This window comes from Cricetulus griseus, chromosome 3 (assembly GCF_003668045.3).
Source record: "Cricetulus griseus strain 17A/GY chromosome 3, alternate assembly CriGri-PICRH-1.0, whole genome shotgun sequence".
In the NCBI taxonomy this organism is placed as follows: domain Eukaryota; kingdom Metazoa; phylum Chordata; class Mammalia; order Rodentia; family Cricetidae; genus Cricetulus; species Cricetulus griseus.
The window spans coordinates 247123502-247267680 of record NC_048596.1 but is presented as its reverse complement, the minus strand read 5'-3'; the positions used below and the strand labels follow the sequence as shown (position 1 = coordinate 247267680).

Genomic DNA, 144179 nt, shown 5'->3' with positions numbered 1-144179 from the left:
AATTCTCACCAACCTTTAAATTAACATTCCTTGTTCCTACTCGGAATACTTGCTTTATTTTTTTAAAAGACATGGGAAGTAAGATATTAAATAAGAATATTTTATCTAAGAATCACATTTATTCACAATTTGCTACTTTTCATTTAACTCCTCCATCTTTGTGAATCATTGGCCTATGATAATATGAACCCCCTAAACATTGCACGCTATTACCAATGCTGTCGTTTAGCCTCCATAACTTGAGAATAAGACCCTATTGCTGAAGACACCACATACTATGTCATCAAACATGGAAAAAACAAACTGATGCTCAACTAGAAGTTTTACCCCTACTCACTAGTGATCATATTGTTGGAAGGTACAATGCAAACTACTAAAGAAGAAAAGTAATGATCAATATAATTCATATATGATCCCTGAACAGTATGATAGCAGCTTTCATGTAAGATATGCCCACCAAGTGCAATGATAGTGGCACAAACTTATGTTGTAACCAACTACTTTTATATTAGATTTAAGGTGTAGTGAGCAATATGCATTCATACCTGACATGCTAATTAAGCCGAGAAGTTGAGATTAGATAGATCATGTGACCCTAGGATCAAACCTTCTACAATTACTCTGACAAATGAACATAGCAGTAAAATGATTCCTGAAGACATATTGCTATACCCATAAATCAATACATTGCTAAACACTCATCAGAGAAACTTTTTTCTTGAAGTAGATAGGAATTAACAGGAAAACTATTACTGAACAATATGCAGACAAGAGAAATTTTGAAATACTCAGCATAAATAAGATGTCTGTATCATACTCCTCCTGTAAGAGCTCAGGGATGTATGTGGAATAGAATCCAGGAAAAATTAAGAGCCAGAGGTGGTAAACAAGTCTGAGGAAATAGCATTTTCTGACACAACAGGCATTATTCCATTATGAACACACAGAGGCTTTGGCAGTATGCATAAGATCTGTACAAGTTCAAACCTCCCAAAATCCCATCTTAGATAAGGGGTGGTAGGCACTTCCAAATTTAGCTCCAAAGCTATTTGCCACTGATACACACTAAGAGAAGTAAAATCAGTTATCTTCAATGGAAAGTATCTGAGTATATCAACCACAATCAAATGTAGGTTCATGCTCTTGAATACTTGCCAACACTGAGTCCAGGGGTTGTTACTAATTAGTTAGCTGTGTTTTATTTGAGGGAACTTTGTTCTCTCTCTCTCTCTCTCTCTCTCTCTCTCTCTCTCTCTCTCTCTCTCTCTCTCTCTCTCTCTCACACACACACACACACACACACACACACACAAAAAAAAAAAAAAAAAACTACACACATCTGTGTGTGTGTGTGTGTGTGTGTGTGTGTGTGTGTGCTTAAATTTGGCTTTGTGTTAGTTTTCATTTTTTAAGACAGAATGAACATGGGGCCAGGTAGGCAGGAATGGCAGGATGTAGGAGAAACTAAGCAGGATAAGGAACATAACTAAAATAAGTTTTATGAAAATTTTCAAAAAAGAAAACAGGATAAATAATTAAGCATATTTCAAATGACCAGGTGTAATGTTTGCATTGTTACTTTTTGATTTTTCCACCTATTTTAGAATGTATATTTTTTTCATGCATTGACACATTAAACTAATCAGAAAACTCTGAAAGCAATTCCTTCCCTTTGGCAATGGGTGACATAAAAGTTTGGAAGAAATGAAGACAAAAGTGGAGGAATGCAATCTGAAGCTATGTCCTAGCCTCTAAGGTGAATCAAATACCTTTCTAAGTACATATGATTTAAAGATATATGACTGTCATTTATTTATCATTTCCTCTACTAAGGGACAAATCCTAAATAGTATATTTCTTGATTTATGTAATTTCTCTATATTCTCATAGGCATCTTTATCAATGTGCATATTCATGTTTGATTATGTCTTGTAGGTTCATTCTTCTGAACCTTCCCCCTCCTTAAACTACAGTGCCACTATCCAGCATTGTAGCTGCTAGACACAGGTGTTAAGAAGAAGTATTAAGATAAAATATAATATAAAACTCAATCCCTTAGTTATAATGGCTGCTTTTCACTTGTTCAATAACCATGATAGCTGCAAGATTTGGAACAGTATAAGTACTAGAAAAATTCCTATCACCACAGAAAATTTAGTCTGACAAGAGTTACCAGGAAAGTTCTGACATGCCAGTTTCACTAAATGTAGATAGCTAGTTCTTTTTTTTTTTTTAAAAAAAAAAAATTGTTTGTTTGTTTGTTTTTCAGAGACAGGATTCTTCTGTGTATCCTGGCTGTCCTAGAACTCACTTTGTAAACCAGATTGATCTCAAACTCACAGAGATCTGCTTGCCTCTGCCTCCTGACTGCTGATCAAAGATGTGTGCTACCACTGCCTGGTGACGGCTAGTTTTTAACTGACCCACTCAACAGATCTTACATCATTCTTACATGTCTAAACTTATTAAATCAAGAGTTTCATGAAATAAACCTCATGTTGAAAAAAAATAAAGGAATTTCCATCCTTTCTAAGTCAGGGTTTATTTAAATTAAAAGTTATTTGCTTCTTGTCTTTTATTACACTTCAATTTTATGCCTAAAGTTGAAATTAACTGGCAGGTAGCACTAAACATACAGCTTTACTATACAGCACAGTGAAAATTGATCACATGTATAATAAAGAATTTAGCATACATGTACTTCTCAAGAAGACAGATGAAGACCTTGCTCCACAACAATGCCTCACACAACTGGCTTCTTTCTCCTAAGGGGTGACTATGGAACATCATGTGTTTGCCTCTACTTTTATTGAACAAACAATATTTTCTTATATATTTTCTTCCATATTCTCCTCCATAAGACACTGCACACCTATAATCCCAGCACTTGGGAGGCAGAGGCAAGCTGATATCTTGTCAGTTCAAGGACAGTCTACAGAGGGAGATCCAGGATAGCCAGGGCCACACAAAGAAACTCTGTCTCAGGAAAAAAAAATGGACTGATGAAACGCATACTTTAATTGTAACTAGCAGCTGCAATTCAGAAATCAAGGCCTTGCTGTTTGATTTTTAATCTGCAATGCAGTCTCAAGCCTGCTTTCTATAAGTTTGCATCTGCAAAGCTGATGGTTCCAAAAAACTAGATAATTGACCAAAGTAGAAGAAAGTTTTAAAACTATGAGCCAATACTTCAACAGGCTAACTAGCACTTAGTTATGCCACCCATTCAAATATTCACCAGTGATAAATATGGAATAGAAACAAAAAGACATGTATTCAAGAACAACTGGAAAATATATGCTCAAATCATAGCTCACAGTCCACATATTTTTATAGGTATAAGTATAAAATGATGATTCCTGTGAATTAAAATAAATAATACTATGAGGATTCTGAGATGCTAACCAGATACAAACACATTATTGGATATGTGTCCAGTTACCTGTGCTTTACTGAGATAACTTTCTTGACAAATGAAGCAGGTCAATGGGGTGGGAGGGCACAGGAGGAAGAGGAAGAGGAAGAGGAGGAGAATAAGAAGGAAAGGGGGAAGACGAAGAAAGAAGTGAATGGGTGTGTTATATATAGCGGTTCTAGACTCAGTGGTTTCTAGCTAATGTTCCTCACTGTTGGGCCCCAGCTTTCCCACTGCAGGCCCCATACCTTTATACTTCATTCTTTATTGGAGGAGAAACAGAAGAATAGAAACCAAAACTGCCCAGGGATAGTTGACAGCTACTCTGAGAAAAACAAATGTGAAGACTGAATTTCACCATCCAGGGTGTAACTTTATGCAACTGTACATTTCTAGCCAATAAATATGAACTATAGAGCATTACAAGGAGCCTGTAGTCTTTGAATAAAGCCTAAATGTTGGGAGAGAAAACTTCAGCTAGTGTCACATTCTGCAAATGCCTTGTGTAATTACTGAGATTCTAGAATGTTACTTACATGGTATTACTATTTAAAATGTTAAGGCTGTTCTTGAATGGGATGCCTAGATAAAAGATAATAGAACCTCAATGATTATTATGAAAATTATAAACACAATATTCTGATGTTTATTTTGTAAGAAATTAATGTCCAGTCAATGTGTGATATACATCTCATTTTTTCAATAAAATGTTGTGCTTTGTATTCATATAATGAGTTTTCTTTAAACCTATTATGCAATTTTTTGTGAATACTTATGCAATGCCCTGCAGGCAACATATTCAATAATTACATGCCACTCCACACTTCAACTCTTGCTCTTTCTTTCTTTCTTTCTTTCTTTCTTTCTTTCTTTCTTCCTTCCTTCCTTCCTTCCTTCCTTCCTTCCATTCTTTCTTCATTTATTTTTTTGTGTGTGAAAACTAAAAACCAACAATTACAATCCTGAGCAACTCTTCTTTATTTCTATTAAATAAAACTGACTTAAGTTAGCTCATTGTATTATATAAAATAAAAGATAAAAGCCATTTTGTCTTTGTAAAAATTTCTTTCAAATAATTTTTGATATTGTTATTGTTTTAAAGTAGAAAAGAATTTTAACAAAAAAGACAAAAACAATGTTCTTTGGATTTAAGAGTGTAGTTTTCCAGTTCAAATTAAACTAAACAAAATGTAAATAATGAATATTTAATGTACACATAGCAATATATGTTTTGTATTAAAATTACACTAAAAATGAAGATATATGACTTCCTTTTAAATTTTATACAACACAGCATTTGTGACTTATGTGTGTCATAATTATAAATTATTGTGGAATATGAATATATGCATGCATATGAGTAATGTTATACATATAGGACATATATGTATACATACCTATTAAATGGTACACAGTATACTTATAATTTCAACACGATGTTGCAATTGATAGAAGTTTTTTCAAAAGCTTTCAAATGAAGTATTTTTGAGAATCTGTGCTTTAAAACTGTTATGTTTGCCAGGTGTTCATCTACATAATTTGGGATGAAGCAAATGTGTTGATCTGACATGTTTATTTCATCCCAGCAGGTCTAATAAGAGAGCTGTGAAAGTTTGCAAGTCTTTGGTTTCCTCAATTTACTTTCTGTTTTTCATAGCTTGACACTGTCCTTCATTTGAAGGAGAGTTCCAGTGAAATTATCTTTCTTTTAAAATATCCTGGCATCTTAGAAAAAAAAATATTGCTATTTTTTTTAAACATCAACAACTACATAAAAATACCGTTGAGTGACTGAAATGACTTAAGCCATAATTACCCTTGACTTTCATGTTCTGGTAAAGTCACAAATTTAAATGCCTTGGAGATTTGCTCAGCTCCTAGTTTGTATTTCTCTCATTTTAAGTATCAAATGACGGCAAAGACAGTCAAGGGCAAATACAGATGTAAACTTGAAAAAAAATACAGTGGGTTTAAACAGTCCATATAACTAATGACTAAAACTGAAAGACCCACCTGCTGCATGTTTTCTCTGTGTGATATCAATAAGCATGTCCTAAATTCGAGTAGCAATAGATTGTCATTTAACATTAATTAAGCACTGAGTTGATTTTCTGAAAGGGGCATGGATTTGGTAATGCATAAATGGACGGTGTGCTTTCTGCCTGAGTGGATTGGAACTCAGCCACTATTCATCTTATTGCTACACTTATCATTATGCTTTTCCTAATTCTGGTCTAAGAGGATCTTGGTGAAACATTACAATTATAAATTCATTTTAGAGGGCTTTTAAAGTAGCCCTTAAACTCATGCCCAAACACTTCCTTCCCTGCCTCTTGTAATTCCGATCCGTCACCTGGATTAATCTTTGAGTTCTTAACACCTATGACACTGGAGCTCTGACAGTGAGGCTGGTGAAAGTTGGAAATAGAACTGGTGAAGTGGGGCTGTGAACCCAAAGTTCTGCGAATATTCCTGCTGGAAGCCAGAAATAATAAAGGGGAATTCTGGTTCCAGTTCCTGAGTACCTCTTTGCCTTCCTGGAAGTTCTGCATGAGGACAGCACTGGGACTGACAGAAGGCATTTCAACAGCTTGTTCTTGGACTAACGTGGCTGAACAGCTCCCCCATGCCTCGCCTTAGTTTCTACCGTAAGTGCACTGAGAAGTCTCCAGATTCACACCTCAGTGGTACTCCGTCCCTGGAAACCCAATCCTGCACCACAAGAGCTCTGTCTTCTTTCCCCATCTCTCTTTCTTAATTTCCCACCTACAAAACAAGCTTCTCTCTGAAACTCATCCTCTGTGATCTGTATATTTTCTTCTTCCAATTTCAGATGCAAGAAAGCCACTGGCTCTGGTAGCTACTGAAGTTTTCAGGACCCTAACCCTTTTCTAAGCTAAGTTCACCAAGACACAAGAAAAGTTCTGCTGCTCTTAAAGATACCCACAGGTTTCCATTTTCAAAGCAATCTCCCCCGGTTTCTTTGGTCTAGCATCATATGAAAATATCAATCTGTTTAAGTCAGTTTTTATCTTAACACTTTGTTAATATCTTGAGCTTTGTCTTTGAAAGCTGAATTACAATTTGAAACAAAATGTCTATTTTCTAACCATGTTTCTCACCAGGCAAAAATTTTAAGAAAAATAACATTTTTCTTAAATGGAAATATAAATTTCAAAAATGATAACAGAATACTTAAGACACATTAATTCAAATGTCAAAGTGAATCACTTTTGTTTTTTGAGACAAGTTTTCATTATGTAGTGCTGGTTGATCTCTAACTTGTTTTCTAGGTCAAAATTGCCTCAAACTCTTTAAAAAAGACAAGCACTCTACCTTGTGGGTACTGGGACTAAAGGTGAGACCCTACCAGTCTGGTGCTGTATAATAATAACTCTTTCTGCCAGGAGCCAGAGTTCTGCCGCCAAGTTAGGGCCCCCAAATAACACACAGAGTCTTATTATTTACAACGCTGCTGGCCAATGACTATGATTTCTAGTTTGCTAGCTCTGTCTTAAGTATCAACCATAACCATTAATCTATATATTTTATAAAGACTTATGGAGGACACCCGTGGCATGCATGTGTCTTCTTTTGCTGGGATCACATGGTGACTCCTGTCTTTACTACACTTCTGAGAATCCTCCTCGACTCCTAGCCCCACCTATCTTGCTTTCCTATTGGCCAACAGTGCTTTGTTTATCAACCAATAAGACAAACATATACACAGAAGGACTTCCCCCATCAGTGCTCAATCTCTTTATTTTATTCAATTTTTTTCAATTGAGCATATAAAGTAATCTTCATGTAAATGTGAGATTATACTTTTATAGTTGTTCTAGCCCTCCTGGCATGCCCTGTCTAAGCTGTTCCCACTGTCCCTACTACATGCTTCCCTTCTTGACCCCAGTTAGTACCCACTTCTTCTTTTACTTCTCCTAAATTTCATTATTCTCTGTTTCTTCCCTTTGTAAGATGCCTACCACTCTCTGTCATGATTCTTTCTAGTTTCATTGCACACACACACACACACACACACACACACACACACACACACACTGAGTTGGTCCTAAATTGGCTCCTAGGACCTCTGAAAGAGCAGTTGGTGCTCTTAACCATGGTGCTATCTCTCTAGCCCTAAAGTATAATCTTACTCATGAATGCAATAATGATTTTGTAAAAATGAGTACAATAGTGATTACTGGAGGCTATTGGGAATAAGAAGAGGAAATTTCAAATGGCTAGAAGACATTATATTGAATGTTCACATCCTAAAAAGTGATAAATGACTTTGGGGATAAATATGCTTAATAGATTTAAACATGATTCAGTTTATTTATGTATGGGGATATAGCACAGTACCCTGATAACTTGTTACTTAGTAAATATATTTTATCATCCTGAGATTCTTAATAAAATTGTCTCTATAATCTGAGTTATTCTATGACTTAAGAATACCTTCAGTTTATTTTATTTTGGCTCCATAATCCTTGGAATAATTGTCAAACACAATAATGCTTCTCTAATTATTGCAGCTAAGGTTTATTCAGCCCTTTTTTTAAGCTTTTGGTAGTTTCTACATAGCTTGAAATTCTATGCATTAACAGATTACTCTGTAGCACAGTGACTTCTGTGACGCAAAAGAAGTTAGAATAGCTGCCATGAAAACCAAAGGAAGACAATGATACATGCTCTGGAAGGATGAATTGAAAATTGAATAAAGATGAGAGAAAATAAAATCTCTGAGACCCAGAACAAATGGAAATTGATTTAACTTACTGAAAACAGTGCACCTTTACATGTGGGAACTCAAAGAATGAAACTCTTGCTGACTACCAGGAAAGGATGAATTAGAATTATAAGAATTATGTGAGGATTTGGATTCCAAATTATTATAGTACTGTTCTGGTAAATGTCCCATTTTACATAAAACAGTATATATAATATTTCAGAAAATCATGGTCCTTTCCGAAAGTAAAATTTTATTAAAATGTTTCTCTTTCATCTCTTAAAAAGATTATATTCTATCTTACAGATATACAACCACAAATTTTGATAATGATATTTGAAACACATAACCATTTTTTTTTATTTTCGTAAGTATTGTTGGTGAACCCTAAATATACTTCATTCTAGAACATGGGATTAGAGTCTTTTGGAAGCTAAGAAATGGAGCTGATCACATATTATAGGACATCTCTTCCTATTATGAAACCAATCCCAACCAAAACTTTGGTTGATAGCAGGATTGTGTCAAAGCAATCTGATTATTTAAAAAATGTAAATCAATATACAGTTTCTGTGCTGTAAAACCACCACTGGTAAATTGAAATAGATTAACACCTAAAATTCTTGATAATATAAACTTTTTATCTCATTGTAAAACACTTTCTCAAAGAAACTGCACAGGATTAAACAAAGCACAGAATACATTTAAAAGTCAGCTTCATGTCAGTGGCATAACTTCAGACAGAGTAGGACAACCATTTGGAATATGGGTTTGCTTGCATTTGAAAGTCATTTCCATGCTTGTGGGTGTGTGATGTTCCATAGGGAAGAGTTCCACATCAACCATCTTAGGATAGAATGAGGGAGTCTTAGATTTTTAAATGATGGGATCACTTCTGCCCATAGATTCTGAAGACAAGTGTCAGCACTCTGTGGTTTGTTTTTCTTATTTCCCATACATCTTTAACATTGATTTGTGAGAGTTTAGTGCAAACTGCTCCAGTACACTAGGGACCTATTTACAACCACATTGGGGCAAAGAAGTTTCTGGTAAAACAATTGGCAAGATCACAGAGAGCCTGCTGGAAAAGTCCAAAACGAAGTGGCTTGCCAGATTAGGGCATAATTTGACAATTCACTACTAGTGTAGACATTGAGAGTTTATAATAACTCTCCCCTCAAGATGACATGATAAAAGTTAGCATTTTAAATATGTGTAACTTGGAAACTTGTATAATGCATTTTTAGGGCTTATGAGAGTTTACTAATGACCATGGCTAACAGCAGATAACCAAAATGACATGTTCATATTTGAAGATTAGTGTGTCCCCTTTGAACATAGAGAACTGAAAGCAATCTATCATCTTCAAGATATTAAAACATTTGATGTTACTATAATGGGATGACCAAGTCTGAGTTACGTATTATAAAGAAAAGAGGATGACAGAGTTCATAGTTCTGAAGGGCCAAGGGCCCATATCTGGAGGTTATCTTTTTGTTGATTGAATGCAAAGTGATACACAGCATCAGATATTAAGAAACAGTAGTCTCTCTCTGTGTGTGTCTCTCTGTCTCTCTCTCTCTCTTTCTCTGTCTGCCCCCCTCTCTCTGCCTCCCCCTCTCTCCACACATGCACTTCTGTGTGTGTGTGTGTGTGTGTGTGTGTGTGTGTGTGTGTGTGTGTGTGTGTGTATTCTGATTTCTCTCTTTATAAGATACCACTATTCAATCATGGTTGTTGACTTTATTATTTCTAATAACATTCAAAAGTTTCTACCAGCAACTGTCCTAATTAATCAAGTTTCCATTCTTCTAATATCTCCTATGAGGGATTACATATCAACACAAGAACCTTTGGGGAACACATTAAACTCACATAGGAATGATAACATTCGGTAAAATGTAAATCAAAGCATACTCAGACAAAACTGCCTTGGGCCATGTGAGACAGCGCAGTAATATTAATAAAACTACTACATGTACTACATGTGAACAGAAGAGAAGGGTTAACCAAAACAAGGTTGTAAGGCAGTGGACACTGGGATTAAAATCCCAACTATTGGAAGTGCTCATCAAAAGATTGGCTCAGACACAGAAAATTTCAATTAAGATGAATCATGTTCTGATATCATTTACAATATTATTCTTGTTGAAAAAAGTACATCTGGACATCTCACACTGATCCAATTATTATTATTATTATTATTATTATTATTATTATTATTATTATTATTATTTTGGTTTTTCAAGACAGGGTTTCTCTGTGTAGCTTTGGAGCCTATCCTGGCACTCACTCTGGAGACCAGGCTGGCCTTGAACTCACAGAGATCCGCCTGCCTCTGCCTCCTGAGTGCTGGGATTAAAGGTGTGCGCCACCAACACCTGGCTCTGATACAATTATTACATACTCCACTCATTTTGTTCCTTTGGGCTCAAATATATATTCACCAGTCAATGATTTGATTATGTGTTAGTGTCTCATATTCAGTCACTTTATCTGTAATGAAGTGGTTCAGCAGGTTACAGGATTAATATTACAACTGACCATTAGCATGAATTTGGAGCCTCATGACAGTTACTTCTCTGGACAACTTTGTAGGAGTAAGGGCTTCAGTGAAGAAGACATTAACAATGTATAGAGTAGCTGCAATCATGAAGTTAAAGAATAGATGAGAACCAACATAATGTTCAAGTTAGAGAAGAAGAACAGGCAGTTCTAATAAGGGGAGTTACTGACTGATAGAAACACTGGTATGCTAGGAACAGTCATTGTCCCTTCCACATGGCATTTCTAAAGGGTGGCTGCTACTGTTTTAGTTGATGATTTTGGCCATGATGAGAAAATAATTGGTCAAGATGGTGGTTTGAATATGACCCCATTCTTGCATTTGAACACTTTTTTTCCCAGTTGGTGGCTGTTTGGGAAAGGTTAGGAGTCTGGACTTGTTGGAGGAAGTGTGTCACTGATGAGAGGCTTAAAGCTTCAAAAGCCTTCCATCATTCCCAGTCTCCCCACCCACTCCCTTTCTCTCTGCTTTCTGTGAGTGGATCTGGATGTGAGTCCTCAATTGCTGCTCTAGAACCAAGCCTGCCTGCCTGTTCCTGGACATGATGGTGATGAACTCCCACCCCTCCAGAACTGTAAGCCCCAAACAACTAGTTCTTTCTATAATTTACCTAATTCATTGTGTTTCAACACAACAATGGAAAAGTAACTAAGACAGCTACCATATTAACATAAATTTTGTCTTTCTCAAGTTATTATGTTTTATATTTGACAGCTGTTAGATTAGTGTAAATCTATTCATATGATAAATCAGAGTAAGGGCTTCAAAACATGACAGCCCCCTTATATAATAGGACTTGAATTACAAAACAGTGGAGTACTACTGAAGATAAATGCCTTAAACATTTGGTTTGTAAAATCCTTCAAAATGGTTCATATCAATTTTGTGGAAGGAAAAATCCAATAGAAATATGTTCCTAAGTATTTTTATATGCTGACACAGAATGCTACAGATTACTTATACTACTTATTGCTGCACACAACTTCAAAAATTAAGTCATAGAGTCACATTAGTCCCAAGAGAAAGAAAGAATGCAATCTTGGTCAACTAGTAATACAGTATGTCAAAATATAAAATCATAGAATTGATCATTTTCTGAGACAGTACAACTGATAAACTTTGAATGTACACGTAAATTCAATAAGGAAATAGATGGCTAAACACAATAGATAGACACTTAGATGAAACAAAAAAAAATAGTCTACCCCAGAAGAGGAATAGTAATTTATATTTACACTGTATTCTTTTCCTTTAGATATGCTTATGAAGAAGTTTTCATAACATAACTCTCTTAAAGTCAAGAGCAATAATTTATCCTGGTACTTTCAGCACAGTGGGAGATGAGGCAGGAGTACTGTCCTAGGTCTGAGTATAGCCTTAGATTTACAGTGAGTTCCATGACAGTTTGAAGTGCATAAAAAGACCCTGTCTCAAAAATAATTAAAACAAAATTATATTACAGAAATGTAATATAATATTTGGAAGACACTAGTAAGATGAATAAATATAGACATGTATGCACATAAAACTATGAATATATATATATATATATATATATATATATTGATATATATATATATATATTGATCAACCCTCTATATATTTACTAAAGTATGGAAAATGGTGAAATAATTTTGTTTAGTTATATTTCCTTCAAACTTAGTAAAGCAGTTTTACAAAATGATCTCATCCTTGCTCTGCAATCTGAGTCATTAGTTCCCATCTGCAGTGGATGAGTCTTAAAATTTAATTTTAGTCTGGCTAACTTCTGAATTTCAAAATCTCTTATTCAGCTGCCTAACACCTCCAATTGGAAGTCTAATTTGACATAACAAGCTTGACTTCTAAAATGGATATCCAGACTTTGCTCTCTCCAACTCAAGCAGCTTCTCCCAGGATCTCCTATGTCTAAATGAATGCTACTACCATTCCCTTCATAGTTCGGGCTTCCATGACTATCCTGCCATTCTTGTCTGTTTCCTTTTTGCCACAATTTACATATCATATCCTGGCTAATCCCTTGTTATGTATTCAAAATTTACTGGTAATGCAACCATATTCCTCCATCTCCAGAATCTGGCTTACTCCTGTATGGAAATGAACACTTTTGAGGAGTATTAAGTCACCTTTCCACTTGTTTTCTCAAGTGTCACCCTTCAGGGTTGCCCTAATCCTGTGATTAGGAAATCCATGTTAGTTACTATACTCATTTCTCCAACCAACCAACCAAACAAACAAACAAACCAAGAAGCAAAGGAGGGGAAGAAAACAGCTGGTTTCCCAGAAGTGGTAGTGATAAGGGCCATACTGAATTGCCAGTTTTCAAGGATGTGATGACATGGGTTGAACACCTGCTGGCATGTGTAGAAGGGTGTGCATTCAATGTTCTTACAAGTTTTTTGACTTGGAAAACAAGATTTCTACTCTTTGGAGTAGAAATTACTTACTCACAAATAATAAAACTATCGATCATAAAGTTTTTAATCAATTGTTTAAGTGATTTTAAGCTAACACAAATTAAGTTTTCCTTACATACCATTAGTTATTACATGCCAGTATTCCTAGAAAGCAAGTAAGGCCAACATGAAGAGATTAACTGTTGGTTGTTAGATACATTATCAACCTTCTAACTTCATGTGTATTGCTGTTGACACCTTTCCCTGATTATTTACATGTATCTTCACTCTCTCCCATTATCCTCTTTTTTATACAGTGGTATCTAGAAGTAAACCCCATGAGGTCACATGTGAATACAGGCTACCATACAGCCTAGGACATCTATAATAGTAAATATTAATTTCTACTTTTACAGTAATCTCTCTCTGTCTCTCTGTCTCTCTGTCTCTCTGTCTCTCTGTCTCTCTGTCTCTCTGTCTCTCTGTCTCTCTGTCTCTCTGTCTCTCTCTCTCTCTCGTGTGTGTGTGTGTGTGTGTGTGTGTGTGTGTGTGTGTTCGCGCGCGCGCGTGTGTACATATGTTTTTTATATACATCATAGTGAGGATACATGCATACGTGTATGAGTGTGCTTGTGCATATGGAAGCAAAAGGTTGACATCAGATATCTTCTTAATTGTTCTTCAACTGATTTTTTTTAAAAGGTTTCTTATTAAACATGGACCTCTTCAATTTGAACTTGAATGTCTGTCTAATGAATTTTTGGGGTCCACCTATATCTACCTCTCCTCCTACTACACATTATGTGTTCACAGATGCATACTGCCAAACCTGACTGTCACTTGGGTGCTGGGGAATCCAAATTCAGGGCCTATGCTTGCATACCAGTCACATTACTGACTGAGTTAATTCTCCAGCCACTTCATTTTTCTTTGTCTGTCTCTTACAGGTCTATTTTTTGTTGTCGTTTAATTAAATTTATTTATTCTTACCACACCTTTTAAGAATTTTCACTCTTATGCAGCTATGGAATTACAACTAAAGCTAATGTGAAGATTTATTTTCTACAGCAATTTTGAACTCTGGAAGCATTTACAAGGGTCTTTCTCTACCCCCTCCCTCTATGTAAGTCAGTTCAATGGCATTAAATACAGGTGACTTTAGAAATGGATAGTAGGATATAATTATTCATAAGTATCAGATATCGGACATAAATATGATGCATAGATTTATCGAGCTGATCATGCTGTATTGATATACCCACATATTCATATTCATTTTTGATGAAGTTCAGACAGTTAATGTCATCTAGAAGTCCATGAGAAAGGAAATAATCATCTCCAACATGTACCTAAGAAAAAATTCATCCAAGACAAGCAAGTGAAATTAGAAATGTTGAGACAAAAGCAAAATCAAGGTGTGTGCCTTTATGCTTAAAAATTAAAACACCAATAACTATGATAAGGTGGAAGATGTACTCTCATAGGGTCCCCTTTCTTTAGACAAAGAACTACAGGCAACTAACGGGTGCTGAGAACAGAGGAATTAGTTTTCTCTAGGGAAGAGCTCCTTAACTGGTTTTGTGGTCAGCCCTGAAATTGTAGATGATCCACATAAGCTCATGTATTTGGACACTTGGCCTGTAGCTAATGCTCTGCAGGATATGAAAGAGCTTTTAGGATGTACAGCCTTCCTGGAGGATGTGCTTCATTAGGGATGAATTTTGAGGGTTCATAACCTGCCCCCATTTCCTGCCTGTTCTTTCTCTGTGTTTCACATGTGCAGAGCAAATCCAATCTGACAGTTTTCAGTTCTTGCCAGCAGACCATACCTTCTTCACTGTGATGGACTTTAGCCCCCTGGAACCTTAAGCTAAAACAAACTTTTCTCTTTATAGTATTTCTTCCTTTCTGTTTTTTTCTTCTTTTTTTTCTTTTTGTCACGATGGTTTTCACAGCAACAGGGAAGTAATTAATACAAGTAGCATTTGGGATGTAAAAGAAAGGAAGGATAAAGATTTGGAGTTCTTCCTCTCTACTACATAGGGAGTTCAAAGACAACCACTGATATAAGCAAAAGAAACAAAAGAAAGAATGCTAAACTTTCTATAGTGAAGAAATAGCAGCACATGGTTTATCCACACATGTAGCGCCTCTGGATTATGTCTTAGAGAGGAAGCTAAATGAAGAGTATGTATGTGAGAGATACTCCTGTAGGGAGACACCCTAGCCCCGCCCAATAGTCCTGGGACAGGTACTAGGTGGACCCGGGACTCGCCCATAAGGGCGTGGTGAAGGAAAGCCGGGGTGACGTAAGGTAGCTTCTTAAGGGGCTGCACATGGGGACCCTGGCCTTTTTTGTTCTGGCCGCACTTGCTGGGTTCTATAACCTAGCTCTGGCCTGTGTTTTGGCTTGGTGTCTTCTTGAATAAAGAGACTTGAATCAATACATACTCCCTTGTCCTTTTCTGTAGTAAACGCCCCCATCTTTGCCCTATAAAGCCGGCAGCCTCTGAGGGGAGAGGAGAGCTGATGCACTATTTTGCAAGACCTGTCTGAATACATTTAACTTGTGCCCGAGAAATGATGCTTCTGCCAAAAAGACATTTCAAGCTGATTTAAATTTGTGTGCATGTGACTGTAATATCAACACTGTGTTATAAAGTGCATTGTATCCGGAAGCTAGAAAAAATAAAAGCTTTTCCCTTGCTGGTATAAGGAAGGTTTGGGGTGACAACAGTTTCTGGTAACCTAAAGAGGTGAAATGTGACCTTGCATGTCCACACTGCCATGGGGATTGGGGTGTTTTTTATTTGACCTCACCATTTTTGATTTGTTGTATTGTCATTTAGTCTGTGAAAATGTCCAACATAATCTCTCAAGCCTTTTCCCATGTACTGTAGTGGTATTGATCCTCCTATTCTCTTGTGGATCTTTGAAAATCATCCCTGAATGAAAAAGTACACTTTTATAGATGATCCAAAGCAATTCAATATGCTCTTAATTATAAATATCTCTTTCTAAATTTATTACTGATGTAAACATCATTCGTTGATACATACACATATATTTCCTCTCTTAGCCTTAGCTGCATGTTTATATCCAGATTTTATAGTCACATATGCCACAGATTTCTCTCCCAGATGTCTCCCTGTGATATCTGTTTTGTATGCACCCTCTAAACAACCCCAGGGCATTAAGAGACACCTGCCTATGAATGAATTGCATCATTCCTCCTGAAAGCCCAGGAAGAGCCATCTTTCCCTAAGCTGCCTTAAGTTAAAGGTAGAAGGGTGCCCTTCAGTTTCTACTGATTTAAATCGATTCAGAACACACGTCCCCATTCCCTGTGCTCTTTGTCTGTCTCCTGGCCCCATGCTCTGAACTTCTTATCTTGTGCCCTGTTGTGAATTTTCTCCTGTTCTTGTGCTCTGTGCCCTGCCCTGTATCCTGTTTCCAGTCCCTGTGTTTTGTACCCTGTCACAATGCTCTATCCCCTTGTACCATATTTACCTTCTCCTCTGTCCCTGTGCTCTAACCCTTGTAACTGTTCTGTCCCCTGCTTCTCTGTCTCCCCAGCTGTCCCCATGCCCTGTCTTCTGTCATGCCTTCTGTTCTCTGTCTCCTGTTCCCTGCAAGAAATAGCAAATCTGACACACAATCACATTGTGTCAAGGGACAAAATTGCTTCTGTATTTTTAGAGATATTTGGGTCAAGTCTCCAAGTGCCATACTATGATGCAGAAATCTTATTTCAAGAGTTTTATTCAATTTTATTAATAATGAATAGTCTTCACTCTATATTTCATGCTATTATTATTTTTAAAACTTCTCACATTCACAGAAAAGAGTGGTTGGAAAATAAGCATGAGTGTAACCACAGGAAAATACCACTAAGGTGAAATATCTCAAATCTTACTTCTGGATTCCGATTATTTTAATTTCTCACCTTCTCAAGTGATGTTCCCTTGTTAGTCAGTTACTGGGAAACAAAAGTAATTGGAATTTGGCATTTGAGGTGCAGAGTGGTAACATCAGGCCTCTTCAAAGATGCCCCTTTCTGGAACCATCATTTAAAGTTACCCCATTGCATTATCTCACTCAAGTTTGCATATGTAATTGAACACAATGTACAAGCCATCCTTCCATAGAGCTGGCCCCAAATGCTGTAGAAATACTACACAGTGTAAGCACATAGAGGAAAAACCCATCTCATTCCAATCAGATGCACATTTTCTGGTTTTGCATATCAATGAAAATGACTTTAAACTTTAAAAGGAGAATGTGTAAAGAACAAAATAAAACATAGTTTTAGAAGAGATAGATGCCCCATCCCCTTACCCTTCATCCCTCCCACCTGCAACAGGCACAGCAGAGCTGCCCAATGGTCAGAGATGGGGGTACTCAGCTCTGATGTTATGAACAAGGGAGAACTGTCCTCATTACTTGTCTGACATGTGGCATCATGGGCAGAGGAGAGATGCCCACCCCCTATCTCCAGTACATCAACACCTGAGATGGGTGGAGGATCTGGCCCTGAGGTCATAAGACCTGGAGTTCTGTCTGTACCTGTCACCAGCTGCAGGAGAGTGATCCCTGTACCTCCCCTGGGCAATACAATAGAGCTGGTCTTAATGCTGTATATATAGGAGAGCTAACCCTAAAAGAATGAAAGCAAGACAACTGGCCCCCTACCCCTTGCTCATTGCTGCAAGAGGTGAATTAGCAAAGGCAATGCTGGAGAGCTCACACTGGTGGTGAAGATGGGAGAACTGGCAGGTGGAGTAACCTTGTAGTTGCCCAGGCCCAGAACAAGGATTAGGACTTGGACCATACCAAAATCCACCCCATCTACAATCTGCTGGAGCACATGAAGGGACCTGACCTGCAGATTCAAAATTGCACCATCTCCAAATACAGGACAACAACAGGATATCCAAGAAGAGTCATAGTGAGGACCCAGCATCTATAACATCTTAGAAACCAAAGACCTTGAATCAGACCAATGACTTTGCAATGAACATTTCCAAGTAAAGATATGTGGACAAAGGAGTATTGCATGACTCACAATGTAATACTGCAGCTTCCATAATGGGATTTTTAAATTTCCATCCTTTTTCCCCTTTTTCTCTCTTAAATTTTGTTTTATTTGGGGGGATGTATTCAGGGGTGGAGGACAGATGCAAAGGGAAGGGAAAATGAATGGGATCAAGATACATGATTAAAAAAGACACACTGAATAAATAAAAAGAAAGTAAAAAGAGGAAGATCAAATTATGTTTATTTTAGGCATCCTTGTCAAGTATCAGGTGGCTATAGATAATGCACACACATGGTTTGATCTTTTCTTAGTTCCACTGAGCTACATGTCTGTTTTTGTGCCAATGCCATGGTGTTTTTATTGTTATAACTGTAATGTACCTAAAAGGCTAGTGTAGTAACCCCAACAGAATTGTTCTTTTGCTCAGATTTTTTTGTTGTTGTTGTTTTTGACTATTCGGGTTTTTGTTTGTTTGTTTGTTTCCATATGAATTATAGAACTGTTTTTATTTTTTAATTTCAGTTCAGTGAAGTATGTCATGGGGATTTTCATTTTGATTGCAATGATTCTATAAATTGCTTTGTGAAAAATGGTAACTTTCACAATATTACTGTTCCTAATTGACAAGCATTGTAAGTATTTCCAAGTTCAAATATCTTCATCAGTCTCTTTCTTCAGATTTACAGCTTTTATTTTAGAGGTCTTTCATCTCTTTTGTTACATTTATTCCTAGATATTATAATTTTGGGGTGGCTTATGAATAGGAGTGTTCCCATGATCTAATTTGGTGTGCTTGTTGTTGATGTATAGAAATGATATTGATTTTTCTTAAGTTAATTTTATATCCTGAGCCTGAAAGTGTTAATAATTTTTAGGAGCTTTCTGTTGGAATTCGGGGGAATCTCTTATGTATTAACAGCAAATAGGAATAAATTGACTTTTTTCTTTTCCTGTTAGTATCTCTTTAATTTCCTACTCTTGTCTTATTGCTCTAGCTGGTGTTCAAGCAGTGTTGAAAAGGCATGGGATAGTGGACAATTTTATCTCATTCTGATTTCAGTGGGATTATTGAAAGTTTTTCTCTATCTAAAATGATACTGGCTACATATTGATTATATGATACCTTTATTATGTTGACATCTGTTCTTTTTTGTCCTACAATCTATAGTACTTTTATTATGAAGAAATGTTGGGTATTCTCAAAAGCTTTTTCTGCATCTATTGAAATGATCATATAATATTTATCTCAAAGCCCATTTATGTGACTCATTACATGCTTTGGCTTACACATGTCAAACCACCCCTGCATATCAGTGATAGAGTGAATTTGTCACAGTCAATGGTCTGTTAGATAGACACCTGCATTGGCTTTAATTTAATTTAATTTTATCAGAAACCCTTAGAAGCTCTTCTTTCTTCTTCTTTTTAAGAAGAGATAGAAAGGGAGTGGATCTGGATGGGGGGTAAGTGGGGAAAACTAGGAGGAGTAGGGGGACAGAAGCTCTGATCAGGATATATTATGTGAGAAAAAATCTATTTTCAATAAAAGGAGGAAAAGAAAATGATTAGAAATTAAGAAAACAATAGAAAGAATGGATGAATCTAAGAGCTGTTTCTTTGAAAAGAAAAGCAAGGTGAACAACTTACATCTAGCCTAATTAACCTAGAGAAATAAGAGAGCACCCAGAGCAGAGTCAGGGATTAATGAGGAAACATTACAACAGAAATTAAAAACTCAGAATGTTATAAAAGAATACTTTATAAACATATACTCCATTAAGCTAGAAAGCCTAGATGAATTTCTAGATCCATTCAAACCAACAAAATTAAACCAAGAAGAGATCAATAACTTAAACAATTCCCACATAACCTTTCATTTAGATGTATTCAGAAACAATTCTATCAGATTTTCAAATAAATACAAGTAAATTTTCTGAAATTATTTATAAGAAGTAGAAACAGATGGAGCAATTCTTAATTGCTTCTACAAAGCTACTATTACTGTAATAAACTAAGGTGGATCGATGCATACACCATCAGCACACATTCAGAAATCCAGAATAAAGTACTTGCAAAGCCAATGCAGATGTCTATCTAAAAGACCATTGTTATTATTTAGAGCTATAAGATTTTATTTTAGAACTTCTCTTACTGTATACCAGAGGTTTTATTGAGTTATGTTTTATGTTTTACAATGATGTAAAATTTTGTGCCTTGATTTCTTCTTTATATTCAACAATGTGTTATTTAATCTCCATGATTCAAATAATTACTAAGAATATTTTGCTGTTCATTTTATAGATTATTGTATTTTAGTCAGAATGTATACATGGAATCTTTCAATTTTTTTCTGTAGTGACTGATGTTTGTGTCCTGGTAAGGGATCTCTTTTTACAGATAGCCCCATACCACTACAGATATAATTCTTCTAAGTAGAAAGCACATTCTTTAGTGTTAGATAGAATGTTTTGTAGATATTTGTTTGGTCTTTTTATATGTCTTTAATTTGTGTATTTATTTGATGAAATTTTTTCTTTATATGGCCTGTCTATTGGAGAATGTGGGGTACAGAAATTGCTCACTATTACATAGTTGGGGAAGAGCTGTATCTTGAAGAAAGTATTAGATATTTTAAAAATAAAATTATATATACCAGAGGAGTTTTCATCTGTTCTTAGGGTTGAATCTTCTTTATAAATTGTTCCCCTGATGAGAATGAAGTTTTCTTCTTTATCTGTATACTTGATTTTCAATTTAAAGTATACTTTTTTAGACAGTAGGGTATAGATGCCTGTTTGATTTCTGGTCTGATTTGCTGGGAATACATTTTCCCATCCTTCCACTCTAAGGTGATGGTGCCTGTTCTTAAAGGTAAGATGGGTTTCTTTTAAGGAAAGAAATCTCTCTGTGTACTTGATCAAACTAGACTAGGCCATTTGTGAGCTGTCAACTGAAATGGACATGTTGTCACTTTTTAATCAATGGACAGAAATAAGTCATCTAAATAAATGATAATCAGGAATGGACATCCACAGAACAGAGGTTATTGGTTAAGGGACTGAGGCAGACATAATGAAAACAAATAAATAACTAAACTAAACTAAATGCATTACAGGGTACAATGATAAATCTTTCTGGACTGTGGAATTATTTGAAAGACAGTCAGCATCATCTGAGTGATCCTTGGACCACTTTATCTTTACCTATACAGAGTCTGACAACTTCAATTTTACTTACAGGCAAGAGAAAAGGATGACAAAGTAACATCAGACAAACGAGGGCAATCCAATCAGGGCTGAGATCCCAGGCATGAGTTACTGATATAGTGAAATCCTTTCAGGTAGCTCTTTCACCTGGTAGGATTTGGGAATAAGAAATATTGTGAGATTTTTGAATCTCTTGGTTCTTCAACTTTTAAGACAACACAGTCAAGCCAAGTTACTGCAAAATCTGGTAAAACTTATTCATTGTATCCTTATGAGATGTTTCCTCACAATAAATGCTGAAAACAATCTATACACTGTTTTAAAAATAAGGGAAGAAGAGACTTTTGAGAAGATGAAAGTATTTATTGAAAAGTATAAGGATCCTATAAAAGAATGAAATTATCATCTGGGTGGTGGTGGTGCACACCTTTAATCGCAGCGCTTGGGAGACAGAAGCAGGTAGATCTCTGTGAGTTTGAGACCAGCCTGTTCTACAAGAGCTAGTTCCAGGACAGCCTCCAAAGCCACAGAGAAACCCTGTCTCTTGAAAAACCAAAAAAAGAAAGAAAAAATTTATCAACTCGTAACACAAATAAATTCAAAATATAATGTACAAACACCATACTAAAGCTGCAAAAATAGATTTAAAATGGCAGACTTCCTGCATTCCCAAGAATCAACATCTCTCTTACAATTATGATGGCTGCAAGTAATTTTAAACCTTGATGTCCTAAAGCAGCTATTTCTGCTTGTGGGTTCTTGGCTTCAAATATTTGGAAAAGATGTAAAGAAAACAGTTTCCTCTGCACTGTAACATAACCAGAGTCTTCATGGAGGTGCCAAGCCTGGAGCTAGGATGAGCTAAATGTGCACGCACTAAATTTGGTGGTTGATGGTGGCTACAGGAGGTACTGCCAGTTTCTCTCCCCATCGACCTCTAGATGACCATATCTAGGCTTCCCTTCCACATGGTGGCTGTATACCAAAGATGGGTATCTGGAGAGAAAGTGCCTAGAGGAAGCCATCTTATCTCTTCTAATGGAGTTAGAGAAGTAAGGTGTGATTTGTGCCACATTTCTTTGGAAAAGTCAGAGGCCTTCCCAGCTACAACCAAAAACAAACAAACAAAAAGAATGATGAAGATGGCTTCTGCTCTCAGTAGGGATTTGTGGAATGCTAGACGAGCATGAGAGACCAAAAAAAAAAAGTGCTTAGACATTTTGGAGAAAGAGTAAGTATTCTTAATGAGGAAACTAATAATCAGAGCCAGTGAGAAAAATTACATTCCAGGTCAATAGCTGCAATCCTTGAGACAGAAGGCCAAAGAATTTATCACTCCTCTAGCATCTTTCTCTCAGTTACACAACAATGAGGAAGTGTTGCAATGTGAGCCCCTGACAAGTAGGAGTACCCTCTGAGGAAAAGTGGCCTATTTGGTGAAATCAAATCTTAGGGGCAAAATGGACCAACTTCCTTAAGTTGCCATCTCACAAGACTGGCCTGAGGGAATTAATTACCCTAGGAATATTATTTATAGAGTGTGTGGCCATGAAGACTTTTTCAATTATAATTTAGTTATAATTGGTCGATATTGTGTCTAAGGGCTTAGGAAATGCCAGCTTCAGTATGGATTTTTACATGTGAATATGAGAATACTTAGTAACATAGCAGCACCTAAATCATATAATAAAAGAAATATGAAGAAATATGAATTATGATTGGACAGACTGAACATTTCTGCTGTTACTCTAACATCTACTACATAAAGTTTGCTAAGTTAAATCTGACCAATAACAACCTGTTCAGCGATTTATGTGCATGGTTTTTTTTTGCAATATATAAATATAAATGTCCTATCAGTCCAACTCAAATTACTGCAAGTGAATACACCACAATGGTAGTATCTTAATTTGGAATGCCATAACTTCAGAAGGGCCAGTGATAGGAAATAATATGAACACAGAATTGCTATGAAAGGAGTGTTCATTTCTCTTTTTTTGTAATTATTTTTATTAGTTCAAATTAGGAACAAGCTTGTTTCACTCTCCTTCCCCTCCCCCCCCCCGACCTACCCCCACCCCATCTACCTTCCACTTCCCAGGCTGGATAGGGTCCTCAATTGGGGTTCCTCAAAGTCCACCACATCATCCTGGGCCCGGCCTAGGCCCTTACCCATGTGTCCAGGCCAAGAGTGCATCCCTTCATGTGGGATGGGCTCTCAAAGTCACTTCTTACACTAGGGAAAAATACTAATCCACTACCAGGAGACCCCTAGAGTGCTGGGGCCTCCTCATTGACATCCATGTTCAGGGGTCTGGATTAGTCCCATGCTGGCCTCCCAGACAGCAGTCTTGGGTCCATGTGCTCCCCTTTGTTTAGGCCAGCTGTTTCTGTGGGTTTCACCAGCGTGGTACCGACTCCTTTGATCTTCATTCCTCCCTCTCTGCAACTAAGTTCCAGAGTTCAGTTCAGTGTATATCTGTGGATGTCTGCCTCTGCTTCCATCAGCCACTGGATGAAGGCTCTAGGATGGCATAAAAAGTAGTCATCAATCTCATTATAGGGAAGGTTATCCTCTCCACCATTGCCTAGATTGTCAGTTCGTGTCAACCTTGTAGGTCTCTGGAAGTCTTCCCTAGTGTCAGATCTCTCCTTGGACCTGTAATGGCTCCCTCTAATATGGTATCTCTCATCCTGCTCTCCTCTATTCTTCCCCCAACTCAATATTTCTGCTCCTCCATTTCCTCCTCTCCTCTTCTCCTCTCATTCTGGCAGCTCCCTCTCCCCTACCCTCATGCTCCCAATTAGCTCAGGAGTTCCTGCCCCATTTCAACAAGCCATCTTAGCCTACTTATCACAATGTCTTCAGTTTGCTTATGTGTGCATGTGTTCTCAGGCAGCAAGGAAGACCCAATGGGATTAAAAAAAACTTGTAGAGAGAAAACAACAGTGCATGGGTTTAGGATGTTGCCATAGCCTCTCTATTACAATAGTTACCTAAGAAGACATCTCAGAGGGGACCACAGCCACAGGTCTATGTATAGACAATGACAAGAGGGAAGTTTCACCCTCTAAGTGACATCCCTTTTTGGGCAGGAATGGTCAAAGGTCATTTATGCTCCTTTATCCCTAGTTAGCAGAGCGTAAGAGCAAGAGCAAGTTCCCACAGTGCAATGGGATGTGCAACTTTTACAAGACTGGAGTAACTCTCCATTTCATCACTTTGCTATTTAGATGAAATTTAAATAATATAAAATACACAACTCTTAATTGTTCAGCTCAACAGTACTGACTATGCAAGGATCATAAGATCTTCAAATATGATAGGGCTTTAATACTCACTACCTAGTATTTTCTGACTTAATTTTTAATTGGAGATTTAATTTGTATCCATTTTTTAAATATAATATACATGCAATGACAAATATATGTGTTGTTGTTCATGGTTTCTTTCACTTAATACAATGCTAACTCGATCACTTTTCTGTGGGAATACTGAAATATTTGATTATTTGGTGCTTCAGTGTTGAACTGTGGTTCCCATCTCATGGCTATTACAAGTAAAAAGGCTTTAAAAATTCTCTTGCTAATTCATGAGTGTGTATGTCTATATTTATGTGTGTGTGTGTGTTTGTCAATGTATATATATATATATATATACATTTTCATTTGTACATATTTGTGTTTATGTATGTATATATATATATGTATTTGTGCATATGTTTGTGCAAATCTATATTTGTTTACATGTGTATGTTTTGTGTACATGTATATATATATATGTATATATATATATGTATGTATGTGCATGTGTGTCTATATATGCATGTGTGTGCTTATATATTTGGTAACACATAGGTAGAGATGTAATTCCTCAGGCATAAACCATGTATTTAATTCCAATACAATACTGATGAGCAGTGTTACAAAAGACAATGATCTGTGGTCTCATTGCTTGATTTACCCCTTAGCCATTATTGGACATTATTGGATGTTATTGGATTTTGCTCTTGGTTTGTTTTCCTACAAAAAATTGAGTGTTAATGAATTCTAAGTTAGGTTTGTACTTCTCTAAAGAATAATCAAAGTGAGCACTATTTTGGGGTTTTTCATATATTTTAGGAGCATTATTCAAGTTTCTATATATTTTAACTAGACTTTGTCTTCTGTCATTGTTGTGGTAGGTTTCTACAAACCATGTATTTTCATATGATATTCTATACCTTTTCCACAATGTACTTGAGGCTTCATATGACAAACCTCAGTTGTGTTCAGATGTATTTCAAGTATTCATTAGCATTTTGATTCTGGGTCCTGTGATGGATAGTACTTCCCTAGAAGGAAACAGTCTACCTTATCCTGAGAAATTTCACCTGGCATGAGAACTCCATCTATACTAACACATATTTCTTTCCTTTAGGATAATCATTTCATATAAGACTTAGGTTTCTTTTTCTTTACTTATAGTAACAAGTGCTTCCATAAATAATAGAGGAATAAAAACTGTAGATCTAACCCTCATAGGGAATAGAAAATTAAAGCAATAGTTGGGTGGTGTAGTAAGATTCAAGCACACTCAGAAACCTCAGGCAGGTTAGAAAGTTCTATATCAACCTCATGGTACAGCTTAATTCCACTTTCTCCAGTAGCTTAGGTCCACCTATATATCTAGTCTACCTTAACTCAGGAGAGAAGATTTTCTTTTTGAAGTAACCCCCCATAAGACATTAGGATAACACTTTTGGTTGTTTTGGATCACACCTATGAATGCTTCCTTTTAGAATTTCTTAATATTCTCCAAAGTGATATGTAGGCCCATACATTTTTAAATAACTTTTTCTTTGTCAGTAAAGATGTTCTTTTATCATTGTTATTATTATTATTGTTGTTGTTTAAATTAGAAACAAGCTTGTTTTACATGTCAATCCCAGTTCCCTCTCCCTCTCCTCCTCCCCTGTCCCCCACCAACTCCTTATCCCATCCCTTTCTGCTCCCCAGGGAGGGTGGGGCTTTCCATGGGGGATCTTCAAAGTCTGTCATATCATTTGGAGCAGAGCCTAGGCTCTCCCTCGTGTGTCTAGGCTGAGAAAGTATCCCTCTATGTGGAATGGACTCCCAGAGTCCATTTGTATACTAGGGATAAATACCAGAGGTCCCATAGATTTCCCAGACCTCCTAACTGACACCCATGTTCAGGGGGTCTGGATCAGTCCTGTGCTTGTTTCCCAACTATCAGTCTGGGGTTCAGGACCTCAGTCCTGATATTTTTTTAGTGAAAGATATTTCTTTATTTATTTAATTTCAATAATTATTACCAGCCTTTGCATTTTCTATCCCCATGGCTCAACTTTACTAAGTCACAAGTATTCAGAAATGTGTTCATTTCTTCCTTCTTCCAGGTTTTTAAGTTTATTGGCATATATACTGGCATATATCTTTGTTGCACAAGCTCCCAAATAATAACACAGTAGTTACTACTAAATATGAAAACTTGGCTTTAGCTTAGTCTTATTCCAGCTTGCTCTCTAAACATCAATTAACCCATTTATATTAATATACATTCTGCCATATGGCTCCTTACCTCTCCTCCATACTGCACACTTTACCTCCTCTGCATCTGGCTAACAAATTCCCCAGCCCTCAGATTCCTCCCAGAGTTCACCCAGTGTGATCAAATTTCTCCCAACATTTCCCTCCTTTTATACATAAAAAGGAAAGGTCTTGACCCTAACAAAGTAAAACTATATATAATTTAAAAAATCAGGTAAAAATTTTATTCATAATGTAAAGTCCATTTGTAATTGGCAACTTATTTTGTTATCTATCCTATCTTGGTGAATCAACAGCTTTAAACTTAAGCCACTTTTAAATCATAACATGTATTACTTAAAAATATTCTTTTACAACTTAAACCATTTTGGGGGGATTTGAAAACTTTTATTTTTCTTTTTTTCCAACTTTTTTATTTGAATTAGAAACAGGATTGTTTTACATGACAATCCCATTTCCCTTCTGCCACCCATCCTCCCCTACCCGCTGCCCCCCCCTCAATTAAAACCTTATCTGTCACATATCTTTTCTGCTCCCCCTGGATGGTGAGGCCTTCCATAGGGTGTCATCAGAGTCTTTTGTATCCTTTGGAATAGGGCCTAGGCCCACCCCCATGTATCTTGGCTCAGGGGGTATTCCTCTATATGGAATGGGCTCCCAAAGTCCACACCTATGCTAGGGATAAACAGTGGTCTTTTCTACAGGAGGTCCCATAGATTTCTGAGGTTTCCTCACAGAAACCCATGGGACTGATCCATGTCTGGTATTCCAGATATCAGACTAGGGATCAAGAGTTCCCGGATGTTCAGGTCAGCTGTTTCTGTGTGTTTCACCATCGTGGTATGGACCTCTATGCTCTTAGGTAAACAACTTAACCTTTTATGTCTCTCAACATTATCAACTTTACATCTCTTTTGTAAGTTTCTCTTCTGAATTTGTTAACAAAGAAAATGGTTTAACTATCTAGTCTTCAAACCCCATCAGAGATCTGAGTAAAGCTTTACCAGAGTAAAGCTGAATTGCAGAGCACGCAACTTCCAAAACTATAGAAATGACAGACAGGGGGCTCCCTGGACAGCCACCCAAGGTTCCTCTGCAATGTTGGGGCATCTTTGGATTACAGACTCAGAATATCTATCTGAATGGGGGTAAGTGAGCATTGGAATAGGAGGGTTCAAGTGAGCAGAAGACAGAGGGATGATGGATTTCTTCGTTTGGCTTTACACAACTATGATAAAGGCCATCTAACTTGAAAATCTTTAAGGGAAGTTCACCCTATCCTACTGAAATGATACTGGCTATCACAGAACTCCATATTGCTCAAGCTAGAGAACTTCGTAACACACAAACGGTTGGACTGAAGTTTTAGCTAAACTTATACAATGGATAAAAGAAAGCATCTTCAGCAAATGGTGTTGAATAAAGGATTCTTATACTGTGGTGTATGATCCCATATAGGTTAAGTATAATTGCATGTGTGTTTTGGTAGCAGTATGCGTTTCTGAAAGCACAATAACTGGACACAGGTTTTTCTGGCAGTGTTTATCATATTGTGTTATGCAGTTTTCCTTTGGTGATGAACACCCAACAAACACACTTCACTATAGACTCTATCATGTCACACACATTACCAATGAGTAAGTCCCGAGCCACCTCTGCTCTGATTTTATATTATTGCTTATTATTAATTGCAGAATTTATATTCTGTGTAGACATTTTTATGTTCTTACAGAAGCATGATGGTTGAAACATGAAAATAAACATTGTAAATATTGTCTTACCATTGTTCCTCACCATGTGAGTAGCTAATTAGCATATCACTGGATTATATTATGTTAGACAGATATGTTCATCCATCTCATTAGTATGCAAATTTGTTTTCAGTTTTAATAAATAGTCACATTATATGTGTACTTTTGGCATCAGCTATGCCCTACTCTAAGTTCCTCCATATAGTATAAAACAGTAAATTTTGGGGCTTGTGAAACACCCAAGGAGACTCTTTTAAAAGCAGATTTGACTCCATTTTGAAAGAGAAGGATAAATGTAGCCCTTCTATGGACTCAGAAACCTCACCATCTGTCAGTCTTCACACATCCAGCACATACACATTGTTCTGGGATATTTAGACACTGTGTGAAGATATATTGCTGTGATTGGTTAAATAAAATGATGATTGGTCAATATCTAGGCAGGAGGTATAGGTGGGACTTCCAGGCAGAGAGAAAGGAAGGAAGTGATGAATCTAGGTGCGTGAGAGATGGCAGGAGACACAGAAGAAGCAGGATGGGTTATACACAACAGAACATAGATTAATAGAAATGGGTTAATTTAAACAACACAAGCTAGTTAAAAACAAGTCTACACTAAGGCCATGCTTTCAAAATTACTAAGAAGTCTCTTTGTCACTGTTTGTGAGCTAATAGCCCAAACAAAAATCCAACTCCAACACAAATGGCTTAGTCCTGCCAATAGAAAGGGATCTATCCTTTCAGCTTATTGGGGGAAAATTGAAACTATTGGGGCATGTGAATACAAACTGATCTAAGAAAGTGGGTAACTCTTTTGCCTGGACCCATAAAGTGATGGCATGGCCCAACACCAGCCTATCATCTGATAGGCCTTGTTCAAGAGTAAAGAACCCCCTGCCCACAACTGAGTTCAGTCCCTGCTCTTGACAAAGCCTACTGGACTGCTATCCATCCACCTGTTCATTCTATCTAGACTTGATCTGACCTAATTTTTTTTTTTCTACTTGGGACCTAGTTCCTGTTCCTTATTAGTTTGGCCTTTTGACCCCACAGCTGATTTCTGCTGCTTTCCCTCAAACCTGACTCCCACCTGCTGATCCCTCCAAACACTGGCCTGGTTCATTATATTATCTCTACAAACTCTCTTATCCCCTTCTGAAGCATCTTGAACTATGTGCAAGGGTCTGGCCTGTATCAGTCCCACATACAGAGGCCATCTATTCTGGACTGATGTCTTTGGGGCTGCAATCAGAACCAGCCGAACAGCCGCAGGTCCAACCCTGAGTGGAGGAGTGTGGATCAGGAAATGCCAGCTGCATTAAGGAAGAGACAGAAACATCGTGTCATCTCAGGAGGGCTCTCAGTCCATGCTGGAGTCTGGAGTTTATTCAAGCATCCTCTTAAAAGCTTTCCAACAGTGGGGGTGATAACAGAAAACATTTATTATCATGTATAAAACTGATCTCAAATATGTCCTTTAATCCCAGAGACACCACTAAACCTGCAAGTCCTCACTGGTCCCTCACCAGTCCCTAGGCATGTTCTACCCACCCCCATGATGGGTGTGAGTCCAGCCAGGGACCTAGATCTATTGTTACACAAATTAGGAGACATTCTCCACTGTGGCCAGATCATCCAGAGGTAACCAGCTGACATCTGAAAGACAAAGGGAGATTCAAGCTCCTGGAATTGAACTGAGGTTTGCACCAAAAATACCATAATTTATATTCGGGCTCAGACAACCATGCTGTATCCTCTTGTATTCATTCTCTAAATGGTACAAACATATAGAGATATATGTAGGTGATACCTCCTGTGCATTGTGTGATGTGAGTTAATATTAGTAATTCAGAGGAACGCACATCTTAAAAATGAATAACTAGAATGATCTTCCTTCTAACTTGAGAAATGACAAGAGACTGATTAATTGAATGTCCCCACAAGATAAAAACCAAGTTCCTTCTTATTTAATCCTCCTAATTTTGAACAATTCTTTATCACATGCTCCAGAGCTGAGACAGAAAAAGTTAGTGATCCCTGTAAGTCACTATCACTTTCAAACCTCTTCTCTAACCTTTTCAGAATGGCAGCTTACATGTCTTGATGGAGCCTTCTTTTGTTTGAACATTCTCAACTTTCACTCACTGTCCTTTCCCTACCCATTTAGCCCTTGGCTTCTTTGAAACTTATTGCTCTTAAATTTTATAGGGGTAATGGCAGAATCAGGAAGAAATAGATGCACAAGTGGAGAAGCTCAATGACCACACTCTTCCAGCAAATATCTTGTGAATCCTTCTTTCCCTCTGCAAAGATGAAACATTGCAGTGGGTTAACTGCAGCTGCATGTCTCTAGGTGTTCAGGGACAGCACAGTAAATACACTGGGCATGTATGATTTGGTTGGCTTCTGTCAATGTTTTCAACCATAGTAGTTCAGGTTTTAAGTCACGGTCATCAACACTTAATTAATACTAAGGAGAATCAAGGTAACACAAGGGGTGTTGTTCCCTTGAACAGGATGACAAATGAACAACATCACGTTTTAACTTGGTTAGGAAGTTGTCATTATAAGGCTGAAAACTCTTTTGTATAATTAGTAATTGTAACCTCTCAACCACTTTTTACAAAGTACATGTTTTGAACAACCTAGAGCCACATCTGGTGAATTTGTTTCTGATTGCTAAAGTATGTTGTGCTCCACATTCTTATTTTTTTGAAGGAGCTGATTAAATGCATAACACCGCATTTTCTCTGATAAATTCTTCCCTCAATACATTTTCATATATACATACATATATATATGATTACATATACATGTGTATATATTATGTATATAATCCAATTGTGTGTTTTATAAATATTTATGCCACACTCACTTAACCTCAATCCATCAAATAAATTCAGTTTTATTTGTATAACATTTGTGGGGAAGAAGGAACTTAGCATATAACTTTTCTGGATAAAATATTAGTGGAAATAAATCTGTATTTACTTACTACATCCCAGTCATCTTTATTCGACCGCTGAAAACAAAAATGATCAGCATAAACCTCCCTTTGCCATTACTTACTATGGCTAGAAAAATGAATGCTGAAGTAAATCATAATGAAGGTGATTTTCACAGAACTACAGGGCAGAACAAAGAAAAAAATAATAGTTTTTATTTTTTGAGGAATAGTTGCAAAATTAGTTTGACTTCAAGATGCTGAACAAGCACACTTACTGTCCATGTATATTTATCACAGCCATCCCTTCACCAATACCCTGCAGTTGGAATAAATTTGGGCTTATGCTTTGCTCTTCTTGGGCTGAGCTGGGTGCATACACACACATACAAAAGGACAAGAAATTAGCTAAAACATATCAAATACTGTTGTAATGGTTTTATATGTTTTAATATTATTTAATTTGAAAAATGATTGTATTCCGCAAGCACAGATATTTCCCATTTTTAAAACATGAGGAAAGAGGAGCAAGTAGTTTAATTAGATGAGATCATTTAGTTATAACCAGGATTGAAAACTAGCTACACTTATCAACTTCAGTTCCTTCCCAGGGGACAGTACTCCTACAAAGATATTTGCCAACAGCGGCAGTGAAAAAACAACCCTATATCATATGGAAATCAAAGAAACTGTATTTTCATTCTACCACCAAGCCCGAAAAGATTCCACAGAATTCTTGTAAAAGCCCACACATTTCCTTCATTTGTTTACTCGCTACTGAAATAAAAAGTCAAATTCACATTTGACACATCTAAACGAGGATAACAATTTCTGTATCATATTTGAGTCATTAATGCTGTTTTTGAATACTGCCAGTTTACCCTGTAGAGAGATTCTGATGAAGGACTTTTCTTTTCTTTTCTGACCCCAAATGAGGCTGTGTATCCACTTACAGGAATACATAACCAACTAGAGCTGTATCTCACTTTTCTTATAGGTCCAGGCCTCAATCTATTATCACAAATAACAGACAGTATCAATGAATAACTAAAGCAGACCATTGCCTCATTCACACAAGCATATTTACCAGCATAAATACTATGCTTTTAGATATGCATCAATAAAGTTTCCATGTGAAATAACTAAGATCAAAGAACACATTTAGGGTACAAATGACAAAGGAAGTTTTTGTTTGATTTAAAACAGCAATTTACAGGTGTTTTAAAAGGATTCACAGAATTCAAGAGCGATGCTTTCCACAACATGACAATTGTCAAGTGTACATTAGCAACCATCCCTATTGATTCTTTGTTGCATTTTTCTTTTGACCCTTGTTCTCTGTCCATGCATCCTTTTTACAGTCATCTACTTCATATGCATGAAGTTACCCAACCAACTTTTTTCATGAGCCAACAACACTAGCTCTACAAAATATATGGCTTAATTTCTCCATGTTCATAGTCTAAATTCTTGGTGCAAAGGTTTGTTGAATGAAGGTTGAGTCATAAAACGATTAGTAGACTTGCCAACTTGACACAATGTAGAATTACCTGGAAAGAGAGTCTTGATGAAGGGTTGTCTAAATTGGGTGTATCTGTAGTTATGTCTATATGGAACAGTCTTAATTAAATTCATTGACATGTAGAGACCGGGACTAATATGAGCATCATCATTCCCTAGGCAAGGGGCCCTGAACTGTGTAAGAATAGAGAATTAGAGATGAGCACAAACAAGTAGCCTACTAAGCAACACAAGCATTCATTTCTCTCTGTTCTTGACTATGGATTTGATGTGACTAGTTGTTTGAAATTCCTTCCATGACTTCCCTGAAATGAAGGACTGTAATGTGGAATTGTGACCTGAAATAAACCCTTTTCTCCCCTAAGTTTCTTTGCATTGTCTACAAAGCAGAAAGCATGAAAACACATACTGTGAAAGGATAGGGCAGACAACTGTTTCAGAATAAACTGTGGGTTAGGGTGAGACTGAAGTCATGAAAGGGTAGAGAATGACTGGCATCATTCATGCATACACTCACCTAGCAAAATGACCATTTTAGGACCTTTGCCATTTTACAATGACACCAGGTTATGTGCTCACTTGCAATTTCCTCTTTCTAAAAATGCATAAAATATATGAATGTAACATGAGTTCAAATAGGTCTTAATAATAAAAACCCAGAGTCAGATATTAGGGGTGACACATAAAGATCAGAGAAGTAGAACAGCTAGCCACTAGAGCTCTTACCTCTACAAAACCCTCAGACTAAAAAGAGACAATGAGTTCCTGTCTCATCCCACCTATATTTCCCTTTCTGTCCACCCATCTCATTTCCTGTCTGTACAGACCTACGCACCTCTTTTGATAGCTAGTGACTAGCTCTCCCTTCTGATCTTCAGGCAAACTTTATTTGTTAAAATATAAACAAGATATAACCACATTTCCCATTTTTTATCAAAATATAAAAGAAGGTTATAACTAATAAAAGAAAAAACTATATACAATAAGTACAATAACTATATACAATATATACAGGTAATAAATACATTGATAATTGTCTAGTCCATTAACAATTGACAATTTCAAAGAAACTACACCATATCTATCCTATATTGGTGAGTCCAAAAGGTTGTACCTAATCATTTTAGTGAGTAGTTCTGCCCTCTTATCTTCAGGAAAGATTATTTGTTAGAGTATAAACAAGATATCATTACATTGTGCCTGTAATTGTAGAACTCAAGAGGCTGCAGCCAATTTCCCATAGGTTTGAGGGAAGTCTAGGCTGAGCAGGAAGAGGTGGTTCAGCCTGGACCAGAAAACAAGATCCTGCCACAAAACAGAAAAGAAAGAAAGCATCTAGCTTAATTGTTCACACCTGTCACTCCAGAACTTGGAAAGCAGATACAAAGGATCTGATTTTCAAGGTCATTATGAGTTAATGGGAGCTAAAGATTAGCTAGTCAATTCCTAGTTCCTGGGAAGGGAAGGGTGAATTTTCTTTAAAAGTGTAGCTCATGATAAGTCAACCAGTGGAAAGCCACACATTCAAGAATATATTTGGATTGCACAAACTGGCCTTCATGGAAGCATTGAGGACAGAAAGTTGGTTTGGAAGGACAGGGAGTCATGAGTCTGGGAAGAACTGGAAATAGAGGATGAATATGACTGATCAATTTTACAATTTCTCAAAGGACTAATTAAACACACAAAGGCTGACCTGGGCTATTCTGCTATGAGTCAGGAAAAAGACAGACAGGAAAGGAAAGGAGAGAAAGAGAAAGACCACCAACTTACTAGAAAATATAAACTATATATTTATTTGAAGATCATATGTTGCAAATAGGTGAATGAGAAGTGTTTGCTTCTATGGTTATCAAATTATCTATATGGAAGAGAAATGTACCCAAAATATCAAAATATTCCCATCATTTGAGCTCCACTTCAACTGTCATTATTCAAGAAAAGCCAATTCAGCATAATTACCTTGGAAAACATCATGTACATGTGTAAACAAAATGCAAATTCCTTTATCTACATCTTAAATTTATTTATGAGACAGGATTTCATGTAGCCCAGGCTGGACTCAAATTGTCTCTGTAGACTAGCTTGACCTTGAACCCATGATTCTTCTGCCTCAATCTCCTGAGTGATGGGGTTATTAGCATGTGTCATCTCACTAATTTATATGGCACTGAGGCTGTAATTTTTACATGCTAGGAAAAAAGCCTGCTACCTGAGCACCAACTCCTGCCTTTAGCTTTAGTTATATAGTACTAGAGATATAGGATCACAGATATGCAGATGTTTCTGCTGTACCAATTGAGCAGTGATTGATTATAAACAATAGAAAATGAAGAGATTGGCTTCCCTGCTTCTGAGTTTAAGGAAACTAGTCTTACTGCACACCCTCATCCTCCCCAAATTCATCCCCTCCTTTTTGCAGCCTCCTGAGTATTAAATTTTACCATCATGCTAAATTTCTTTACAATTTTTAATGGAAAAGTCAGAAGAATATAGTTCATAGATGGAACCTTAGGAATTTTAGGAAAAGAAAGTTCTTGAATCCCTAACACAACAACAATCTGTGTTGTTCAAATCACATTCACATGTTACAATACAGATGATCCAAAAATAATAGAAGCACTGTTCCATGTATTTGAATTATCTGAAATCTCAGCTTGATAGACCAGCCAGACAATATGTTCTCAAAAAAAAAGTGCTTCTAATTGCAATTGTGTGTCATCATCGGGTATGCAGTTTGACATTTGAGTACAGTAAGATTTTCAAGTATTTAAAAGTTTTCTTCATACTTGAGAGTGGAGAGAGTGGATCAGCACTACACTTTTCTTATTTTTGAGTTTTTAAGGACAGGCAGATCTTCACTTTGCAGAGTAATGTGATGCTGTAAAATTGCTTGTGTAATTAAAGCCATAAGATATGGTGATAATCTATGCTAACATGTGCATCTGATCTGTGACCTTTAAAACTGTCATCAACACATTTAAGAATCTCTTCCCATCACATGTAAATATACAGGGTAGTGAGAAGAAAAGCAAACTATCATATATTTGGTACACTGATGCTTCAGACATGAGAAAACTTGCTCCAAGTCCTCATGAAATATTTCTGTGCAGTCTTTGGAACAATGTTGGCTTTCTCCCACTAGAAACATTAGTAAGGACTGAACCTCTTAACATACTGCTCTGTGCCTGTCTAAATGTGAATCTGCCTTTGCTTTTCTGACGGTGTGTAATATATCTGAGGTTCATTTCCTGTCAATTTTTATATTCATGTCATTTGCTCTGAGATATTGTCCTCTTATTTTTTTAAAAAAAAATCAGAACTATCCTCCTTCTTTTATATGAGTGAGCATCCTTTCATGAAAATTCTATAGCCCCATGTCTATAGTCATGACACTTTCGATGGAGTCTAGATTTTAGGTAGCAGGGATGGCATCCCAGGATTTTCCTTTTGTGTTTGAACTGACTTGTATGCCTGATGTTATTGAGGATCTCTGGACTACCTCTGCTTTTCTGTGCCTTTGTCTTTGATGGCCAGCCTCCAAGTATTTGGTTTTCAGTGCAATGTCAATGAACTGAGATACTAGAAGGAAACCCAACCACATGCTTCACTGCCCTGGTGAATTACATCACAGTTCTGTTGGGCCAAATTAACACAGACTTTGAAAGGTAGGATTGTTCACTGGTGATAACACTCGTCTGTTTTTACATAGGTGTATGTGGGCTGATATGTCACTTATAACATATGAGCCTTACACAGTTACCTAGTCAACACACCAAGATGACTGCAATTTCAACAGGCCATCTGGGGCACTGTTGCTGTTTAATTAAAGCAGATTATCTGGAAAACTGTGTGAATAGTAACTAGTAGAGAAAGGACTGTTTTGGAGGGTGTGAGTAAGGAGAACAGGTGAATTGTTATAATGAAAATTATCAATTCTAAATGTAGAAGGAGAGAGAAATAGACAAGGACAGAGAGGAAGGAAAGAAATAAACGAGTGGAAAGAAGGGAGGGAGAGAAAAGGAATAAAGGAAGATAGTATTTTTCACGTCATCAAAAACTGTGTTTTAAGAAAAACGTATGAAAAGAAGTGAAAATATTTTTGAGCAAATCTTACATAAGTAATTGCATGCACTATGGAATTTTGTACTAGAAAATAAGGTGATGATGAGAAAGAAATATTCTACTTATCTTGAATATAATTGACAAAGAAAGACCCTTAAAAGAAATCAATCCAGCAGGCTAGACAGAAAGGACCAGGGAAAAGTCAGCCAACAGATGCACACTGAACATAAAGTCAGTTTTATAAAGGAGAATCAAGCTAGAATTTCTTCCCACAAAGCCCCTGAATTCTGATAAATGTGAATTCCGCATGTGTATATTTGGAAAACCAACCCTGTTTTCGGTGTTAGCTGCCTCTTTTGCACCAATAATTTCTTCAACAATATTCTGTTTCTACAATGTGACTGTCAGTGTAGTATAGCCATGCTTCTCTCTGACAAATCAAGTGTTAAATAATTCATTGCTGCTCCAAGGGGGAAAATATCCAGTGCACACAGCCATGGGAAATTTCCCATCAGCATAGCAGAGCAGCTAAATGTGGAAATGCAGAAGCCAAAGCCCTATGTAGGCAGATATCTTTCATTTGTCAGGACCTGATACACATGTTAAAAAGTGCTCTCTTCACTGGTCAGCACACTATTATTGTTTGTAATACTTTGCTGTTGTTATCCTTTAACTGAGATTGATGAGTGTTTAGCATTGCATGAAATATGTTTAAAAAACTGATAGCAAATATATGACTCTAAATCTGTATTTTTGAGGCTGGGGATGAATCTCAGTGTGACGGTTGCTGTTAATTGTCAACTTGACAAACTAGTATCACCTGTTGGATGGGTCTCTGAGAATGCCTGTTGAGGGATTCTCTTGATTGTGTTAATTGACCCAGTTAATACTTACCTCAATTGTAGATGGGGTTGTTTACTCACTGGGATCTAGGAAAGTATAAGATGAAGAAAGTGAGCACACTACACAACTTCATGGCTCTTTACCTCAGACTGTGTGCATAATATGATCCATGGCTTCAAGCACCACATTGCCTTCCACCTTAATATCCTATCATATGAAATGTAATCTACAATATACCCTTTCTCCCTTAAATTGCTTTTCCTTTTGTAAGGAGGGTATTTTATCATGGCAACAGGAAAATAAACTGAGACACTTAGTTGGTAGCATGCTTAATCATCATACACAAAGCATTGGGTCAATGATACTACATTATGTCACAAGGACATGTCTGTAAACTTTGTGATAGGGACGTAGAAACAGAAGGCTCAGTAAGTCAAGAAGATCACTTGATGTGTAATGAGATTGAGGCCAGCTTGACCTACAGGAGACACTGTCTCAAATATTTATTTAAAAATATATTTCCAGAGCCAACAAAAAGTTCATCAGGTAACGGTTTCTTTACTAATGCCCTGAATATGATCCCTGAGGCCCAAATGGCATAAGGAGAGAGCTTACTCCTGCAATTTGTCCTCTGAATTTTACACAGACATGATGACAAAAGAATTCATCTTTCACACAAATGATCAATAAGTAAGTTCAAAATTTTAAATGTGTTCCCCTTTTGATATGGGAACTTATTGTGTAATCTCAAAATAGATGGGAGAAGCCACAATGGTAGATAGGCATCATACTTGAACAAGTGATAACAGTAATGTATAGTATTGAGATACAATATTTGAATGTTATTTACAGAAATGAAATATATAGATGTGGAGCTATACAGTAATAAATTCAGTTATCATGTGGTCATGTGATGTGGTTAAAATGAAAATGGCCCTCATAGGCTCATAGAGTTTCATTTTTTGAAAAGATTAGGAAGTGTAGCCCTGTTAGATTGTGCCACAGGGGATGGGCTTTGAGATTTCAAATGCTCAAGCCATGCTCTCTCTCTCTCTCTCTCTCTCTCTCTCTCTCTCTCTCTCTTTCTCTCTCTCTCTCTCTCTGTCTGTCTGTCTGTCTCCTTTCTGCTTCCTAATGCAGATGTAGAACTCTCAGCTACCTCTCCAGCACTTGCCTGTGTGCTATCATGATTCCTGCCATAGTAATATGGATTAAACCTCCGAGATTATAAGCAAGACCAAATTATTACCAGATTCAGAAAAGAATTTAACTAAAGAGATATAATGTATATAAAGCTAAGAGACATAAGAAGATAATTTTAGGTTTAATGCAAGTTAGGATAGAAACTAAAGTAGGTACAACCATTTGGACTCACCAAGACAGGACTGATATGGACTATTTGGTCTGAATTTGTCAATTGCTATGGACTAGACATTGTTGATGTATGTATTGCCTGTGTATATTGTATATTGTATATAGTTATTGTACTTATTGTATATAGTTTTTTGCATGTTAGTTACAACCTTCTTTTGTATTTTTAGACAGAAAAGGGGAAATGCAGTGATATCTTGTTTACACTCTAACAAATAAAGCTTGCCTGAAGATCAGAGGGCAGAGTTAGCCAGTAGTTAACCATGGAGGTCTGGAAATCTGTACAGACAGACAGGAAGTGATATGACTGGGCAGAGAGAGGAATATAAGGCTCTAGAGGACAGGAACTCACTCTCTTTTTTGACTGGTAATTTGATGAGGTAAGGTATGGGTGTGGCTTGCTCCTTTGTCTATGATCTTTCAGCCCATACACACACTCAAACACACAAAGCTTCCTTTTGTAAGAATAGGTGATTGTCCTAGTTTCTATTCACAGAAATAGAACACTAAAATGTAATATGATACAGTTGTTTGTTTTAATTGTCTTTTTGAAAAATAAAATATTAAAGTCCAATTTTGTTATAAGCTATTACTAAGTTTGCTGGATAAATGCATACATCTTCCTTTCCCACTCAGGAGCTACAAGCAAGTTGAAGGAATAATGCATACATTCATAAGATATTTATGTTGCATAACTCTAGGGATTTTGAAGAGCTTACAAAATTCATACCATTAATTCTTTCTCTCTCTTGGTGAGAAAGGAAGCAAGCAAATACCATTAGAAAGTGCTATAAGTAATTTGAACAAATTGAGTTTCTTTGTCCAAAACTAATGTTTGAAGTGACATGGTTTCTACATTCAACATTCCTGTCTGTATTCCCACACACTAGAAACAACAAAGCAAAACAAAACAAAACAAAATTAAGGCTCTCTTAATTTTGCCTCTGATATTTATACATTTCTTAATCAGTCATTCTTCTCATGTGAATTTATCACAGTATTGTGGGATATTTTGATCGCACTCCAACACTCCCAAGACTAACAACAAAGTTTACCATGAATCTCAGGTTGGAGTGTGCTACCAGCTGACAAAAATAAGCCATAGTGGTTTTGGAGGACTCAGGACAGATAAATAAACACAGAAAGCTATAGAGAGGACCTTATAATGATGCTTAGTCTTTTGGATAAAGAGAAAAAAGAGAGAGACAGGAGGTCACTGGTAGCAGCTCTGTTGCTTCTCTGCTCAAGATTTTACTCTGATATCTGACTCCCTCTTCATCTGGCATCCAATGTGGAGCATGAGATCCCAAGGCAGCGGCTCCACACTTGCTTTGCAGCCTCAGAATCACCACCACAGTTGGCTTTCCCTTCCCACCCCAGGCCCTCCATGACAGTTTTCCTTTTACAGCCTCTCCACAACAAACTACAACTGCCACCTGTCCCTGTCCCTAAATGCCACCCACCATCAGCCAGCTCTGACATCAAGTGACCCTGTAACTTAACTTCCCATCACTTGGGCTCCTTCCACACATCCCCTTGTGTCTGCTTCTCAAGCAGCACATTCCCTCTCCCCATGAGTTGCAGTCTTCCCCTGGAGCTCCTCATCAGGCTTCTGTGATGCCAGGTCATCAACCTCAATACCCACTCAGGCTTTTACTACTGCTGTCACCACCATACAAACTCAGCCCCCAGCTACATCTGAGCAGCTGCAGCTACCCTCATCCAGGCTATGCACCTACAAGCAGTTTTTGCCCAGTGGTGTAGAGCAGTGATTGTCAGCCTCACACTTTGCTATCTCTGTCAGCAGATTTGGTGAGACACCTGGGAAATCTTAAAGTGGGCAATTAGTTTCTTTTTTTTAAGTTGTTCCCCACATTAAGAATGGAGATCAATATTATGATGCAGTGAGTTAGTTCTCTGTATGATTCCACAATAGATGGTTTGAAAACAAATTGAATGAAGAGATAATCAACTTTGCTTCAATTAACTAGTATATATTATAATCATTATCAGTTTGGGAATTCGTGTTTCATCCTTTAAAAAGTAGCTTGATATTGGTGCCAAATGCAAAGAATATGACTGGTACAACACCAACTTTAAAAGACCTACTAAAGAACCAAAAAAATATTCACACCCAGAAAAGGATTCTAGAGTAGAACCTAATTCACCATTGCATTGTGAAACTGAAGAAGAGCATCCCAAGATTATTAGAAAATCAAACTTAATTTATCTAGTTACCATTCAAGAACAACCACCAGATAATAGGCACTCCAAGGCTACACAGAAAATAACTGGGATCCTGTAGAAATGTTAGGTTTAGAGATATTTAATGAAGCAGTAGTTTTATGCTTTACCTTTTGTGAAGCAGATATTAAATTCATGGGTGATTCGGAACAGAATTACTCCACAAGACTAGAAAGATTATGCTGCAGCAATATTGGAAGCTGATCCTCAGTCATGAAAAACATGGTAGAGAGAGGAAGCTAGGATCATTGAACAATGAATTAGGGCTGGTATATGGAAATTGCTCAAGAACATCGCCAGAATGAAGACCAGTATGCTGATTTCCAAAGACAGTTTAGGATTGATGATCACACCTTGGCCCAATGCCATATAGCAGCTCTGAATGCTTGGGACAGGATTGAAGAATCAGGAAAGAGGTTAATTAATGAAATTATACAATGACAAAAAGAAGCTTTCACAGATTTTTTTCTTTACAGAGACTGATTTCAGCTGTAAAGAATGATATCAGATCAAAAAGTTAGACAAATAGTAGTTGAGTCTCTGGATTTTGGAAGTGCTAATTCAGAATGCAAGAGGGTTATTGGGCTTTTAAAGGCAAGAGAAGCACCAATAGGTAAATGTATTAGAAATACAGTTGATACTAGATCTCACATTTGTGATGATACTTGGATAGAAGTCATTTTAAAAAATTTTAAGGAAAATCAAAATGTTGAGTGTTTTAATTTGTGGTAAACCATGTCAGTTGAAAAGTGACTGCAGGCAAAGCATTTCACAAATGATGTTTTTCTACAGATAATCTAAACATATGACCCCAGGCTTCTGAAATATGCAGAAGGTATGACAAAGGACTACATTGGACTAAAGAATGCATGGGACAGGCAAGAAATCCTTTGGCATTGGGAATGACTTAGGGGGCCTCTTACAGTCCCCCATGTAAAATTTGATTTAATAATTCCCTATAAGAATTGGAGAAACCCTCAACAGAGCAATAAATGTCTGTTGTTTAAAGCTATACTTCTCTGGATGACATAACAGCTTCATAAGACAAAACACATTTTTCATGAGCTATCATAAAAAATGGTTTCGGGAAACTGCTCTAAATGACCAGACACCAAAGCAAAGAATGCAAATAAATCACAATGAAGAATGGATAAAGAAAAAGTGGTACATTTACACAATGGAGTACTACTCAGTGGAAAAAAAAATAATGGAATCTTGAAATTCACAGGCAAATGGGTGGAACTAAAAGAAACCATCCTGAGTAAGGCAACCCAGTCACAAAAAGCCAAACATGGTATGTACTCACTCATATATGGATTTTGCACATATAACAAAGAATTACCAGCCTACAATCCACACTGCCAGAGAAGCTAGTAGACAGGGAGGACCCTAAGAGAGACATACACAGTCCACCAGAGAAGGGGAAAAGGACAAGATCTCTTGAGGTAATTGGGAGCATGGGGTAAGGGGAGAAGGAGTTAGGAAAAAGAGAAGGGGAGAAAAGGAGAGGAGAGGAGGACATGAAGGAGCAGGAAGATTGAGTCTGGGGAAAAATAGAGGAAAGCAAGAAATGAGATAACATTATAAAGGGAGTCATTATGGGTTTAAAGAGAAATCTGGCACTAGCAAAATGGCCAGAGATCTACAAGACAACCCCAACTAACAACCTAACCAATAGTGGAGAAGCTACCTTAAATGCCCTTCCCCAATAATGAGATTGATGACTACATTATGTGCCATCCTGGAGCCTTCATTCAGTAGCTGATGGAAGCAGAAGAAGACACTCACAGCTTAACACTGAGCCGAATTCCTGGAATCCAGTTGCAGAGAGGAAGCAGCATGGGCATTACAATTAAAGGTAACTAAGCCACATAAAAGAATATAGATTAAAAGATATGAGTTAACACCAACAGAGAAGCAAAGAAACAATGAGGACTCTAAGAGAGACATATATGGTCCCCCAGAGAAGGGGAAAGGGACAAGACCTCCTGAGCAAATTGAGAGCATGGGAAGAGGGAAGATGGAATTTGGAGAATGAGAAGGGGAGAAGAGGAGAGGAGAGGAAGAAATGAGGGAACAGGAAGATTAAGTTGGGGGAAGAATAGAGGAAAGCAAGAAAAAAGATACCATGATAGAGGGAGCCATTATAGGTTTAAAAAGAAATCTGGCACTAGTGAAATGTCCAGAGATCTACAAGGATGACCCCAACTAACAATCAAAGCAATAGTGGAGAAGCTACCTTAAATGCCCTTCCCCAATAATGAGATCAATGACTACCTTATATGTCATCCTAGAGCCTTCATCCAGTAGTTGATGGAAGCAGAAGCAGACACCCACAGCTAAACACTGAGCTGAATTCCTGGAATCCAGTTGCAGAGAGGGAGGAGTGATGAACAAAGGGGTCAAGACCAGGCTGGAGAAACCCAAAGAAACAGCTGACCTGAACAAGGAGGAGATTATGGACCCAGACTGATAGCTGGGAAACCAGCATAGGAACAACCCAGACCCCCTGAATGTGAGTGTCAGTTAGGAGGCCTGAGCAATCTATGGGGCCTCTGGTTGTTGTGCAAATGGACTTTGGGAGCCCATTCCACACAGAGGGATATTCTCTCAGCCTAGACACACAAGGAGGGCCTACGTCCTACTCCAAATGATGACAGACTTTGAAGATGCCCCATGGAAGGCCTCACCCTCCCTAGGGAGCAGAAAGGGGATGGGATAGGAAGTTGGTGGGAGCAGAGGAGGAAGGAAGGGAGAGGTGTTAGGATAAATCTTTCTGCCACCCACTTGAGATCTGCCCGTCACATGGATGGCCAAAATAATACACAGAGACTTATATTAGGTACAAATGCTGCTTGGCCAATGACTAGGATTTCCCATCTGTTAGCTCAGTCTTAATTATCATAAATCTATATATTTTATAAGACTTATCGGATGCCTTCAACTGGCGTCCTCATCCCCGGGATCACATGTTGGCTCAGAGCAGAGAGCAGGAGGAAGAGCAAAGGGGAAAAGGACCATTTCCTGCTTGTCCCTGATTAAATATGAGTCTCCCTGCTATGTCACTTCCTGCCTGGATCACCACTTCTTTACTACATTTCCCAGAATTCTCCTTCACTCCTAGTCCTGTCTAACTTGGTGCCTCATTGGCCAAATAGTACTTTATTCAACAACCAATAAGATGATCATACACAGAAGTACATTCCCCATCAGAGAGGGAACTGGGATTGACATGTAAAACAAGCTTGTTTCTAATTTAAATAAATAAAAGGAAAAAAGGAAACTCACTGTTTTGTAGAAACAGGTACAGATGTAACAACAATTGCGTCAAAATCTTGGCATCCAGATTGGCCTCTTCAGGAGGTAAATATTCAGATTGTAGGGATTAGAACTTATCTCAGGTTAAGCAAAGTAAGATGTGGGTTAAATGTATAGGGCAGAAGTCCAGATAGGGAACTTATACCATATATGCCTAACTTAGCAATGAATTTAGGGGATATGATTTGTTACAGCAATGGGAAATGCAAATTAATATTCTTCAAATGTCAGAAATATAACATAAACTAAAGTATGTTTCTAAGAATATTAAAAGGTATTATAAAGAACAGTCAACAGCTGTTCAGGTTGTACTTAAGCAGAGCACAGTTGCTGATCTTTCAAATGTAACAACAGCCCTGTCTTTAAAATGGCTAAATGACAAACCTGTTTGAGTGGAAAAATGCTCTTTGACATCAGAAAACTTACAGGCACTACAAACACTGGTACAGGAGCAGCTAAATGCTAAACATATTGAAGATTAACTAGTCCTTGGAATTCTCCTATATTTGTCATTAAAAAGAAATCTGGAAAATGGAGAATATTAACAAATGTAAGAGCCATAATTAAGGTGCTTAAGCCAATGGGGTCTTTATAGCCTGAAATTGTCTTGTTTTCTTTATTACCTAAAGGATGGTCTATTACAGTGATTGATTTAAAAGACTGCTTTTTTAATACCTTTACAAGTACAGGTAGAAAAAAATTTACCTTCACAGTGCCTACTTGTAATAATTTCCAGCCTGTTTAAAGGTGTCAGTGGAATGTTCTTACACAAGGGATATTAAATGGCCTCACCATGTGTCAATATTTTGTAAATAGACATTGAAAATAATTCATAAATTTTCCTCAATCTATAATTTACTATTATATGGATGATATCTAACTAGCTAATTACGACACAGATACCTTTGAAAAAATGTTTGAAGAAGTAAAGAAAATTTTATCTTGTTGGGAATTACAAATTGCTCCAGAAAAACATTCAAAGAGGAGATTCTATTAATTAACTAGGAAATAAGATATGTTCACAGAAAATTCAACCATGGAAAGTAGAGATCAGGAAAGTTCAATTATGAACTACTAATAATTTTCAAATTTTGCTGGGAGATATTGATCAAATATGGACCACAATTGGATTGATGACTCAAGAATGAATTTATTTATTTCACCTTAAAAGGTGATAATGACTTAAACAGTCGAAGAAAATTATCAGATGTGGCTGAGAGAAAAATTAGCTTTCGTAGAAAAGAAATTATGGGATGCAAATGAGGATGGCTTGGAATCAGAGATTGATTTCATCCTGGTCATACTACTTTCTATGCATTCTCATACAGGAATTCTTATGCAGAGAGAAGATAATATCTTAGAATGGATATTCTTACCTCACACACTATAAAATTAAATATCTATTTAGAAAAGTTTTCTCAATAGATTCTGAAAGGAGAATTGAGACATTATCAATTAACAGGAATAGACCCAACAGGAATTGTGGTAGGCACTCTTACTAATACTGAAATTGCCTCATTATGGGCAGAAAATGAGCATTGGCAATGAGCTTGAAATAATCTTTGGTGAGCTACTAGGAACAAATATCCCCAAAGGGAAAAAATTAGCTTATAAAAATAACTAATTGGATTCCCCCACATATGATAGAAGGAATACCAATTTCTGGAGCCCCAGAAATCAGGAAAGGGAGATTATAAATCAGGAAATTTCAGCAAAGTGGCTCAAAACCCTTATGGTTCTGTTCAAAAGTCAGGATTGTATGCTATTTTCACGATAGTATTAGATTTTCCTGAGCCTGTGAATGTCATCATTGACTATGGATATGCAGAAAGAATTGTTTTACATATTGAAATTCCTGCACTTATGCTAAATGATTCGGAATTAAGATAGTTTTTTATTCATTTACAAGAAATAAGCAGAAATATAAATCATCCCTTGAATATAACTCATATCAGATCCCATACAGGTCTATGAGGCCATCTAGCACAAGGTAATGATGAAATTGATCAGCTTTTGGTAAGAAACACACTACATGCCTCAGAATTTCATAAGAAAACCATGCTAATATCAAAAGTTTGAAGAAAGATTTTTCTATCACATGGCAACAAGGCAAGGAAATTTCCTTCTTGTTCTTTGTATAACCAAACTCCATTGCCTGCATGAAGTAATCCAAAAGGTACTCAAAGAAATGAAATTTTGGCAAATAGGTGTGTTTCATTTTGATGAACTTGGAAAATCAAAATATGTACACCATACCATAGATACATATTTGGGATATCAATAGGCAACTACTTTGTATTCCACAAAGGATGATCCTGTAATTACACATGTATTAGAAGTTATGGGCATTATGGGAATAGCTGTACAAATTAAGACTGACAATGCTCCAATATAAGTCTCTAGTAAAAATGAAACATTTTTTGCATATTACAGCATAAACCATATTACAGGTATACCACACTATCCTTCCTACAGGGTAAGCAGTTATCTTTAAAAGCACTTTAAAAGATATGCTTAATAAATATAAAAGGGTAAAAAAGACCCCCAGCGATATATTACACAATGCTTTATTTACTTATTTTTAAATGCTAATGAGAAAGGAACAACAGCTGCAGAGTAGCATTGGATAGTAGAAAAACCTGCTGAGTTTAATCAGCTTGTGTACAATAACGATGTGTTGACTTCAGATGGGAAACCATAGCTATGTGTTACATTGTGGAAAAGGTTTTTCTTTTGTTTTCACTAAACAAGAAAAGCTATGGATACCATCAAAATTAAAGATTGGATTAGAACAAAAGAGACTTCTTGATTAGGAGAGGTGACAGTACATCAAACAGTGTGGCCATTCAATCTAAACTAACTTATAAGATTAACAAGTGCCTTTATTTTGATCAGATATAACATGCCAAAAATGGAAAGTTCTCAAAGTTAGGGTTGGGACAGTGTTCTATTTTGTCTTTTCAGGAGAATAAAGGCATCCAACTAAAGAATCTGAAGACCACTGAACAAATGAGACATCTGAAGAAGGGGGACAAATCATCTAGAGAAAATATCCCAAGGAAAATGATGTAGCACACTTCCAATAAGATAAAATTTCATAAATCTTCCCAAATGTTTTTCTATTATTCTCTACAGACATATAAGGCAAATGTTCTTTTTGTAGTCTCAGTTCACTTTAAACTTAAATCTGCCTTTGGAGTTGGTGCATAGCTCTCTCCTTCTCTAAACCCAAACATGCTTGTTAAAGGAAATTGCAAAATCTCTGTCTCATGTCAAAAGAGCTACCTGGTATGGGAGAGAAAAAAAAAAACAAAATTCAGGGTCTAATCTATTGCCACTATTCTCATAATCCTATGGTTTTATTTTGACCCTTTAGAACTTTTCATAAGGCATAAATATCTCAAAATGTATAAGATTAATATATGTATATTTTTCTGTTCATATGGAGATGTAATTCTAGAAATAGGCATAATCTAGTTACCCGTATGTGATTTTAGGCTTGAGCCTGAAGCATGTAACTAGGAATTGAGTTTGTGTGTCCCAGATGTATTTAATAGATTGTAGTCCTTTAACCTCTCCAAGATCTGCTGCATATGCCATCTAAAATGTTTAAGTGTTCTGAATGGCCATTCCTAACAGCAACATTTGATGTCTCCAAAAGTAGGATGGGGCTCTCAGAAGGATGATTTCACCTGGATTGTGTTAACACCATTAAGCTGACAAACACCACTCAACCATCAGCATTGGAATATAAGCTGCTCAGGACAATTTCAGGGTGGTTAGCTGAAACAATCTACCCTCACAGACTGCTCCAGCCAGGACTTCAGATAAGTCCTGCACTTTCCTATCACACCAAGACTAGACAAGAGGTATCTCTCCCAGGACTTAAACATTATCTCATTTTCTTAGGATCCCCTAAGGATTCTGTTGCCCCCAGGCAGCAGGAAGTAATTTTAAGAACATGATGCCCATGTTCCCAAGAGGTGGGCTGGGTAGTTTTGTGCCTATGTATGGATTATGGATTTTTTTATATTATTATTAACAGGGTTTGGTTGCAAGTTTTTATTGGTCACAGTCAGGGAGAAAACCAAGCAAAGGGTATTACATTCAAGGATCTCATTCTGAAAAGAAATGGGGATATAGAAATGATAGCATAAAATGGTAGAATATTGAATCTACTTTTAAACTAAAGAAGCAACTACTAATTTTCAATATTTTTTACTGGTATGGATTTTTGTATATTGACAAAAATTTAAGATTATATATGTGTGTGTGTGTGTGTGTGTGTGTGTGTGTGTGTGTATGTGTGTGTGTGTGTGTGTGTGTGTGTGTGTTTCTACTCTTGTTTAAGGTATGTTACCTATGTAGCTCATTTAACAATGTAATGCAAATTTCTAGCCCTTGAAAATTATTATTACAAACTATTTAGGATAATTAAGAAATACAGATTAGTAGGTAGTCATCTAGCAATCAAATATATGGCCATGTTAGGTATGTTTTCAAGGTCAGAGATATATATTTAGATAGACAAATAATCTTCAAACACTTCAAGACCTACAGAATATGACATTTAAGATCTTTTAATTACATAAGACTTTTCATGCTGGTGAGGTATGTCTGCTCTTGGCAGCACCAAGTTACTTTAAGAAAGAATGAAGGATATTGAATAACATCCATATGGCGTTTGCTTTCATTTTGGCAAATTCAGCCATTGGTCAAGAAACTGCACTTTTCTCAACTATTGACAATAAAGCTGTCCAAATTGAACAAGCAGGACACAAAAGAAGGTGACTGCTGAGCTTTTCCAAGACAAGGTAGGAAGAGTTCTTCAAAATTCCTACTTCACAACAAAGAATGTCAAATATTGTAGGGTTGTAAGCCAAAGATGGATGCCCCAATATTGCAGAGAAACCTTGGATGACTGTGCAGGCACCCAGACATCTCTGTCATTTCTATAGGTTTTGAAGTTGTTTGCTCTATACTTCCTATTTATGCAAGTAATGTTATATTTTTATTGGATCTTTGATAGTGTTAAAGACTGGATGGTTGTAGTTACAGATTTCCTTGCTACCAAATTCAGAAAAGAAATCACAAAAGAAGTATAAAGTGTACAAAATTAAGACACAAAAAGGTTATGTTGTTTATCTAAGAAATGTTTTGAGGTCTAAAATGATAGTTATGGGTTGTTAATACAAGTTAGGATAGGAAATTAATTAAGTACAAAACTTGGTACTCACCAAGATAGGATAGATAATGGAGTATTTTCTCTGAATTTGCCAAATGCAAATAGATTGTATATTGTGAATGCAATTCTTGCCTGATTAATTTCTCTTATTGTATATAGTTTTACTGTGTTAGAGTTAAAGCCTTCCTTTTTTATTTGGATAAAAAGAGAAAATGTTATGGGAAAATTTGATTGGAACCAGACACTCTAAAAACTGACAATAAAGTTTATCTTGAATCATAGGGCAGAGACAGCTACTAGCTGATCAAATTTAATCATAGAAATTTTAGAGGACATGGGACATATAGAGAGACACAGGAAGTAGTAGGGAGGGCCTTAAAAAACCTGGATCTTTTGGATAAAAGAGTGAGAGCATAGGTTACTGGTTGCTTATCTGATCAATCAGGTTTTTACCCCAATATCTAACTCTAGAGTTTTTATTGATAAAATAATAATTAGAAAAACACTTCTCTACAGATTAAAGTTCTTGTGAAGAATCCCATCACAGTCTATGTTGCTCTTACCATGAGAAATGGATATTGGGGCAGGATAAAGAAAAGCCTTCAGTTTTAACATGGTTTATATTTGAAATCATCTATGTTATGGCATGGGTCTTTAAAGAAAGGTATCAGTTAGCTGAACAACTAGATTCCCTTGATAATGGTGTTTTAACTGAGTTTTGAATCTACCATATAATACACAAAACTACTCATAATATTTGATGAATGTCTTTATTATGTGTATTTTAACTTGTTGAATAGTCATTCTCTCTGAGTTACAGGTAAGAGACTAGAAGCTCATGCAACTCTCCACACTCAGGGCACTCAGAAAGTTATAAGTGACTCCAGGCTCTCATGGTTACAGAAATAATGAACAGTTGCTGAGAGAGGAGTCCTTTCTGTGGCTGTCTCAGCAAGTTGCATGTAGAGTTCCAGGCATGAAATTTCATACATAGTAATGCATTTCTGGGGTGGGCTTTGTAGTAATGCAACTGCCTTAGGAGTATCCCATGTTCCTGTAAGTAACCCTAATCATCTTGTACTTCACTAATAATGACTTGGGTAGAATCTGCTTTGGTGTGGGTCTGCTGCCTTATCTAGAATAAATAGACCTTTGTTCATTTTTATCCAGTACAACTCATACAACACAGATTATAGAGCTCAAACTCATGTTTCTCTGATTTATATATGTGTTGAACACTTATCCTTGAATACTGCTAAGAATCATGCATGTTAAGTGATTCTCACCTGTACATTTTTGTTATTAACAAGTAATTTGTACAGTTCATGAGAAAAAAAGATTTTAAACTTTATGTGCTAGGGTTAACTAAAATTTGAAAACTCTCAGACATTTTCTTCTTGATCGTCATAGAATTAAAAAAAATGGCTTAGTTCAGTGTTAGCTTTGTTGTGTGTGTAGCACATAGCATATATTTATATACCTCTACTGTATTTTTATTTGCCCTGATTTCATCTTCAAGTTAAGTTATGGCAGGCTTAGGGACAGGCTTTGCTTCATCACAGTGGCTACTATGATGGTGGTGGCAAGGAACTGGAGGAGCAGTAGATGACTATGTGGCACCAGCCATCCACATGGTGACAAGGGCATAATCTATTCCTTTCCATTCCTATCATGGTCAATAAACTTACTTTCACTGAATACCCTGACCAGAAAACATTTTCAGGCTGAAAGTTTGCTTTGATTTTTCTGAAATCTTGAAGTTGAAGCTTTAATAGGTTAAGAGAATAATAGTATTGTTATATCGAAAAATAATAATGCATTTGATACTGAGGTCTCCCTCAGTACTTAAGTGGTAAATGGAGCATCAACTTACTACATTTAGGCTTTCCCTATAATTTATCTAAGTGTGCTTGCATTATTCTTGAAGCCTTAGGGGATTATTTGCAGAAATATTGTTTTGCAATGTGCAGGTAATGCCAGGGTATTAAGAACCCTTCTCTCAGAGCTTTGCATGTGTTTAAGTTCAGATAACAGGGATGTGAATGATCACAGCACAGTCAGCTCTCAGCATGCTGGTATGCAGGGCAATGAATCAAACAAGGGATAGGCAAAGGGAAAGGGGTGTTTTCACCAGCAAAGTCACTTTTCAAATACTGAGGTTTTCCAAATTAGATGTTGATGCACAACTTCTTTTTGCCCTGTCTTTGATGTTCTTCTGAACTTCAATAAGCAGTATGGTCATTGTTGGTTCTTTTGTACTCCCTTTATCAGGTAATGTTCTATTATTTGTTTACAGCTTGTTTTTTTTTCTAGGAAAACAATAAATTACCTTGTATCTGAACACATAATTTTACATAATCCAATTTATAATTTTCATGGACTTTTCTTCTAGGTGAATCTTGACCTGGGGTCATAGTTCACTGGAGGGGTAATTACATTGCATTTTTGAGACCCTGAATTCCATCCCCATATATAGGTGGATGACTGGATACCCTTGCGTAATCAGACAGCACTAGTTGAACCTCCTGAGATATTTAAAAAGAAAAAGGAAAAGAGAGCAAGCAAGTGGAAAGGTATTATTTAGTGAAGGAATGACATGGGGGAATAGGGAATAGGAGGTAGATTTGCATTTGACATATATATATATATATATATATATATGTGTGTGTGTGTGTGTGTGTGTGTGTGTGTGTGTGTGTGTGTGTGTGTGTCATATATCATGTACATCCATGTAAAATAAGAAATAAAAATATTTCAGCTAAAACTACATACAAACTTATTTCCTAATTTCTATTTTCTTCCACCCCGTGTTACTTATAAACATGAACTAATGAATAAGGGGGAAAATGTAAGTAGCAGTTTAGGTAAGACATGACAAATGCTCAATTCAAAGGAGCAAAATGTAAATGCAGAGAAGAGGGAAATGAGAGCCAAGTAGAATAGCTTCAGGGAGATGAATAACTGATTAGATGTAAAGGTGAACTTTTCTCACTGTAAACACATTACAGCAAAAGTAATGAATTCAATGTTAAGAATACTAAGTATGGAGAAAAATTAGATTAATAATTTAGATGCTAGCAAGAGCATTAAGGATGGTATGGCCATAGACTAGATTTATAATTTAGAAACCACCCATGTCATTAGACTAGATGGAAGAGTTACTAGCAGGTACCTGACAACCAAATTATTGGAGTACCTATGATATCCCAAGAGATTATTTGAGAAATAGTCACAGAGAAAGAAGGATAAAAACATATTTTAAGGAATAATGATGAGAGAAAAAGGATCAGAAACACAGAAGAGGAACAGAGAAAGCAGAAAACCACAACCAAAGCCTAGGAAAACACTAGAAGACCAAAATCTCACAACAACCAAATAAAGGTAGCTGTTGAATCAATCATAGTGGTCTCTAGCAATGAAGACTTGTGGGACTCTCAGCTCAGCAGTACTGGTGGAAGCTAGAAGTAATGGAAGATGACGTAAGATAGTGAGATCCAAAATTTTCAGAGAACAAGAGAATGCTTAGGAGAATCTTATCTATAAATGAGGAGAGATTGACTAATACAAAGAAAAATAAAAAACACGAAGCACAGCATATGATATAGAATATCACAACATAGCACTATGTAATAGAATACATAAACACAGAAAGTATAAGAGATGGCATGGATGGCATGAAGGAGCTGGAATACTTGATGATAAACTGAGCCTGGGTTACTACTGAGGAGCAGTAAATAAAGGTGGTGTGACATACAGGATAAAAATGGGTGGGTCTTCAGCAAGACCTAGATGGACTGTGGAGGGACCTTGTGAGTTTCAATCCAAAAGAGTGTCCTACTCATGACTCAGATGCTAATGTTTTCATCTAGAAAGAGTAGATAGCAGAAGTGAGAACTGTTGAACACAACATATAAATTAAAAGAGCTACTAAGAGAAGAGGCGTGAAAGCAATTAAAACAAACAAACAAACAAACAACAACAAACTCCAGCAAGACAGCCCTGGGAGCCTGGCTAGAATTCAGTTTCACTATATGCACACATAAGGGTAAGTGTAAGTCTATCTCTTCATCCATTTATCAACTTGTGGAAATATCTTACAATCCTTTCTCTCAGTTCTCTACACAGTGCATTATTATTTCCTTCAGCCTTGACATTGTGCTATAAGAAACACTTTTTAGAGATAGGGTTTCCCAGCTGATGACTGGTGACCCTCGTCTTGAAATCAAATTTGGCAGTTTACAGTTAGATTACAGTTAGACAGTATAATTACAAAGAGTTGAAAAGAAAATAATTTTATTCATGAATTTATCAAACATGAATTATGAATGAATATTAGTATGAATGATCATTTTTCTATGTGTCTTTAAATTTTGTGTGTGCCTAGAAAATATAGCCCTAGCTTTGCTGTTAAACAAAAGTGAACCAGAAACTAGGCAACAAATTCTATGAATAGCTCTTTCTAACACAGTGTGACCTGTTGTTATAGGAACCAAGGGATGGTTTGGTGAATCACAGGAGGGACCACCTTCCCAGGAATAGTCAATGAATTTCTAACTGGATAATGATTTTGAGTATGAGAGAAACTCCATGAGAAAGTAAGTAAAGAAATAGTGATTCACATTCTATTTATATGAAGATTATTACATACCAACACATGTTTATTTTTAAATGTTCAGGCTCTAAAGTCACATCTAAACATTGGGAGTGAGGTACCACAATGAGAGAGAACATGTGGTATTTGTCTTTCTGGATTGGGGTAACTAATTACACAATATTTTCTAATACAATCCATTTACCTGCAAGTTCCATGATTTCATTTTATTTACATCTGAATAGTGTTGGGGTATGTGTATGTACCACAACTGCACTGTACTTACCTTACTTGAAGAAAATTTGGGTTGCTTCCATTTCTCGATTTTGTGAATAGGCTGGTAATGGGCACAGACTGGGCAATAATCTATGCAGAAAGATCTTAAGTTCTTGGGGAATATGCCAAAGAATGTTATAACTGGGTCATGTGGCAGATTAATTTTCAGGTTTTTGAGAATTCTCCACATTGACTCTAGAGTGGCTGCGCCAGTTTGCAATGGCACTAACAAAAAACGGTGAATGAGAGTTCCCCTTTCCCCAAACCCTCAGCAGCATTTGTTGTCCATTGTTTAATTGGTCTTTGCCATTATGACTAGGAAAAGATAGAATCTCAAAGTTGTTGTGATTTACATATGCTTAATTACTAAGGATGATGAACCTTTTTGGAGATTTTTCTTATTCGCTTTTATTTCTTTTTGAGAACTCTCTGTTCAGTGTTATGGCCCACATTTGAATTGGATTTCTTTTTCTTCACTTGGGTGTTTTTTGAGTTCTTTATAAATTGTGAATATGAATCCTTGTCATCTGTAGATCAGGCAATGTTTGTTTCCCACTCTGTGGGATTCATCTTTATCTTGTTGAGTATTCCCAAAGCTGTACAGAAGCTTCAGCTTTATGTGCATATACTCTGAAGTAACCACCAAAACCAGGAAAGTAAAAAGCCACTATGGGACAGAAGAACTGCTGGACAGCAAAATAGCAAGATTCAAGTGATAGGAAGAGAGAAATGGGAATAATGGGGAGGCTTTAACTGGGTCGAAGGAGTTTAAACAATGGCAGGGAGGGGATGGAAAATAACACTAAAGATGTTTGAAAAAGCCATAAGACTCATACTATTTTTATTTGTCGAAGAGTACAAACAATATAAATTCACTTGTATACATAGATTGTATATATTATGAATGTTATATGTAAGAATTATACATATTTTTAATGAAGTTATCTCACTTGGGCTGGCAGTGCTCCACTCCAAGAGTGATAAACTAACATAACCCCCAGTACCAGGCATTCAAAGCTTCTTTTGAGTTGTTGATCAGTAACATCTAAGAGACTCTTAGAACAGACAATATAGGATGTTGCTATTGCAGGTTTTTGGTAAGTCCCTATTGCTGATGACGCCTGTTCTTAGGATGTAGAATTTAATTACATCTGACCCATGAGCCTTCTTCCTGAGGACTAGATTTCAAAGGAGTTGAATGTGACCTTAAAACAATCAAGGAAGGTGTAATGATTTGAAAGAAAATGCCCCATAAAGGGAATGGCACTATTACAGAGCATGATCTTGTTCGAGTAGATGTGGTTTTGTTGGAGGAAGTGTGTCACTCTGGAGGCAGGTTTTGAGGACTCATATATGATAAAGATACCACCCAGTGTTGCAAAACACTGCCTGTTGTCTGTGAGTCAAGAAGTAAGAACTCTCAGCTACTTCTCCAGTGCCATGTCCTCCTGCATGCTGCCTTGCTTTCTGCCATGACGACAATGAGCTAAACTTTGAAGTATAAGTGAGCCACCCCAATTAAATGTTTTTATCTTGATAGATGCCATTGTGAGATTAGGGAGAAACCCGGTGCTAGAGAAATTCTCAGGAATCCACAAGGATGACTGCAGCTAAGACTCTTAGTAATAATGTAGAGGGTGTCTGAACAGGCCTTCCCCTTTAATCAGATTAGCGACTACCCTAATTGTCATCATAGAACCTACATCCAGTAACTGATGAAAGTAGATGCAGGGACCCACAGTCAAGCTCTGAGTAAAGCTCATGGTCCTGCCTCAACTTGGCATGCCAGACTTTGTTTATTCTCCAAGGAAGGCCTTAACCCCTATGAGGAGTGAATGGGGGTGGTAAGGGTGGGAGGTGGGCAGCAGGAGAAAAGGAGGAAGGAGGAACTTGGGTTGTAAAATAAATTTTTTTAATTAAAAAAAAGAGTTGGTTTGGTCATGGTGTCTCATCACAGTAATAGAAACCCTAACTAACTAAGATATAAGGAAAATAACATTTTCTATACATAGATGCTGATAAACCACACAAATGACCAGCATAGCAAGATGCCCCTAAAGGTACAACACTGGTACTCATATATTGGCAGTAACCATAGCTGTGTAATCAGATGTATGGTTCACTCTACAGGAGGGAAAGCACCTTACTGGATACTAACCTTATGGATCCTAAAGGAGAACTCTCTACTACCTCCAACTTTCTAAACCCACATAAATCATAACTTCATTATAAAACCTTATCCTTGTATCCAGATACAAGTGAATCTCTTGGCCTAGATTAAAATTTTATTTGGAATGATAGAGACTATTACAAAAAATTATAAATAGTCAAAACGCAGAGAACAATTGATTGTGGGGTGCACAGATCAAATGGGTGTGTCAACAACATAACTCTTGCACATATGGCTCAGGGAACATTGCAGAAGAAAACAGAAAGTTTATAAAAGCCAGGGGTCCAGGAAGTCTGCTGTGAGATTGCATCTCCTGGAAACAACAGGGAAGCTATACCTATGATAGCTTCCAATATTGCTCACCAATATTGCTTCCTAAACAAGACCTGAAGAATAACATCACCAATAGACATATTAAAATGGAAGGAGGAAATTTCATGGGGTCCCAAAGTTACCCAAAGAATGACAGACAACTAAGAAATGCTGAGATTGGGAGAACTAGTCATTTCCCAGAGAGAGTTACATATACAATCAGAATAAATACATAGTAAGCTCTGAAATCGTGTACACACAAGCAACACTAAATTGACTCGGATGACTATATTGAAGTATTTATGCACTTATACACATATATAAAAATAACAAAGAGAAAGATGCCATTCATTTAAGAGCAAAAAACGAAGGAGGTATATGCAAGCAGTAAGAGTGGGGAAACAAAAGGAGGAAATTTTGCAATTGCATTTTAATATAAAATATATTTTAAAATTAAAATGAAGTCTTGAACAATGAAATTGGTAATTTTTGCAACAAGCTTCCATAAAAACAGAATGTTGTTTGGTGGCAAATGCTGACGGCATCAAAATGCCTCAGGCAGAGAGGTGTTAATGCTCTGCATGAAATGGAGAAGACCAAATAAAACCATCTGTCAAAAACACAGCTTTGTCACAATGACAATTTGTGATTGAATTTACTCAGCAGACTATCCAAGGCTTCATGTTCATCAAGGTATTTCATTTAAAGTATCATTAAAGTGAAATTAAGTTGCTATTAACCTTGTCTATTCAAATGATGCCACTGAACGAGTAAACACACTAGTCTGGCATGCGGGGAGATGACATGATGAATTGATATGTGTCGCATGGGGGTGGACGGAGCTCTTTAAGGAGTGATTACCTGTGGCATGAGTGTATCAATTGTGTTTGTGCATGTCAAATGGAGCTGGCAAGGATGGACTTGAAAAAAAATCAATCATGGAACTTGCCAGGATATCAGTCCCTCACTTTCACAGACACTAAATCATAATCTTAATGTATCTAAGGAAAATTTAGAGTTTGGGATGCACTAATCTCTGTCAGATACTATGTACTATTTGGCTTGGCAAATCATTTCCTGTCTTCTCCAAAGGTAAACATATATCGAGATTGTGATTTGTAAAGGACAACCAGTGAAATAGTCAAAGACGTACACTCTTCCAACAATCTCCATATGTGCATGATAAAGTCACTTCTTGTTTGCTTTTGTATCATTGGAAAGCCGTATTTGAAATGTGTACTGGCTAGTTTTACATCACATTGGCACAAAATAGAATCATCAGAGAGAAGGGAACCTTAATTGAGAAAATGCATCCATAACATCCAGTTGTAGGGCATTTTTTCACCTAGTGATTGATGTGGGAGGGTCTAATCCATTGTGGCTGGTGCCATCCATTGGTTGGTGGTCCTAATTTCTTTAAGAAAGCAGGCTTAGCAATCCATGGGAAGCAAGCCACTAAGCTGCACTCCTCCATGGCCTCTGCATCCTTCCTTCAGGTTCTTGCCCTGAGTTTTTGTCATGACTTCCTTCAATGATGGACATTGGTGTGGAAGCATAAACCAAATGACCCCTTTATTCCCCAAGTTGCTTTGTTCATGGTGTTTCATCACAGCAATAATAACCCTAACTAAGACAAGGTGGATGGATATTCTCATTCTTGCTTGCCTTTTATTCTCTTTCTAGAATAAAAGAAGTTATTCATTTATCTTTTTCTCCATTTGAGGCCTATCATTAAGTAGAAGTGTTGAGTAGAAAAACAGGGAAAAGATTGTTATTTTTGTAGAACTTTCTCCAGCAATTAGAACTGGATACACAGATAAACATACACATATACACAGACAATTGTGTTTACCAAACACTTTCCTATATAGTAAAGTCCAGGATCTGATAACCCTCAGGGCCTATGTGATAATATTATTGAGACATGGTGGAACTTTTAAGAGGTAGGACTTCATGAGAGGTCTTTAGGTCAATAGTTACAATGCCTTCAGGGAAATTGTGGGACTTCAGGCTCCTTCTCTTCTTCTATTTAACCTCCTGGCCATTCATTGAAAAGTTTGCTCTATTATGTATACATATACAATACATGCTTACATATCATGGTGTACTATCTTACCATAAACCCAAAAGTGACAGGGTCATTCATTGTGAACTGGAACCTCCATTACTATGAACCCAAACAAACCCTTTTCTCTATGGCGATCTTGGATATTGTAATGATGGAATGCTGACTGCTGCGGAAGAAATGGTCTCTTGTTGATGGGAGAAGTGCTTCTCTGTGTTTGTCTTACTGGATGATAAATAAAATACTGTTTGGCCATCCACGCAGCGGGCAGAACTCGGGTGGCTGGCGGAGACCGCCCACGTGGCGGTAGGGCTCTGCGGCTTTTGGCGGAAAGATTTATTGTAACATTCTGTACTTCCTTTAAAGGGAAAGAGAGAGTGATAACATCTAGATCAGCTTCACAGAGCCTTGACCAGCAATCCACTTCTAAGCAGGCCTCGTGCTATTTCTTCCACATAGTAAAACAAAGTTAGTTCAGGGACACATGGATTTATAGTAGCAACAGTGCATCATCCGCTTCATTGCTTTCATCTCATCCATCTCCAGGAAAAATAAACGTTCTCCTTTTATTAATTTAACCACAGCAGTAGTTTGAGTAAATATTTACAGAGGATCCAAAGCACTTTATCAAACCAACCAACTGCTCATCATGCCTTTTTATCCACACTGTGTGATACTATTTCCTAAATTAAAAAGAGTATCTACAAAGTGGAAGCTTTTCTGTGCTTATGTGGGAAGTGATTCTCCTATGAGGAGGCTGTCCTGGGAAGATGAGGCTGCATGGGTATTCTGCCTTACATGTGGCATGAAGTCAGGACTCTGATGAGAGTAGTGGATCCAAGTGCTCACCTCCATTCATGCAGAGTGTCCATCGTGCAAATGCCTAGGTGGGTCGAGTTAGCATGGGATGGTGAGGGATGATCTTGGAACATTTAGGAAGGGATTTTGTTAGGTCCTATGGGTCTGGCACTGAAGGAGTACTGACTCCAGACTCCCCTCCTGTTAGCCTTTGCATCTGTCATGAGGCAAACAACCTTTGTCTCCTTTGTGGTCCTACAATGACATTTCAAGGGAACTGGGACAAATGATGGTGGGATAGAAGCCTTCCAAAACTGTAAATCAGAATGAAGTTTTCCTCTTTTACAGCTAATATTCTCATTGATCTTATTACAATCACAGAAAGATAATGCAACCTTAATGACTGCTAATTTCAAAATGTGATTTTACACTTGGTATTTTTTTTCCAATATTCACTTTTAAATGGGAGGTATGACTGGCCAGACAGTGGACAGTTTGTCAGTGTAGACACATGACTTAGGTAAGGATATCCTAAAATAAATTGCATTCTATGTATTTTCTTTTTACTCCCTCATAGAGTAGTTATTTTAAATACAACTAAAATGACATTGAGGTTCTTCCTTAAGAAGAGAGAATCCAGAAAAATAGTACTTTATTGAACATCTAAGGACAGGAAAATGATAAGTATTTCTGGAGAACAGTTTCCTGTAATGTTCTCTTTAATACCACCACAAGAAGATAGAAGAACTGGATAAAATCAACTTGTTGAACTAGCTGAAGGTGTGTGGAGGCTGAATTTATTATTGAATGTTACAAAGAAGACAACTGAGCTTTTAGATGCTCAGCATCTCTCTCTTTTCTGTCATCTTAATAAATTTCATTGATCTCTAAAGATGATAGATGGAAGATGATAGCTGCTATCTTAGTGAAAAATTATTACTCTGCATTAACGTATATTCTCATAATTCTAAGGAGTGCTTAAGAGTGGGTCAAACTTTTCTACTTCAATTTTTATAAAGTGACAAAATTCATTTTTGAGAAGACAATTATGCAAATAATTTGTATGGCTTCATTTTTCCTTTGGTCAATATGTGTTCATGGTTAAGATGGGATTTGTTTTGTTCTTACCATGTACTAGAACAGTGGTAAGCAGACAATACAGTGTGAGTGTCTATCTCACTACACATTTTCAAGGTGTTTTGCAAGAGGTATAAAACTTTCTATATTGCTAAGGCTGAACTTGAACTTCTGATCTTCCCAACATCCACTGAGAGTGTACACCATCACACACAGAAACTGCAAAACAATTTGAAAGTGAAATTATTACTGAGCCATGATAGTCTTTAAGGCTTCCAGTCAGTATTATCAATCTTGTCTTGTTGGGTTAGTTCTAAAATAACAATGAAAACTGAATAAATCAAAAATAAAATGCAAATCAAGAATCTACATTGATACTGATATTCCAGAAAGTTGTACGGATAGGTATTTGCTAAGTATTCCTGGTTTCACTTTCCTTTACACTTGGGTAAGAATAACACCAGCAATATATTCTCATTAAATAATGATATATTACACAAGTAAAATGTTCATTATAGAACATTTAAGAAATGCATCGAAGCATTAAAAAAAAAAATCCCCTGTAATTCGTTGTCCACCTGACAGCTTGTGTTAACTTCCTGCATTCTTATGTGTTTCTAGTATTTTCCTCTGAATTGCTTTGACACAATCCAAAAAAAAAAAAAACTGTGGCATTCTCAGTTCCACATTATTTAAAGCAATTCAGTTAATTTTATTAAAATTATTATGATAGCATTTCTTATGCCATTGAAAAATCATATAATTCAGTATTGACTCTCAAAGAAAGAAAAAGGTTATTTGGGACAATGCTTCAGTAAGTAATGAGTTTTGAGTTGAGTATGTGTGGGTATGTGTGTGTGTGTGTGTATGTAGTATGTTACTTTCATTGTGTAGATACTGTATTCATCATAGGTTGAAGGCGAAAGTTATTTTAAGATTGGGGTCTGTAATATGCTGTCATCAGGATAAACAAATACTCTATAGTAATACATCTATGTTTATATAATATCTCATCTACATTCTATCTACAGTTTATTTCCCATCTGCAACATCCTTTTTACATGTGAATACCTGTTTTCTCATTTGAACAGCTCTGCCTTTCTCATGTCAAATTTTAAACTACATAAACTCACTATTTTTCCTTATAAGCACAAGCACTAAGCATTTCTCCTAAAATCTTATATGGGCAATTAATATTAATTCATGTCAATTTTTGTAATGGTACCCATTTTAGAGATTATCAAATAACTGTCCTGTTGAAATTCTGAACTCAATTAAGTCAGTGAAGTTTTGATCAATCTAAGGATCTGTTGCTTCTGTCTTTCCCAGTTCTCACCTAGTCCATTTCTTTCCTTGGTCTCCCCATCTTCCTTCTTCCTACCCACCTAGCACCTTATTCCTGCATGGCCTTCTTCTTACCTACAGTTTTCTGTTAATTTCTTTTCTCTTCCCAATTTTACATTTATATCAAATTTCTTTGAATTCATTGAGATGTGCAGGACACTCCTTGCCCAATCATGGTGCGATTATCTTCAACAGCAACCAAAAGGCATTTGGCTATTTCAGTAGCTTCCAGAGATCATTTTGGTCTAGAAATGAACAACACACCCATGTCTCTGTGACAAACAGAATATAAAGAGAACAAGAATAGAGCTGAAAACCTTCAGCAAGTTTGCAGAGCCAGGAAGGTGCTCATATCTGAGAATAGAGATTCCTGTCAGTTTGCATGGCAATGCAAAACAAAACAAAACAAAAAACAAAAACAAAAAAACCTTAAATGGCTTGGGAACCATCAGTCTCTTGTTTGTAAAGTATTCATGAAGGAGAATTGGGATGAACTGCTTCCATAATATGATTTCAGCTGCCTGCAGCTCTCCACACTCAGCTTGGCCTCTCTTGCTACCTTTGACATGGACATATTCTGGACATTGTAGCTATAGGAAGCATGTTTGAACCTGGGATTAAAGTTGGAAATAACAGTCACCATATTGGGTGTTGGTGGCACACCAGGCGTTGGTGGCACACACCTTCAATCCCAGCACTTGGGAGGCAGAGGCAGGCGGATCTCTGTGAGTATGAGGCCAGCCTGGTCTCCAGAGTGCCAGGATAGGCTCCAAAGCTACACAGAGAAACCTTGACTTGAAAACAAACAAACAAACAAAAAAAAAAAAAAAAAGTCACCATAATGCCTTTGCCTGTAAATGGATGGGCTGGTCGTTGAGTCCTCCTTATAACTAATCAGAATGGCCACCAAAGGTCCATTTTCAAAATAAGATCTTCAAGGATGTGAGTCATGAGGAAACAACTACAGAAGTCCGAAAGAATTGGGATCACTGCACTAGAGATTGTTCTTGAATAATGGAAGGACATCAGAAAGAGTTGCTAAAAAAGGGCCCAAAGCACTTTGCATTTGACATTGGCACATCTAATACCTTCATCCAGAAATAACAAAGTCCTTTTGCCTTTTCCCCATGGGATGAGCTGAGATAGCTGCCTGGTTTATTCCAAGCACTCTTTCCAAGCTACTCTCCTACTGCCAGCTGGCTTTTATCTTCTGTGCCCCGCCTCCAATGTAGGCAGACACATTTTTTATTTCTTTGTGCTAAATGTCAATTTTCTTTATCTCTCATGATTTTAGTGACTTTTCTTCGTGATTAACTGTTTACAAAAGGTGATGAAGTTCTAGTTGGTTGTCTATTAATTTCCCCCTCCTTCACAGCTTTTTTCTTTTTGGACAACTCCCAGTTATTTGGAATAAAAGGCACACTGGATATTTAAGACTATAATATCAATAGGAAAATACGCTCTACTTGATTCTTCTATATAGCCAAAGAAGGAGTGGAGAAAGCACAGCCATACAGCAGGTCTGATAAGTGGGTGCGCTGCCTTTCAGCTAAAGGGGCTTCTTTCTCCAGCTAATTTCTACTTAGAAACAAAAGGGTTTTCAGAGAGTAAGGAAGAGAGGGGAGTGAATGATGCTGCAATTTGCATTTTTGCTCACATAATATTCATGTTCAACTGACTAGAGAAAGGTTCTCTATTTTTCTGACTACAAATGGAAGCACCTGTTTAAAAATACTTGAATCGATTTTTATTCACAATTACTATTTTTCTCAAACTTGCCTGCAATAGTCAAAGGGATAAATGTGAAAACTTACTTAGTTTTTCTTTTTTTTGAATCCGTACTAAATAACTTGAGAGTGCAGCATATTAAGAAAGAACATTATTTCAAGTACCCTAAGGAGTAAATTCTAATGCAAGCTCTGTCATTAACTGTGTATTATTAAGCAAATCGTTTAAACTCCTTTGTCTCCATTTTTTTTGCCTTTAAAATTTCGGTTTTGTATTGGAACACTTGAAATTTCCCTTTCAAATTTAGTCTCTTACTTTCTTGCCTTTCTATCCCTCTTTTTGTTATCCTTCCTTTATTTTCTTTCTTTTAAAATCTCCATCCTCCTTCTCTTTTCCTTCTTTCTCCTCCGTCTCTTCTCATCCCCCTTGGTCTTCCCTGAGCCACACCATGTCGGGGAAGCTGGGGTAAGAATATTCTTGCTTTGTTGCCCCAGATGGAAGAGGCTTGCAGAAGCCTTACCCATCCAGCTACCATGTAGGCATCACTGCTGCTTTTAATGAATGTAAATATTTGGAATAGAGGATTCCTGATTTCTCTAGCAATTCTAAATATGTTACTGACATTGCCTTACCCAACACTAAGATTGAACAACTCCCTTTTCCAATCTATGGCCCATCCTATCATGGACAGAAGACTCTTTCACAGGAATATCGAGCGCTCCTTGCTGTATTCTTCTAGCAGACAACTAGAGAGTTCTGATCATGAGAAACCTTTGGAAAAGGACTTTCATTTAAAAAGACAAGGAGGCTGGAGAGAGGGCAGAGTATTTAAGAGCACTCACTGCTTTTGAAGAGTTCCTGGGTTCAGTTCCCAACACTCACATGCTAAATAACAGTCTCCAATACCAGAGGTTATAATGCTGTCTTCATGGGTACCAGGCATGTATGTGGTGCACATACATACATGCAAACACAACCTTCATACATGTAAAAAAAAAAAAACCCAAGTAAAATCAGAAGAAACAGAAATAAAACTAGAGTCTTCCACTCTCTCTTTCTCTCTCTTCCCCCTCTCCTCTCTTCCCTTCTAATTGAACTCCAAATTTCATCCATGGCAGGCAAGTATCCAGTCACTGAGCTGTATCTCAGCACACCTTAGGCTTCTTGAAGACATGGAAACAGTTCTATTGTTTGCATCTCTTCCTGAAAAATAATTCAGTATTAGACACCAAGAAAGCATCACAGAAGTCAGTAGATGTGATAGATGCCTGGACATTAGAAACAATGTATCTTAGACTGATAGATTTATTGCTGTGAAATATTCCATTTGTCCTCTTCTCTGAGGAGAGTAGCTATGGTTTTTTTTAAGCATCTGCTTATTACTTTTATTTGACTTTTGCCCCTTTCTTCCTTTTCCTCCTTGAATAGCTTTCATTTCCCCTAGTTCTTTTTCTGTCTTTACAAAAGGAATCAGGCAAACTTACATGTACTGGACATGTTACCTATTCCTCTGCTAGGGATAACTACTGTATCTGAGTCTCAGCTCCCTTCTGCCCCGCCCCTACTCCTGCTTTCTCCTCCTTACTCAGCTCTGCCACCAGTAACTTCTAGAAGCCATGCTCCAGGACTCCAGCTGAGGTGCCTTCCTATGGGTCAGCACAGCACTGTCTTTACATTTTGCCAGTAGCACTTATCACACCTAACAGGATAACGTCCTTGTCTCTAGTATCCCCTTACTGTGAGTGCTGACAAAACAGAGAATTTTGCTGACAAGTCTTGATAGTGTATGCTCCTTCCTACCTGGTTTCTCCTCTATAAAGGACATGGTATACCATGTGTCTGCACAATGACCATGTTTGCTACTCTCCAATCTTCTGATGGCACAAACTCTCCAGGCATTCATTTGAAGCCTATGTTCTTGCTCAATCTTTTTGTCATCTGGCTCCTAGGCCTCAAGGACAGGAGAGATGCTGCTGATCTACCTGCTCTCACTGCCTCAATCACAGATGCTTTCTTGGCATCCAGTTGTCCATAACAATTAAATGCACCCTCTTGCTCATTTCCTGAGGCAGCGCTAACCTCTCTTCCACTGCATTAAAGTAATGTTCACTTTCTGTGCAAATGTACAAGACTTGTCTCCCCTACAAAGCAGCCATGTGATTCTTCACAAGGGTATATTTACATCTTTTCAACTCGGCCTGACAACCTTTCTACAGTCTCACTATGTCAGAAAATATAAATCATTACAGGTGGGGAAAACATCTCTGACTATCCAGATCATTGGTACACCAGAAGACTGTATGGAAGACTGACTGGAACTCATGGCCCTGATCATTAGTTAAAAAAGGAGCGATCTCAGGGATTTCAGGTGTACACTGTGTAGATAGATAATGGGATAAAATGTGATTGTTTTCATCTTTTACTTTTGAGTTTTCAATTTAAATTGGCTCATTTTTTTCAACTTAGTGACGGATCAGATGCATTCTCACATCTAATTTTGCTACACTAAAGCCTGAAGCTGGGAAAAAAAATTAGGATTGCTACTGGATGATTTCTGCTAACTCAAGCCTTGAGGGATTGCATAATGAATTCAATTCCAAGTACTGCCACAGTGTCTAATAAAATATACCTGTAATAGACATGAAAAATGTTTATGATAAGATATAAGCTCCACGGACCCCTTGACACTGCAAATAAAGAAAAGGTACATATTTGTGAGGATTGTAATGACTAGGTATAGAGACAATATATTTTTGTGTATATGCTAATTACCATAGTATCAATAGCCAATAATTGATTTCAAGGTGTTTTGCAGATGTTAAATATATGCAAACATGCAATCATTTAAAGGATTTAAAAACTCAATGGCTAAAGGTATAGAGGAAATCACATGTTCCAATTGTGATTGCTTTAGTAAATGAATAAGAGAAATATATTTTCTATGAAGCACTAAAGAGAAGGTGGTTTTGTTGTGTCAAATTAGATGATTCCTGAGAATATAACAATCTAATGAGAAAACTGCTTTTAATCCAAATTATGGGGGATTTGCTGGTTATGAAAGCACTGTGTCTTTTTTTTTTCTTTGGTTTTTCGAGACAGGGTTTCTCTGTGTAGCTTTGGAGCCTATCCTGGCACTTGATCTGGAGACCAGGCTGGCCTCGAACTCACAGAGATCCGCCTGCCTCTGCCTCCCCAGTGCTGGGATTAAGGCATGTGCCACCAACGCCCAGCTAGCACTGTGTCTTTTAAAAAGACAAGTCTTATTGCTTGTATGTAATGGCAAAAGTAACATAGTGTTAAAATTTATGAAATTTCCATGATGTAGAATTAAAATAAAGTTTACTCAATGACTACACAAAATTATTAATAAGTGCTTTTACTCTTGTATTTGATCTATTAAAGTCATTTTAGGCTTATCTAGCTCTAAGAATTCAAAAAGAAAAGAAACATTTGTTTATTAAGCATTGTGTGTATTTGTGTGTGTGAGTGTAGTATGTACATGTGAATGCATGTGTATGATATGTATGTGGGGTGTGTGAAGGGCTGTGTGCACGTGGAGGCCAGAGGTCCACAATGCATATCGTCCTTAATTGTTCTATATTTTACTTTTTTGGTTTTTCAACTCAGGGTTTCTCTGTAGCTTTGTAGACAAGGCTGGCCTCGAACTCACAGAGCTCTGCCTGTCTCTGCCTTCAGAGTGCTGGGATTAAAGGGGTGCGCCACCACCTCCTGGCTATAATTTGTTTTTGTTTTGTTTTTCCAGACAGGGTTTTTCTGTATTTCTCTGGAGCCTGTTCTGGAACTCTCTTTGTAGACCAGTCTAACTTTGAACTCACAGAGATCCACCTGCCTCTGCCTTGCAAGTATGGGATTAAAGGTGTGCTCTACCAACATCCAGTTTAGATAAAATCATTAAATTTGAAGACTATCAGTGCAGCTAACCCGGCTGACCAATGTGTGTCAGGACCCACCTGTCTGTCTCCCAAGGAATGAAGATGTAGACAAGTACTTCTGTAAGTGTCTTTCAGTTGGTGTTAGAGATCCAAACTCGGGTTTTCAAGATTATGCTACAAGAGTGTAAGTGACTGGGCTACTTTCCCAAACCGATAGAGTACTTTTTATAACCAATATTGTCACATAGAAAGTGATTTGTATGTGTATCCATCCATCTATCCACATTTCTAACCTCTGTTCCTTCAAGTTTGTGAGACAGGTTTGAAGCTCCCAGCAAAACAAGGGAGACTCTGCAGTGAGAAACCATCAAACCATCAAGGTCACCAAACCAAATTAAGAACTTGAACAAGCTGATTCCCAGACAATCTTGGGATCTTGGATGCTGATGGTTTAATTTGCAGTGAAGAACACAATACACCACAGTGGTCTTCTGAACCAGTGTCTTCTGCAACCAACTGCAGGTTTTTATTGGTAAGAATTAACAGTTCTGTTTGTACCTAGATCTACAACCTACCTAACATATAACAGGCCTTCCATAAATAAGTGCTGAACTTCAAGCAAAAATGCTGATTTACCTACACTGTAAACCCAACGGTTCCTCTTTATTCTAAAACACTAAACTGGAGCTGAGAGCTTTTATAAATAGACATAAAACCATGTGGAAAAATTTTTCCTATCCCTATATTGTTAAGTTAAACATTATCTGATATTAACTCAGCTCAAGGGGAACTTTTAGTTCAATATTTTTCTCTCTTAACAAGTGCAGTTTCCATTTTTCTTTTTTCTACACCCAAATACTTATTTCTCCAATAGTCAGGAAAATTTTGTTAATTTTTTCTCTATTTTTAAAACAAATGACAGATCCTAGTGAATCTTGTTGCTCTGTCCTATGTTCATAGTGTGCTACTATGCCTGAAATTCTGCATAAGTAAGTACATTATGATAGCAAAGGGTCATTTTTATCTTCCTAATCATATCTGTTAGGAAACATTTCAATTCAGAGTGAATGTTGCTGGAGTGTGCACAGAACAGAGTTGAGAGAGGTGGAAAGAGAGAGACAGAGACACAGAGAGAGAAAGAGAGATAAAGAGACACACACAAAGAGAGAGAGATACAGATAATAGGAAGAGAAACATATAGAGAGACACACAAACACACAGAGATTGAGAAAGAGATAGGAAGAGAGAGAGAGAGAGAGAGAGAGAGAGAGAGAGAGAGAGAGAGATTAAAGTGGCAGGTTCTGTATGCCTTAAGCCTCGTCAGACATATTGGAGAAAAGAATCCATTGTACTAGATTTTTTGTCCTGATATCTACAATATTTGTCTTCCCTATAGCTAGCTATCCCTGCAGGCCACTAAAATAAAGCTTCAGTTCAAGTAAAAATGATGGTAAGCCTGCCTAAGACATTTGAATCCTGACTTCCTTTGTGCTCCCCAAGTCCCCTTCTCCTCAGCCTTGTTAAACATCTTGGCAGTGGGAACAGCAGGAGCATACCACAGAGAAGACAATGGCTTCTCTCCTCTGCTTCACAAACCACCTCAATCATTTAGCAAGGTGAAAGTATCAGCCTTATAGCTTTCATGCTTGGTAATAAAAATTATAATAAAAAATAATCAGCTGGGGCTGATGTCTAAAAATGGCTTTATATCCACAATGAATGAATGGTCAGTTGTCAAACCGTGGCTTCTGGCCAATCTGGCCTCACCTCTGCTTTTGTGTGGCCTTTAAACTAGGAATGATTTTTTGTTGTTCATTTTTGTTGACTGCTTTTTAAAGGAATTAGGAAAATACAGATACAATGTGTAGCCCTGCACCTTTTACATGAACACATTTAATCTATCTTTAGTTCCAGACCTCTTTAATAGGAATTAGCATAGTTTTCTATAAAAGGTTAGACATACATTTCAAAATTTTAGTTTTTATATTAGGATATTGACCAATATAAACTTGCATATGTTGCTTTGTTTCTCTTTTAAGCCTTCAAAATGGGAAAAATGCAAAATTTAAATGATGCTGTGAACAAACAGGGCAGGCATCTATGGGACCAGTCAGCCTTAGTTTGCACACCATGAACCATCATGAGATGGTTTATCCACAAGAGAGAGTGGAAACTGAATAGAAAAATGCCTGATCATCCAAAAACCATAACTGCCTTAGTTGCATGGATTGTGACATAAACACTGGTTGAACCTGAGGACACAGTGAGGGCCTACCTCACAGTCACTAGAGAATCCTGATCAATGCAGACAGAATAGCTAAGGTGAAGCTTCCTGAAAGGTGACATATAAAGAAAAGTCTGAAGAAGCAAGAGAACCATGCAGATGTTTGCAAGATGTGCCTCCAAGACAGCAGCCTGTGAGTAACAGCACATCGCTAGTGTTTGAGGAACCACAGGTGTGTCTAGATGGAAAGAGAACATCAGGTTCTGAGCTTTGAGTGGCAACTAGATTGTATAGGATCTCACAGTCAATTGCGCTGGTTTTACCTAGACAGAACTGGGATTAGACAGGCTAGTGGTGACTTAAGTGGTGATGTGATGGAGCCCCATTGTCAAATATCACTTAGATTTACTGGAACATGAGAAAACAAAAGTATGGTGCCAGTCAGGAGATTATCACTATCACTCAAGAGAAAGATAATGGACATATGAAAGTCAAAGCCACTTGGAATATAGAATCAAGATGTTAATATCTGACGTCTCTATCCTACATTTCTGAATAGGGATAATCTTGTTGTAGAGAAGTACATTGTATTTGATGCATGAGTTTTCTGTCCTAAGTTATTTACTCATACAGAAAATGTTGATTTTTTTAAAAAATAATTTAATATCCTATATATCACATGGCATATATATGAAAGATTAATAAAATGAAAAGATAAATGTGTGGGTTCACAAGCATTATAGTAACCTCATAGTAAAGTTCCCATACTTGTGAAATGTACTGATTACCCAAATCCACACTTTAATACAGACCTCAGATAGCACAGTGTGTGTAGAATTCAGAACAACATACAGAGGTCAGTTTTCTCCTTCTACCATATGGCATCCAGGGATAGAACTAGAGTCCTCAGGCTTGGCAGGGACCACCTTTACCCACAAAGCATCCTATCAGTTCAAAGCACAGTATTGTGGGATTTTTAGTGTGATTTTTTTTTATCTTATGCCCCTGTGTGTATGTTTGTGCACCAAGGGTGTGGCAAGTGCCCATGAAGACAGAAGAGACATCAGATTCCCTGGAACTGAGTCACAGATGCTGGGACTCAAACCCTGTTCCTCTGCAACAGAAGCAAGTTCTCTTAACTACTGACCTGTCTCTGTAGTCTTCAAAGCACAGCATTTTGATGAGAGAAAAATTCAAGATCTTTAGATAATAATAAAAAACATTTATCTACAACAAACTCCTTTCTCCTTTGCTTCTTACAGTATTTACTCCTCTTCTACAATGATCCTGAGGCCTCAAGTGCAGCAGTTGTACTGTAACATATCAGTTGGCTCTAGGTTCCTCAACTTAGATGTGTGTGTGTGTGTGTGTGTGTGTGTGTGTGTGTGTGTGTGTGTGTGTGTGTGTAATAAAAAGAGAGGCCTGAATTTAAACGGAGGTATATGGGGGCATTAGGAGGGAGGAAAGGCATGGAGGAATGACATAAATATCCCATAATCTCAAAACATAAAATTTATTCTAAAAATGTCAGAAGTCTTTACAAGATTAGCACTTTAATATCAAGTGGTGTTAAAGAACATTGCTGTGTACTGACCTAGCTCCTGGGAACTCACCAACTCACCAACTCTGAAAAGCTAGAGAGGCTACACAGGACTTAGCTAGGCCTCTGCATGTGTGTGACAGTTGTAAAGCTTGGTCTGTATGTGGGGCTACTAATAATGGGATCAGGATCTGTCTCTAGCACTTGAGCTGACTTTTGGGAACCCATGCTGGGTTGCCTCATCCAACCTTGATGCAGCGGGGAGGATCTTGGCCCTTTGTCAACTTGATGCTTTGTTGACTCCCATGGAAGGTCTACCCCTTTCTGAATGGAGACAAAGAGGAGTGGATGTGGGGAGGGTGGTAGAAGAGAAATAGGAGGAGGGAACAGGAGCATAGGAGGGAGGGGAAACTCTGGTCAGTATGTAAAATAAATGAAAAAAAATAGTAAAAGAACTTTGCTGTGTAATTGAAATGTGTATCATGTGTCTTAGTTATGTGTAAGAATAATACAGTTAAATATAATTATCCTGCTTAACGTATATGATTCAAGGGAAATAACTATTAGCTTAGCATCTGTCTGTCTCCTTCTCCACTTCATCCTAATACATACTTGGGAAGGTATGCAAGCTTCTATGTTGAAAAAGAGACTGAATTATCTTATTATCCAAGACAAAATTACCAAGAAATATTGTCAAAGAGAACTGCCTATCACATAACATGAGAAGCCTTAGTTAGTTAGAGTGGGATAATGTATTTATTTTTTGTTAGGGATGATATAAAATTTGGATTTAACAAATGAATTATAGGCCATACCTTTGCCCAGGGAAGTGTATTTTTTCAAGATATATTAAAATATACAGTTGCATTTTCCATTGTTTCCACATGTTTCTTCAGCTTTCTGATAATTGGCCAGGCTTTCCAGCATTGTGCTATTTAATTCATCTGCACCTGTGGTGTTGAAGTCATACTGGGAAGAAAGCACGGACTTTTTAGAGATTAAGGAGTAAGAGGGATCTTTAGCAGGTTAAGGCAATTACTTAGTTTTCCTACTTGTGACAGATTTTCTTTGTCTCAAAACAACCCTCCATACAAAAGGGAAGCACATGTTTGTTTATTTTCCAGCTTAAGAAAGTGACTCATTTTTCCCACCCACCCTCCCAACGATCAGACAGGCACACACACCACCAATCCCCACCACACTTCCTTTAGAGACCCAGGCACCACACCAATTATAGTTTTTCAATTATCTATAGTATATAACATCAGGATATTTTTACTATAAATCGCTTTAAAGCATTGATTATTTATTGGTGATAGTTTTTCATTTAGGGAACCAAGACACAACACACACAAAAGAGAATTTCATACTAATTGACATTTACTCAACCATATGCATTGTTGCTCTATTCATAACAGACAGAAATTTGAAATAAGCTAGATGTCCTTCAACAGAAGAATGGACAAAGAAAATATGGTACACTCATAAAATGGAGTATTGCTCAGCCTTTAAAAATGAAATCATTAAATTGCTAGTATAGATGGAACTAGAAAAGAATCATGAGTGAGATATCTCAGATCAAGAAAGACAAATATGGTGTATATTTGTTAATATCATTTGTGAAGTTAGTCATAAACAAGCTACAGTCTATAGAACCACAGAGGTTTCGTATAGAGTAAGAGACTGGGGTGGGGTAGATAGCTCTCCCTAAGGAAGGGAAATAGAATAGTTATGGATGAATGGTAGAGAGGTTAGAACTGAATGGTAAAGTAGGTATGGGGAAAGTAGAGGAGAGATAATTAAAATTAAGAGTCATTTGAGGAGGTAATAAGGACTAATTACAGTAGAAGCTTACTAAAATATACACATATATGAAGACAATTAAAATGAAACCACCAAGAAATGGGAAAAACGGAGTCCCAGGGGGCCATATATTGTCACCAAATGAAATTTCTAGTACCCAGGTTGAGTTACATCTAACTGAGTCATTGGCCAAAGGAGACCCATGAGAATCCCTAAACAATGTAGGCTGTTGATAAGACTACAGGTTGCTCTCCACAAGCTGATGGTAAGGCCTCATTGTTGAAGATAATACCTACCCAACTCATTGAACATGGAAAAATCAAGCTAGTGCCTACGCAGGGACTTCACCCATACTTTCTAGAATTTTTGCATAGGAAAGTACCCTGTGAGCTACCAAAGAATAAACATAAACATTAATTCAGCCACAAAAACTTTGATCTACAAAGTTGCATTACCTGAAAGATGTGCTGGGGCAATGGTAGCACAAAGTGTGTTGGAAAAACCACTCAATATCTGATTTTACTTAAGGTTCACTCCACAGGATGGAACACATACCTGACATTTTTCAGGTGACCAAAACCCGAGACTGAACAGCTCAGGGACCTAGGATAACACCAAATACTACTAGTCTTAAAATAAAAGGGCAAAATAGCAATTAAATGACTCTTGATGACACTGCTACCCTGGGAGATGTGGGCTTTGCTCGGCTATCATCAGAGAAGCTTCCTCCTGCAGTAGATGGGAACAAATACAGAGAATGACAGCCAGATATTAAGCAGTGACTGAGAGAACTTGGAATATTCAGCCCTAAATAAGTCACTCACTCAGATTCAAGAAATCTTCTAGAAGAAGAGACAGAAGGGTAGAAGACACCAAGGAAACAAAGCCGTTTAATTTACCATGATCAAAACTCAGAGATTGAGGCAGTGGACTGGGTCCTCTGCATATATGTTTTGCCTTCCAGTTTAGTGTTTTTATAGGATTTCTGATTGTGCAAATGAGTGGGTCTCTTTGTCTTGTGCCTTCTCTTGGAATCCTTCCCTTATGTTTGTTTTGTTCAATTCTGTTGCTTTAGCTTTTGTTTTATCATTATATTATATAATTATGTTTTAATTATTGCTTAGAAGACTGCTGTGCAATGAGAGACATAAAGGAAGTGGATCCAGATGGAATGGGAGGTGGGGAGGAATTGGAAAGAGGAGAGGGAAGGGAAACTATAGTCAGGATATATTACGTGAGGAAAAAATCAATTTTCAATAAAAGGAATAATATAAATAATAACAAATTTTACCAAATGTTTCATATTCCTAGAGCTTTCCAGTAAACAATACCAATAGAATTTATTGTTTCCTTTCTAGTCTACTAAAGGAGCTTTCCTGTGTGAGTGATATTTAGAATTTAAAGATTTAAAAGACAGATAGATGAACAAGCACTAAAATAAAAACAAAAATGTAAACAAAGGGAAAAAATCAAAAAGAGGGGTTGTAAACCATTCATAAAATTATAATGAATGTGAAGGTATATTTAAAAATTAGTAGTGGGTCTTCTCTAAGATATGTTGTCAAAACAATTATTTTCTCCCTTCATTTACAGTAGTCTAGGCAGAAATTGGTGACAAATAATATATTCATTTTTACTCACTGGTTCATAACAGGGCTGTAGGTATGCTCCTGGATATAAAAGGTAGGTGTTAAAAGGTCAGTAACACAATCCAGAACAGCTCATTGTCCTGTTGCTTCTTGAAATTGGGAGAGAAAGAGTTCAGGATCTTAGATAAAATCTAATAGCTGGTGGTTTAAAAGTCGTTGTGCTGGTTAATATTTTATCAGTGTCACAGAGGTCATCTGGGAAGAGGGAATCACATTTGAAATAAAATATGTCTATCAAATTGGTCTGTAGTCAAGTATATAGGATATTTTCTTGATTAATTACAGATGCAAAATCTCTAGCCCACTGTAAGTGGTATCATTCCAAGACAGATGGTCTTGAGTTATATGAAAATGTTAAGCAGCCCAAGGGAGTAATCCAGTAAGCAGAATTCTTCTGTAACCGTGCTTCAGTTTCTGCCTCCAGGTTCCTGCCTTGAGCTCCTGATCTGAGTTTCCTCAATAATGGAGTATAATGCAAACTGAAATAAATCTGTTTCTTCCCAGGCTTATTTTGGAAGTACTGTTTTATCAAATTGATAGAAAGCAAACTGTGACTAAGATTTTATTTTATTTTTTTATTTAAATCACAAAGATTATTTTACATGTGGATCCTAATTCCCTCTCTCTCCCCTCCTCCCCTGCCCCCAAATTAACACCCTACCTATCCCATACCCTTTCTGCTCCCCAGGGAGGGTGAGGTTTTTCCATAGGGGGTCATCAGGGTCTGTCATATCCTTTGAGATGGGGCCTAGGCCCACCCCCTTGTGCTCAGGGAGTATCCCTCCATGTGGGATGAGCTCCCAAAGTCCATTCCTATGCTAGGGATAAGTACTGATCCACTACAAGGGGCCCCATAGATTTCCGAGGTCTCCTAACTGACACCCACATTCAAAGGGTCTGGATCTGTACCATGCTGATTTCCCAGCTATCAGTCTGGGGACCAAGAGCTCTCCCTTGTTCAGGTCAGCTGTTTCTGTGGGTTTCACCAGCCTGGTCTGGACCCCTTTGCTCATCAGTCCTCCTTCTCTGGAATGGGATTCCAGTTCAGTTCAAAGTTTAGATGTGGGTGTCTGCTTCTACTTCCACCAACTGCTGGATGAAGGCTCTAGGATGGCATATAAGTCAGTCATCAATCTCATTATCAGGAGAGGGCATTTAAGGTAGCCTCTCCTCTGTTGCTTAGATTGTTAGTTGGTGTCATCTTTGTAGCTCTCCAGACATTTCCCTAGTGCTTATATACTAATTTGTACACTACAGTGTGAATTTTCAGATGTACAGATTTCATACACTCCAACCAAGTAATTGTGATCTTTTCATTTCCATCTTAAAAATAGGAAAAGTTGTAAAGGGTGAGAAAAAGAGAGCACAATCAATAAGCACTAATTCTTCTAAAATAATGTGCATGAATTTAGAGACAATCCTGTTTTCTATTCATTTCACCATTGTGACTATCTATGATAGCTTTCCATAACAACAACCAATACCTAGTTAATTAATGTACAAAGAGAAAGAGCTTATTTTGGTCCACTGGTTTGGGTATTCCTGGGCATGGTAGGCATGTCTCAGGACTTTTCAGTCTGTAGTAAAGCTGCTTGTCAGGGTAAGAGTGGTGGATAAAGAACTGCTTAATTAAGTGGGAAGTTAAATGAGTAAGGTTGGGCCAGGTGTTGGTGGTGCATGTCTTTAATCCCACCACTGAGGAGGCAGAGGCTGGTGGATCTCTGTGAGTTCAAGGCCAGCCTTGTCTACAGAGTGAGATTTAGGGCAGCCAGGGCTACACAGAGAAACCCTGTCTTGAAAACAAAGAAAGAGAGAGAGGGAGAGAGAGAGAGAGAGAGAGAGAGAGAGAGAAGAGAGAGAGAGAGAGAGAGGAGAGAGAGAGAGAGAGAGAGAGAGAGAGAGAGAGAGAGAGAGAGAGAGAGAATGTGGACTAGAATCCCATAGGCCCCCAGTGACATGTGTCAAATAACTGAAATACCTGTACTGCACCCTGCCTTTCACAGGATCTACCAACTCACATTGACATCTCTCCGGATATGTCAATCTTTACTACAGGGATGTTTCATGGATACTTGGGATCTTCACTACACTAACACCAGGTCAAAATTCACTTATTATTAGACACACAACATACTTAAATATTTGAAAAAATACTTGGAAATAAAAATCATATTGTATCCACTTATTTTTTAAATAAAGAAAAGTATCTCAAAGGTACTTTTATAATGTAGGAATCCTCATTTACTCATCCATTTGGGACACGGGTGTGTGTGTGTGTGTGTGTGTGTGTGTGTGTGTGTGTGTGTGTGTGTTTCCCATGGTGCATTTCTTTGGTAGACATAAGGTAAAAGTCTTTTGCATCTCTTCTTTAAATACCAGCTTCAGCTCCGAGCCTTCAAGCTCATTAAACACCAATTCTACAAATGAGAAATTATGACAGTCTGAAAAGGAAGAGCCTAAGTGTCCTTTCAGAATGTCTCCTTTGTAACCAAGGTCTTAGTGTGGAATCACAATTACACCCAGAGCCCAAAACCATCTTCCTCAGGTGTCTTTATATAACCCTGGCCTTTCCAACTCATCCCTCTCGGACAGAGACTGAAACAACAACCCACTCTGTTTTATAAAAGCATGGATGCCATTGTAGTAACTTCCATATTCCATAAGCCAACAAGGAGCAGAATGCTCTTAAATGTATTTCCCTAGCATATATAAAAATCCATCTGTTTGCTACCAATCCTTATTCATCTTTAGGTATAAATATTTTCACAGCCTTTTATCTGCTTCTCTATGCCATAATCACTTACTCTACATCTCTAACAGTTGTGGGTCTCTGTTTTAATTGCCATCTACTATAAAAAAATAAGTGTCTATGATGAGATTTGAGACATGAACTTGTATTTGTTTGTAAAAAAATAAACCATTAGATATTGACTTAATACATGTCTTGCTAACAGAGTAATACTAGTAAGTTCATCTCTAGGGTCTATGATCTGTCAAACCACAGTAATCTTGCTGAGTATGAATTGCATCTCCAAGTGTAGTCATTAATTATAAGCAGAAGTGCTTGGTTACACTTATACCATTTGTGCCACTGTTGTAACAGTAGAATTTCTTTACAGGAAGGTCATTGTCGTAGCTTGTAGCATTCACAGATAAGATTCATTATTACTTTTCTTCTCTGGTAGCAGGCATTCTTACACTGTAAAAGCCAGAAACTTGCAAGTCAATACTTCTAAAATGTTTTTGTAGTAATTTTTTGTTTCCCTAAATATATTTTGTTAGTCTAAGGACATGATTCAATAAATATCTTAATTGGGACTGTTTTATAAGTTTACCCTTATAGGAAGATTAACTTTCAATGCTATTTTAAAGTATATAAAATACATATTTATTTATATCATTTCATTTGCTTACTTTTATGTTCTAGGACTTAGAATACAGTGTGAACAAAGTTAGGGGAACACTAAAAATAAAGTCTTTCTTCAGCCTCAGTTCTGTTCACTTACTTTCTGAGCTTCATATTTTCACCCTCAATTTATTTATATAAAATGTCTCATTTTTCAATAAAATGTTACTCAGTTATATAAAACGCATTAATTGTCCTTTCCATAGAATCAAATATTGTGGTCATTTTCATGCCTTTGATCAATAGTAACTTTTGTGATCTATTTTTCTCAGAAAAGTTACCACTAAAAATATCTCAATAAAATAAATATCTTTTTCCCTGGTAGTTATATCATGTCTTTTTATGTGTAATTACATGATAATATTCCCCATACACTGAAAAAAATGAAGAGAGAGAATACACTTCACCCCCACTACCAGTGTCGTCATAATTCTTGGCATATAATTGGTATTCAATATATTTTTACTTTATTTATATATACAACAATAATGTAATTAATCATATTCATCTATTCAGATCAGACCCTTCCATCTTTCAGAACTCATTTGAGAACTCACAGACCTATCATGTTTCAACATTTAAGTGGAATTAAATGTGCTTTATGTAAAACAAGTAATTAGCAGTTACTTTGAAAAGCACTATATGCTAATTTACAATTATATCAGCTGTAGCATAATGCACACACTGTATATGATGATCACTTACAATGTCTTGTTCACAAACATTAATTGCATGTAAGTTTCATTATGACATTTTCATACCTATAGATAATATATTCCAAACAAAAGACTATATAGAATAGTTGGGTTAGTTGAAAAGATGAACAACAGGAGTGGGAAAGTGACAAGGGAGATTTGTGGTGATGTTTATATAAGGTAAGTAACAGATCATTGGTCAAGGATGCAACTTCACAGTATAAAGCTGATTCAGAAGTTCATATATCATGTTTAATTATCTTTATGCTTATTTTCCTTTACAAGGATCCTAACTGGAAGTGGTACTGAGTATAGTACCAACTTCAAATTTGCTTTTGACTGTAAAGAATCTCTTCACTTTTACCATCATAAACTACATATACTTTGTCAGAAAATCTAGTATTGTGAGTAGTCTTTGTACAGAAAGATTACCAGTTGGTTCTCCAGAGTACATTCTGAGACAGATGTATTACAGTTATTTACAAGGGGGTGTATCTTGGACCATTGTGAGCCCACTGAAAGGAGGACAAAGATTCTAGAGTGGATAATGAAGTGATCACAGATGTAGGTCAGATGGAATAGTCTGCTCTACTGGACACTCTATAGCTTCAAGAACCTCAGTGGCTGAACTTTAATTCTTAATGGAATTGACAGATGTTGATGGCTCCAAAATATGACTTTGACAGAGATGTCTCTCTGGAATTCAAGCTATCTCTGGGGTGCTGAGTCCTAAATATTGTCTTCTTGTCACATGTGTATATCATGTCTGAAGTCCTTGACAAGGTCTGTATGCCCACCATTAATTAGTAGAGTTTCATTTTAAAATTTGCCCAATGCTAAAAAAATGGAAATGATTACTGTAATTTGTTGAATACTATTGAAATAATAAGTATATTAAAGGTGCTATGTGATTGAATACTAAGAAAAATCAATGATGTGCCAAATGTTGGATATCTGCGTTAGATATTTCTGCAACTTGAAAGATCATAGGAATGGGATCTGAAACTAGAGAGTCTGGCTATGAATACAGAACTTTTTAAACCCTGACTACTACACCTTTCCACCAAAGAGATTTCAAAGCAGAATGGAGGACAGTAAATCATCTTGAATGTCCCAAATTCATTTTTGTTCAGTGTAAATATTTTCATTTAGGAATTGGTTTTGGTGAACTACATTTTCCTTACAAAGGAAATTTTTTTCTACTTATGCTTTTGGATACAAGAGGGTGACCCTTGCAATGATAAATATTTGATGTCAAAAGATAAGATAGATGCAAATACATATTCAAGACCTCTGATAAAATAAAGCAAAACAAAAGGCAAGTAATTCAACATCTCTATCTAAAACTACTACTTGTACAATCAGGGATCTGAGGAGACTGAGATAAAGAACACTCCTGAAATAATCTTTTAAATTTGTACTTCATTATGTAACTCCAAGGAGAAAGGATACATGGTGTAAAAAGTATATAGCAATAAAAATGAATTTTAAAGATCGAAAGCCCAGTGAAATGTCAAATGTTAATCAAATAAAACATATTTCCATGGATTTTGCAGACATGCAGGAATGCCTTATAAATTTGAAAATATACTAGGCATTTATTCCTCTAGAGAATACCATGTAAAAACTCCAGCCAACATTTTTATTATATACAGTAGGAACCACTTTCTAATAATATAGAAAAGAAGACATATAAGCATTGAGAATAATTGGTTTGTTGACTCTGCTCCCCAAGGATTTGATAGATGCACCAAGATTAAAACTACAAAAAGAGGCAAGAATAGATACTAGGCATTGGAGGAAAGAGAGAATATGTTCTAATGGTTCATTTGCATTTCTGAATTCCTATAGTGAATGATAGTAAGTAAATTATTAGACAAATGTTTAAAAGATAGAAAAATAACAATTTAATGACACCACTAATCCATACACTGAAACACATTTATTTTATATTGGGGATTATCCATTTCATTATAAAAGATTTAGAAACTTAAAATGAGATTTTAAAACACAATGATCAATCTTTAAATGTGAGGTAAATATATCTAAATGCATCTTAAAGGCTCTTATGTAACTGTAATATCTCCCCCAAATTATTTCCAGTATATTCATATGCAGCTGGATTCTGCTTGCATCAGCATTATAAATACATTTTTATATCCTCATAACTCAATTTATGCTAACAATAAAATAAATAACACAACCACTACAAAGAAAATAAAATCTATGTTTAAATGCCTCAATAGTGTTTTCTGTGCAAGCAGGAGGACCAGAGTTCAGCTCTCCATCCATCATACAAATGTGGGTGTGGAACTCAGCCTGGGGACTCAGAGGCCAAATCTCTGGAACAAGTTGACTAAGGAGTCTAGATGTGTCTTCAAACGCTGTTTGATTGAGAGAAACTGCCTTAAAGAATATGATTGTAGCCTCATCAAGGAAAATATGTAACATCAACTTCAGCACCCCCACATAGATGCCTGTGGATAGACACACAAACTCTCTCTCTCTCTCTATCTCTCTCTCTCTCTCTCTCTCTCTCTCTCTCTCTCTCTCTCTCTCTCTCACACACACACACACACACACACACACACACACACACACACACAGAGGCACACATACGTGTCCATACTCACATACATGAATACTACACACATACACATGAAAAAAGGAGAGGAAAATATAAAAGCGAAATATTGGAAGTAACATAAAAGAGAACAGTAGCTACTGAACAGAGAACAGATGCGGATCCTGGGAGGTATGTAGATGTGGATGCGAATCTGCACTTCTTTTATTGTTAGAAATACTGATTTCCTGAAGAGATTGATGATGCTTTCCAAGTATTGACATCAAGTATATAGAGAAATCAAAGTGCTCAAAACATTAGTATGTTTAAAATCTATTTGTCTACCCAAGGAACTTAAATGGGAGTGTGGATATTTTGCTTTAGATTTTTCTTCAAAACCTTATACAAAATTCCTCAACAAATATCTGTTGTCACCATGTACGCTTCCTTACATTTACTAAGTCCATCATAAAAACATTGTTCTAAGAGGCACCATAGAAAACAAAGGAACTCTGGGTCTTGGAGGCTCATCACTTTTTTTCAATCACTTGTTTCCATTCCTCAGTGTGATCTGGCTGAGCCTAACTATTGCTTCTCCAGAGTCCTGGTTGTCTGTTCTCCTGTGCTTTGTGTCTTCCCACATCTGCATATTGCATAAATTCTTTCTCAATTGCATATTATCAAGAAGAAATTTGACAATCTCTTAGGGACCAATCAGAAGAAGACATTGAAGTGTGCTCTATTCCCTTTTGAGTCTCTGTCTACTAGTGACACTGGATCCCTTGTGTCTCTACATCTGTGTCCTTCAACCTAAGATTCCTGAGGATGTATTTTCTTACCTCTTTAATCCATGTTGCATTGAATTCAGCATTCATCTCTCTGTGAATAGTATGAAATGCATTAATGCTATTTCCCAATGGATCTCAATTTGGGTCTGTCTGTTTACTCAGATGTAATACATTTTTAACAGCAATTCAATAGTGAACTAAATAATTCCTTTGAGCTCAGGAAAATCCCATTTATCAATTTAGAGTGAAATACCTGTGTTTCACTTTTCTAAGGGTTCATATTTTGAGCTATATCATATGTCTCCAATCTACACCCTTGCCTAGAAAAACAACACATTCCTATTTTTAAACGCATCCAAAGACTATAAAGGAAGAGGTGTGTGATTTACAAACTACTTCTGTCTGGGTTAAGCTCTGTGGGTACCACTGCACACACCTTGCACAGCCGATAAACATCAAATGTAATTTCTATCTAAAAGGAGCCTCTGTGAGAGAGAGGGCATCTCTGAAAACTTAAAAAGAAAAGAATGATGGTAATTTCACTCAGGTAGAATTGTTCATCCCTTGACTTTCCAGTAGAGTTAACTGTCTTAACTGAATATTCTTGTCATAGATGTTCCAAGAAGCAAGGATGATGACACAGGGATCTGTGTTAATGGCAGCCATCATCAAGAAGAGTCATTTCTTTTGCAGGTGTTCAAGAACCCTGAAAATTTTAGTGTTTTGCGTTCTTTAATTCATAATTTCAAATTTTAAAGATGACCATATTTATCATATTTTGTCTCCAGTACTTTAGATAAAACCATGGATATTTGCAGCAAAAAAATTTATTAACCTACTCCTGCATGTCATTTGACTTATATTGGTAAACTCTTTATATAATTCAATCATTGTTGATGACTTTGGGAAGCTGATGTCATTTTCAGCCAGATAAAAGACCTAAGTGGAGGAGATCCCTCTCTGATAATCCGTTTAATAAGGCCCATGTTGAGCTTTTTCCTGTCAGAGGAACATTCATGCTACCATGATGAGATAGATGATGTGGATGACTGAAGTATGATGTGGAAACACACTGTACAACAAAAATATCATTATGTACATGTTTCTAGTCTTTCTTCACAATCTCTCCAGCTTTTAGTACAATGAGTACTAGAGAATACCTGGCTTGCAGGAATCACAGTCAGATGTTTTTCTCTACTTACAGAATCATACTGGATCCTAAATGATCTCGTGTGAATATTGCACTGCTTCTGAATCTTCATAGATGAGGCAAGCTTTGGTGCTCAGGACATTTGTAGAGGTGGTTTCCACAGCCACTTTGGACAACTCCACTGATGCACCCCACTAAGGACTTTGAGTTGATGCCACAGGCATTCTACCTGTTGACTTTGGTGGGAATTTTGAGAAGAGAAAATTCTGGATTGAGTTGTTAACTAGAGAATGTGGTGAGATCCACTCCCAACATTCATGCCTTCAGTGTTCTTAAGAAACCTTGATTTCCTTAGGAAAGTATAAGAAACACCTGTGTGAGTCTGATGTGCCTGTCATATTATTAAAAACATTATTATGAGCAAAACCCCTTCCAATTATCTTAGAAACAACCTATTCTAAAATGAGACAATATGAAAAGGGGAGATTATGGGAAGGAATAAGGAAATCAGACATCATTTTTCAGGGCATGTGACTACTCTATTGCTTTATTATTGGATGGCCAATTTTTATTCCTTGATTCAAAGTGTAAGATATCGGGACAGAAGACAGAAAAGTCCTCCTTTTCTTTTTGCTTTTGGAAAACTCTTTTCCAGCTTAAGAGGGAGAGATTCTAACAATGAAAATGACTTTACTTCTAGGATACATTAGTTCATACACTAACAAATGTGCTCAGTAAATGACACTACAGGAATAGGTAAATAGATGGGATTGAAAGACCTGGGAAGCCTATGCTGAGCATAGCACTTTATTTCTATGTGCACAGTGTGAAATTAATGAAGCTACTTTGGATGGCCGGGATTTCTATTAGTTTAAAATACTGTAATGTTAGGTAAGTACACAAGAGTGTGTTTTAAAACACCATTACTGGAATCCATATCTTGTCTCTTCAGGAAATAAATTCAGATTTATCTGCTTCATTAATGAGAAATCTAATTTCACTTACGGTTATACAAAGCACACTCCAATGATAAGAGTTGGGTGGCAGTTTTGTTCTGCAGATGAGATCTCCACCTCTTAAATGGAACAATACTTAAAATGCAATCTCTCTGAATTTTTTTTGGCAAATAGTTACCCAAGCATTGGCCAAGTTTATTCATCACTGCATTTAAGTAAGTTTTCTACTGTATTATGGTGTCAGGCTCCTTGTTGCCAAGAAAGGAGAACAAACCCACTGAAAACCAAACAATAAGAGTTGGGTTTTTAAATAAGTTTGGGTTTACTTAGGCTGTGTAAAATTTGGTTTGGATGAGATCAAACATTATCCAATGTATAAGAGAGAGAGAAGGATTATGTCAGAATGCTCATGTTATGAGACTTTTTATTTAGACAAGCATTTACTCTATATCTCAGGCTGGCCTAGAACTTTTAACAATCTCCCTGCTTCAGGATCTAAAGTACTGGTATCAATATGGGTGTCTTCCTCCATGTCTGCCCATATCCAGTCTTTAATTTTTTTTAAAAAAGTGATATTTAGTCTCATATGTCAATTTTTCTCTATAACAGTTTCTAATTGTAGGGTAACTTTGCAATTCAGAGGCACTAACATGCAGACGGGCTTCATTGGTCAAAGGAATGCACATCGTCCAGTGACAGTGAAACATTTTCTATACTGAGGAAATACTCTCTATTGGGAATCATTCATGAATCTCTCTGCAGTATTTAGATGTACCTGATTATATTTAAGAACCAAACATAAACACTAAAAATTGTTACACAAAGATACATTATAAAATTAAATATGTTATGAAAATTAAATATGAGAAGACAGGGTGTAAGTTTCCCACTCAAAAGTGACAGCAACTCACTACTGAATTCAGCAAATTCTCTTTGACCCATGAACCACACACCTGAAAAACACTTTGAGAAGGCCTCCAGGGCTACACCCTTTAGAAATGACACACTCTTTGTTTCTTCTTTTTTCTCAACTGCATCCATTTCTTTTCTATTTGTAAATATTAAATGCTTCGAAATGAAAGCCTAGTTTGAAACTTTGATCATCCATGGTATCATCAACTTGTGCAAACGCCCCTTCTCAGATACTTAATTCATATCTTTTAGATAGTATGGCTGGCACATTTCTTTCTATTCTGGAGAATATGATGATGAAATCATGTTCAGTACCATTCTCAATCAGTTGCGCTCTATATTTTTAGTATTATGATGAAACTACTGTTTAATCATCCCACTTCCAAGCTAACCAAGCTCAGTTCTTTTCATCTTTCCCCAGAGGTCCCATTTTGCAACTCTTTAATCATCTCTGTGGTTCTTCTTTGCAAGTTCCCAATATCCCCAAGTGACTTTAGAGTCCAAGTCTCAGTAATAATTTCTGTCTTTTTCATCTTCTGTCATGTGGTGGCTGTTGTAGGGTTGGCTTCTCCTGTGACCTAGTTTGTAGTCAAGTTTAGAATAAACATTTTTTTTCACATAAGGCATTTTAGATTATCATGCCCTTCAGAAGTATTTGCCACAGGGTACCCATCCACTTATTTTTTTCCTGTTTCATTTATTAGAGAACTCTCATTATGAGTGAGTAAAAAACACAATTGACACCATGTAAGCAATATCAGCTTGGTTTTATATTCTCCAGTACTTTCATATTTTAGTCTGCTCTATAGTTGTCCATTCTGTTCAATAGAATCTGAAAACCATTTCTATAACATGAAACAACTTTAAACTTCAATATTAGTCTTTGAGTTAACAAAAAAGATACTTGTGTATTTGAACTACTTCCTCTAAAATTGAAACACTCCCTTTTTAAAAAAAGATGGGATCTCATTAAGTAAACCTGGAGTAAACCTGACTGGCCTGGAACTTCCTCTGTAGAGGGACTGGCCTTGAAATCAGACATGCCTTCCTTCCTCTGACTCTCTAGTAGTGGGGTTAAAGATGCACACCATTGTGACAACCCTGAAAGTCATGATCTTATCAGTTTTGTCTTTGACAAAACAGAAGAGGAATAGCCAAAATGGTGACTTCTCTTTTATTTAAATATAGTTGTACTAAAAAGTAGCTATTTTGAGCACAGTACAATGAAATAACAGGAAAGGGAATAAAGAAAAACTTGGTAGCTCGTGAGTTTTAGACTCCGAGAGTATTAATGATTAGTTATAATGGAAGAAATGGTGACATGTGCATTATTTATTCCTATAATAATCTAGGAGAGCCTACAAATCAATATTGGCATATACTGTATGATTAGATCATGAAAAGAGTAAGTACAATATTTCATATGAAGAAGCGATGTGTTAAAAGTATTGAAGCATGACTAGTTATTGAAGGTAGAGCTTGGTTCATTTTGTGAGCGTATTCTCAGATTCTGAGGTAGACTTTAAGACTGTATTAGTATTAATCCATTCATTGATACTCATACAGTAACAGTATACTTATGTATGGCAGGGTTTATTCTAGATTTTGTCATGAACTGTATTGCATTTTGTCTTCATAGAAGGCCAGTTGATATTATCTTATTACTTTTAATATATTGTATATATTACATCTGCTACTAATTTATAGGTGTTGGAAGACCCTGGTGATCAGGGGTTGCAGTTTTCCATAGCCTGGCAGCTTTGTTTAAGCTCAGCAACATGGAGGACTCCTTCCCCCAAGCAAAAGTTTCCTGCTCTCTACCTCCTTATCTGGAGGATGTCTTTAGGCCCAGGATGCCTGACTTATCTCAAGGGTGACCCTTGACACAGTTCCCTGCAAGCTCTCTTCTCTTGGTAATTAAGCAAATGCTCTAGCCAATTTGATAGGACCGTATTGCCATATACTAAGCCTTGTGATAGGAGCATGTCACTTGGAAATTAGAGGTTTTCCCCAGACTTCCAAATCCTATATATTCTTTATACTCTGGAATAAAGTTGAGCTGATTTAACAAAGTTTGTCTCCCAAAGGCTGTCTCCATTCATGCTCACAGGCTGTGTACAAAACTTTGTGTTACTCTTTCTTCCTCTTTCTCCTCTCTGACTGATAGCAGACAGGCTGAGAGGAAAAGAGGACTCGCACATATAACAATATTTGTGTCTATACTTAGGAGTAATATGGTTTTATACTTTTCTTGTTTATCATCTTTTTTCTAGTTTAGTTGCCATGGCATTGCTCATCACTTGTAAAGCTGGTCTCCTTTCTACAACAGCCTGTAGCACAAATTCCAGTCAGTAGTAATAATAAAAAGCTTGAGTCACATATTCACTGGCAGGGGAAGCTGAAAGATCAGAGTAGCAAAGCAACCAGCTACTAGTTCTTACCTCTACCTCAGACCAAAGGGGCAATCCTGTCTTCAGACTGCCTCCTTAGACTGCCTCCTCAGACTACCTCCTCAAACTAACTGCTGCTCAGACTGCCCTGAGCTCCTGTCTCCTCCCACCTTATATTCCTCTCTCAGCCCAGCTATATCCCCTCCTGTCTCCACCTCCTTAGTGATGGAATTAAAAGCATGTCATCTCAAGTACTGGGATCACCTTTGTGTGAGCTCTGTTTCTCTTTTAGACTCAATCAATTTCATATAGGTCAGGGTGGCCTTAAAACTAAAAGATATCCATCTTCCTCTGTCTCCCAAGTGCTGGGATTAAAGGTGTGTGCCACCATGGCCTGGTGTCTAAGGCTAAGTAGTGTGACTAGCCTTTCACTCTGATCTTCAGACAAGCTTTATTTGTTATATCATAAACAAAATATCACCACATCAGCCCCCTTCACTTTATTCAAAAGTTGAAACCCACATTTCCTGTATGGCATTTTGCTGAAGATTCTTCTTCCTTCTTATCCCTGAATAACATCCATTTTCTACTCAGAACTCTTTCTACATGTCTTTATCAGGTTCAGCCTACTACTACTACTACTACTACTACTACTACTACTACTACTACTACTACTACTATTATCATCATTATTAGTATTATCATTAAGAACTCTGCCAAACTTCATGAATTTCCCAATTCCTAGAAATTTGATTTTTCTCCAAAAATCCTCTAACAGCCTTTAATAAGAACACTATGTATATTGATTTTATCATGCCCTACTATAAATCAGACCATTACCAAATTCTTTAAACTTGCCCTTTAGCTCATAAATGCTAATTTCCACCAAGAAGTTAAAGTTTAATGTAAGTGAGAAAACACTTAAGCTGTGGTCTTAGACTTAAAGGAATGATGGAAAATCTTGATACTAGAAAGGTCAGAGGGTCAGAGTTTCTTTTTCCTTACCAAAGGGATATATTTCCATATGATGTCCAACACAATATTGGTTCAAAGCAATTAGAATTCTTCAAAAGTCTTAAGGAAGAGAGGGATTAAGTCATATCCAGGAAATGGATGGTAAAGATAGAAAAGTAAATAGAAAGGGGAAGGACAGCAGTGGGTGTGGAGAGGACAAGGGGTACTGGGTTGTGACGGTGATCAAAGAATATTTTTGTATGAAAACATCATAAGAAAATATTATTTTATGCAATTAGTATATGTTGATAAAAGATAGAGAAAGAAAGGGAGAGGGAAGAAGAAAAAGAGGAGGGGAAGAAGAAGAAGAAGAAGAAGAAGAAGAAGAAGAAGAAGAAGAAGAAGAAGAAGAAGAAGAAGAAGAAGAAGAAGGAGAGGAGGAGGAGGAGGAGGAGGAGGAGGAGGAGGAGGAGGGAGGAGGAGGAGGAGGAGGAAAGATAATCACAAATTGCATTTCGGAAAATATCACTTTCAGGCCTAGCTCATCCCTGAAATTGACACGTTGCTACCTCCTTTACCTAAATATCAGGGAAGTATATAATGACCACTGTTTCTATCTGCCAAGTGAGATGTACAAGAAGAAGGAATGGAAGATTTGAGAAAAATATCATTATGTCAGTGTGGACTGTAGGTTGGGGATGCCATCACTCCAGTTTACGGATTCCATCAAATCACAGATTCCACTTTGGGAACCAGAGGAGAGATCCATAGTCCAGCAGTTGCCTAATGTGCACAAGGCTTTGAGTTCAATGCTCAAACACCAATAACAATAGCAACTAAAAATAACTAAGAGTAGTACAATGCCAACCTAAAGTACTGATGCTGTTAAGTATATTGTTTTTACATTTTGCATATATTGAAGAAAATATCCAAGATCCTGACTCATTTATTTTTAGCAGAGCCAAACTGTCAGGTGCAGAACTCATCCAGCTTATGCCTGCTAACTTGCTCTTCCTGGAAGGGAAAATGACAGAGAGTGAAACTATTAGAGACACCAGTTGCCAAGGTAACTAGTTCTTATTGGGAAGGAGACAGTTCTGGGTCTGACCCGAGTGAAGACAGTCATCTAAACTTCCATTCTCTCACCTGCTTGGGAATAATAGGGAAGCAGTCATAGAAGGCAGGAAGCTTACTACTGAAGACAGGCCCCAGAGCAGATGATGAGTAACAGGTCAAGTATTCCTTTGAAAGCAGTGCACAGGCACGTAAAGCAACACACTAATATCTAATATATCATAATAAACACATGGCAGTTTGAAACACTTCGAGCCTCTCTCATTCCTACAGTTTCTGAGGAACTAAAAATCCACCCATCACTGTCCCCCCATCCCACTCTAAAAGCTCCTCTAGTTGGAAACCCACTTCTCATTTTCTAGTACCTTTTCCCCATACCTTCTTCCCCCTCTTCTCATTCCTACTCCCATTTGCTATAACCTAGAGCTTGCTTTATGAACATCAACAGATTTCTGGTCTTCTTCATAATCTTTCTTTTTAATTTCCAGTAGGTTTAAATGGAATTAGGTAACATACATAAAGCGCTTACAATACCGCCTATGTTGAATTAATGCCAGTCATTACTGCCATCATTCAATTAAGCAAACAAATCAGTTACTATTTCCTGAAATAGGAAAAAATAACCATGTACTGTTCTGGAACATATAATGAGCTTTTGGTCACCTACAAGTCTAGTGCCTAATGAGAGTCTCATAAAATTATAAGGCAGCCGGTATTCTGGAGTAGTGTATTTCTCACACCCTATGGTGCTGCAGGGATGAATAGCCTTCAACATGGCCAGTCTGTGGGTAGCAAATCCTGCTTTATAATGCTGCTACATAACGAACTGCTGATAAATGAATTCACTATGCTGTGAGTTATTAGAGTATGCATCTACCACTAATAAAGTGAGTTTGGAACAAAAAAGGCTGGTGTGTTGGCAGCAGGCTTCTTTGAGTCTTGCTTACTGCTTGTCTAACCTGGAACAACGGGCCAATGTCATCTAGGACTGTATAAGTACACTATGTGATGGTCACAAAATGACAAAATCACCCTAGGATGTGTTTTGCGGAGTTCATTCCATCATTTACATGATTTGATATTGTAAATATACACATATATGCAAATAAAAAACATACTTATATTTTTAAGATTGGTATGAATGCATCTATATTATAGATATATACACACAGAGAGAATCTTAACTGAAATACATTGACGGGACTTAGGAAGGTACAATCTAATGAAATATATATACATCTACATGTATACACATGCTGACTTTTATACATGAATGGCCCCTCAATACAAGCTTCAGATTAAAACTCTGACTAGAACCTGAGTTTCAGTCACAGACACAACTCACACACATACACTTCAGTTCCACATTCAAGCTCAAGTCCCAAGTGGCTTCTGGTTTCAGTCAATAGCTCTGCTCTGCATACTAGGTAGTCTGTGATCAAACCTGCTTACCACCCTACCCTGATTTCAGATTTCTCCCATCACACCTACCTTCCCATTGCTTCGCTTGTTCTTTTAGCCATCCCTACACATGGAGCCACTGGCTGTTCTGCAGTCCTCGCACTGGCCCTTCTTTGAGAACCTAGGTCACGTTACTCCCACCTTCTCATGGGAACTCTATGATTTCAGTCTAGACTTATTTTGCTATTTCTCTTTTCTCAAGACAAGTACCACCTGTACTAGGAATATGAAGTCATTACAATGTATGGGCTAACGATAGGATGGGAACAATGTGTAAGTAGCCACATTAGACTAAACAGTTGGAAGTGAATAAAGACAAAGAATGAATGACCATTTGTGCAAAACCTAATAAGCCACTGCTGCCTGGTAACTAGACTGGGCTAGATAGAACTTTCTGTGCATGTGGAACTCCATATGTAATGAAGTATCTAAGAAACACTGAGAGTTTTCTGTGAATCTTGAATTGTGGTAACATCTGGTAAAGTGCACTCCATAATTCTCAAATTTTATACTATTTTATACCAATTTAGCAGGTGAGAAAGCTGAGTTATAATAAATAACTAAACCAAAGTCATGTGTCTCAGCCTAGGATAGAGTGGGGACTAGAGTAGGTGGGGACTAAGACTTTATGATGCTTCCATTCAAAACTCCAGGACTTTGATTCTGGACCCTGTTTATTTAACTACACCAGATACAAAAATCAGAGCAAAACTCCTTCCTAGTCCTATTTTTTCTTTTACTGAAAGTTGAATAATTGATCTTTTCCGTTATCACAAAGGTATTTTGTGGCCAGGCTGTTTCTTCAGAGATATCCTGGGCTGCTTACTTAGGGCATTCCCAACACCCATCAACTCTAGTGACACAATTGTGGCATTCTTTGTTTCCTCCATAGAAGTTCCTTTATCAACATGTAATATCCTGCTTAGCAGAGATGCCTCTTCCAAGAGGTTTTGGTTCATTCGTTTGGGGAATTTCTGTGACATTCACTAGTTTCTGATCTGAGGTATAAAGAGCAATTAAAGGAACTGTTGTATCAAAATTTCAATTAATGCCCAAATTATGATAAAACTAGTTCATTGTGGAATGTGTTCAAATTCACAAAACCTTCAGGGATTAATGGATAAAAATCACAAATATTTGAATAGAGAATAAGAGAAATGCAGGACTCAGCCTCTGGGAACAGTTAGAGCAAGATAGGATGGTACTGTCAGGGTTTTGTTTGTTAGGATTTATAACATGCATAGCTAGGTAGTAACATAAGCCTTGAGGTAGTATGGGACCATTGAGGCCTTTTCCTGTTTAAGTAACAGTAGAGAGGAATTGGGGTGGAAAACTAGAATCACTGGTGCATGTTGAACATAGAAACCAGGTCTACTTTGTATAATATTTACATTAAAACATTCTCTACAATGTGCCTCTCACTTCCTGCACTGGAATGGCCAAATCCTTGCTATATCATTTCATATATCACTGCCCATTAAATTCTATAAATTGGAACCTCAATATCATGCTCCATGATTGTTTTGTGAAGCTAGTCCATATTTTCTCTATGATAATGGTGCACCCAGTATAGCATACATACAGCAGACAGGACTCAATACAGGTGGCAACTTAAAGGCATGGGATTTCTATAGTATAGTACAGCATTGTATAGTATAGTATATATTGATTTGAGTAACAGTCTTAGAAATAATTCCCAACTTGTATTCTTGAGTTAATGATTCAAGAGTCTAGTCTTCCCTTCGCAGTGCTATCATTGAGTTTTCTTTTTTTTTTAACCCTGGAAGGCCTGGAAACATTGCTGACAAGGAAGAGGGTAAGTGAGGCACAACTGTTACAAGAAAAGGCTAGTTGTATGTTTCTCAGGGACTCTAGGAAGACAGTAGGTGCCCATAGCAACACTCCTACCCATGGTCTGCTTCTGATCAAAATTAATGAGTTGTGATCAAGCCAGATAAGTGAGTAGCTAACAAATTTAAAAGAGGTTAAAAAAAGGGAAGGTGTGGTTCACAGTTCTTCCCAAGTTAGAAAATGCATCGAATTAAATGACTGCAACATTGCCCAAGAAACTGTCAGCAAGGATTATTAGGCCAGCCTCTCAAAACTTGACCCATTGCCCAGGAGTCCAAAGACGACCTTGATCTCCCTGGTAAGGCAATATCTATAAATAATGCATTAATCATTTTTGCATGTGGGCCAAGTAACAGATTCATATCTGCTTATGAATTTGAGTTGTTCTTTAGACTGCTGCTTCAGTTTTCTGTATGGCAACCTTTAAATGATGATTGCAGGCTTTGCTGGAAATGGGAGACAGTGCCTGCCTGTGCATTCCAGCAGGGAGCCCAGGACTGTGGTTGGGACTGGGCTGCAACATCTAATTTAAGTTTGACAAGCTTATTTTGGTATAAGCAGTTTATGTTTTTACTGCTTTATTAGCAGCATGAATAATTCTCCATAGGAGAGAGTCTTCTTTTGAAAGTTGACCTCTGATAGGATGATCTGGGCGTCTGGATGAGTTGCCTGAGAGTATTTCACAGAAACCAAACTGGTCTTTTTCCACCTCATCAATAGAAATCTAAATTTTACACGAACAGTGCAAGGGGCCTAGTTGTTTTAGGAGCCTTGGGTTTGTTTTATAGTTTTGTCTCGAGTATCTTACTCACTGTTAATGAGCAATACACACAAAGCTCTGAGTTTGCATCTGACTGTCGAGTGTCTAGGAAATTCAGATTAATGTTGAATAAAGGCATAGTCAATCTGCTAGCAAAGCACAAGATTTGAGGAAACAGGCAACTGGCCTAGCTGGATTTCCCCGACTCCAACTCCTTCCAAAATACATTTTTATCCGCTCATTTAAGCTTAGACTTTGGGTCCCCAAAACCTTTTCTGGTAATTACACTATGTCAGAAAAAGAATAACAAAGAAATCAGTCAGAGCCCTTCCCCCACACCAAAGAAACCCCACCATGCCTGAAGTTTTCAATATTGTTTAAAATATTTATTTCTTGATCAGTTTTAATTGTGTATTACCTTTTCTGAATGAGTCTTGTACAAAATAAAAGGATTTTATTTGCATGTTTTATTCGCTATTGCTATGGACAAAAAAAGATTATGCCAGAGGAGGAAGGGGGAGGGGAAACAAAAAGGGACTCTGAAACTGAGCTACTACTGCCATCTAGTGTATAGTGCAGCTGGCCAGGGAAGGGGATGAGACAATACAATTTGAGACTGCAGAGGTTAGAGTCTGGGATGAGAACACTTCTCCCAAGAAATACCCTCCAAGCTAGTGCCTTCACTGTGTAATGAATTATTGTGCTGTAGAGCTATTAGTATGTAGTGGAACAGTACAAAGCACTCTATTTCTTCCAACAAAACTGGAAAAAAAAACAGTCAATTCTAAAGGCAATTTCTTTATGAGAAGTTATGTCCTAGCTGCAGAGGTTGTTAAGCAAGGAAAAACGATCTATTCAGATGCCTAGAACCTTTGAAATGGATCCAGATAGCCAACTGTCCTCTGTCTTCTGCAAGGAAAGCCTCCTTAACAAGGACAAGCAGGTGGCTTTAATAGCATCTTTTATTAGTCCCATTTGAATCTGTGATTATAAGCAATGCAAATAATATTTGCTGCTCATGACCCTAATTTATCTGTTGCTGGCTGAAATCTTACATGCCTGAGCCTCATTGTGTAGGATTCTAACCATTAAACCTCTTCACAGGACCAGAGGCCAAGCAGCACCTTCACAAGGTGTTTCATATATTTCTGCTTCATGTGGTGCAATTATAGACAACCCACAAAGGTCCTTCCCTCCCGAAGTTCTTGCCAATTGTGGTATGGATTCATTCTGGTACTGGCTAATGGCTTTGTGGCTGAAATAAAATCAAACATGGCTTCTTCTGCTCACCTCAGAGCAATGCTATATTCACTGACTGTAAATCTCAGCTAATACTAATATCCACACACCTTCCCATCCAGCAAGGTTTTGTTAACCTTATAAGCAAAGAACCCTGGTGCCCTGGTTAAATTTGTAACCCATCACTCTCAAAACTCAAAAGGCAGAAACCTGCTGAGATAATGAAACCTAATTTAGAGAATCATAAGCACAAAAATCTAAGCTCAGAGGAATTTTTAGTTATTACCTATGTCAGAGTAACCTAGAACTGCAGGCTGTTTTTTTGCTGGTTTCAAATGTGGCCTGCAGCTCAAGGTGCCTAGATTGAAAATTTTTCTCTGTTTCACAAGGGTACCACTGAAGGACAAATGTGCCACTTGCTATATCCATGATGGAAGAAGAAGTACTGACCTCAACTAGAAGGGCAAGATCTCCAAATTTCCAGGGAACCTTTAGAAGGAAAAAAAAACTGTTCATGACAGCCAAGGACATGGCTCAGTGACATACTCAGTGGACAAAGTGCTTGCCACAAAAATCAAGTATGAAGAGCAGAGTTTGAATCCCTAGAACATACTTAAAAGCCTGGCAGGCATGATGGCACTTGCTATCCCCATAGTGGGAGGCAGAGATGGGATTCTGGAGATGAGCTAGGTAGCTAAATTGGCAGAATCTGTGACTTCTGGATTCATCCAGAGACCTTGCTTCAGTGAATAGATGAAGAGCGAGGAAGATACCAGATATCATCTTTGAGGCCTCCACACGGGCAAATATACCTGTCCATATACCACACACATATACATAAACACACATGAGCCCACACACATGCAAACACTGTACCTAAGCATGCATTTGTACTCACACAGCACTCAGCTTGTGGGAGGGGGCAGAAAGATGTCTATGAGATTATCTGTAGAGCCCTCAGGATTTTGCAGCTATCTGTGTTTGAGACCAATGTTCACATGAATTTTCTACTCTTGTTTTCTTTGCCTGAAAACTGGAAAAGCAAGAGGGGTTAACATGTATTTGATAGCATGGTTAAAAGCTGGGGATTGCATTGAATAGTTCTGAGTCTTATTAATGAGTACATTTTAAAGATTACATTGCTTCTCATTTACTAAGGAAGCAGAAGAAAAATTAATTTGACTTTAAGTCTTAGGTGCATATAAGCCAGAGGCCTGCCCATTGTTTAGATTTAATGTGCTGTGCAGTGAAAAGAGAAATACAAGGGTGAATCTATTGATTCATCATTAAGCATGGTTCAGAAGTGAGTAACATTTTCATCTTAGTTTCTGTGGGATTAATGTCTGCTTCCCTCATCAAAGACCCTAGAAAGGAAAACCAAGCCCCCCAGCCTGAAAAATGTGCCCTTCTTCCTAAGCCCATAAGCCCTGGAGCCCTGACTCCCCAGTCACCTGGCCTCATTTTTCCTGCTGCTCTAGATTTGTCCTTCTGTATCCCACCTGAGTAATGCAGCCATGTGGAGAAAGCACAGCCCTCTGGTAAGGCATTCACCCAACTTCTCTAGGATTAATCACAGGCTAAACCACTAAATAACATACTGATATATTAACTCCATTAAAATCTAATTCAGTGGCAATAACTTCTAGAAAGCCAACAAAGGGCTTATGAAGAACAAAGTGAAAAAAGATCCCCCAAAAGGTAAATCAATGCACTCACTGAAAGTAAATCAGAGTTAAAGACAAGGGTATGAATCAAAGGAGACCATGCTGAAGTCCTTGCCCTAGCTACAAACTACCCTTGAATCTAGATATAGACAGAGTGGAATGCTGGTTCAGACTTCAGGGAAGCTGCTGAGGCAATGTGGCTGAGCAGATAATCAGTCAGTAAGTGCTTGCTTTGCAAGAATGAAGACCTGAGTTCAACCCCCAGAACCTACGGAAGGAAGGAAGGAAGGAAGGAAGGAAGGAAGGAAGGAAGGAAGGAAGGAAGGAAGGAAGGAAGGAAGGAAGGTGAAAGCAAGAGAGTGGACAAGGTGTTGTACACCTGCAGTCCCAGTACATAAGAGACAGAGAATGGCAGATCCTAAGAATTTTATTTGCACTTTCAGTGACATCTACCCAAGATAGTGATTGTGGATATTCATGAGACTGTTCCTTAAACCCTCTCTTGATAAAGCAACAAAAGACTGAGAATATTAACTCATGGACTTATAGTTGGAAAACCTGAAAGGAACAAAAATATGCAGATCCATTTGAAAGATACCAACAGAAGATAATGTAGAAAGAAGACTGACTTCTGCCAGCCAGAGAGAGCAGCCAAGACAATTCCTTCACTCGACATCCCCAGAGGGTATAAACATTCTGCAGCAGTGGTCTGCTGACTCCTTGGTCTAAGCTGTCTAGCCTTTATAACCATGAAACAACAAATTTCTGCTGTTTAAGTCCCATACTTTGTGTCTTCTTACTATGACAGCCTTCACTTCTGCAGACTCTGGATCTGCACTGTAGCTGATCTGGTGTCTGGACACGAGCAGTTAATGGAAAGGCAGGGCAGGAGACTAGCAAATCTCTAAGCTAGCCAGACACAGTACTGGGCATTCTTGTACACTCAGATTTTCTGGAATAAACCCTAATTTCAGACAAAGTGAAAAATAAAGGAACACTTTCAACCCCAAATCATTTTCTAAGGGAGCTCAGATGGTTTATTTTCTTCATTCCTGCATGCCACCCTCAACAAGCTACCCACATAGGGAAGACTTTAAATAGGCAAAATGCAGCATTTGATTTTTCTGGGTTTTGTTTTGTTTTTGTTTTTGTTTTTGAGACAGGGTTTCTCTGTGTTGTTTTGGAGGCTGTCCTGGAACTCACTCTGTAAACCAGGCTGGCCTCAAACTCACAGAGATCCGCCTTCCTCTGCCTCCCGAGTGCTGGAATTAAAGGCAGGCACCACCAATGCCCTGGCAAAAAAAAATGGCGTTTGGAAGAACATAGAACATAAATGAAAACAAAAATGACAAAATAACAGAGCAAGAAAATAATTTATTCTTTTAATTATAAACACCTCTTTATTCTGAATAAGTTCATGTGTGTATACAATGAAATATGGTATCTACCCTCTCTCTTTCCTTTCCTCAATTACCCCATATCCTCCTATATATATAATCTTCTAAGTTCAATTAGTGCTACCTATATGTGCATATGTGCACATGTAGAAGACTCTCCACTGGATCATGGAAAAATTATTAGTGGCAACACAGTAAAGAAAATAATTATTCATCCCTCAGCAATTGTCTCTGTGCTGCCAATAGCTCCTCAGGAAGGTATGGGGTCTGGAAAGCACCACACTCACCTATTATAGCACTTTGTTTGGTTTGGTCTTATGCAGATGTTGTACAGATAAAAGACCTTTCTTAGATCCAGTAAGTTGAACAGTATTGATTTTACTGAACTTCCATTTATGCTCCAGTATTCCATCAAAAAATAATATTAATGTGTATATTAGATATAGCAAAGGACTAAAAGTATTGAAATGTTTCCTCCATAAATCTCTTGGCTCAAGCATGTGAATGCTTGAGGACATAACTGTGGCCAAGTGTGGTGTGTTTAACCCTGCACTTGTCTTCCATGGTCTGGTTTAGTCTGGGGCACTGCCACGTGCTAGCTTGTGAACCTGACACAGAACACAGAGAGAGCCTTTGTGTGAGACTCAAACATGGAGATTCAAGATGTGACTGCCTGTAACTAGTGCTGAGGATTTGCTTCAGTTCTTCCTTCTGAACATCAATCCTTTCATGGACACAAATGTGAATTTTGAATCCCTGTACTATATATCTGAAAAGTTTATTATGGAGTCTGTTGGAACACCATTCAACTCCAGTCCAGGCTGGGCCACACATACTATGCTCCAGCCCAGTCTGTTAGCCTCTGGTTTTTATGGAAGAAGCTTCTTTCTGCAACAGATGGATATTGTTACAGAGATTCCCAACTGGTCAAAATATAAAGCACAAGTAACTGTACAGTGTCCAACCCCAAATGACACATCTGTAATACAACCACTATTACTAGGGTACAGGGACAATTATATTAGAGGGAGTATAAAGATTGTAAACCCAAGAGACCGGTAGTATGCTGTGAGATAGGGTCCCTTAGATGTTACAGAAAAGTACACCCATGAACTACCAGCAATATGGTTGCCTGAATGAATAAGGCCAGTATAATGACTAGTTGTCATGCCAATGTGGACAGGAGAAATTTGGCACAATGCCACCTCTAGGTGAAGAGCTACAGGTGGTAAACAGTTGCTGACAGAGGAATCATCTCTCTCCTGCAGACAGGAACTCCCACATAGGTACTCTAAATCCAAGTGGTTAGTCCCAAACACATGTACATAGGAGCAAAGCCAAATCAACTCAGTGGGTGCATATACACATTTATATATACACATATATATGCATATGTATGTAACAATAGTGGCTAGAGGAGAGATTATAAATTGTCGGACACTGGAGGAGTTGGAGGGGGATGGAGGGGTGGAGTGATGTTGATTGGGTACTCATGCATTATGAAGTACTCAAAAAATAAAATTATTAAATTAAAAATATTTATAGTGAATATAATCTAGAAATCAGTAAAGTGACCACAAGAGGAAAAAAGAAGTGTTCAGGCAGACTCTGGGATGGCAATAGGGTGCATGTGACAGGAGAGTAGACAAGGGCTGTGAGAGGAGTAGAAGTATACAAAGACAGATGAGGGAGATGATATGTAAATAGAATCAACAAAACAATTTGTTTGAAAATGCCATAATGGCACCTAATACTGTTTGCACTACTTAAAAACCTATACAGTAAGATAATAGAGTTTACAGAAGTAGATTGATTAGATTGAACTGTTTGGCAATAGTGCTGTGAGAATATAGATAAGAGGTCATCCCGCTGATGCACTTTAGAAGCACACTTTAAAATACTATCAATTTCAGTTTTGAAGGAACAGCTGGCTTCTCTACCCTTCTTGCTGGTGGTATACTGATCTCTGTGTTCTTCAGAACCTTCTAGAAAGTAAAGTAAAAGGCAGTATCCAAGTATACACACTGTTCAATGCAGGAATAGATTGGTTTTATGCAAATATCAATAATATACATATTATACTGAATGAAACAGCCCATACACCAAGACACTCGGCTAATGGCACAGCAATCTGCAAATTGGTGAAAAAACAAATCTAGAATCTATGACTTGAGTAATCAGAAAGCAATTATAAATAAACCACAGAATCTTATTGGCTTTTCAGGAAGCTGTAGAGAAGGAAAGGATTGCACTGAATATCAATATAGGGTGATTTTAGCTTCTCATTTTACTCATTGGTTTCTTGATAAATCACTCATGTTCTCCATCAGGGACTGGCACTGTTAGATGTTTGTCAGGATTACAAACATGGTAGATCTCCTTGGGGTGTTCTTGGTTTTCTCACCTCATGATTCAACTTGAGAGTCATCTTGCAGGACACCATGATATGTACCAGAAGAGCTGAGAGCCCACAGAAGATATTCCTATTGCCCAGGTTTCTATAATTATTAGGGAACCATTGTGATATATATTATATCCTAACGTGACTCTAAGGAAGAGAAGGAATCTCCTTCATGGAACCTTTTGCTGGTGGAATAGCGTATGGTCCTGATAACACCCAGCTCTATAGAGACGGCAATGTGATGAGGAAGACAGGAGCTAGGGAGATGGTTGAGTGACTAACGTGCTTATTGTATAAACACAAAGATGAGGATCAGTTTCCCTGAACCCACATAGAAGCTATACATGTTGGCACACGTCTGTGATCTCAACACTAGAAGGTGGACTAACTGAAGTGGCAAGCTACAGAATTAGGAAGAGGCCCTGCCTCAAAAGAAAAGAGGTAGGACAGGTATGGTGGCACACACATTTAATCACAGCATTTAGGGACAGAAGCAGGTAGACCAGAACGATCTACTTAGTGAGTTCCAGACTATCCAGGGCTATATAATGAAGCCCTGCCTCAAAAACAAAACAAATGTCAACAGAAAAACAAAGTGGAAAGCAAGCCAGTATCAACCACTGGCTGTCACATACAGCTGCATGGTATGTATACACACACACACACACACACACACACACACACACACACACACACACACACAAAGGATGAAGAATTCTTAAAGACAGGACAATGTATATTGCACTGGAAAAATTGAGACACTTAAAAAGAGCTGAGTAGGACCATACTGTGAATGTCCCAAGGTATGACTTCCTTTGTTTAACTCAGATAAGTTGAGGGTTATTGATATAAATGCTCATGTAACATTATTATATGTAAAGAGGAGCAGAGTGTTAAACACAAGCCCAGGATAGCAAGTTCTGGGCCAGATTAAGCTTTATGAGGCCATCAGTCAATTATCAGTCAATGAGTAAATTGTATGAGAGTCTTGGGTGCCCTGGGATATACTTGGTTTCTTTTGTGTCATTGTACAAATACAGAGAATGAAATAAGATAAAAATACTGGAAGAGAGAAGTCAGGGTGAGGGGTATGAAAGGACAGCCTGAGCATACATAGGCTATGGGGAGGAGCTCTGCAGAGACTGGTGAGATAAGCTAAAAGAACATTAGCCAGAGAGGATATGATCTAGCCCCCACTCTCAGATAGGAAGCACACCAGCATCCCCTAAGGATCCTGCTCTCTTCTAGAAGTAATTACCCTGGATGCACTTGAATGAGTTGCCTGTTGATTGGTACTACATCTACAGATGGCCCTGATATGGGCTTCTGATCTCAGTGGCAGCTCAATCACTAATGCAAGCAAATGGGAATGATGTCACCTTTTTCTTAGTGTTATCTTTAAACATGACATATACAGAGAAGCATTAGAAAGAGGTAGCAGGTGAACCAAGTGAGTTCACCTGCTAAAGGCAGAGGTGTGAGTTCAACAAGTGAATTGGATGGTGTTAAAAGGAACTACAAAATCCACAGAGCTACCCCCCCCCACCTATCTAACCTGTATGATAAATGGAGAAACATAACTAAGTTTGACTAACTGCCTGGTGTCCAATCCCTGATGTAAGATTTATCATTCTTTAGCCAATTAAAAAGAAGGCCCAAACTTTGTTCTGTTTGATTGTCCTCTTTGCTGAAAAGGACACAAATGTGTGTCAGAGCTAGAGAGGTGGCTCAGCAGTTGGGAGTAGTGTCTTTTGGCTTGGCAGAAGTTAAGTCTGGGGCTGAAGAGTCACAGTCTATACCGTTCTTTGATAGGACCTGAATTTGGTTTCCAACCCCCAGGGATCTTTATCTCCAGCTCCAGGGTGATAGGGTGCATCTGGGTTCTGTGAGCACCTGCACTCACATGCACACAATCCACCCCCTCACACAGTCAGACATGAAGAAAAAAAACAACACAATGAATCTTTAAAAACGGAAAAGAAGTCACTCCTGTGGAGGTCTCCCAACAGACTTGAGTGTTTTACTTCATATCCAGCCAAACCTAAGGAAAGTCTTGCCAAGTTTCTTATATCTTGGCCATTTGTTTTTCCTTTTCTTTCTATACACATGGGGTCTCATTCTCTCTGTAAGGCTGATCCCCAGTGAAGGCAGAAAGTATGGTGGGACAGTTTCCAGTCCTTTCACACATACAGTGAAGTATCAACATTCTCCAATTCCTTTCTCAGGACCAATCCAGTCTTTTGGATTTTCAGATATAGCAACTTCACTGTTCTCAGGGGCCATTGCTGTGCACATGCAAGACACAGCACTGAAAACAGCTTTTGTCCAATTCCTTTGTCACCTGGACAGGCTCTTTAGGAGAGCAAGGCTTCTCTCCAGGCTGGTAACTGTCCCCTTTTGCTGAGAAAACACATCAAAGGTAAAAATACCCCCTTCTTCAATTCATCAAGAAAATCAGAATACAAGTAGCAGGTGTGATGGAAGACTGTCATGCTCTCCAATGCCACTGCCACTGTTTGTTTGGGGGTCTCTTCTCCCAGGTCCACTAGCACAGTTTGGCCACTCTAAACTCCTTGTAGAAAACTTTTGTCTGCTTCACCACACCCTCTGCCTGCCTCTTGCTGTCCTCCTCAGCATATGAGAATATTATTTTCTTAGGGTCCTAGCTGATGCTTTCCTCACCCTTTTTTGTTTGATAAAACCTGATTTGAAAGTGCCTCCATCCATCCTCCCATTTTATCCCTCAGAAATCTGGCAGCACTTTTTTTTTTTTTTTTACATTTCTAAGCAACTCAAGCTCTTCCTGCCAACTCACAGTTGTTCTCTAAACCTTTTTAATCCTGTAGAATGCACACTAATCTACTGAGGGAAAGGCACCAGGCCCATCCTGGCAGCTGGAGCTAGGAATGTCAGAGTGGAGAAAAGGATAAACAAACTTGCCAGAGAGGAGGGAGAGCCTGGGCCAGCCTCAGCAGCAAGTAGGTTATCTCATGTGCAGAGATAAGAGGATATTCCCCGGGACCCTCAAGTGCAAACTGCATGGATATGACTTGTTCAGAAAGAGAGACAACGATTATCAATAATGTGTACAGTCTGAAGATGGCTGTGTTAGACATTGAGATAAATAAATATCCTTCAGACTACTTTTAGCTTGCCTGATGCCAGGGAAGGAGGGACACATTTAGCTAAAATGTGACCAAAAGGGGACTCAGAAAAGGTATCTTTTGGGCTCCCAACTTTTCTCTAAGACTGGTGCACGGAACAAAGCATTGAGTTTGGTTCAAATTATCAATAGAGTATTGTGAAAAGTGTCACTACCATCTCTTCATGGTTAATCAAGCTAAGTGCACAGCCTACATATTCCTACTATCCAATGAATATATGTGCACTTACTGTTATGACAAATGCATGTTCTCATTTACATAAACACATACATGCACACACCTATCTTCATACACACACAAATGCCCACGCACATACATACACATATTACACACACTGATACTGCCTCTTGTTCTTCCAATTAAGACAACATATTTGGAGATGAAATTTCTGAAAAAAGAGACTAAAGAAAAATTCAAAATGCATTGGGTTTTACAAGTTTTCTGAAAGAACAAAATCTTTTCTAACATAAATTTCTGGAGGGCAGAGACAACATCAGAGTACTTAACTCTAAAACAGAAACATGGCACTACATAGCATTAGATTGTTGTAAAATTATCTGAATGACAAGGACATAAGTGACAGCATAGTTTAAATCTTTAAACCCAAATGAAATTATGACTTAGGCAATTTAATCGTTTTCTTGGAACAAAGTGAGATTGGTTGATACATAAATCGAGGATGACAGACTGAGTGCCAGGAACTAGTCTGTCAGGCACCACAGAAATACTGAATTTAAAGAAGAAAACCAGTCTTACCTTTCCCATCCAGAGATGGACCAAACAGCAAGGATGCTGCACAAAATCAGAGATCCTGGATGATTGTACTTCCTTCTTCACAGACAGCTATGACAACCATATAATTAATTTTTAAAAAAATCAGTTAAAGTAATCATCATTTCTTTAAACTATTAGATTCATATGAAATGAATTTAAAGTGTACCACCTAATTTTGCATATACATATTTTTCTTCACAGAAAAAAACATGTCTTCTGAAGCTTTCAACCCAGTGAGGAAGTTTTACAGAGCATTTTCCAATATTTGAAATATTAGTCCTGAGTAGATATTTCCATTCAATAATGGTTTCTTTTACATTGAGGTAAACTGTTTTCGATGTTTTCAGCACAAATATAAAAAATTGTTTGTATTAGACTTCACATTTTTCTTCTGAAAAGCAAGCTGAACAAGCCAAATGGCCACAGAAGAGACTGCCAACACCTGATGCACTGTGGTAATTATTACAAACTCTAGAGCCAAATGTTGGTTGTGTCCAAGATCTTTCCAGAGCTTTCCATAATGTCTGTTCTTTCAAAAGATAAGCTACACTGATAAAAAATTATAGTGGCTCCTAGTAAGAGGGAAAGAAATATTAAATATAGAAAAACAGATTAACTCAACAGAACACTATGCCACAAGTTTGTAGTATTCTCCAAATAAGCCTTAGTTTTTAGTTACTGAAAAGAAGATTCATCTTTAGAGTTAAACAATTACTCACATTCTTAACTTTTCTTGTTTGCTTTGTTTTATTTCTGTGCTTGCTAGTTTTATGTCGACTTGAAACAAGCTGAAGCCATGTGGGAGACAGGAACCTCAATTGAGAAAATTCCTCTATTAGATCAGGCTGTAGGAAAGCCTGCAGGGAATTTTTTAAATTGGTGATTGATGGGGGAGGACTCAGCCAATTGTGAGTGAAGCTACCCCTGGACTGGTGGTCCTAGGTTCTCTATCAAAATGATCTGGAAGTGTAAACTAAAGAGAATTTTTTTTCTTTTCAAGTTTCTTTTGTCATGGTGTTTCATCACAGCAATAATAACCATAACTAAGACAATTCTGTGGATTTAATGTAGATAAGACTGTTCTTTAACTGGCTATGTACCCAAGTATTATCTTGGATTATTAATTCTCTGACCTCCTTTTCCAAAATGTTGTGATTACAGGTGAAAATCACAACCAATTTCTGTGATGCTGAAGATGTAACCCAGGTCTCTGTAGATTCTGAGCAAGCACTCTACAAGTTGAGCTAATTCCATCCCTGTCTATCTTATCCTAATGATATTTTGTTCATTATAATCCAGAAGAGATGAACTTCATCCTACAATATGTAGAAGTCTGACATCTAAAGTTGTACATGCCAATATTCCTCAAGTAATCCTTGAAAGAGAAACTAAAGAAACATTTTCAATTTGTTTTTATGAAGTTATTATTACCCTGGTACTATAACCACCACACAAAAATTCAGCAACAACAACAAAAAAGAAAATTAAAGACCAATATCCACTATGAACATAGATGCAGAAATAATAAAATACAAGTAAACTCAATTCAACAACACATCTAAAAGATTACCCACCATGATCAAGTTGGCTACATCTCAGAGATGCAAGGGCAGTTGAACACATATAAATCTATAAATAGAATATACTACATAAACTTACTAAGAGATTGAAGAAACCACATGATCATCTTATTAAATACAGAAACAGTATTTTGGCAAAAATCTAGCATCCATTTATAATAAATCTCTTAGAGAGACTAGGGACATATCTCAACATAATAAAAGCAATTAGAGCAAGCCCACAATCAACATCATTTTAAATGGAAAAAAACTCAAATCATTTCCACTAAAATTGGGAACAAAACCAAGAAAGTCTACTCTTTCCACACTTAGCTAGAGCAATCTATCTTTCTGTTTTTCTGTGTCTTTCTCTCTATCTTTCTTTAACCAAACAAGTGAATAAAAACTTTAAGACATTGAAGAAAGAAACTGAGTAAGATATTAGAAAATGGAATGATCTGTTCTCAAGGATCAGTAAGATTAACATGGTGAAAGGTCATCTAACCAAACTGATCTATAGATTGAATGCAATTCTCATCAAAATCCTAACACAATTCATCATAGAAATTGAAAAAAATCTTAAAGTTCATAAGGAAACATTAAGAAATAAGACACATTATTTAAACAACCCTGGAAACACAAAAAACCTACTGGAGCATTACCATCTCAGATTTCAAGTTTAATTACAGTGCTATATTAATACAATATGATATTAGCATAAAAACATACATATTGGTCAATGGAAGAGAACTGTAGATCTGGACACAGGATCATATGCCTACAGACACCTAATTTTTGACAAAAAAAAGCAAAAAATACACATTGGATGAAAGGCAGCATGGTGCATTCAATATGGTTCTGTCAAACTTGTTGTCTCATATAGAAGAATTAAGTTGCTCTATATCTACCAGCCTGTACAAACTTCTACTCCAAATGCATCAAGGACCTCAGCATGGACCAAATACCCTGAATCAGTTAAAAAGCAAGAGTGGAAAATGTGTTTGAGCTAATTGGCAGAAAAAGGACTTTCTAAAAAGAAGATATTTATAGATAGTACAGGTACTAATGCCAATGATTGATAAATGGAATTTTATGAAGCTAAAAATGTCCTGTACAGCAAAGGCTGCCATATTAGAGGCAGCCTACAGAAGGAGAAAAAGCTTTAACAATTACATATCTGAAGACCTGTATCTGTAATAAAAAATAACTCAGAACAAAATGAACATCAAGACAAAAAATAACTCAATTAAAAATGGGATACAGAGCTAAGCAGACTTCTCAAAAGATGAAACTCAATGTCTGACAAATATTCAAAGGAAGTTTATCATCGTTGGCTATCAGGAAAATTCAAATTAAAACTATTTTGAAAATTCATCTGATCTCACTCAGAAAGTCCAAAATCAAGAAAACAATTGATGGCAGATGCTGGCAAGGGAACAGGAATCACTTATTCTTTGTTGAAGGGAGTACAGACAGGTATGGCTACTATGGAAATAAGTGTGGAGGTTCCTCAAAAAGCTGAAAGTAGATCTGCCACAAGATCCATCTCTACTACTATTAGACATATACTCAAAGGGACTTACATATATATATTTCACATAGATACTTGTTCATTCATGTTTGTTGATGTTTCATTCATAAAAGCCAGAAATTAGAAACAATTTTTCTATCTACCTACTCATGAATGGGCAATCAAAATTGTTATATTTACACAACTGAATACTATTCAACTATTAAGAAAAATTAAATTTGCAAATAAATGGGTGGAGATAGAAACAGTCATACTGAGTGATGCAACCTAGACTCCAAAACCAAACATTACAAGTTTTGTCTTATATTATGTGGGTGTTAGCTTTTAAGCTTTAGATTACATGTTTTATTTAGAATAACCACAGAGGCTGGGTAGCTAGTAATGGACCAGGAGCAAAGAGAGACTTTTCCAAGGAAGTGGAAATAGAGTACAGTTTTGTAAATGGATAAAGGGGACATTAGAACATGAGAATTAGTAGGTGAGATATGGTAGGGAGAACTAAAAGAGAGACTGTGAGACAGAATAACTAACATGAAAGACATTTTGGAAAGATGAATGGAGACCTATACTGCAGAAGCTTCCTAAAATACATGAGTATTTTCAAAGAATTTAAATAAAGTTGCAACAAAGGAGACATTGTTCCAACTAGACATAGCATGCTACTAAGTATAATCCAAGAAATGTTACCAGTAATGGGTTACATACTTTGAGGCACTGGCCAAGGAGATTCCACATACAGCTACCCAGACAAGATAGGCTATTACCAATACTATTTGTTATCCTCCACATCCTGTAAGTAATAACTTATTGCTGAAGATATCACATACTTATATCATCAACCATGGAGAAATAAAAACTAGTACCCAGCTAGAAGTTTTACTCCTACTGAATAGTGACCATAGTGCTGGAAGTTACAAAACTTCCTACTATGGGAGAAAAGCATTCATCAATTTCACCCCGCTACTATCTCTCTGTACAATAGTAGCCTGTTTGGAAGATATATTGGGACACAGTGACACAAATATTATGGAAGTAATCACTTTTTGATAGGATGTTGGAACCTATATCTGACAATGAAGCAAAGAATTTGAGACTAGCTTGGTCTCATATACTAGAGAAAAATCTACTTCCACTATTCTGCTAAATGAACATTACAGTTAAACAACTGCTAAACGATATGTTGCTACAGCCATAATTCAATCCTCATCAGAGAAGATTCTTCTTGCAGTAGATGGGAATTAAGAGAGATGTACAACTGGAAAATTTGCAGACAGTGAGACAGGAGCATTCAGGCCTAAAAAGTACTTCTGTATCACATTCCTTACCTCAAGACTCAGGAATCTATGCAGAAGAAGAGAAGAAAAGATTGCAAGCTCTAAATTTGGTGGATGACTCTAAGGAAGCTGTGTCTTCCAGACAATACCAGGTTGATGTACCTGCGAACTTACAAAGACTGTGAGAGCATGCACAAGTTGAAACCAAACTAAATCCAGAGAAGGGTGATGGGGGAGGTCCTTCTGTGTATATGTTTTTGTCTTATTGGTTGATAAATAAAACAGTGTTGGCCAATAGGGAACCAAGTTAGGTGGGACTAAGAGAGAAGTAGGATTCTGGGAAATGTAGTAAAGAGGTGAGTCGCCACGTGATCCTGGGGAAGAGAGGACAAATGCTGCTGGTGTCTTCGACAAGATAAGTACTTATAAAATATATAGATTATTAGTTATGGTTGATACTTAAGACAGACCTAGTAAATAAAATATCTTAGTCATTGCCCAGCAGCATTGTAACTAATATTAATCTCTGTGTGTTATTTTGGGGCCCTAAAGCCACAGCAGAACCCAACCAGCTGGCAGAAAGAGTTATCATTATAGAAGGATTAATGGGCACAAAATCCCACAACTTAAAGAAGGAGCTATCTGCAATTAATAAATGCTAGGAGAAAGAACATTAGTCTTGTTATTGTTTTTGTTGTTGTTACTTTTTAATGGAGTATCACTGGGTGTATCCACCACACTTTATGTCAGGCCTCATTATGAGGACCAACCAAAATGGTCTCCATGTTTTTTCCCTTTTATTAAACATATATTCTTTTCTCATTCAATATAATATGAATACAATTCCTCCCTACCTCCTTTCTCATCTGAATCCACTACCTTTCTGTCTCTCACTAGAAAAGAACAGGCTTCTAAGAGACAACAACAAATATAACAAAATAAAATATAATAAGAAAATCATTATATTGAAGTTTCAGGAGACAAGCCAACAGAAAAAATAAAAGAACCCAAGGGAAAGCACAAGAATCAGAGACCCACTCATTTACACATCCAGGGATCTCACAAACAAATGAAAGCTGTAGTATATGTGCATTGTACCTGGTGGAGATGCCTGTAGACCCTGCGATTGCTGCTTCAGTCTTTTTGAGTTTATATGAGTTTTGCTCAGTTTTTGTACAAGGCCTGCTCTCTTAGTGTCCTCTGTTTTCCCTGTCTTCCCAACTCCTTATGCTTCCTCTCCCATAGGGTTCTCTGAGCTCTGAAGGGAGGTATTTGATGGAGACACCTCTTTTAGAGCTGTGGGTCCTAAGGTTGTTCTCTCTGCATAATGTCTGGCTGTGGGTGTCTGAATATGTTCCTATCTCCTGCAGGAGGAAGTCTAACTGGTGATGGTTGAGTATCAAGGCTCTGATCTACAAGTATAGTAGAATATCATTAGGAATCTTTTTGTTACACTTTTTTAGACCAGAAGTACTTGTTTTACCCTAGGTATCTGGGCTATTTAGTCTTTGGTTCCTGGTCCCCCACCAAGTATCATGTATAGGTTCCACCTCATTGAGTGTACCTTAAGTCAAATCCCTATTACTCTGAACACATCTGATTTCATTTTGGTCACATGTCTTCTACGTGCTTATTGGGTGGGGTATATTAGGTTTATTTTCTTTCTTTCCTTTTTTCTGAAAGAGAAAGAGCCTGACTTCAAGTGTAGGAAAGAGGGAGCACTTCAAATGCATTGGGGAAGGAAAGAATATCAGTAAAATATCATGTATAAAAAGCTTTTAAAACTATTTTTAATGGTAGGTGTCACCTACCAGGACAATACTTCAGGTTTTCTTATTGCCTCTACATGCATCCAAACATAAGCACAAAAGCATAAACACGCGCGCGCGCGCACGCACACACACACACACACACACACACACACACACACACACACACACACACAAATACACACAAAGTATCTGGAGAAATAACACATTCATCAAACTCAATCAGACTTGAGTACTCAGAAACCCTAAAGGAAATCTTACAAACATAATTGTACAAAAGTGATTTAAAATCATTGTCAGTGCTCAGGTACATGTCTAGTTCAATAGTATTCATATATCTAAATAAAACATATTAATCTTTACTCTAATTTACCTCAGAAATATTGTTTGAAAGTAAACCATAGAAATGCATTTCAGTCTATGTTATTTGAATTTCATATCAGTCTTTTCTCACTGAAATAAAAGAATTCAAAGTCATCAGTAAAATTTATCTACCTGGATGTAAAGCATAAAACTCCACAGAAAGATTGTAGGGGAAGCTGTAGCCACGCTTACTTAGGGGCTGGCTACAGGTGTGCCTGACCACGCTTGCTAGGGCGTGGTCAGGGTGACTTAGAGCTAGACTTGAAGGGGACTGCGTCTCTCTTTCAGTTTCACTTTTGGGCTTGCGTACAGACCGCTGCCACACCGGCTGGCTTAGGTTGCTCTGTAAGTAAGGCTTTCCCCTATTAAATACCCTTATATTTCCACTTGGCTCCATATTGGTATTTTCCCACTATAAAAGATAGCATGCTTTCTGGACATTCAAGACTGACACTAGGAGTATTACATACTGTTGATCAATGATTACACTTGAAAATAATGTTTTGGTATCTACTTGTTTCAGATTTACATTGTGAAGACTGTAGTTTATTCCATGTTCATCAAAATGTTATGACCAACAAAATGTGAACAAATAAATAAAAGGGGGCTGGAGAGATACCTCAGTGGCTAAGCTCTTGCTGCTCTACCAGTGGAACTGAGTTCAGTTCCCAGCACAGGTAAAAACTTCAGTTGCAAGGGCTTAAATGCCTCTGACCTCTGTGATTACCTGAACTCACCTGGATATATACCCACAATCACACAAAAAATAAATAAACACAGCTAAAAGCAATAAACATAAATATTTAAAATTAATAAATAAGAAAGAGAAAACAATGAGATAAACCATTATCTTTTTATCATTTTTTAAATTGAATTAGAACAAGATTGATTTACATGACAATCCCAGTTCCCTTCTCCCTCCCATTTTCCCCTACCACCCCATCCCCCCAACTAAAACCCTACCTATCACATACCCTTTCTTCTATTCTTCACCTGACTCAACCTTTATGCTCCCTCATGACCTTTGCATCCTTCCTTTTCTTCCCTTCTCATTCTCGTGGCTCCCTCCCCCCTCTTCCCATGCTCTCAATTTGCTCAAGGGATCATGACCTTATCCCCTTCTCCAGGGGACAATGTTTGTCTCTTTTAAAGTCCTCCTTGTTTATTAGTTTCTCTGGCAGTGTAGATTGTAGGCTGGTAATCCTTTACTCTATGTCTAAAAACCACATATGGGTGAGTACATATCATGTTTGTCTTTTTGTGATTGGGTTACCTTGTTCAGAATGGTTTCTTCGAGTTCCATCCATTTTCCTGCAAATTTCAAGATTCCATTTTTTTTTCTGCTGAATAGTACTCCATTGTGTAAATGTACCACATTTTCTCTATCCATTCTTTGGTTGAGGGGCATTTAGGCTGCTTCCAGTTTCTGGCTATTACAAATAGTGCTGCTATGAACATAGATGAACAGATGTCCTTGTTGTATGAATGTGCTTCTTTTGGGTATATGCCTAGGAGTAGAATTGCTAGATCTTGTGGTAGACTCATTCCCATTTTCTTGAGGAATTGCCATACTGATTTCCAAAGTGGCTGTACAAGTTGGCACTCCCACCAACAGTGGAGAGGTGTTCCCCTTTCTCCACATCTTCTCCAGTACAGACTGTAATTGGTGAATAAACCAGTATCTTAATGCACTAAAGTTTTATTTTAACAACATGGATGGAACTGTAGGCTTATTTCTATTAAAACAAACCTTTCCTTGAATAAACTTGACTGATCTAAGTTGTCCACCAGAATTGGTTGAGAATCACCTAAAGACTAATAATGTTCTCTGTATGTCACCTCCAAGGGAGTGAAACCTCTAAAACCATGAGCAAATGCAAATCTCTCCTCTTTTGTGATTTTCTTTTGGTATTCGTCAGAGAGATGAAAAGTCTATCATAGTAAGACACAAATTGTGATATATCAAAGCAGTGTTAATTCATGAAGAATATGAACTTGCAAAAAATCTACTGTAGCAACCATGGCAATACACTAGGATTAGAAGGTTGTAAATTTCACTGAGATTCCTGAAACAATCATCTATGAAACCTGAGATTATACTGAAAAAAGCAATTCCCCTCAACTTGGCATCCAGTCATTAAGAAAACATATGATTCTGGTCCACATAATAGAGAAAGCAACAATAACCATCTTCAGGGAATTTATAACTTTTCTAAGATCCATGAGGACATAATGATAATCATTGTCAGCTGGAGGCATGGGTCGATAACTCAAAGGTCATTTTCCACAACGAGATAATTGGACAGTCACAACTATCATTTTCCTCAATCACCATCTCATTTCTGACCCAGACTAGAAATCTCTCATTTTCTGTCCACTCTCACATAAATAAATAGGTCATTTTAGATGAAAAGGCCATCTTTACTAACATATATCCAAATGGTTTTTTAAAGGGCTATGCCTCCTTTGTAGGTGTATAATAACCCTGCATGTTATTTTGTTATTAAACTACACAGACCCCAGAAGGAACATGCTGGAGATTTAAGGAGAAATAGTAATATGGGAAGTTATTTCATTAAGTACTATGTGAAATGCTAAAACACATCTTGTATGAATGACAATAGCATGACTACCTGGGGCATGGACGTGCCACTGAGAGTTTATCACAGCTACTTTGGGTGTTGAGCTAGGCTGGTAAAGTTGTACAATTCCTTTTGTCTATATTTGGCTTTTCAGTATTGTTTCCCCATGTGTGTCTTCCTTTTGGAAATTCACTCCATTCTTGAAAAAGAAACAATATATTGTGTAGGAATTAGACATCATTTGTGTTCATATAGGAATAGCAGTATGCATTAAACTGTGGATTTTTCTGAGTATTTTATAGTACCTAAATGTGGATAAGAGTTTTCCCTTCCTTATCCTGAATCTTAGACACTTCCTGTCTCTCCCATTGATAATGATGCTGTGTGATAGTTATAGATGCTCTTGAACACATGGAAGAAACTACCCTTTACACTTGCTTTATCAAGAATTTTCAAATGCTGAAACACATTGGAATTTGTCAGATATTTTATCTGCATCTACTGTGGTTCTGTCTTTCCATCCCGTTGCAGATGGCTAAGGGTGATCTTACCTTGACTTCTGCCAGAATCTTATTTAGTTTTAAGAAAGCACTGAGAAGCATTAAATAGCTTAGTCTCACAGACCATTCATAGGTCAATCCTGATTCAAATTGAATCTGACAGTGAGGTTGAAGACCAATATTTAATGGGCATGGCCAGTTATAAAATACAATTATTACTTGCCCCAAATTAACTCAAATCTTTCTCAATGCTCATTTCTGAAGATTGTATGTTATAATCTTTTTAAAAAGCAGTTAAGACAAATTTGGCTGTCAAGCAGATCACATATCTTAATTTGTGTCCTATTGCTCCTCTTCCATTTTCTTAGAGACGATACCACAGCCTTATTTACCTATGAGGATGACTGATGATTGGAAGATCATACCAAGTCACTGCGTAAGAGTTTAGAGAGCCTTGTTTTGCTACTTTTGTTTTCCTCCAATACTTTTTGTTCATTTCATACCTGTTTTTTTTGTGTATATGGCTCAACATGACATATTAAAAAGATTCCTATTTCTAAAAAGCAAGTATTAATAAATAGTAAAGATGAAAGAGAGATGGATAAAAGGTTAAAAGAACTTTCTGATCTTGAAGAGGACAAAAGTTTAATTACCAGAATCTACACGGTGGCTCAAAGACATCTGTAACTCCAATTCTAGGGATCTAAGAGGGCCACTCCCAGTTTCTATAGGCACCAGGCATCCATGTGGTATGTGTGTGTTTGTGTGTGTGTGTGTGTGTCTGTGTGTGAACCTTTTTCAAAAGATAAATATTAGAAAATTGATGTAGTTCTCTGAAAGGCTAGACAGCTATTAAATGGCAGCAACAACAACAAATACAGGATTTAAATTTGGAGTATCCTAAAGGAACTGCTGAAAGAAATCAGAGGAAATCTAATTACTTATACATTACTTTGTGTTCATGGATTGGAAGTTAAAGAATTTTTGAGATATAATTCTTTATGCTTGATTAAACCACAAATACACAAAATTGGAAGGTAAAAGAGATTATCTCATGCCTGGGTTAAGAATGACATGCAGATATTTGAAGCATTTCATGACTTTGTAACCTGGGTTATAATGGGACAATCATTTTTGTAATATTCTGTATTCTGTTTTTTTTTTTTTTTTTTTTTTTTTTTTTTAAACAAGGCTTCTTTGTAGCATTGGGTGTTCTGGAGCTGAATCTGTAGACCAAGCTAACTTCAAACTCATACAGCTGCATCTGCATCTGCCTATTGAGTGCTGGATTTAGTGGAGTATGCCACCACTGTCTGTCTCATTTCTGTACCATTCTTTTCAAAACACTTTGGTCATATCATCTTAGAGTCCAACTCTATTTGCACACTAAAAAGATCAAAACCAGCCTGGTAATCATGGAAGTGAGCCAATGCTTCAAATACCCTGAGGTTTTCTTTTCCTTGAAACAATTATCTAAAATTTAAATGAGAGACTATAACATTTAATACCCTTTTGGTTGTTGGTCAGGGGAGTTCAAAAGAGTCACAAAGCAATATAATCAATTGATGTTGCTCTTGGATGCCTCCTAGAAGCTGAAGGCAAGTCATGATTTTCCACGCAACTTGCACATTGAATTTGGAGAATTATAGCTTAATACTATGCTAAAGTCTCCTCTTTGGAACCTAGCTTCCACAATGCTAGAAGGTGTTATGAAAACTGCCAAGGATAGAAATCATTTAATAGTTTGTTATGATAAATCTTTTTGCCAAAAGCCGCCTGAGCACCACCGCCACGTGTGAGCTTTACGCCAGCCGCCCACCCGAGTTAGGCCCAAATGAATACATAGAGAGACTTGTATTAGTTACAAAGCTGCTTGGCCAATGACTAGGATTCTCTTTTGTTAGCTCAGTCTCAATTACCATATATCTATATATTTTATGGGACTTATCTTATCAGACACCTTATTGGTGTCGCTCCTTGCTGGTGAATCACATCATGCTGCTGGAGCAAGAGCCCAGGGGAAAAGAAAAGAGAGCGACACTTCCTTTTTCCTCTTCTTAAATATGAGTCTCCTTGCTATGTCACTTCCTGTCTGGAACACCACTTCTCTACTACATTTCCCAGAATCCTCTTTGACTCCTAGTCCAGCCTAAGCTGCTGTCTCATTGGCCAAGCAAATACTTTATTTAAAAACATACACAGAAGTATTTCCCCCATCAATAGTTGTACTCAGTAATGATGGGTACAAACCACAAACAAATGACCAGCACATAAAGATATCCCTAAAGATGCAATAGTGGCACACATATTTTTACAGTAAGCAACAAATGTCTAATTGGGACTTAGGACCCACTCAAAAAGATGAAAATCTTACCTGATAACAGAAACTGACCCAAACACTTTAGCTAGAGAGGTCATGGGTCCTAGAGGAGAACTAACTAAAGCCACTTACCCAAACCGATATAATTCCTAAATGCATTGTAAAAACTTATCTTTATCCCACATCAAAAAATTTTTTTTTGCATCAGAGACTGCCTTAGCTCCTTTTCTATTGCTCCAAAGATACACCATGAACAGGACAACTTACAATTTTCATTGGGACTTGGTTACAGTTTCAGAAAGTAAGACCATGATCATTATGGAGGGAAGCATGGCATTAAGCAAATAAGAATGTTGCTGGCAAAGTGGGGTCAGCGGGACATCTTAAAATAGCAAATGTTGGAGAAAGGGAGCAGAAGGGACTCTCCTTCCTTGCAGGTAATAATTCACAACATTATCCATGCTTCAGAAAGCGGTACAGTTTCCACTTCTTACAAAGCTAAATGCTCATATTATTTAATACAGGAACTATTTCTCTAGATCCCCTTCACCCTTTCTCCCCCCCCCATCCATCTCTCTGACCTCTTCTCTCCCTGTCTCCCATGTTTTTCTGTCTGTTTAGATGTACATGTGTGTGCAGGTACTTGTTCTCATGTGTGTGTGTATGCCATGTGCATGTGGAAACCAAACAATAGACTTTGGTGTTGACCCTCAGGATCTGCCCACCTTGTGTTTGAGACATGCTCTCTCTCTTCTTGGCCCGCACCCACTGCACATATTACTTTCTCCCTAACCCCCTTTGCTTAAACAACTTTGGGGCCTGTGTACTTACATGGGAAAAATACAACTCAGTAAATATAAATATGTGTTCAGATATACTTGCAAATTTCAATGACTGGAAGCAATCAAGATGGATAACAAATGGATAAGTTGACTCATACACTGAAACCCTGCATAGGAATAAGCCACAAGGCCACAAAAAAGACACAAATGGCTTAGATGAGTAATGGTCCATAAATGAAGCCAATGTGTTCAAGCAAATATTTAAAGTTGGTAGAAATTGATCATTGTTTGTGAATATGTACAGATGGGGATATATGACTGTATAGCATTCAAAGGATTCTAGAGCAATAAAGGCATTCTATATAATGTTATAGTGCCCAACACCACAAACTATGAATTTGTAAAAATCATCATAGTCTACTGTGCAAATACTAAATGGATAAAAACAACCAGAGCCTCTTGAAGAAATGGATGATTGAAAGGACAAGACAGACAAAACACAAGTCCAGCCTGAAGCATTGGGCACCTAGTCAAGATTGTGTTCAACAAACCCCATGGAGTATGTTTGTAAGTAACCTAAAATGTACCACAAAATAAAACAAAGTATCATAGTAAAACTCAAGTTATATAGTAAATATTTATGAATCTGTGGTGATATAAATCAAATATAGGACTGAAGATACAGCTCAACAGTTAAGGGTGTTTGCAGCTTTTGAAGAGGTCCTGAATTCAGTATCCAGAATCTATGTCAGGTAACTCCCAATCATCTGTAACTCCTGCTCCAGGGATATCTGACGCTGTCACCTGTCATTCAAGGATGCCTACATACATGTATAAACAAGTAAATCCAGGATATATAAATGAAAGAAAATAAACAAATCTCCCATACAGAGAAACTCTATATGCATCTTGAATGCTCCTCTAAGTGCTAGCACACATCCTCTCCCCTCTGTGTGAGCTGTACATGGAAAATACTCCCACAGAGGACAGTATGAAAAAGGAGGTTAAAGTAACTATTCAACATGGAGAAAGCTGACAAGCATCTCTTCCACCAACCGATGAAGATTAGAGTGTTGATGACAAGCTCCACTGACAGGATGTAAGGAAGGACTCGCTTCTGTGACCTTCCCCTTACACCTTACCACAGTATCAAACCAATTAAGCATGAGACTATCAGGCAAGACCTGCCTGAGGGACATTCCACAAGACACCTATCTCAAAGCTGTGCAGGAGTCAAAAACCAAGTTAGGCATGAACACTTTTCACTATGGAAGAACCAGAGGAAATATGATGCCTCAATGTTAGAGGCAGACTGGAAAAGAAAATGGTCAAAGTAGGAAAAATGGTGGCATTTGATGTAGATGATTGTGTAGATCATATGCACATCATTAACTCTGACTTACCAATATAGCACCAGTGTCATATTAAGGAAAGAAATAAAAGCATTTCCCTTTAGTGTCATTTAGTCAAGAGTGATTCCAGATTCGAATCTCTGCTTCATACTCCCTGTGTCTGTCTGTTGTATGAGTCTGAATCTGTACCTGTCTAAAGGCTATCTTATGAACCTGTCCCTGTGTTGTGTTCTGTTTGTGTATCTAACCCCAACAAAGGATGTCGTTCTCTCAGTTTTGAAAAACTCAGAAAACATCTTATAGAGAAGGAAGGGGATACTTCACAGAAATCCTTGTCAGAGTTTTACAAGGGACTAAGTCAGTGGCTCCAACTTATCCCAACTATTCAGACAACAAACATCATTGCTTATCAACCAATATCCATAAATTTTGCTTTCAACTATTATGATAGATTTTAGAAAGTTGCTTTCAACTTCTGTATTTACTGCTTTCCAAAAATGATACATGTTCATTATCTGGATCAAGGCCATGGGACAATACATAACTTAAGATTGTAGTTATGTGTTAGCTTAGGTTGTTAAAGGTGATCAAATGGGAAATCTAAAGCAAGTAATGTTGCTTACTACATAGTTCCCTTAAAGGCAGGCTAAACAAACAGTGTGAATGCACAGTATGATAACAGCCTTACATCCTAAGTGACTGCAAGTGTGTTATTAACTCTGGATGTGAGGTCTAGAAAAAGTTCCAGTCTGTTTTTTAGCATGTAACAGATGTTTTCATAATATTGCATCCCACAGATACCAGTTATATAATAGTGTATTGACAATGATACCTAACACTCTGGACTACAGAGAATGTGTCATTATGTATACAGAAAGTTTACAACCTTGTACTGTCACTTAAAATAAATTAACTTGACTCTATCCACTTGCTGCTTCAAAGGTGTCACCTTCATCCCTCTCAATTATTCTAGGCCATTTTTAAATTGTTATCAGTGTAGCCATCTGTATTTGTTTTACAATAAATCTAATTCTTTCTTGGGTTATGATCAGTAAATATATTTATGTATTTAATATTAGAAGAATTTTTAAATTACCAGATGAAATTTCTATTTTAACATCAAAAGTTCTAAGCACCAAGAAAATGGAAAAGCTCTCCTTATATTGCTCATTGAAACCATCCTTTGATTTGGTTCCTTTGAGAAACCTCAGAAGGAAAATTTTAATGATCTTCAACTTTCTGAAACACTGCATAGAAACTGTAACACTTGTCTTCTTACACATCCTGTCTTTTGGAGCCTTCAGAATCACAATAAAAAGGCATGAGACTATAAGATAAGAGAACACTAACCTAACAATACAAGAGAATTTCCAAACTTTCTAAACTAGGGGATACGAGGCCTCCAATAGCAAAATTGATGTTTGGTAAAAGGTGTGCCAGACTCTAGATCTCACAGCTAAGAAATTAATTTTTCACTGAGTTTAACCTCTTGACAGGCAGCTATGCTGACTAAGGAAATTGAAATGAATTAAGTGAGAATGTGAGTTTCACTTGTATCAACAAAGTCCCAAGTGACAAGAGACTTCAGGAATTGAAGTCTGAGGCTGGAGGCAGTTCAGCTGGTAAATTACACAAGCTCGAGGACCTGAGATCTGATCTCAACCACTCATGAAACATCAGGTGAACACTGGAGTAGTAGAAGCAGAAGGATCTTTGGGTAGGTGACTTGCCAGCTTAGCCAAATACATGAGCTCTGGGTTCAGTAGGAAACTATTTCAATATGTAAGGTAGAAAGCCATCAAGAGAGGCATCCAGGGTTGATCTCCAACTTCCTCACATCCCACTCATGTGAACATGTACAAATCTATATATCACACACACTCAAAAATAAACTAATGAAGAATTAAGGGAACCTGGCATGTAGTTAAGGAACACTGAATAACTGAAACATTCAATTACATTTTAGGAAGCTTGTCCCAGTATCCATTTGATGAAAGCACAAGGAAACACTGATCAGCATTGCTCAACAATTGTAAACTAAGCATTTCCGTTTAGCCTATCCAGGAAAGCTAGAAAACTGAAAGTGAACATGACCTTCCAATTTTTCCATCTATAATAAAGTGTCGAAAGTGGCACACAAGACATTATATTCTCTGTTCACCAATAAGACTATGATACTTGGTTTTTACTTTTATAGATTTTAAAATTTTTGATCATCACAATTGAAATTCTCTCTCTCTCTCTCTCTCTCTCTCTCTCTCTCTCTCTCTCTCTCTCACACACACACACACACACACACACACCTTTTCTTTTTATTCAACAACCTCCACTGCCTTCCTCCATACCTTTCACTTCTCATTGGCCTCTTAAATCCTCCCAACTAGACCCTCTTTCTACATTCAGGACACAAGTATTCCACTGCCCTCCCATGTTTGCCCTTCCCCCTCCCTTTATACAATTCTCTCCCAATTCACATTATCTTTCTAATTTCATACACATATGATATATATATTCTACACATCACACACACACACATATATATGTATAAATATAAATATATATATATATATATATATATATATATATATATATACATGTGAGGGAAAATATGTGATATTTATTCTGCTTCTGGCTTGCTTCAGTTTGAAATAAGAAGATTTCTCTGAGATCTTTTCTGCCACAGTTTATCTTTCTTTTATCACCATTTCCTCACCAGAATGGATCTTTTATTGAGTGGGGACAAGTGTGAATGGTTGCTTTGCAAACTGATTAGAAAATTCCTAGCTTACATGGTGTCTTGGATTTTCATTTCCTGGTTAGATACTTAAGATGCTTCTATTTAAACAACGCATGGCTTCCCCTTTCAAAACCATCCCTGCTTTAATGGTTATGCACCGTGAAGCCTAGATCTTGCAATAAAGGAGAATCTAATTAGAGCTTTCAATTCAGAAAGGCAGCTAAACTCTTTTGCTTCAACATAAAAATGTTCGGTAAAACCCTTTTCCCCCTTCTGTAGTGAAAATAGCAGTTATCTTTAACAGAGAAGAAAAGGCACAAATTATCCCACCTCCATTCTCAATTCAAGCATAAGTCAGAGGCAGCGGACCCAGCCTCTGCCTTTCCACATCAGAAGGAAGGTGAATTTCCAATTCTGAGGCAGCAACTGAGAGCGAGGCTGTGGAGGAAAAAGCATTGCTGCTGCTTTTAAACCCTTTACACCAACTCAAAACGCCTTCCAGTTGAAAGCATGAAAATTGCAGTACCTACTTCAATAAGCAAGTCGTTTAAATATAATTTTTGGCACGACATACATATTCACGGAGAAAATGAGTCAAGAAAGACAGTTTGTAGTTTTACAAAAAGGAAAGCATAAAATTTTAAATATTCTCACCCATGTCTATCCAGGAAAAGTAATATCAATTTTAGAAAGATGAAAAAGTAAACCGTTAAGTAGGACTTAGCATCAAGGGAACTTTGAAAGAAAGGATAGGAAATCACTCCCTTTTCCACCCCCATGGAAGGAAGCCTGTCAAGCCTACAGCCAGAAGGCACTATGGGGGTTAAGGAGGTGGGGATAATTCTAATAAGATTGTACTGAAATGGCTTGTGTCACTTCAGAGTTAAGTGACCCTGAAATGATATCCATAAATCTGATGTGCTGGATTATGGAGAGTTGAAATCTTGCTTCTTACTCTCACACAAAGCATGGCTTGCACATACACTGCAGTTATCATCCTGAGACCCTTCTCATTGTGTGTGTGTGTGTGAGTGTGTGTGTGTGTGTGTGTGTGTGTGTGTGTGTGTGTGTGTGTGTTTGTGTGTGTGTCCTCACTTAGGGAAACTAATATATTGGCCTACTAGGGGGAATTCAACAACAGTTGTGTAATAATAACCCATGCTGGTGAACAGTGGTGTCATTGTGGAGTGCTATCAGGTCACAGTATACTGGATGCTCGAATAGCAGTCTTTAAAAGTCATTCACAATTGTCTAGAAGCAATAATGGGATTTACAAGGGCATACCTCAGTTTCCCTATATTTCAAGGAATGTAGGAAACACACATTAGTAGAGTAAAAGGACATTCAACCATACTTTACCTTCACCACTGCATACCCTCTGTACATATAACCACCTGAAGATTTATACAAAGTCTTAAGACAAAGTCTACAACATGTGACAGTTCACAATGGCATAGGCTATAAAAGGCTCAGTTCTTGGGGAGCAGAGACATGGGCCCAGATTCCCTCAATTCTCTGTTATAATGACAGTTATTTTTTCCATGTTCATAGCAAGGGGTATTCTTTTTATTATTTTATGTTTGAGATTAGAATATAATTACATCTCTCCCTTCCCTTTCATCTCTCCAAACCCTTAAAAATACCCTTCCTGTAAAGCTCATTGAGGCACACAAGTAGCCAGGCCTCTCCCCTGAGGATCTCTAACTTTCAGGTTCCACACATGGAACACTCTAACTGCTCTAATGGCTGGACCCAGTCCTCAACCTACAGAGTACAATTCCAAGATATGGACTTGAAATCCCACTGATTCCCACCCTAGAAAGCTTTAACCTGAAAAGTTCCATCCTTCCCCAAGAAATTCTATATAAACCTTGCCTTATACTCAGTTCCCTGCTGTTTCTCACCCAAGCCGAGGAAGCCACCCTCCTGTTTTTTTTTTTTTTTGTTTGTTTGTTTGTTTGTTTTTCCTTCCCAACAAATCTCTTGTGTGAGGTTTATTGTGCGGTGTGTTTTTGTGGTATTCCTTGACTCTTGATTGCCAATATACCTTTCCATCTGTGCTACAACACATTGGTGCCAAAACCCAAAACAGGATTTCCTACTGCCTGTGTTTTCCCTTGGGGGCCTAAGCTGCACTGGGACCCTATTCCTAACCTATAGTTTACCCAAAACAGATTCTCCTTATGTTCACTAATTATTCAGAACCCCATCCACCAGTGCCATTTAGGTAAATTTCCCCTTTGACTGGTGTAAACATTTCTCTGAGATTGAGGAAGAGACCATTGAAGTACCACCAGCCAGGATCTTCAAGGCTATGGTTGACCCTCTCCACCCGACCACCTCCCCACCCCCTCACCCCCACCCCCCACCCCCACATTGGAAATGCAATCCTGTGGTTTCCTTTGGTCAAACCAGGCTATTGAACCCCTTCCTGTCCTCTTTTACTCACCTTCCCTTCAGGTCCTCATGGCTTTCATGACTCTGTTCTCTAACCTTTTCCTGTGAATGAGACCCCTCCTCCTACAGCTCAGTTTTCATCCTCACCTTCTGCCATCTAGGAAAGCTCTGGTACCTGGCACCAAGTCTCTCATCTGGCTTAGTCAGGTTAAGCTCCTGACCCACATAGAGTGTAGTAATAATCCACTGCCTCATTTGGTCCTTCCTGAGTCCTAGGGATGCCCACAGCTACAGGTTGCAGGGGCATTTTCCTTTTCTCTCATCCATGGGAACAGTGTCTTCCATACTTTCTCTTCCTACATTAGGATGCCCCTTAGAAAATGTCCAGCCTCTACACCTGGCACCCTTCCTGAAGGGCCCTAAATTTATTTACTTTTGCAATAAAAATTGGCTCCAATCCTCCTTTGATTATCCATCCAAAGGGCTGCTAAATATCACCTTAGAATCTAATATTATTTGTGACCTTTACAAATACTGTGAACAACCAGGGAAGTGGAAACAGATTCTCCATTCTCTATATTTTCTTCTCTCGAAGCCCTGATGGGTTGTGTTTGTTCTCTTCCATCACCCATGGATGGTATAAATGTACTGTCTTTTAAGTCACCAGTTGATGGAACTCTAAGTCAATTGTAAAGTGGGAGTCAGGAACTGGACCTAGCAGGAGAGGGAGAAAGCAAAGGAGTAGGCCACTTTTAGGGTGCACACACCCTATAGACACTCTTCACTCTCTTCACTGACTGGTGCATCTCCCATCTACCTCCTGTAGTGCCCCCTGTCTATATCCAAGCTCAAAATTTTTCCTACTGCTAAACCTTCTTTGTTTTCAGCTTAGGTATCTTTAGCTATGAATGGCATTAGATTGTTGTTTTATGCTGTCCCATTTCATTTAAAAGCTGATTCTAGAATTGGGGTATGACTCCCACTTCTCTAGAACCAAGCATGCTTGTAGAAAGTTTCTTCCAAAATCTCTGTCCCCTGTCATGCGAGCCACCTGACTATGTGACAGAGAAAGGAAAACAAAACAAAATAAAATGGTATGACAGATTTTGATGATCCGCATGGAAGGTCTCACCCTCCCTGGGGAGCAGAAACTGAGTGGGATAGGGAGTTAGTGGGGGGCAGGGGAGGAGGAGATGGAGAGGGAACTGGAATTGACATGTAAAACAAGCTTGTTTCTAATTTAAATAATAATAAAACAATCAAAGAAAGAAAGAAAGAAAGAAAGAAAGAAAGAAAGAAAGAAAAGACAAACTATTCCCAGTGAGAACAATTGCTACTCATTTCATACTCTTTTGGTTTTAGTTTCACGCTCTAAAATTTTTGCTGATGTATAAATCTTTTCTCAAGATTTGTAAAACTATTGTGTAAACTTTCTGTACCTCAAGATTTGTAAACATATTGAGTATGATTAAAACCCTTTAAAACCTGGGGGGAGCTCAAAACACTGAGGTTGATAGTTTAAAATCTATTCATAGGTAATCTTAAAGGAAATAAGTGACTTCCTGCCATGTTAGCTCCCCACTCCTGCCCACTCAACTGTGATGTAAGCAGCCATGTGTCTGACAGCCATTTTTATAAGGTTGGAAAGGATAGATTTTGTCACATGGCTTTATTCTCATCTTGATTAAAAGTGACCACATGGCATAAGCCAACCAATGAAACACCATCTCCGCCTTGTTGTGAGGCCAAACCCAGAGGATTCTTTCCCTACTTTTGATCACACCAACAAGAGTCCCCCATATCAGCCTCAACCTCACAGTCCCTTTTTTTCCTCTCTGCTTTTCATTCCTCCCTCCTCAGTGACAGGCTGCCCACTCAGTCAGGGTTGAGGCAGTCCCAACCGGCACCCTAAATGGAATTGCAGTATCCCCAGAGGGCATCCTAGCTAGAGATCAATTTGTAACTTGCCTCCTGGCTGGTCTTCACAAGGCTACCCTTAAAGTGATAAATTATGAAAAGATCCAAGAGGTTATCCAGGACAAACATGAAAACCTGACTCAATTCCTAGACTGCCTCACAAAGATCCTCTTATAAAATATCAATCTGATCCTGAGACCACAGAGGTAAACCAACTCCTCATGACCTATTTCTTCCCAGAAGTTCCCTGATATTTGGGTCAAATTTAAGTGTCGAGAGAAAGGACCCTTGACTCTACAGGCAGACATCTTAGCTATGGCCTTAAAGTTGTACCATGGAAGAGATAAAAAAGCATGAAAGCAAAATTACTGGTTGCTAATGAAGGTCTTTCAGCTAGCCATATCAACTACCCAGGCTTTCTGGAATCCCAGAGCTCAAGAACCTCCTGGTTACTAATCAAATGTAGTCTGGAAGGTCACCAAACACAGGTCTGTCCAAACCCTTGTAAACCACCTGGACCATGTTCAAGGTACATTTGGGTGTTGACTGCCCTCATGTCCCTTGTGGTATGGGGACATCAAACCTAGATGGCTCTTCAGCTGACCTCCTTAGTCTTGCCATGAATGACTGAGATGGTTCAGACTCCTTTGACCAGACCACTGTGGTCTTTGACCAGGAGCCATGGATATACATCAAAGTAGCAGAGTGATATCTCTCTCTCCTTCTTTACACTGAGGTCACTTACTTGGTCCTGAGTGAGTTTCAGGGACCCACTTGGTTCAGGATCTCTGACTTATCAGCTCAATAGTTGTTCCCTTTCATTTCATAGTACCCAACTCCTATATTCTACTCTCTACCATCCCCTCAGAGACCTCACATTTCTCTGTCCCAGACCTCAAAGATGCCTTATTTTCCATACCTCTTGATCCCCAGTCACAAAATATTGTTACTTTACTTGGACTGACCAAGATACTCATCATTCCTTCAAACTTTCCTGAACTGTCCTACCCCAAGAATTATGGGATATCCTACGTCCATTTGACCAGGCTCTAGCCTCTGACTTACTCTCTGTCGCTTTGTAAATCCAAGCTTACACAATACATAGCTGATCTTCTGCTTTTTAGTCCATCCCTGAAAATTAGTCAGGCAAATATCTCTACCTTATTAAACTTTCTGTCCAGCTGGGGATATAGGGTCTAACCCTCTAAGGACCTACATCCATCTCTCAGGTTACTTATCTGGGATTAGCTATCACTTCAACTCACAAGACCATTACCCTTATATAGAAAACATTTAATTCAGTCATTCACAATTCTCACCACCAAAATTTAAATTCTATCCTTTCCAAGGATGGCCAGCTTCACATGCTCTTGGATTCCTTCTTTCCCTCTTCTCACCCACCCCCTATATGAGGTGGCCCTCGAACCCTCACATGAACCCCTTCTTGCACCCATTACCAAGCCATTTTTAAAATTTCTACATGTGATCCTCCAGGCTCTGGCCCTACATCTTCTAGACTGAACTCACCCCTTTTATCTCCAGGTTACAGAAAAGGAGAGACATGCCCTCAGGGTCCTTAGTCACCACTGGTACATTACTTGGCACCCATTGAATATTTATCAAAAAAAAAACCAGAACATATTGTCAAAGTATGGGCAACTTGTCTGTGTGCTCTGAGTGTACTGAACTTCTTATACATGAAGAAAAATGGTTAACCTTCCCTTTTCACCACCTTTCCCATCTCCTAAAATACAAGGGTCTCTAAACAGTACCACCTTTCAGAGTTTTCTCTCTTCAGGTAGCATTGACAGTGGATGTTCACTTATCTTTCAGCTGTACCCATGATCATCATTTCAACTTGCTGATTTAACACTCTTAAGGTACATATGGATCATTTGTTTCTGCTGGTTTCTGCCACCCACCATATTTAGTTCCAAATTCTAGAGTCTATCTCTTCAACCACTTCTTCCCTCTGCCTATTCTATATATCCAGTCTCTCTCCCCTTACTCAGTAAGTGTCTTCTTTTCTGGCTTCTGGAGCCTGCTACAACCTCTGGGTCCATCCTCTGGGTAACTCTCCGGTTACTACATTTACTTCTCTCCCTCTATTGGAATCCTTCCTGTTACCTTGCCTACTCTCCCTAGGAGCAGCCTGCTAACTCGTGAAGTTTCGTTAAGCCCTTCTGGGCTTTTTCCTCTGGTTATCTGCTGATTTGCTTTGGGCGCACCTGTAGTGACAGGGGAAAGCTCACAGTGAAAGTCACAAAACTTTGAGCATCCTTGATGCTTATGGATGTTTAAATTTAGAGACATTTGTATAGTTTCAAATTTGGTATGTAAGAAAATATTATTGTCAGGTGGTGGTAGTTCATGCCTTTAATCCCAGCACTCTGGAGTTTGAGGCCAGCCTGGTCTACATAGTGAGTTCCAGGATAGGTAGGGTTACACAGAGAAACCCTGTCTCAAAAAAAGAGAGAGAGAGAGACAATATTCTTACCCTTGAGAGTAATTACAATGGCATACCAATTTCTCATAAAACTCTCTGGCTGCCACCATCACTGCCACTGTGAAGAAACTGGTAAAACCTGTTTGTTTTCCTCACTTTGAGTCCAGGAGAAAGATTGTTGGGCCAGGTAGGAATGAGAAGAAACAATCCCAAATGATTGTGAATAGAAGGTCTTTCAATCATAAAATCGTTTTTCTTTTATCACCAAGTTTTAAGTTATCACCAAGACAGGGTTTACTTGCAGAGGAACATAAGTAGAACAAATTACTGATGACGTGCAGTCAAGCAGGAAGAGGAAGGCAGCATTCAAATGCTGGTTTCAGTGTCACCCAAAGTCATATTACAAATATAAACATTTCTACTGATTACTTCAACTGTGAGTTCAGAAAACCACTTGTGAAAAACTTGTGTTCAGCTTGTGTCCTGATGACCTTTCACTGTCTGATTGTTGTAACAGAGTCATCCGAGGGCAGAGTCCTCACCTGAGGAACTGCCTAGATAGGTTAGTCTGTGGCCAAGCTCATGAGGGATTATTTTGATGTAGGAGGGGCCAGCCCACTGTGGAGAGCACCAAGCCTTTGGCAGGAGATCCTGAATTGGATAAAAATGCTAAGTGAGTATGAGGGATCAAGAAAGCAATAACAAGTGAAAGAATGAGCCAGCAAGCAGCTCCTCCACCATTCCTGTCTTCAAATTCTACCCTGACTTCCCTGAATGATGGATTGTGACCTGGAGATATAAGTGAGATAACCATTTCCTTTTTCAGTTGCATTGTCTCAGAATGCTATTTTACAACAGAAAAGGAAACTAGGACAACATAGAATAAAAACCAAAGTCAAAGAAATTTCACCTTTGTTCTTTCAAAGTCTCCTGTGAGATCACATGGTGGAATTTCTTCAAGGATAGAGAGATAAACGCACATTCAGCATGACATACACTTCCCTGAAATAGAAAGCTAAAAGGAATATTTTGTCATCAGCCTTTATTAAAGTATAACAAACATTGTTTTGTTTGGCAAATTGTTTGGAAAACATTACAGTCCTGAACATTTTAAAAGATTTAAGTCCAAGGAAAATCCACTAGAGTAACAGAACTCGAAAAGGTCCACATCTTAGGATAAAATATAAGAAAGAAATGATGCTCAGGTAGACTACAATGTTATTTTTAAATGCAGCATCCATTCCAAAAAAGCATGAGGAAAACCTTCATATTCTTCCAGACAACACAATTTATTGTTTTACCAATACTCATGTGATCCTTGGAAAGAACCAACTTCACTATTTATCCATTTTTTAAAAAGTGCATTTCAGTGGAATTCCACAAAATTCATTATTTTCTTTCAAACAAGTAAACTGATTGCTTGATCTGGAAAGCTGAACACTAATGATGCCACAAGAGAGTTAACAGACCATCATGGGGAGGGTTAAAATGAGGGGATGGGGTAGGTGGTGAGATGATAATCAAATTGTGGCTAATGTCCAGAGAGCTATCTAGTATTGCATTTGCTTCACTTTAGACTAGTACCCTTAAAAAAATATTCCAGGAGCTTAAGAGTTAACTCAAAGGTTAGGGGCACAAATTGTTCTTGCAGAGACCCCAGGTTTACTTCCCAACACCCAAGACAGATTGCTCAAATTTGCTTATAACTTCAGCTCCAGGTAGTCTAATGCCTCTAGCCTTCACAGATACTTATACTCACATGCACACACCACACTAATGCATACATGTGCACACAATTAGAATGACTAGGTAGTAGGATTCACTATAAATTTAAGGACAGGTTATCAAGAAAGTCCAGGCTGCTGAATAGCTGAATATCTCTCTCTCTCTCTCTCTCTCTCTCTCTCTCTCTCTCTCTCTCTCTCTGTGTGTGTGTGTGTGTGTGTGTCTGCCTGTGTCACACACACACACACACACACACACACACACACAATGAGGCTGAGAAACACATTTATATTTTTAATTGGTTCAAATTTCCAAACATAGAAACAGACATTACAAAGCGCATCAGTTACCAAATGGGATAAATAAAATGAGAAACAGGCCCATGCATTGTATCTTTTAATTGAATAAAGAAAGACTACTTTAAGGCTATTAAAAGTACCTAGAGACACAAAATATGCAGGTGAAACAATGATTAGTAACCACTGATGTCTTAATTAAAATACAAGAAATGAGAATGTTATAGAAAATATCTTTATTTTATTGCCTTTTCTATTGTTGTCTTTTTAAGTATTTATTTCCATTATGTGTCTGGACGTGTGTCTCTGTTTGTATAGGCACATATGTGAAGGTACCCATAAAGAGCAGGAGAGCTAGATCCTAGGATCTGGACTTACACATGATAGTAAGTCAGTCCATGTAGGTTCTGGCAGCCAAACTATGGTCTTCTGCAAGAGCAGTGCATATTCTTGATTACTGATCCATCTCTACAGTCCCTAGAAAGGCATTTTTAAAAAGCTAAAGTAGAAAACAATTGTTAATCCAGTACTATATACCCCCAAATATTAATAATTTATCTGAATTCCACTTTCAGATATCCAAGTTGAAAGAATGTCCTGTCTACACTCCATGAAATGAAAAGTAGGTCCTAAAGCCTGAAGCAAAAAATAACTACAGGTCGATATTCAGATTAAATTGAAAGAATAAGACCACTAGACTCAACAACAACAATACAAATCATGATGAAGTATAAATATTCTATGCTTTGTCTTCACTTAAACATTTTGTTCATTAGCCTATATTCATATTCTACATGTGATCTCCAGGGAGGTTTCTCTGTTTTACTCTGAGGCATGCTACCATAAGTTGCAGTTTTCTCTGTTCTTATCTTTTTCTGCAAAATCCCATTCCTAGGCCTAAATTGAAGTTTGTTAGCATCAATGCCAGTTCAACAAACCAAACAACACACTGTGTGTAACTTACTGTGTAATTTATGCTAAGCCTCTTTATTGAGTGCAGCATGAATGTTTTGACATTTCTTTGTTTACATTTTTTTTCTAGAAATGATTAAAGACTTTCATTTTATTATTTTAAAAATGTTGTTGCAAAATCTCAAAGATGTTCATCTCCAGAATCTGTCCATGTGTAATGCTGGTTTCTATAAAAATCATTGTTTTCTAACTTAACTCAGAGAAGGCTATTTTCTCACTCATGTGGCTAACCATTGATGGGGAAAGCAGATTTCCATCCAGTTACTCCAGCAGCTGCTAAGGAGAGACCTGTGTTTTTATATTTCTAAAGGCTCCACTGGGTCATAATTTTTGTTATAGCCAATGAGAAGGAGAAAAAAATGAGAGAGGTTCATAGCAAATAATAACATCAAAATTACCAAGATACTCTAGGTCAGCATTTCCAAAATACAGCATCTCATACACACACTTCTTAAGCACTGTCAGTGCTCTCTCACTCCTAATTGCATTTGTACTTGACAGCACCCACACCTGACAGAAGAAGATGACTAATGGACAACAAGGACAGTGTCTGAAGCTGGAGAATCCCATGAACTAGGCAATGATGGGATGATTGGACCAGATCTAAGGGAGGGAGGCAAATGCTAGAAGCAATAAGTATGAACATACTGCAAAACAGTACAAGTTCAGAGAAAGGGGACTCTTTCACTGGGGTGAATATCAGCCAGAGCTTTGAAATTTGAGATTAAGGAGATCATTTTGATATGTAAAGTAGCAAGTTCACCAGCCATGTTCAGCCTTCAAACCTTGCTTTGACCATGTTTTTCTTTAGATGCTGCCCTGTTGGTAACCTTAGAATTCTTCAGGGAAACTAAGGTCTTCAAGGGCTCCATTTAAACACTACTGGCTAACAAGAAACATGCATCCATCTCAGCAGAGAATATCTTTCTGAGAATTACTATTGCTACTAACAATCTTTCCAATTTTTGGTAAAATTCTACTCTACTGATGGGCCCACCTCTAGTCTTCTAAACTTTGCTTCACAACCAAGTAGAATCCACCCATACACTTCCTAAAGGCCTTGATCACTAGTACTCCAGTGCTGAATTGTATTTTAATGGGGTCACCTCTTTTAGCAACTTTTTTTTATTCTTGTGTAAGGCACAGTGTACATTCAGTAACATTAATCTGGCAGATAGGAATTGAAATGACTAAACTGATATTCAATTGACTTTAACTGACTTAAACTGCATTGATTAAAGTTGAGTTACTACATGGAACATAGTTTAAAGAAGAGCTAGAATGAAAATAGTTTGCTTAAGAAAGATTTTCCCCTTGGGTAGAGCAGATACTGTATTGAATCTCTGGAGCTTATTTCCTGGATTATTTTAAATGGCCAGCCCTGTGTGAAGGACCCAGGTAACAAGAAGACAATCAAAAGAGCTCTTAAATCTAACTCCAGACTAGGACCCAGCTTGACCCATCATCAGTGAATTACTCAGATGATTGGATAGACTTGCATCATATTAAGATATAAGGCTTGATCTGTGTTTTGAAATTTGCGAATAGAAATATGTTTGAACTGGTGCATGAACATTCAACAATCCAGGAAGTGTTGATAAATTTGTCAAACAAGAAACATGGCTGGAATATGCTGAGAAAGAAGGAAAACTCAAGATTATAGACTATGTCAGTAACCACTGTAGAAAGGTAGAATAATATGGTGAATGGCCTTCAGAGCACTACAATACCATTGTGTTTGCCAGACACCTTTACCAACTTTCCTTTTAGAGCTTCCAACTGTCTCAAGACTTTACAATGAAGCACACAAAATGTACAAGAGTCAAAAAAGTTGATCAAGTTATTGATCTAGCACTTACAACACAAATGTGTCTATATGTCACTTATTTACATGTATTATTTATAAATTATTAGCAATATCCAGAAATATATCCAGGTAGTTATAGGTAATGAAAGATATCATTGGAGAAGTTACTTCTTCTTTTCTCTATCTACCAGTAAAAAAAAAGTAAGCAATAAGCATTAATCAACCACTTTTAATTTGGATTTCCTACTGTAGATTTGTGAGAAATAAACATGTATTAATGAAGCCACCAGAATTTGGTATTGGTTACAGCAGTTCCAAAGTGACTGAGACAATCCACTTAAAGTATAGAGGAAAATAACATTTGGGAAGATAAGATCAAGAATTGCACAAAGGTATTTCAAATTATATGTCTTAAAAGAGAGACAGAAACACAGTGAATAGCACTGAGTCATCTTTTCAAGCAAAAGTTACTATTTGTAAGATAGACATGAGCTACCAGAAAATAATTGAGTGAGCAGAGCAAGTGTGTCATGGAACTCAGTATGTATAAGATCTATACTAAACAAATGGATTTAGAATTCCATGATGTCAGGCTCAAAGACACATCCATTCAGTCCAATGACTTGATTCGATTAAGCAAAGGCATAGTAGGAAAATGTAAAGGAAAACATCACATATTTCATCCACATAACAGAAATTTTGCTTAAATTAGCCAAACTAACTCACCCCCAAATTAAAGAACATTTGAAAAATAACTGATCAATAATTATTAAAAGTGAAGGTTGTGAACAGTAAGGCTAGACTGTAGCAATCTCACTGCAGGACAGTAATGACAAAGAGCAACTTGCCTCTCATCCCAGAGTGAAACTCTAGGCAGGATCCAGTGACAGAGCATAAAGCACTGCAAAGAACACAGATGAGTCAAACATTGGAATTGGCTTAGTGAACGCTATCTTATGATGTTCATGATTTGGTTATCATAATATAAGATGTAATCACTGATGTACAATGAATAGAAGATGAAAGATATGCTCCCTGCTTCCTTTCCTTCCTTCCTTACTTATTGCTTCATAAATGAGTAAAGCATTGGAGATGGCTTGCTGAATACTATCCTATGATGGTCATGACTTGGTTATCATAATTTAAGATGTAATCACTGATGGAAGATGAGTGAGGGGGCACAGTGTAATATCTGAAACTTCCCAGAAAGGCTCTACTGGGTTAAAAGTGGGGAAAATGACTCTACATACATCACAGATGAAAGAAACATGATTTAGTTTTCCACAAATGATTTAAGAACATGCTCATATATGCCACCACAAAACAGGACAGTGAAGACCTGTTCCCTTCTTCATCTCCATCTTTCCTTCCTTGCTGCCTTCCTCCTCCTCACTCTCATCTCCTGCTTTATTGCTCTCTCTTCTATTTTACTCCTTTCTCTCTTTCTCCCTATTTCTCTCTTTTCCTCCTTCCTCATTTTACACTTGATGAGGAAACACATATGATAGCAGAGTGTCTATAAAACCAAGTAGTGTCAGAGTTCTCTGAAAGCTATCATTCTCAGAAGGAATCAGTTATTTTTTTTCTGGTTAAAATCAAACTATGGAGTAACTCATTTTTCTTTGACAGATATAGTCATCCCCCTCTTGGCCACCATCAGATTTAGTTCCACATCCCAGATTGATTGGGCTTCTGTAATCAATAACCACTACTTTGCTAAGCAGAGGAACAGAGAATGCCTAAGAACAGTTAGAGCATTGCAATGTGGACAAGATTTAAGAAGGCAAAAAAGTCAACAAAACTGCTACAATACAAAGTATCTCAAAGTGCTTTGGCTGCAATTATGGCTTATCACAAAACAAAGAATTGACAATGGCCATGCTAGGTTAGATATTCTCAAATGATTGCATCTTAAAGTGTATGATCTCAATACCTGGGGCATGCCTGGGGCATTCTCCAGGAACACAGAAAGAAGCATGGCCCTGCTTAGCACCATCGCAGACTGAGTGGGACACAGAGACCCACATGTTGAGCAAATGTATGGTGTGGTATGGGAGAAAGAGAGAGACAGCATGGTTCATGCCCAGTGGACAGAGGAATACCTGAATAGTTGAAAGAGATGAAGAGCAGGCTGAGGTAGATGGCCTTGATTACTATCCAGGGCCATGGTGATGTCTGGGCCTGAGCTGCTGCCAGGGTCCATGTCTGGATTCCTGGCCCTGTTGCAGCCATGGTGTGAGTTGATGTCCCTGGCTACTGTCTGAAGACTGAGAAGGAAGGCCTGTACAAAGTTGGTCCTTCCCCTCACTGGTTGTAATATTAGGGAGAACTGGTACTGCCTCTCAATGGGATAGTAGGACCTATATCTCACCTGTGCAGAACAATAAAGTCTGTTCACTGGGGCATGAGCAAGCTTGCCCTGAGGGAATGAGAATGGGAGAGTGGGTAATATCACCCTCATCTGCCATATGGTGGCATCGGTGAGGGAAAAATGCCCTTCCCTATACTACCACTTGCTGTGTGCAGAGGAAGGGAGAGCTGACCCAACCCTTCACCAGCGGCAGCACTCAAGAGAACTGACCCAAAACCTTGCCTAGACATTACAGCAGAGCTGACCTTATGGACTGGGATGTGGGTGAGCCAACCTTGAGGACATGAGTGTATGAGATCTAGCCCAGCCTCTTATCTGCCATATGGGGGCAGAAGCAAAAGAGTGATGCCTTCCCCTTCCTCCTGGATTTCTGTGGTGGGTGGGAGAGCTGCCCCTGAAGTTATGAGAGCAGGAGAGCCATCTCTACTCCTCACCAGCTTCAACACATGGGAAAGCAGGCCTTGCACCTCACCTGGGAGGCACAGTAGAACTGATCCTATTGGCAGGGTGGCAGGAGAGACTGGACCCACTATTCATTTGTCATGCAACCATGTTGGTGAGACAGAGAAGCCCCCCACCTTGTCCCTCACTGTCTGTGGCAGATGAGAGAGTTGACCCTCCCATTTACCAACTGTAGCATCCAGGATAGGGGGCCCTACTTCTTGCCTGGGTGGCACAGCAGAGCTGACCCTGTTGGTGGGGGCTTGGTTGAGCCATCCCTGAGGGCATGAGAGTGTGATAGCTGGGCATGCCACCCTTGTCTGTCATGTGGTAATGAGGGTGAAGGAAAGATGCCTTCCACCACCACCTGGGGGCAGTTGGGAGAGCTGGCTCTGTCCCCCACCAGCTGCAGCACTTAGCACTGGGGAGAATGACCTCTGCACCTCCGTGGGCAACATGGTAGAGCTGTCCCTGATGGTGTAGGTGTGGGTGAGCAGACTCTGATAGTATGAAAGAAGGAAATCCAGCTCCACATTTCACTCATTGCTGCTTAGAGTGAACCACACAGTGCAATGCAGGAGAGCTCACCTTGGTGACAGTGATGGGGGAGAGATGGTGTGCTCATCACCCTGCAACTATCCAGGTCCAAAATCAGGGTTATGAGTTGTCTCACCCCAACATTCATTCCATCTATGATCTGCTGGATCATGTAAGGGGGGCATGTCTGGAAGATCCAAAAACTGCAGGATCTCAACAGAAAAGCCCAGTGAGGGTCCAATATTGATGGTGTAGAGAAAATAAGAGGCTTCAAACCAGACTAATGACTCTTTGCAATGCATACTTGCAAGCAAAAAAATATGGACAAAAGCATGTACTATTTGATTCTGTGTCATGCTACAGCTTCCATGATAAGATATTTCGTTTCTTTCTAAAATTTTCTCTTAAATTTTATTTCATTTTATTTTGACCGGGAAGATACAAGATCAGAGGGCAGATACAAAGGAATGAGGAGAGGAATGGGATCTAGACACATGATATGAAAGATGCAAAGAATAAATAAAAAGAAAGTTTAAAATGTGTGATCGATAAGAAAAAACATTAACTGTTTTAACTTATTTAACATGATAAGATCTACTATTCTTACTGCATGTGGGTACATTTATGTTTTGTGAGAAATGGTGACAGACACTGAGGTCAAATATTCCAATGCCTTGTAAGATTTCAAACTGCCACTCTACCAAGCAAGACCAACCTTAAAACAATTTTATCTTCTATCTGCATCATTTCCTCATGGTGAATGCTGTAACCATGATTATATAAGCTTGAGGATCATATGGCCATTTTTCCCAAAGCAGAGAGAATCTGTTTTGTGTAGTGAATATAAAAAAGAAGACCTTCTTGACAAATGGAATATTAAGTGATGACTACTCTATCATATCATATAAGCAGTGAGAAAATCTGTGTTTTACATGAAGGCAAACAAACTATAAAAGACGGGATGGGAAGTGATTGAAAAGCCATGTTTCCCTCTGTTCAGGAAAGTATACATAGGACTCAAGATACATGAGATTCAGCATCCTGGGATGAATTAACTCTTACAAATTATTCCCCATTTAAACGTAGGATAGTCGACTGTCTTACTAAGTTTTGTCTCTGACTATAAATTTGTGCAATTTCACTAAGTCTGTGGATTAATTTGATTCTGTGTTTCATTACACATTTACTTATATAGTCCAATGCTTTCAAAAGGTTTTCATTTTGTCCATGATTTTGTTCACGTGTTTTTTCTTTCTCCCATTCTCATATTGCAGTAAAGAAATACTGTAAATTTATGTCTATAGAATACACATTTAGTACATAAAGGTATGTAATCTGAAGAATACACATTATATATTTAGAGCAGTATTCTTTATTTTTTCCATTGGTTGAGAACTTCATACATGCACATAATGTATTTGGTCAAATCCACACCCCATTTCCCCTCCAATTCCTTTTCTATTCCCCCCATACTTCCCCTCCCAACTTCATATGTTGCAGTTACATAAGTCTCAATAGGCTTCCAGTGTGTGCAAGATTGTGGACTTTCCTGGAGTATAAGCAGCCTTCTCCTACAAAGATTTGGAAATACTTGCAGAATATTGTGAGCTCCAAATAGTATATGGCTTCAATGAAATAGAGTTTTCCAGACTGAACAGGCCATTGTACACTTGGACTCAGAGGCTGTGACTGATATATAAGCCCTGCTCAGCCTGAACACAATTTTATCTCATGGTAAATTTTATCAGAGGAAAAACAGCAAGGAAACCTCATGTTAATAACTCAGTTTTAATCTGGGTAGATAAATGATCAGCTCTTGTGGTCAGTACATACCAGTGCTTAAAAATAATGATGCTAAATGTGTCCATTTCTCCCTGGCTCTTCTGATATCAGTAATTATTTGAACCAGGGAATCTGCCGATTTCCAGCCTCCCATCACTGGTTCACATTTGCTTCTCAGGGCTGTCACCTTCCTTTGGATTGGCTTATCAGGTAGAGCAAGAAGAGTTATAGAGACAACTCCCTGTGAAAGAGGCATCTATTACATCCCATCAGATGTAGGAGAGCAGAATTCTACTCATTTTGTGGGATGTCACTTCACTGAAATAACTATTTCCCTTTATAAGCAAAATCTTTTTAATTTGATGCAATCCTGTTTATAAATTTGTGCTTTAATTCTTGAGCTCTTGGAGTGTGATTCAGAAAGTTCATGCTTATGCCTGCATCTTAAACTGTTTCCTATAGGTACTTCCTTACAGTTTCAGAATGGCTAGTCATACTTTAAGGTCTTTGATCCATTTTTATGTGATTTTAGTTTGGAGAAACCTAGGGGTTAATAAACAGATGAATGGACTAGAAAAATGTGTCACATATAGCAATTGATATTTATGAAGTCATAAGGAAGAATAAAGTTGTGTTATTTGCCAGAAAATGATTGGGAGTCAAGGTCATAAAATTAAAATACATTAGTCAGAATCAGAAATCAGAAATCTGGTTCCCAGATTTTACAATATACACAATCTGCCAGTTGAGTGAATTGAATAGAGTCACAAAATTTATGAAGCCTTTTTTTTTTTTTGTGTGTGTGTGTGTGTGTGTGTGTGTGTGTGTGTGAGTGCGAGAGAGAGAAAGAGAGAGAGAGAGAGAGAGAGAGAGAGAGAGAGAGAGAGAACAGTGCTCTCAGAGGCTAGAGAAGAGGAATCCCCTTGAAGCCCCATGATGTGGGTTCTGAGAACCAAACACAGGTCCTCTGCAAAAGAAGTATGTGATCTGAATCATTGAGCCAGCTCTTCTCCTGTTGTGAAACCTTTTGATGCAATATTAAAAAATTATATGAATTATGTGTATAAAATTCTTGAAATTTTTCATTTGATTTTTACCATCAGGACACTTGAAACTTTCTACATTTAGTTAACACATAACAATATAAATATTAGTCTAAAGTATTTGTAACTGTTGACCAACTGATTTTATCTCTTAAAATAACTTATGGAGGCATTTTGATACCTGATGTTGACTGTCAACTTGACACACCAGGGAACAGGAACCTCAACAGAGGAATTACCTCCATTAGGCTAGCATGTGGGCATACCTGTGGGGCAATTGATTGCTAACTGATATTGAAGTCCCAGCCCTTTGGGTAGTGCCATCCCTGAACAGGTAGGTGGGCCTGTGCTATATAAGAAAGGTAACAGACTTTGAGTCTGGGAGTGAACCAGTCAGCAGCACTCTTTCATGGACTCTGCTTACATTCCTGCCCCCAGGTTGCTGCCCTGAGTTCATTCCTTGGATGATGGACTGTAACCTACAAAAGTTCAATAACCACCCCCTTCCCTTTTACTCAGGGTTTTTATCACAAAAGCAAAAATGTAAGACAGATATAGATCTAAATAATGTGATATCACACTATTGATGATGACAATAAAAATTTTAAACTAAATGTGAAACTGTATGAGAAAGGTTGTTTATCTTACAGTGATTTAAGTTACACATATTCTGAAAAGGATGCTCCCATGAATATTCAACCAGTTGGGTAAGACATAAAACACTCTTGAAAATATTATTATGTAAACAAACCAGCATAGAACAATGTGTTCATATCATAAATCTAATTCTATGTGTGAATACAAGAAGAAAAATGTTACAAAAATACATTGAAGTCAAAGTGGTTATTCCTTAATATTGAAATTGTTTTTCTGGTTGCATTTTTGGAATTTAATTTTTTCCTTGTATTACAATGAATGTTTACAAAATACAAAATGAAATTTGACAAACAAATGCAAGATTGTATTCTAAGAGAAAATTGTATTGGTGGTATTTGTGTTCAAAACATGTCCCATTTTTATAAATAATGGCTATTGATAGGATGAAAAAACTAGTAATATTGCTTTTATCATGAGTATTAAAATAGAATTGATGATCTAACTTGTGATGGAAGTACATGGACTTAGTTATTCTGTGACCAAGATCTGCCTTTCATTTTGATGAAATGCTCTTCCAAATGACGATACGACACTCATAACATTATATCACTAAGTCTTCAAGCCTTTGTAATGCCAAAAATAAGGAAGGTATTTGTCCTGGAACACAGCTCAGAATTAAGGACATTGCTCTAAGTGAAATAAAGTTGTGCAGAAGGAATGCTGCTTGCTGTGTGGAGCAAAGCCAGGTCAACAGGAAGTAAAAGAGATGGCAGATCTAGGGGGAGGAAGAGGAAGACATTCCCTTTTGAAGGTAAAGACTGGGAACTTTGTATAATGGAGAATTCCACAGAATGGTGCACAAGCAGGCCTCCAGTGCTAGAAATTGGTTAGTGTGGAAAATGTTTTAATGTGCTATAATTATATTTTTAAACAAGCCAATAAAATTGAAAGAATATGAGTAGGTATTGATAGACAGCAGATATAGTATTTATGTTATGTCCCATATTCCTGTTTAATTAGACACACTAAAATCCTATTTAACACAGCTGTGTATTTCATAATAAATGAGAACAGTACAGTCTGGTGCCATGAGCTCTGTAGGAAGTAAGTACCGATGAAAGGGACTACTGTTCTTGAGGCTTTAAAATAATAAGAAATTTCACACAACAGAGATAAAATTCAGATGCTTGTCTATTATACTGGTGTAAAAAGCTCAAAAGTGACTGTGTTGTGATTGGTTTTGCTTTCTTCTGTTCCTGTCACTGAAAGGATAAGCACAAAATCTAACATTAAATGATGACAAACTCCAATACTTTTAGTGAAGTGTTTTACATAGGTACATATTTCATATTTTTCCTACCACAATATAATAGGTTGTATAGGACCCCTAAGAAAACAAAATGGATCTGTTTTCCAGTTTCATTCAAGTTTCATAATAAAAAGTACTCAGGCGCAAAAATTTAGTTCTCTGAACATGAAATAGTAACAAAATAGGCTTGAATTTATTATTAAGAGTTTTCAAGCTACTTTAAGTTTACATAGTTCTTGAAACATTAATGATAACCTCTAGAGGTATTCATATACTTGTCTAAAATATAAAATCTGGACATTTCAGAATCACTCAGTGACACTGATCATATATTTCAAGAGCAGGAAAATCAAAGTATAAAGTATGAACAAAATCTGAAAGAAGCTCTGTATGCTGGCAGATGAGAAGATTTGAATTTCAGTACTGTGGAGAGATTGGAATGTTGGAAGTCCAGAGGCTAACTCCCTTATCTTGGGCTAGTTTTAGCCCTCCTAAACAACCATGCTTTGCCTGCCTCTGCCTCTGTGTCTGAATTAACATCCTGTGACTTATAAATAAAAACCTTTTGGAATCTATTGATTTAGTAGACCATTTGCCTCCACCAACCTAAAAGCTCAGATAGCATCTTGGGTCTATAGAAGAGTTTCCCCACTTACGGCTGTACCTGAATTTCTGATGTACCCACCAATATATTTTAAACTCACCTTGACTTATAACTTTCTTTGTTTTGTAAAAGTATAAAAACTTCAGTAAACTTCTTCTAGAACATGGAATTTGGGGTAAGTTAGGTGTGTTCCTAGGCCATGTTCACTCAAAACAGCTCCAGAATAAGCTGTCATATTTGAGATAAGAGCTGTGATTTTTAAGTAGACAAAGGAATACAGAAGTAGTGGCAATCCTAACCAATAGGGATAAAATAATGAGTTTATCTGATAAACAAGATACTAAGTTATCACACAGAAAGGCTTAATCTTCACTATCCTAGGAGATGCAATCTGGACAATATGTTACTGAACATCCAGAGATATGTTTGAATAAGGAAGATGCAGCATGAATGTACATTGCACTTTCTCATTGTCAGGGAGTCCTGAACTGAATTAAAAGGAGGAAAGGATAAACAAGTTTTCCCTGTGCCTCTTGATAGTAGACATCCTGTGATGGGTTGCCTCATGATGGTGCTGCCATGCCTCTCCTGATGGGACAGGTGATATCTGTGTAACTACGAGCCTAATAAAGTCTTCCAGCCTCAAGTTTTCTTTTTAGGTTTTGTCATAAACAAGAAACAAAGACACATATTGGGAAGACTTCATTTTATGAGTAAGTAGATCATAACTGATAAATACATTTTCCTATTGAAATAAATAATTTTGATTTTTTTGTTTATTTCAACAATGTTATTTCCCATTGAATGAGAAGATCCACATTAATTGCTTATTAGATGTTATGTCCTCTGTATGGAGTCATTTACATCATGTTTGGATAAGAATTCACGCACAATTGTATGAAATTTAGAGAGTAACCACTTAAGAACTGACAGAATTGAAATGTCAGAAAGATCCCATCTGTGAATCTCAGTCCCTCCAAGAGTAAACTAACAACTGTTGACCATCTCCCCTAGCAGAAAATAAGTCACCCTACCTATCATAGTAAACAAGAACTCTGATCTCTAGTCATTTTCAGTTTGCCTTTCTAATCTCTGTTTGATTTTAAAAATGACAAGTAATATTAATAATTCAGTAGAAAGCAACTGGGATACACAGGGTTGGAGAGAAAGCTCAACACTTAAGAGGACTTGATGCTGTGCCAGAAGACATGAGTTTGATTTTCATCACCCAAGTGAGGCAACTCACAACCACCTATGACTCCAGCTCAAGGGCATCCAGTGCCTGTAGTCTGTGATGCTATCTACACTCATGTGCAGACATTTACACTTTCATATAACTAAAAATAATAAAAGAAATTGGACTGCAAATCTTCTAAAATTTAAATAAGTACCTGGAATATTAAAAAAAAAACTTTCTCAGGTATGTGAAATCTTTCCTAATGAAAAAGGGGCTTACAATCTTAGGAATCACCCCAGAGCTTTTGCTAGGACAAAGACTTCAGGAAACTTACAGAGGATGATAATGGCTAAGAAGAAAATTTAATTGTAAAGAAAATTAGCAGAGTAATGTGCAATGACACTATTCACTTCACAACAGAGAATTGAGAAAACCGTTCTAAGCACCCATGAAAATCAAGGACTCCTTGTCCAGACCAAAGGCAGTGGAAAGTAAAGTGCTGTCTTCTTTAGAACCACAACTCAAAGGAAAGAAAAAAAAAACATTTTAGCTCAGGTAGGATTGACCTGAATAAGGAAGTGTCAGCCATGCAATACCAGAGCAATTAACTCTGCTCACAATAAGTAGAGCATACTGGAATAAATAGTGGTGTTGGTTGTTAAAGGTTGATAATTCAAGCAGCTACAATCAATATAAGAATGATTAAAATAGCACTACACCCTACAAAGATGAAAGAACACACTCTGGAATGAAATCAAAGAAAGGAAAAGAAAAAGTC

General features: G+C 37.6%; 1 long non-coding RNA gene across 3 annotated transcripts; it reads right to left on the bottom strand.

Annotated features, from left to right (window-relative positions):
- Nucleotides 1–57281: 57281 nt before the first annotated feature.
- Nucleotides 57282–116834, bottom strand: LOC107979254. Of its 3 annotated transcripts, XR_003484114.2 has the most exons (6): nt 116750–116834; nt 109627–109737; nt 105194–105280; nt 72976–73129; nt 62851–63020; nt 57282–61650 (listed from the first exon to the last, which is right to left on the bottom strand). It is a non-coding gene; the product is annotated as an uncharacterized LOC107979254 (long non-coding RNA). The 3 variants fall into 3 exon arrangements; XR_003484113.2 differs by lacking the exon at nt 116750–116834 and having other exon boundaries at nt 109627–111988; XR_004769366.1 differs by lacking the exon at nt 116750–116834 and having other exon boundaries at nt 57282–59914; nt 109627–111988.
- Between the last annotated feature and the right edge of the window lie 27345 nt (nt 116835–144179).